The sequence below is a fragment of the Notechis scutatus genome, chromosome 8 (genome assembly GCF_049901735.1).
Source record: "Notechis scutatus isolate UNSWTSFEM ecotype Mainland chromosome 8, rNotScu1.2, whole genome shotgun sequence".
NCBI lineage: Eukaryota > Metazoa > Chordata > Lepidosauria > Squamata > Elapidae > Notechis > Notechis scutatus.
In genome coordinates, this window is record NC_142016.1 from 24,828,573 (window position 1) to 24,967,968 (window position 139,396).

The following is a 139,396-nucleotide window of genomic DNA, read 5'->3' on the forward strand; positions in this document are numbered from 1 at the left end:
ACGGAAACCAAGTTTATGTTCCATCTTTTCTTCTTCTTCTTCTTCTTCTTCTTTCCCCTAATGTGGTTGCCAAGCTAATTTTCTTTCCTGTTTTAAGTAATTTTATCAGATTTGTATATTCGGTATTGGAATTTCTGTGTATTTAAAACAAAAATATTTTTTAAAAGAATGGCACAGAGGGCACTGGAAAGGAATGCTCTATTATTTAAAACTGTACGATTGTAAATTAAAAAGGGGGGGAAAAAAACACCATTACACTTAATGGAAGCAGCCTGGCGTTTGCATTCTTATCCTCGCCGCGTACTGAAATGGTTTCGTTTCCGGCAACAACATAAAGCGTTTCCTCACCTTTTTTTTTTTTTTAAAAATTCTATCTACACCAATTTTAAAACTTTCATGGTGTAATCCTTTTCTCCTGCTCCCCTCTAAAATCTTGGGCAGAGAGTAAACATCCGTTTCCTTGGATTGGAAAATCCATCATCATCTAAGGCTTAATAAACTACAGTCACGGTCATAAACAAGACTGATCCAAGTTACTAGTCCACAAGAGTCTGTTTCACTCTCAGTTGCAATCTTAAAACTCCATACTGACAAGCACTGTAGGATTCTGTTTTGGTAGGTTGGTTTCACCTAATTATTGAAAACCTGAATTCAGTTTCCATCCTCTACATCACACATCACACTTCTTGAATTCCTTCGGTGAATAGACTTAGAATAACTTTATTGTCACTTTGAATGTATACTAATCGGCATATATTAAAATGAAATTCCCTTGCATTCAGCTCTCAAGAGGGTCTCCACCTCCAATTGGAGAAAGGAAAAAAAATAATCATTTTATGTATTAAGTTTATATTGCCACCGCTATCTCGAGTGACTCTGGGCGGCTCACCATAGCGTTAAAACATAATATAAAGGCATTAGCTCAATACCCGTGCTTCGCTACAAAACTATGTGGTCGGGCTTAGTTTTTGGGGAGGAAAATAAGTGGGGGGGGGGAATTGTGCCTCTGCCTACCAGCATCCATTGATATTCATCTGGCTAGCGTCCTGTCAGTGTGTGAGAGAGTTGAGGGCTGTTTGGAAACTGAAACAGTATGTGCTGTGTGAGCAGGAAGGAGACAGCAAGGAGCCTGGGCGTGGCTTAGCTCAACTGTTCAGTACTAAAGCTGCTTGTTGCTCTGAAACTGAAGCTGAAACTCCTCTGCTTGTGTTTTGCATTTGGAACAGATTTCAGGTGGGGAGGGGGAGTAGAACTCCTTAGCATCAGAGCGTGTTAATAATAATAATAATACAAAATACTAATGCTCTGATGATCATTTCGAAAAATCCCTTCTTAGTGAGCTAGAAGCCAAGAGGAAGATACGTGCCAAATTACAGTTCTGGAGATTTGGTGATGATGCATGAGTGGTATTTCGCTTTTATATATAGGTATAGATTCAAATTAAGATTAACAATCACAGAGAAAAAACGTTCTTATTAATAAGGAAAAAATATTATTAAATTTATATTCTCGCCACTCTTGAGGGCCTCTGGGCAGCATTAAGATTGGCAACGATTAGAGGAATATACAGTATATATATATAACCAAAGATAACCAAAGATATATCTATATATCTATCTATCTATCTATCTATCTATCTATCTATCTATCTATCTATCTTTTGTTATTCGGGTTTTCTCCAGCGTAAGATTGGAAGTATCTAGGCAACATTTCGACGAAGTCTCATTCTCTGAAGCACAGAGCTGAAGACACAAGCCTGAAGATGATGAATGAGACTTCATCGAAACGTTGCCTAGATACTTCCAATCTTCGGAGAAAACCCGAATAACCAAAGATCCACAAATACCCGCGAGAACCTCAGAAAACACACACACACACACACATATATATATACACACACACATACATCTATCTGTCTATATCTATTTCTATCTCTCTATATGTCTGTATGTATCTATCTCTATCTATCTATCTCTTTATATTATATCTATCTATCTCTATTAATCTATCTATTAATCTATCTATATATTATATCTATCTCTATTTATCTATTATCTCTCTATCCATATCTATCTCTATATATCTGTCTACCAATATATCTACCTATCTACCTATCTATCTCTTTGGCCTCTTAATACACTCGGACCAATTGCCACTTAGGCACAGAACACCCTCTATGTGTATATACACGCGTGTTTGTGCATGCACACGTAAAACCTACGCCTCCCCTGAGACGAAAGCTCGGCGTCCAAGGAAGAACTCTGCACCCGCTCAGAAGCAAGGCGGCCCCGCGTTAGAAGCGCCTCTTCCCGGGATGCTCTTCAAGGAAGCCGGCGGCCAGCTGTTCCTGCAAAGGCCGCCCCCGCAGCAGTCCGCGCGCTCCGATTGGTCGACGATTGATACTTCTTTCCCCCCACGATACTCTCCTGTGTCTGGCACGTTGCCATAGTGAAGAGGGGGGGCGTCATCGAGGGCGCCTTCCCATTGGCTGAAGGGTGTTGCGGGCGTTCTGAGCTGCGATGCTTTTTTTTTTTTTTTCCCCCTTTTAATCCCTTACTCCCGATTGGCCGGGAAGAAAAAACAACAACAACCAACCAACGGTTGGGAGGAGGCCCTTCGGTTGCTAGGATAAGCCGTCGGCCAATCCCAGGCGTCTCGCAAGGGCTTAAGGGCCGCCTCGGATTGGCGGCTCGCGGGGAGGGGAAGGATCAAGCCCGTGCTTGTCATTGGCGGGCGGCGTTTGACGTCAGTAGGAAGCGCGCGGACGGTGCAGCCAATGGGAGGAAAAAAAGCTCGGGAGGGCGGGACTGTAGGGCTTGCGCGAGCGGCGCTCGGTTCGAGGGCAAGGGCGGGGTGGCATTCCTGCGGAGACATGGAGGCGGAAGACGTCCAGGGGTGAGCGGGGGCGGGGCCGGGGGGAGGGGCCTAAGGACAGCCAACGGGGTGTGGGGTGGGGGTGTAAATGGGGGTCCCCGCGCTCGCCCCCCCATTGGTCAGCCTGTCCTACCTCGCAGGGTTGTTGTAGACGCAGAGGTCCCCAAACTTGGCCAACTTTAAGACTTGTGGACTTCAACTCCCAGAATTCCTGAGCTGACATGACTGGAGGGGGAACTCTGGGAGTTGAAGTCCACAAGTCTTATAAAAAGCTGTCAAGCCTGAGACCCCCTGGTCTACAGTATCTATCTTCTATCTCCATTTCTGTCTCTCTCTCTCTTCTCTGTCTCTCTTTCTGTCTGTCTATCTAAACCAAGGGCCTTCAACCTTGGCAAGTTTAAGACTGGTGGACTTCAACTCCCAGAATTCCTGAGCTAACATGACTGGAGGAGGAATTCTGGGAGTTGAAGTCCACCAGTCTTAAAGTGGCCAAGTTTGAAGACTCCTGTTCGTAGGGGGAGTTTGCAGAAGGAGCCCTATAGGGGCGGGATGGAGTGGGGTGGGCTAGAGCCAGCCAAGGGGGAGCTGCAGCTGGTGAAGGATTCCCGGGGGACCCCACGCTCACACCTCCCCCCCTTGCCAGCCTGTCCTACCTCGCAGGGTCGTTGTAGGGGAGTTTGCAGAAGGAGCCCCATAGGGGCAGGAGGGTGGCGATGGAGCCCTTAGACCTGTGTTGGCAAACCTATGGAACGCGTGCCAGAGGTGGCACGCAGAGCCCTCTCAATGGGCATGGCACCATCACCAGCTGCACTTCTGTTTCTGGCTGGTCTTCGTGGGTGCAGGAGCGCTGGAAAACGGTCCGAAAAATGACCCAAAACAGGCCATTTGGGGGCAGTTTTCAGGCCTTTCAGGCTGTTTTCAGGCCAAAACAGCCCAAAACATCCTAAAAATAGCCTGAAATCAGCCCGAAAATTGGTCCAAAAAACAGCCTGAAAACGGCCAAGGAAAAATGCATTTTCCAGGCTGTTTCTTGGGCTGTTTTGGGGTTGTTTTTCTTGCCAAAATTGGCCCCCCAAATGGCCTGAAAACGGCCAAAAAAAAGAGGCCATTTTCCAGGCTGTTTCTTGGGCTGTTTTGGGGTTGTTTTTCTTGCCAAAATTGGCCCCCAAAATGGCCTGAAAACAGCCCCCAAAATGGCCCCAAAACAGGCATGCATGCACCGGCCAGCTGGCCTTCGGTTTTCCAGTGCTCTGGCACACACACACATGTACATGCCTGCACGCACGTTCCGGTTTTGGCACTCGGTGCCGAAAAGGTTCGCCATCACTGGCTTAGACTCTCCTCCCCTGCAAGGCCACAGAAGCCCTCTGGACAGGTTGCCCCACTCATCCAGGTGGGGGTCATCCTATTCTCCTCTGAAGGCAGGACAAGAAACAATGCTTGGAGAATTCTGGGAGTTGAAGTCCACCAGCCTTAAAGTGGCCAAGTTTGGGGACCCCCCCAATGGATACTATCTTGGCTTTATTGATTATCGTCCTTTGTAGGTTTCCGTCTATGAAAACCTTCGCCGAGGTGGCCGAAGCTGGTGTCTCCAGCCCTCGATTCATGACGCTTTGCTCGTGGCTGGTTTCAGAGCTCCGAACTCTATGTCGGCTGGAAGAGGACGTAAGCCCGGTGCAGGGTAGGTGGGCTCTTCCGCCTTTGCAGCAGGGAAAGGCGGTTTCCACTTTCAGGGCTCTGCAGAGATGGGACTTTGGATTGCGAATCGAGGCTAGAGAGCAGGAGAGAACAAATCGAGAATACAAAGAATGTGAGAAGGGAGGAAGGGGGAGGAGGGAAGAGAAGAGAAAAGTCAGGCAGGAAGGAAGAGGAAGGGAAAGAAAGAGGAAGGGAAACGGAAGGAAGGAAAGGGATGGAAGGGGAAGGGAGGAGAAAGGAAGAAGGGAAGGGAAGGAAAGAAAAGAGGGGAAGGAAATAAGGAAGGTGGCAAGGAAGGGAGAGGAAGGGAAGAGGAAGGGAGGGAAGGGAAGGAAGGAAGGGAGGAAAGGAAGAGGAAGGAAGAGAAGAAGGGAAGGGAAATGGAAGGAAGGAAAGGGATGGAAGGGGAAGGGAAGGAAGGAAGAAGGGAAGGGAAAAGGAAGGAGAAGGAAGGAAAGGGAAGGAAGGGGAATGGAATGGAAGACAAGGAGCTAGAAACGAGCAACTTGGAAAGGTTAAAAGTGAGCAGAGGCTAAAGGGGAGATGATAGAAACCTCTTTTTTTTTCCCAATTAAATCATTCTGATCCTAAACAACTCTAAGCCATTTCATCCTATCAGGACCTGAGGATGCCGAGACATTTCAGATTGAAATAAGTGGCCTCCTGGGTGAGCTGCATTGCCCGTATCCTTCACTGACCACAGGGGACGTCCTGGCTAGACTCAGCACCCAAGACCACTGCCTGCAGCTTCTCTGTAAGTAGAGAGAGAGAATTGGGGCATCACACTAACACCATAGCTTAATCGTGGCTTGTGAACAGCAACCCTCCTCCTCCTCCTCAGACCCCACATTCTTCTAGCAATGATAATGTTACCCAGTTGGATAATGAAATCTCCTCCTCCTCCTCCTCTTCCTCCTCCTCCTCCTCCTCTCCTCCTCCTCTCCTCCTCCTCCTCCTTCTGTCTTCTTCCTCCTCCTCCTCCTCTCCTCCTCCTCCTCCTTCTGTCTTCCTCTTCCTCCTCCTCCTCCTCTCCTCCTCCTCCTCCTTCTGTCTTCCTCCTTCCTCCTCCTCCTCCTTCTTCCTCCTCTTCCTCCTTCCTCTTACTTCTGATTAGGTGGCCAAAGTCTTTGAGTTTCATCTTCAGGATCTGGCCTTCTAAAGAGCAGCCAGGGTGGATCTCCTCTAGGACTGACCGGTTGGATGGCCTTGCAGTCCAAGGGACTCGCCGGAGTCTCTTCCTCCAGCCCCCAAGTTCAAAGGCCTCCATTCTTTGGCACTCGGCCTTCCTCATGATCCAGCTTTCACAGCCATACATTGCAAGTGGGGAAAAAACATAGCCTCAAACATATTTAAACATGCAATGGGGGTGTGGGGAAACATACTAAGAAGCAGCAAAATGTTCCTTTTTCCCCCCCTCCATCTCTCCCTTCCTTCCTTCCTTCCATCCATCCATCCCAGATTTTTTGAGCTCGGAGCTGATGGCTGCCCGGCTCCAGGCCAGGAAAACACTCCAATCAGCAAAGCAAGACGACAAAAATAACGAAGCAGTGCGAGAACTTCATCAGATCTGCCACGTCCTGGGGATGCCTGAGCCAGACCCGGCTTCCCCTGTGGCTCAGGTTATGGAGGACATTGGATCCCAGGTGAGACCCGACACCCCGATCTAGAGTCTACATCTTTTACCTCGTGGCGACCGAAGCTGGATGCAGTATTCCAAGTGTGGTCTTAACCAAGGCTTTATCAAGCGGTATTATTGGGTTAATAATGGTGGTATTATCTGCCTCTTTCTCTTCGCCAAGCTACGAAACGCTAACTCCTTGCTTCCTTCAGGTTTCGGAGGCCCTCTCCGCTGCACAGGGGCTTGAGCCCCAGTGGACAGCACCGCTCCTGAAGGCCCCGCTGACCTCTGAGCAATGGGTAGGAGGGCCACTAGAGATGGCAGGAGAGGAGAAGGCGGGTGGGCTTTCTGGTTTGGCGCTGATGGACCTTAAACATCTCTGCTTCCCCTTTTCACTCTCCTTAAAATACCAGAAAGCACTGGACCAGATCAAGCAAGTGCTGGGGGCCGAATACCAGTGCCGAAGACACATGATGCTGACCCGTTTCGACGTCACCGTTGCATCCTTCCATTGGTCTGAGAGAGCCAAGGTACATTCCGGGAGCTGTTGAACTAGCAGCATTGATTTCATTCTGAAACTAACTAATAAATAACTAAATAACAAAGTAAATAACTAAATAAGAAATGAACTAAGTAAATAACGAAACAAAGTAAATAACTAAATAACTAAATAAACTAAGTAAATAACTAACAAAGTAAATAACTAAATTAAATAACTAAATAACAAATGAACTAAGTAAATAAATAATTAACTAACGAAATAAAGTAAATAACTCACTAACTCGATTCATTAATTCATATCCCATGTTTATTACTTTTTTTTTAAAACAGTTTATTAGTTTTTACAATTAAAAACAACCAACGATACATACACAAACGAGAGAAAAAGGAAGAAAAGAAAGAAAAGAAAAGATTGAAAAGAAAGAAAAAGAAAGAAAAAGAGGGAAGAAAAGTTAAAAGCATTCTTATTTTTACAGTTTGCAAGATCTTTTTTTCATAGCCTTTGATTTATGTCATATACACACACCTATTCTATACATATATCGCTATCTCATTATTATAGGTTAATACTTCCTCTTATGCCTTATGGTATATAATTTATCTTTGATCAATCCAATTATACCAACAATTCCAACTATCATAATATAGTGAAGTATCTTTGTTTTTTAGTGCCAAAGTCAGTTTGTCCATTTCTGCACATTTTGAAATTTTATCGATAATCACTTAATCTGGTGGAATTTGATGTTGTTTCCAGTATTGAGCGAAGGCTAATCTGGCCGCGGTTAAGATGTGTATTGTTATGTATTTAGCTTTTTTGGAAATTTGTTTGTCAAAGATCCCTAGTAGGAAGGACTCTGGTTTATATTCGATCTGCTCTTTTGTAATTTCTTCCAACCACGTTTTGATTTTCTTCCAGTAATTTTGGGTTTCTGTACATGTCCACCACATATGGAAAAAGGTTCCTTTATTACTTTTTAATAACTTGGGCCGGCGAATGTATCCAGCAAACTTTCCTCCTCCTATTTTCCCCACAACAACCACCCTGTGAAGTGGGCTTGGGCTGAGAATGAGTGGCCCAATGTCACCCAGCTGGCTTGCTTGCTTAAGGCAGGACGGAAACTCACCGTCACCTGGTGATTGGCCCAAAGTTGCCCACCTGGTTTTCATATCTAAGACCAAACCAGAACTCACCGTCTCTTAGTGATTGGCTCAAAGTCGCCCATCCAGTTTTCATCTGTAAGACCAAACTAGAACTCACCGTCTCCTGATGATTGGCCCAAAGTCACCCAGCCGGCTTTACTTAAGGTGGGACTAGAACTCACCGTCTCCTAGTGATTGGCTCAAAGTTGCCCATCCAGCTTTCATCTCTAAGACTGAACTAGAACTCACTGTCTCCTGGTGATTGGCCCAAAGTCACCCAGCCGGCTTTCATACCTAAAGTGGGACTAGAACTCCCAATCTCCTAGTGATTGGCTCAAAGTCGCCCATCCAGTTTTCATCTGTAAGACCAAACTAGAACTCACCATCTCCTGATGATTGGCCCAAAGTCACCCAGCCGGCTTTACTTAAGGTGGGACTAGAACTCCCAATCTCCTAGTGATTGGCCCAAAGTCACCCATCCAGCTTTCATCTCTAAGACCAAACTAGAACTCACTCTCTCCTGGTGATTGGCCCAAAGTCACCCAGTCAGCTTCCGTGCCTAAGACCAAACTAGAACTCACCATCTCTCTCGTCCCCCGCCAGAACCGAAGCACCGCCATGTCCGAAGCCTTCCAACCTTTACGGCAGTCTTTGCCGGAGAATTCCCAGCTCTGCCTTTCCCACCTGCTGGCTGCCCGGGAGGACTTTTCTCGGATTGTGAAGACCAGCAGCGAGGCCTTGCGGAGGAAGACCAGTTGTGCTATCAACAAGGTATGAGCTGGAGGGGACATCCAGGCCACCAAACAGCTGGAGGTGGAAGGAGGGAGGGAGAGGGAGCCCCCAGGGGGGCTTCACGGCTTGGCCCAATGGCAGGTTCACTCAACAGACTGTCGTTTGGCCTAGCAAAACCCGGATTTTACACCTACAGCTTTGCCTCCTGAAAGGAGTTGATTCTTGGGATGGAGAGGCTGAGGAGGGAGGATGCTGGTGTCCTCTCCTTTCAGCTTTCCTTTCTTTCCTTCTTTCTTTCTTTCCTTCTTTCTTTCTTTCTTTCTTTCTTTCTTTCTTTCTTTCTTTCTTTCTTTCTTTCTTTCATCATTCCTTCCTTCCTTCCTTCCTTTTCCCTCTCTCTCCTGTCTTCCCTTCCCCTTCCTCCCTCCCTCTTCTTTTCCCTTCCCTTCCCTTTACCTTTCTTTTCTTTTCCCTTCTCTCTCCTTCCTTCCTTTTTCTCCCTCTCTCCTCCCTCCCATCCATCTTTACTTCTTTTCCTTCCTCTACTGTCCCCTCTACACCCTTTCCCTTTTCCCTTCTGTCTGCTTCCTTCCTTTTTCCTCTCCTGTCTTCCCTTCCTCTTTACTTCCTTCCTTCTGTTACCTCTCTCCTGTCTTCCTTCCCCTCCCTCCCTCCCTCCCCTCCCTTCCTCCTCTCCTCTCTTCCCTTCCCTTTCTTTTCTCTTTCCCTTCCTCTCCCTTCTCCCTTCTGTCTCCTCCCTCCCTCCCTCCCTCCTTCCCTCCCACAGGTCTTGATGAAGGGCAGCGTGCCAGACCGGGGAGGACGCCCGAACGAAATCGAGGCTCCCATGCCCACCTGGGAGAAGAGGAGAGAAGGAGGCGGTGGAGGTGGCCAGCGCTGGGCGAAATGGGGCAAGAAAAAGAAGAAATAAGGGAAGAGGGGATGAAACCAGCTGCTGTTGGGTTGGCGTGGCCAGAAAGTGTGACACGAAGGAAGTGCCACGGATTCTTACCCAGCGTGTCCAATTCTCCATCTTGCCTTTCTCCAGGCAAGCCAGCTTTAAATAAGGATGCGGTTCTTTGGCACTCCAGGTGTGCCTCCAGGTGTGCCCATAAATAAGGCCAACTCCCCTAATCCAAAGATCATGTTGACCTTAGGGGGAAGCATAACCCTCCTAAGGCTACAGGGAAGGTGGGCCACGTGCCACAGCAGCTGGGTTGCTTTGAAAGCCGCGAAGCATTTCTCGGCTGTCGGAAATCCAAAATAAGTATTTTATATTTGGACTTTTTATTTTCACCCTGAGCATGTCATGGAAGGGGGTGCCTAAGCAGTGGAAAGAGGATAAGATCAGTGGGTTTGGAACTAGATTTCTACTCTAAAGGAAGATTCCAAATTAGGTATCTTGTTAATTCAAAAAGCAGAAATGCATAAGGTTGTTTTTTTGTTTTGTTTTTTGGCGGGGGCTGGTTATTATTGGAGGTGCCTCTTTTCTCCCTGTTGATAATCTTGTGGTGGTGGTGGAGTTGCTTGAACCCGATGCTGTTTTTTTAAGAGGAGGAGGAGGAGGACTAGAACATTCTTAATCTCCAGTCAACATACCTGCTTAGCTTCCCTGGCTTGGGAATAAGGGAATTGTGGCTTATGTATCTGGGAGGCCCAGGATGTTCATCCGTATTGATGGCCCAGGAGCCTTTTGTATTTTTTTTTTAAAGGGGGGGGGGTGTTGTTTGGGGATGGGACCAATAGACGTGGTTGAAATGTAATATTCTGGGATTGCTAGCGCAGCTCAGATTTCTCATATTGTTCTCACTCAACCCAAACTCTGGCTGTGTAAAGATTCAAAATAAAACGTTTATTTTTTCTGCTTCTGGTTGGTTGTGTAGAGTTTCAGGTTGGGTAATTCTGGGAGCTGAAGTCCATCTTAAAAGCATGCCAGCTGGGGAATTCTGGGAATTGAAGTCCACCTATCTTAAAAGATGATAGCTGGGGAATTCTGGGAGTTGGTCCATCTTAGAAGCTTGCTGGCTAGGGAATTCTGGGAGTTGAAGTCATCTTAAAAGCATGCCTGCTGGGGAATTCTGGGAATTGAAGTCCACCTATCTTAAAAGATGGTAGCTGGGGAATTCTGGGAGTTGGTCCATCTTAGAAGCTTGCTGGCTGGGAATTCTGGGAGTTGAAGTCATCTTAAAAGCATGCCTGCTGGGGAATTCTGGGAATTGAAGTCCACCTATCTTAAAAGATGATAGCTGGGAATTCTGGGAGTTGGTCCATCTTAGAAGCTTGCTGGCTAGGGAATTCTGGGAGTTGAAGTCATCTTAAAAGCATGCCTGCTGGGGAATTCTGGGAATTGAAGTCCACCTATCTTAAAAGATGATAGCTGGGGAATTCTGGGAGTTGGTCCATCTTAGAAGCTTGCTGGCTAGAGAATTCTGGGAGTTGAAGTCATCTTAAAAGCATGCCTGCTGGGGAATTCTGGGAATTGAAGTCCACCTATCTTAAAAGATGGTAGCTGGGGAATTCTGGGAGTTGGTCCATCTTAGAAGCTTGCCTGCTGGGGAATTCTGGGAGTTGAAGTCCACCCATCTTAAAGCTGCAGGTGAACTTCTCGTGGCGAGGTCTATTTCACCATAGATTTCTCTCTATTTTGTAGCCAGCCTGCGTGATTAACTGGTCGTTGGACTTGGAAGTTCTCTCCCTTTCTGGTCTCTTTTCTCATGGATACTCAGACAGGCTACTTTTCGGTTAGGGATAATTAAAGCCGCTGCTATGAATTCTCCGAGTTGTGCTCTTTATTTACAAATCCCTCCAAAGCTGCCAGAGCCATAAAATGGGGCAGCTCATACATTAAAAAAACAACAACACACATAATAAATAAATTACAAATCCGAAGGTGCGTTGGTAAAGGACTCGGATTTGGCCCGTTCCTTCTCGGACTGCCAAGGTGGCTTCAACCAGAGAGCTGCTCGGCTGGACATGAACAAAACCCTCCCCTAGGACAGCGTCTTCTTCTCTGCTCCCAAATTTTCTTCTTCTTTGCCCGTTGGGTTTTTCGGCGGATGATGGCTTCCTCCGCCAGCCCTTTCCTCCCGCTCTCTCGGCCCGCCTGAGGCCCGATGCTTGCCCCATTCAGGAAAGCTCCCTTCTTAAGTTCCCAGAGTTTGTTGGCAACCGACCAGCTGGGCTCAGATAAACCGAGGCGCGATTTCGTAGAGGGATGCTGGGCTGCCCGTTTTCAAGAGCCTCCTGTTCTCGGCTTCCAGCTGCGTGTAGCGGTTCTGAAGGGACTGGTTGGCGGTCAGCAGCCTGTCCCGTTCCTGCAGGTCAGAGCAAGGGGGTTTAGAGACGGAATGATGGGAGGGGGGCATGCAGAAGCCCCCCCGCAGTGCTCTCTGAGCTTGGTTGTCCCAAAGCTCCTTCCCCCCTCCAAGAGGCAATTTTGTTTGTTTGTTTTCTTCTTTGAAAGAGAGAGGAGGAAGCCTAGAAAAATCAAGAGTTGCCTCTTGAAGAAAAAACAATAAAAAAGCACCTTTGGGACAATCATGAGCTGGATGACTTAGAATCTCCATAGACCCTCTGAGCTTGGTGGCTTTCTTGCAGACGTTTCATGACCAAACTAGGTGACATCATCAGTGCTAGGAGGGAGTGGGGTTTGTCAGGGGAGGAGGAGGAGGAGGAGGAGGACTATGGGGTCCTTGGTGCTCTCTGGGCTTGCTTGCCCAGACCATAGACCCTCTGAGCTTGGTGGCTTTCTTGCAGACGTTTCATTACCAAACTAGGTAACATCATCAGTGCTAGAAGGGAGTTGCATTTGCGGAGAGGGGAGGAGGAGGAAGAGGAGAACTGTGGGGTCCTTGGTGCTCTCTGGGCTTGGTTGTTTTCTTGCAGAGCTAGAAGGGAAGTGGGCTTTGCACTTATTTTTAATATACTACTTTTCATACACTATTTTATATATTTATATATTCTCGTGGCTTGCCCTGTCAGTGTTAGTGGGAGTGTTCTTGGTGATTAGGCTGTTGATGACTGTCAGCTTGTTTGGCGGTTCCTTGATTGGGGGTATTGTTTACTTCTTATAAACAAGTGGTAAACAATATTTCTTAATATCCCCATCAAGGACATGCCAAATAAGCAAACATCAGACAGCCCAAACCAAAGACCCTCCAAGATCACTCCCACCAACACCGAACAGGGCATGCCACAAGTACATAAAAAAACAAGAGCAAACCCCACTCTCTTCTAGCACTGATGATGTTACCTAGTTGGGTCATGAAATGTCTGCAAGGAAACAAACAGGCTCGGAGAGCACCTAGGACCTGTCTTCAGCCTATTATTTCCAGGTTGACTCTTCTCCTTGTTCAGTTTCCATCCATTATTCCTTGTCTGGCCTTACAGGCGCTTTAGAAAATAGCTTGACCCCCTTCCTCTCTGGGGAAGCCCCTCAAATATTGAAACACTGCTCTCCTGTCTCCCCTGGTCCTTCTCTTCACTAGACTAACCATGCCCAGTTCCTGCAATCGTTCGTCGTATGTTTTAGCCTCCAATCCCCTCATCATCTGTACTTTTTCTAGAGTATCAACGTCTATTTTTATAGTGCGCTGACCGAAACTGAATGCAATATATGCCACAGTTGTTTAAACAAGCCAGTGGTTCTCTGCGGGGCCAGTTTGGCCAGTAAATGCCTATTTTCTACAAAGCTGTCGTAAAAAAAAAATGTGTTCATGGTACTGTTAAGATGCCACAAATCTGGCCGGTGAACTCCACACATCTTAACGTGCCCGGGGTTGAGAAAAACATTGATTCTTATTATTTCCCCTGTCGATTATCCTCACCTTTTCCAGCTCCTTCACCAGTGCCATGAGTTGCTTCTGAGTTTTGTTGCAATCCTCTGCCAGCTGTTCTCGGTCCTCAGTTGCCGGGCTAGCCTGATCGGTCTGGGTGCTGGCATGTTTGACCATCCGGCTGCCCGGGCTGCTCGACAAGGAGACCACAGGGCTTTTGCCCTGTTCCCACCCTGGTGGGAAAAGGAACATTTCTTCCTCTGAGCCTGCAGGATGAAAAAGGCTTGGTTAGACGGAGAATCGCTGTGTCAACTCCTAAAATATTTCTATGGTCTTTTTAGAGTTGCCAACGGAAAGGGAGGGGGGGGAAAGGGGTTTGAAAGAGCAGCGCAGCAGCTTGCAAACCGAAAGTGCATTCCATAAATGTTTTCAAAGATAGTAACGAGGTGACTGAAGTTTCTGCAGCACAAAATTCTAACGGGAGAGCATGATTGCTGACTCTGGGCTATGGATGAGTCTCGTTGGAGAATATGATTCATGGGCGTGGCCAACTGGGTGGGTGTGGCCAGCTTGACACCACTCACTGGATATGGCCACCTGGGTGGGCGTGGCCAACTGGGAGGGCGTGGCCAGCTTGATGCCACTCACTGGATATGGTCAACTGGGTGGGCATGGCCAACTGGGTGGGTGTGGCCAGCTTGACACCACTCACTGGATATGGCCACCTGGGTGGGCGTGGCCAACTGGGAGGGCGTGGCCAGCTTGATGCCACTCACTGGATATGGCCAACTGGGGGCATAGCCAACTGGGTGGGCATGGCCAACTTAACGCCACTCACTGGATATGGCCAACTGGTTAAGCATGACTGACTGCATGGGTGTGGCCAGCTTGATGCCACTCACTGGATATGGCCAACTAGGTGGGCGTGGCCAACTGGGTGGGCATGGCCAGTTTGACACCACTCACTGGATATGGCCAACTGGTTAGGCGTGACTGACTGTGTGGGTGTGGCCAGCTTGACGCTACTCACTGGATATGGCCAACTGGGTGGGTGTGGGTGACTGGGTGGCCGTGGCCAACTGGGTGGGCATGGCCGGCTTGACGCTACTCACTGGATATGGCCAACTGGGTGGGTGTGGGTGACTGGGTGGGCGTGGCCAACTGGGTGGGCATGGCCGGCTTGACGCCACTCACTGGATATGGACAACTGGGTGGGTGTGGGCGACTGGGTGGGCGTGGCTAGCTTGATGCCACTCCCCAAATTGCTGGCCAGGTGTTTCCTCTTCGCATTGGCTCGCCCGGGCCGAAGCGACGCAGGCCGGCCCTTTGCATTTTCCAGGATGGCCTTGCAGGCCGGATCTGACCACATGACAGGCCGGGTTTGGCCCACAGGCCTTGTGTTTTTGACTCCCCTGGCTTATGGTCACAAATTGGGACCAGAATCTCCATCACTAAGCAATGTGGTTGTTAAGCGAGCCGTGCATGTTTATTTTATTTATTTTTCACTTTTTACTGTTTTACCCCCAACGGCCACATACCAGAGCTGGGATGGTGACTCATAGCTAGCATGGCTGTGGATGCGCGCGGTGTGCTGTCGGAGGAGGAGGAGGAGGAAGGGAAGCTGCGAGTGTGGCACTCCACCTCCACCTGGTTCTTGCAGTGTTTGTGACAGATCATGGCACAATCTAGAGAGAATCACAACAACAACAACAACAACAACAAAAGGGGGCTTCAAATCAAAGCAGTGAGAAGATGAATTGTTACCCCGCCCCCAATGGCTCCTGCTCCCAGCCTTCTCCAACCTGGTACTACAACACCCATGGGGCTGGGTCAAGGCACTTTTACTGCTTCAGTACTAAGGATACACATACACAAATACACTTTAAGGGACTGCCCAAATACACAATTTTCCTCCCAATGCAGGAACGTGACTTAAGGAGGGGTCAAACTCCAAATAAGGATGAGATGAGGTCAGGAGAACATTCAACTATGATTTCCGTTAAGATTTCTAAAATTTAATAGCTGGAGCAGCAGAGTTGTACAGTGAGCCAGAACACACAGTTGTGGTTCATTGGTACACGAATATTGTTTTTATACTCTGCCTTTTTTTCCCCTGTGTATGTGTAATTTACCTCACGATGTTCCTGCAGTGTTGATTTACCTCAGGATGCGCCTGTTTGCCTGATTATCTAGTTTGGTGTACATGCAGATTGCAAATATATTTATTTATATTTAAAACTACAAGCTGGTGTCGGCATCTATGGCTTTCATTTGGACACCGGCTGACAAAAAAGATGAATTTTCAGTTATTCTTAGCGTTGTTCTCAGTTATATATTCAGTTATTGTTAGGGTTATTCTCCAGCTCACTATAGACTCCTGGGTGCTCTAGTTGGTAGGTTTTTGTTGCGGATGTTTCATTACCAAACTAGGTAACATCATCAGTGCCAGAAGAGGGTGGGGATTGTGGAGAGGAGGAGGAGAGGAGGAGGGGGAGGAAGAGGAGGAGGAAGAAGAGGACAACGACTGTGGGGGTCCTTGGTGCTCTCTGAGCTTGCTTGTTTTCTTGCAGACGTTTCATTACCAAACTAGGTAACATCATCAGTGCTAGAAGGGAGTGGTGTTTGTGGGGAGTGGGAGGAGGAAGAGGAGGAGGAAGAAGAGGACAACGACTGTGTGCTCCTTGGTGCTCTCTGAGCTTGGTTGCTTTCTTGCGGACGTTTCATTACCGAACTAGGTAACATCATCAGTGCCAGAGGGATGTGGGGTTTGCTACAAACCCTAACCCCATTTAAGACCCAATGGCAGCTGTCCCAATTCGTTCCCCCCCCCAAAAAAAAACCTCCTCGAAAAGCAATTGTGCTGGCCCACAGAGCCCAGCAGAGGGCGCACTCACCCCTGCATCGGTATCCCTGCTTGGAGACTCCCCACAGCTACATCAGGAAAGGAAGAAGACAAATTAGGCCATTTTAGGTTGCAGCAAACACATCTGGACGATGCAAACAGATCCGTGAGCATCCCCAGCCATTTCTTGCACTAACAGATATTTAATTTTCATTTCATCTCCTTTGTCGCTTCCTTTCTCAGGTTTTATAGAGTCGGCCGCCTCAAATGTTTTATTAGAGAGGTTTCTTTGTTTGGTTGTCTGCAGTCCTCAGAGTTGGCTTTCCAACAGCAGGAGGGTGAATGGCTGGGGAATTCTGGGAGTTGTAGTCCCCATCTCTTAATTTGCTACGCGTGAGGAGCAGCGTTGTAGAACAATGTTTGTGCACGTGCAAAGCAGCTAGATAACGGGACTAAAGCATCCTTGATCATACTCTGGCCTCCAATCACTCTTCTTCTTTAAAAAAAAAAAAGCATGTTCCTAGTCCTGATGGAGGACCTAGAAGGCTGAGAGACTAGCAGGGCGGATAGTTCTGGAGAGAACTACTTAAATAGGCAGACTAAAACATGTGAAGAACCGTTGCAGGAATTGGGTATGTCTAGTTTAATGAAAAGAAGGACTAGGGGTGACATGTTAGCAGTCTTCCAATATCTCAGGGGCTGCCCCAAAGAAGAGGCAGTCAAGCTATTCCCCAAAGCACATGCAGGCAGGACAAGAAGCAACGGGTGGAAACTAATCAAGGAGAGAAGCAACTTAGAACTAAGGAGGAATTTCCTGACAGGGAGAACAACGAATCAGTGGAACTGTCAACTTAGAAAGCATTTCTATGGCCGTTTTATAGTTGCCAACAGAAAGGGAGGTGGGGGAAAGGGGTTTGAAAGAGCAGTGCGGCAGCTTGGAAATCAAAAGTGCATTCCGTGCATAGTTTTTCAAAGATAGTAACTAGGGGACTGGAGTTTCTGCCGTGCAAAATTCTAACTGGAGAGCATGATTGATGACTCTGGGCTATGGATGTGTCCCATTGGAGAATATGAATTACGATACACCCAGGGGGTGGGGTGGGGGGGAAAACCAGGGTCACGGATGTCTCAGAGTCAGCTACACCCAGGCAGTGCTGACATGTTAACTCCCAATAAATCCTGTTTAGTTTTGGGAGTTTGGCTCATGATTTAATTGGGGTAACTGCCGGAAGTTGTGGGTGCTCCAACACTGGAGGTTTTTAAGAAGAGATTGGACATCCATGGAGGCCTCTGTGGCGCAGTGGTTAGAGTGCAGTACTGCAAGCTACTTCTGCAGCCAGCTGCCTATAATTTTGCAGTTCAAATCCCACCAGGCTCAAGGTTGACTCAGCCTGCCGTCCTTCCGAGGTGGGTAAAATGAGGAGCCAGAGAGGGCTATAAAGCACTATAAAAAGGTATATAAGTTGAAGTTGCTATTTGTCTGAAATTGTACAGGGTGTCCTGCCTGAGCAGTGGGTTGGACTAGAAGACCTCCAAGGTCCCTTCCAACTGGGAGGAGGAGGAAGACGAGCAGGAGGATAAGAGTCTAGCTGCACAATTTCCCTTTCACCACTACTGGCTTCAGGGTACGGGTGCCAATTCTGGGCAACCCCTTCAGTTTTTATTTCTTAAGTTGTGCAAAAACATCTCTTGATATTATATTTCCAGTGGTCATTTCTGCCAATGGTGTGTGTGTGTGTGTGTGTGTGTGTGTATGTCACAGAAAAGGTGTGTAAACTTACAAAGCCACCGCAGTGGTCGCAGAAAGTGGGTTTCTTAAAGGTGACCTCTTGGAAATCGTGCAAAACCATGAGGCCCAGCTTGGAGAAGATGGCGCAGGCCCTCATGAAGTACTCCGACAGGTCGTCTCGGTTGCAGGTTCCTTCCCTGGGATAAAGAGAGGCAGTTTGGTCCAGTGGTTAAGGCTAGAAACTGGGAGCTGGTGAGTTCTAGTTCCACCGTGGCCATGAAAGCCAGTTGTCCAATCACCAGGTCAAGGTGAGCTCCAGCCCTGCCTTAGATATGAAAGCATTTCAACGAGACGCTCTAGGTCAGTGATGACTAACCTTTTTGGGCTCCTGTGCCAAAAATTGTGCGCACGCCAGCACACATGCAGTTACATGCCAGCACCCAGAATGTAATGTGCGCCCCATACCCCCTGCGCATGCATGCGCAATCCCCCATGCCCTCCCCTTACCTGCACTGCGCCTCATGGCTGATTTTCAGCGGCTTGAGGCCTTTTTCAGCCTCCCAGAGGCTTGGAAAAAAGCCTCTGCAAGGCTTTTCAGGTGGAATAATAGGCCTGTTTCATCACTTCCGGTATTACAGGAAGTGATGAAATGGGCCTATGATTAGACCTGAAAACACTTGCAGAGGCTTTTTCCAAGCTTCTGGGAGGCCAAAAGGCCTCAAACCAGCCGAAAAAATCAGTTGTGAGATGATTAGACCTGAAAACACTTGCAGAGGCTTTTTCCAAGCTTCTGGGAGGCCGAAAAAGGCCTCAAACCAGCCGAAAAAATCAGTTGTGAGATGCGCGCATGCGCAGTGCAGGTAAGTTTGCCTGCGGCTCGCGTGCCGGCACAAATGGCTCTGCATGCCACTTGTGGCACGCGTGCCATAGGTCTGCCATCACAGCCCTAGGTTTTCCACTTTACGGCAACCTAGCCAGATCTCCTTTCCATGCAGCCAAAGGTAGGCCTCAAAACTTTTAGCAACGGGTTTCTCTGCCTGGTTGCTAGGTGGGTGTGGCCATGGTGGGCGTAGCCTAGTCGGCCTCCTGCACCACGGCGGGAGGGGGGTGTTTTTGACCTCCCCAGGCTCTGGAGGATTTTCTCGAGCCTCCGGGAGGGTAAAAAGGGCCTCCCCAGGCTCCGGAGCCGCTCTGGAAGCCAGAAATGGGCCCATTTCCGGCCTTCCTGAATTTCCAGGAGGCCAGTTTTTCACCCCTCTCTGAGCCTCTGCGTGCCTCCTCCGCTTACCTGCGCCTGAAAGAGGCCGCATGGAGACTCCTGGGAGGGGAGGGGAGGGGAGGGGAGGGGCGGGATGGGCAGGGCCAGCCAGGAGTGGGATTTGGGGGTTCTCCAAATTGCACAGAATCTTAGCGAGGGGCGAACCCCCAGCAGAACCACCCTTGCAGGCAACCCCGGTGCTTACCGTTCTCTTTCCAGGCCGTAGAAGGAGAACGGGAAACTCATAGATATGGTCTCAAAATCTTCCTGAGAGATGCAACCCCGTTGGTCAGGGTCGTAATTCTTGAACACGGACTGTTGGAAAAAGAGAAGGGTAGAAACGCAGCCAGGGAGACACAAATGTCTACAGAGGAATTTATTGACTAAGTAGCTTGATACCTGTGTGCTTCACTTCGAAACTAGGGGCTTAGTTTTGGGGGAGGAAAATAAAGGGGAGGGGAAATTCTGCCTCTGCCTGCCAGCATCCATTGGTATTCATCTGGCTAGCGTTCTGTCAGTGTGTGAGAGAGCTGAGGGCTGTTTGGAAACTGAAATAGTATTTTCGGTGTGAGCAAGAAGGAGACAGCGAGGAGCCTGGGCGTGGCTTAGCTCAACTGTTCAGTACTCAAGCTGCTTGGTGCTGTGAAACTGAAACTGAAACTCCTCTGCTTTGCATTTGGAACAGATTTCTTTTCAGGTGGGGAGGGAGAATAGAACTCCTTAGCATCAGAGTGTGTTAATAATAATAATAATACAGGAAATACTAATGTTCTGATGGTCATTTTGAAGAATCCTTTCTTAGTGAGCCCCTAGAAGCCAAGAGGAAGATAAGTGCCAAATTTCAAGTTTGTAGGCTTTACGGTTCTGGAGATTTTGTGATGATGTGTGAGTGGTATTTTGATTTTAGATAGATGGATGGATGGATGGATGGATGGATGGATGGATGGATGGATGGATGGTGAGAGAGAAAAAGAAAAGAAAGAAAGAAAGAAAGAAAGAAAGAAAAGAAAGAAAGAAGATAGATGATGATAGATAGATAGATAGAATAGATGATAGAAAGATAGATAGATAGATAGATAGATAGATAGATAGATAGATAGATAGATAGATGATAGATAGATGATAGGTAGATAGATAGATAGATAGATAGATGATAGATAGATAGATAGATGATAGATAGATAGATAGATGATAGATAGATAGATAGATAGATAGATAGATAGATAGATGATAGATGATAGATAGATAGATAGATAGATAGATAGATAGATAGATAGATAGATAGATAGATAGATAGATAGATAGATAGATGATAGATAGATAGATAGAGAGATAGATGATAGGTAGATAGATAGATAGATAGATAGATAGATAGATAGATAGATAGATAGATAGATAGATATGATGATAGATAGATAGATAGATAGATAGATAGATAGATAGATGATAGATAGATAGATAGATAGATAGATAGATAGATAGATAGATAGATACATGATAGATAGATAGATAGATAGATAGATAGATAGATAGATAGATAGATAGATAGATAGATAGATAGATAGATAGATAGATAGATAGATAGATAGATACATGGATAGAAGTGGCCCCTGGTGCTCTCTCGGCTTGGTTTTCTTGGAGACATTTCATGACCCAACTAAGTAACATCATCAGTATTACAAAGGAGTGGGGTTTATTCTCTGTTTGTCGGAAATTAGCTGGGAAGGTTACAAATGGTGATCGCATGAACCCAGGGCTGTGCCACTGTCATAACTACAGGTAGTCCTCTGGTTATAATCACAGTTGAGCCCAAGGATTCTGTTGCTAAGCGAAACATTTGTTAAAAGTGAGTTTTGCTCCATTTTTATACCTTGTCTTGCTGGAGTCGTTAAGCGAATCATTGCATTCGTTCAGGTTGTTAAGTGAATCTGGACTCCCCGTTGACAGGTTGCAAAAGGGGCCCACGTGACCCCCTGGGGACAGAGCGACCATCATAAACATGAACCCCTTGCCAAGCCTCTGAATGTTGATCGGTCACTGCAACAGTCGTAAACGTGAAAAATGGTCGTAAGTCGCTTTTTCCCCCCCAGTGCACCTTTCCTTCCAACGGTCACTAAACGAGTAATTGTAAGCTGAGCTACTGCCTGTCATTTTCACTCAGGGGAGATGGCTCCATTTCCTAGAAATTGAATGTTTTTTATGCGTGCAAAATCGCTCTTCAGCTACCACCAATTTCCGCTTAAGCACTTTAAAAGTCTATAAGGGTGATTGAAATAAATCTTTGACTCTCAGCCCTGCCCTGTTTCTTCACCACATCCTCTTTTTGCCAAACCTGTGGCCCACATGCTGCTCTCAATACCCTCCCTATGCCAAGATCGGGGTGCAGTCCTGCATAGATTCTCCACAACACCCCCAAATGATCCCCTACGCAAAGTTGGCATGGGCCTGGCCAGGGAAGTCCTTAATTTCTCCTGCCTTGATTTTCAAAAGAGTTGGAGGTCTTGAGACGCAAAAAACAAAACTAAACTGTAATAGATCAGAGAGAGAAAGGATTAAATTCTTCCCTCTTTGGCAATGCGGCGGTTACTTAATGACAGTAACCGCAAACTTCTTTGCAATTTGTAACGGTGTTCGCGGAGACCTCTTGGGTTTTATATAGGAGCATCCAAAACCATCATTTGCTAATTTGATACTATTAGGCAGTGCTCCTCTACTTGGCAACTTTAGGACGTTTGGACTTCAACTCCCAGAATTCTCCAGCCGGCAAGGATGTTTGGACTTCAACTCCCAGAATTCTCCAGCCGGCAAGGATGTTTGGACTTCAACTCCCAGAATTCTCCAGCCGGCAAGGATGTTTGGACTTCAACTTGCAGAATTCTCCAGCCGGCAAGGATGTTTGGATTTCAACTCGCAGAATTCTCCAGCCGGCAAAGACGTTTGGGCTTCAACTCGCAGAATTCTCCAGCCGGCAAGGATGTTTGGACTTCAACTCGCAGAATTCTCCAGCCGGCAAGGATGTTTGGACTTCAACTCCCAGAATTCTCCAGCCGGCAAAGACGTTTGGACTTCAACTCGCAGAATTCTCTAGCCGGCAAGGATGTCTGGACTTCAACTCGCAGAATTCTCCAGCCGGCAAAGATGTTTGGGCTTCAACTCCCAGAATTCTCCAGCTGGCAAAGACATTTGGACTATCAACTCCTAGAATTGTCCAGCCGGCAAGGATGTTTGGACTTCAACTCCCAGAATTCTCCCACCAAAGCTGGCTGGAGAATTCTGGGAGTTGAAGTCCACATGACTTAAAATTGCCAAGTTGAGAAACACAGCTTTAAGCTGCCATTTAGCAATATGGAATATGAGTTGTTCGAGAGGGGCGGGTTGGATTTGGATCCCCCCTCCCCGCAAGTTCCCTGGTGGTGGTGTTTGCTTTTCTCCTCTCTCTGTCGCTCTCTCTCTCTGTTAGCCATGCGCAACCTTGTTTTCAGCAGCGTGTTTTATTTGTAGAAGAGGATGTGGTCGGAGTGGCCGGATTTGCGCTTCTTCCTTTAACAGAAAGGGAGGGGTGCTGGGTGGAAAAGGGGAGGAGAAAAGCGGGAACTGGACTTGGCCGCTGGGGGGGGGGCGGGGGGTTGGCACAGATTGGGCCCGTAGTGCTGCAAAATGCCAGGCTCCCTGATGTGCCACAGATGGGGTTTGAGAGAGAGCTGATGATGTTACCTAGGTGGATGATGAAACGTCTGCAAAAAAACCACCAAGCTCAGAGAGAACGAAGGACTCTACGGTCGTCATCGACCTCCTCCTCCCATTCTTCCTCTCTGCAAACCCCCTCTCCCTTCTAGCACTGATGATGTTACCTAGCTGGGTCATGAGAGGTGTGCAAGTATACCACCAAGCTCAGAGGCCACCAAGGAGCCCACAGTCATCATTGGCCTCCTCCTCCTCCACTCCACAACCCCCCTCCTAGTACTGATGATGTTACCTAGCTGGGTAACATGTCTGCAAGAAAATCATCAAGCTCAAAGGTACTAAGGATCCCTCAGTCCTCCTCCTCCTCCTCCTCCTCCTCCTCCTCCTCCTCCTCCTCCTCCTCCTCCCGTTCTTCCTCTCTGCAAACCCCCTCTCCCTTCTAGCATTGATTATGTTACCTAGCGGGGTCATGAAACGTCTGCAAGAAAACCAGCAAGACCAGAGGGCACCCAGGCGCCCACAGTTCAACCCTGAGCTACGTATGTTCTCTTTCCTCGATTGCTTTGATCATCCTACCTCCACCATCTGCTGGACATGCCTCTTGACGGCAAGACGGTCCGGCTTGGTGGCTACTCTGGGCGCCCACTCTACGACCACCGGAGGCTTGAATTGGGTGGATGGCTGTGAAGGGGGAAAAGGGAGAAGAGAGCTTTAAGAAACGGGGCCTTCACAGGGAAGACTCGGCCCTTCCTCGGGCCTTTTGTCCTCCTCTTACCAGCATTTTGAGGCAGCGAGGTTCACGAGAGTACGAGAGGGCGTAGATTTCCTCCTCAGAGTAGTAGAGGTCCAAGGAGAGCTGGAAGGCAAGAAGGCAGTTTAGGGCAAAGGAAACACACCCAGTACCCCAAAATCCCATGAGTGTTGGCTAAGAACCATTGCTATCCTGATGACTTCATGATGGACAGCTGGGGCACATCGAGCTCCTTCCAGGTCATAGCTGGGCATTACCGGGCCACATCCAGCCCTTTGTTTATCCCTGTCCGGTTTGAACGGATTGCTTTTATTTTGAAGGAATTTTGTTTTTAAACTTATATATGTGTATGTATGCATTGGGAGGCGCGGCGGCTCAGTGGCTAAGACGCTGAGCTTGTCGATCAGAAAGGTCGGCAGTTTGGCCGTTCGAATCCCTAGCGCCGCGTAACGGAGTGAGCTCCTGTTCCTTGTCCCGGCAGCTTCTGCCAACCTAGCAGCTTGAAAGCACATTAAAAAAAAATGCAAGTAGAAAAATAGGGACCACTTTGGTGGGAAGGGAACGGTGTTCTGTGCACCTTCGAAGGCGTTTTGACATGCCGGCCACATGACCACGGAGACGTCTTCGGACAGCGCTGGCTCCTCGGTTTTGGAACGGAGACGAGCACCAGCGCCCCCTAGAGCCAGAAATGACTAGCATGGATGTGCGAGGGGAATCTTTACCCTTTACCTATGTATGCATTGCCTATGCACCTTCACCCCTCTCTTGGTTTAGTCCTCCACAACAGTGTCAATTTCTCATGTGGCCTCTTGGGAAAATTAATTGCCCGCCCCCTGTTCTAGGTGGTTGAACAGCAAAAGCAAAGGCCAAAGAGCACCTCTCCTTTTGCCCCATCCTTACTAAAGCAAACGGCCCTGGAACCTCCAAAAAGAAGGGGGCAGCCCCCTTGAGTGGATCGGGACCCCCCCCCCAAGGCCGGCTTTACCACCGACAACTGTTCCCCCATCTCCCATCCTGGATAAGCTGTTCGGGGGGACTTCCTCCTACAGCAGAAGTCTTCAACCTTGGCAACTTTAAGACTTGTGGACTTCAGCTCCCAGAATTCCTGAGCTAACATAACTGGAGGAGGAATTCTGGGAATGGAAGTCCACAAGTCTTAAAGCTGTCAAGTTTGAAGACCCCTGATCTACAGTATTTATCTTCTATCACCATATCTATCTATCTATCTATCTATCTATCTATCTATCTATCTATCTATCTATCTATCTATCTATCTATCTATCTATCTATTTATCTATCCCAAGGGTCTTCAAAGTTGGCAACTTTAAGACTTGTGGACTTCAACTCCCAGAATTCCTGAGCTAACATAACTGGAGGAGGAATTCTGGGGGTTGAAGTCCACAAGTCTTAAAGCTGTCAAGTTTGAAGACCCCTGGTCTACAGCCTTGGTCAGGGAGTTGGACTAGAAGACCTCCAAGGTCTCTTCTAGCCGTATGATTCTATGAATGTGGCAGGGGAAAAGTCCATATTCTCCAAACATGGAGCCGGATTAACCGTGCCTTGGTTTGACTCCAGTTGATTTCCTTCAAAGGCAGCCAAGGGAACTTCCTTCAACCCACCTACCACTGGACTGCCTGCACCTCAGCCTGCCCGTCAACCCTCCTGTAGTCTCCATGGGTTCTCCAAGGATCTTCCTTACCGTCAACAGATGCACCAGGTCCTTGTTGGCTTCGAAGGGCAGCTGAGCCCGTTGCCGCATCCGGAATTCCCACACCGGCTCGTAGAGGCTCTGCAGCTTACTCAGGTTGAGACGTCCACCCTCTACACGATCCGGGAGGGCTTCGTGTAAGGTCACCAGGTCCTTGAGGTGGACTCCCACAATGGGGATCTTGAAGTCTTTGCAATCGGCGTAGGCCCGACGGTACGCCCCGTAGTTTCCACTAGATGAGAGCAATTCGGTCATTTCGGCCAGCACCTGCGCAAAGAAAAGTCCAGAAAAATAAGTATAAATCTCATTTTAACCCTCGAGCAAGCCGCCCTTTCTGAAGAACCCCTTTCAAAATGGATTCACGGATTCGTCATTTTCTTGGCGTCGGACAAGCAAAATCCATGGGAGTAGCATGATTCGCTTAACGACCCCATGATTCACTTAACAACTTAAGAATCCCTTAGCTGTGGCCAAAAAAAAAAAAGATTGTAAAACAGGACACAACTGACTTAACAACTGTCTTGGTTAGCAAATTTTGGGCTCAATTGTGGCCGTAAGGTGAGGCCTACCTGTACAACCACCTCATGCTGAGGGGAAAAAAATTATACTAATGGACTCACCCAACCTCCAGATCCCATACCTGAAAGAACACTCAGCTCTTCGGGGACTTGGCATCCTGTAGACCTGGGGTCTCCAACCTTGGCAAATTTAAAACCTGTGGACTTCAACTCCCAGAATTCCCTAGCCAGCATAGGACTTGAAGCTCACAAGTCTTAAAGTCCCCACAGTTGGAGAGCCCTGTTGTAGGCAGTCAAGAGCCAGGCTGATTTTTTGGGTTGTTTGAGGCCATTTTCGCCCTCCTGGAGGCTCGAGGGAAGCCTCTGTGGCCTCCGGAGGCCGAAAAATGGGCCTTCTCGAAATACCGGAAGTGACGATACGGGCCCATGTGGCTACCTCACTACTACCTGGCTACCTTTGGGATACCTCACCGAGGCTAACCTCCTCCTCTCCTTTGTCCTCAGGAAGGCTCTTTCCTTACCTTGGCGACCTCGGAAGGTAGAAGCGCATGGGTCTCCTTGAGGCGAGCAATAGTGCTGTGGCAAAGTCCTCCCACGATTGCCATGAGCGTGTTGAAGTTCTGCAGCTGCCTTAATTTCTGCAACAGGAGAAGAAACGAGAGGACGATCCAAGCGAGGATCTTTAAACCGATCGCAAGCGGAAAGAGCCGACTTCTTGAAAGACTCCTCGACGTTTCCCAGGAGCACGTTTTCAAACCCGGAGGCTCACCTGGATGTCATCTTTTAGAAACACGGGAGAAACAACCTGAGGGGCTTCTTCATCGGCATTTGTCTCGGCAGAGTGACCGTGAAAGGAACAGGAACGTCCTTTTGTCTCTTCCCCCCCCCATTTCAAGGCTCAAGCCACCCCCCATTTCTGTTTCTTTCCAGCGAGCGCCTTACCTGGGTCACGTGGATGAACTTGGTGAAGACTTCCGCTCGCTGCTGAGGTGTGGGACGCTTGAGTATCATCACTTGCACCCACTGGGAGATGCTGTTAAACAGGGTAATGGCCCGTTCCAAGGCCGAGATGCCGTGCACAGATCCACGCAGCACGTAATTCTGGAAATCCAAGTACTGCCCAACATACAATTATAAAAGGTAAGAACCGGTCCTGCTGGATTAAACAGAGTCCTAGCTAAATCCAAGGTTCTGTTTTCTGGATGACTCATTGGGGAAACCACTTGGAAGTCGATTGACATTCAGGTTTTTTTTGGTTCACCACTTTCTTTTTTTTTTTTTTTAAATAAATTTTATTAAATTTACAATTAAAAACATATCTTGCAGACTGTCAAAAGGATATTGTCTGTTTTTAAATGCATCTCTTTTTTTCTTTTTCTCTTTCTCTTCCTTTGTTTCTTTCTTTCTTTTACATCTCCTCTTCTCTTTTCTTGCCAGTTTGTAAGACCGAATGTTCTTTTTTTTTGTTTTTTTCCCTTTTGTGTATGTAATGTCGATATGTTCACCACTTTCAAGATGGATTGACAGCGGGAAGGGAAGGCTTTCTCCATTAGTAGGAATGTTCTTATTCACTTCTAAAACCCCTATTACTTTTTATTATTTACAGGGATGAGAATTATTTACAGCGGGGAGAATTCTCACCACTTTCCGCTATGATCCCCTTCCCTTCTCCACCATCCAGTCAGAGCTGAAGAAGCTTCTTGGATGAGAAGCGAAACCTCTTCAAAGAAAAAGAAAAAAACCCCAGAAAGTCCAGTTGCCTCTTAAAATAAGTACCTTTGGGACAACCAGAACCTGGATGACTGAGAATCTCCATAGACATTCAGTCATAATCCAGTTTTTCTCACTGTAGAAGGGAGCTTTTAGCAGGTAATACATGTAGTCCTCGACTTACGACCACAGTTGAGCCCAAGAATTTCTGTTGGTAAGTGAGATGTTCGTTCAGTGAACTTTCTCCCGTTTTACAATCTTTCTTGCCACAATTGTTAAATGGATCACTGCTGTGTTAATTAGTAATGTGGTTGTTAAGTCAGCCTGGCTTCCCCGGGTTGATTTGGCTTGTCAAAAGGGGATCCCATGAACCTCGGGACACACAGCAACCGTCATAAAGATGAATCAGTTGCCAAGCATCCAAATTTTGATCACATGACCGGTGTGGAGATGCTGTAAGAGTCGGAAGTTTGTTTTTTTAAAAAAAAAAAAACAAACAGTCGTAAGTCACTTTTTTCAGTGCTGTCGTAACTCCAGTCACTAAGTGAACGGTGGACAACCTGTAGAGTCCAACTCTTTGCAGCTGGAATTTCTACTCTACTGCCTTCCCAAAACCTGGGGTGGGGGTAGAATTTGGCACAGGGACAGAACGAAGCAGAAAGATGCAAAGGCCCTTATCTCCTACGTCGATCTGGAATTTCCACTAGACAGGAAATTTCCACATTTCCTGTGGGCTTCTAGATGGTTAGTACACCAGGTCCTGGCTTACTAGTACCCTGTTTCTCCAACAATACGGCCTCCCCCAATAGGAAGTCCCAGCATGTTTTATAGGCATGAAATGAAATTAAGCCCCTCCCCCCAAATTAAGGCCTATATTAAAACATGCAAAATGTGGGGAATGGTGGGGGGGCTTGTCATTAGGAAGTACTTTTGTTGCACACCCGGATATGGTGCTGACTGCGTTGACCCCGATATGAAGTGCCCCACCAACACCGAGGTCAACATCCAAGCCGTCGCTGCCCGCCCGAAGATGCAAAGGGGGGGGGAATTAAGTCACCCCCGAAAAGACGGCCTAGCCATTTTTTCGGGGCTCAAAAAAAAAATAAGACCCGGCCTTATTATATGAGAAACACGGTAAGTTTTGGCTGGGGGCTTGGGGGAAGAGAAGAGCATTGATGTTGTATTAGATATCGGTCGGCTGCAACCCAGGACGCGACGCTTTTGAGCATGGTTCGCCAGAAATCTGAAGCAACCACTGACCGAGTGGGGGGGGGGGAAATCAGTAGGCAGGATGGCAGCCAGTCACGGGTAACGCAACGTTTCAATTGCCATAGACACGGGGTGCTTGCTCTTTAAGATGCTTAAACCGCTCTTTCTCAAACTTGCACCATTTTAAGATGGCTGGACTTCAACTCCCAGAATTCCCCCGCCAGCCACGCTTGCAATGGAAGACTCCATTAGACCCAGGGGTGGGCTTCAAAAATTTTAGAAAAGGGTTCTTGGCCTGGTTGCTGGGTGGGTGTGGCCTAGTCGGCCTCCTGCACCACAATGGGGGGGGGGGCGTGTTTTCTCTCTCCCCAGACTCCCGAGGCTTTTCCCGAGCCTCCGGGAGGGCAAAAAGGGCCTCTCCAGGCTCCGGAGTCTGTCTGAAAGCCGGAAACGGGCCCATTTCCGGCCTTCCCGAACTTCCGGGAGCCCCTTTTTCACCCTCCCCAAACCTCCCTGTGCACCCAGCACTTACCTGGCATCCAAAACGGGCCCCATGGGGACTTCTGGGAGGGGAGGAGAAAGGTGGGCAGGGCCAGCCAGGAGTTGGATTTGGGGGTTCTCCAAACTGTACAGAATCTTATCTAGGGGGTTCTCCCAAACTCCCTGCGAACCCCCAGCAGCCCACTCCAGATTAGACCCCCCACAAGAGGGTGCAATATTTTCCCTTCACCCCTAAAAAAACCGGCCAACAATTTATGCAAGGACGAAGGTTTCATGGTGGGTTGAGTTCCTACCTTCAAGATGGGAATCTGAAAGGACCTTGAGGTTAAAACCAGTGGTGGTATATTCGAACCGGTTCTGCCCGGTTCTGCAGAGGCCGTAGTGGCGATGAGCGGCGGAGAGAGAACCAGTTCTCTTCACTGCTCTGTGTTTCGCCCAATCATACTCACTTTTATGGCCAGAATTCAAAGGGCAGCTGCTTTTGCGCAGTGCAGAATAGCGCCGCGTGGCCGCTGCTGCAGCGAACGGCATTGTGCAGGCTTGCAGGAGGCGAGTTAGAACACCTGCGCAAAATGCGGGTTTGGTGCACGCGTACACACAAAGCGTGTGCACGCACACAAAGCGGGCCCACCGAACCGGTGGCAACTTTCTTTGAATGCCACCCCTGGTTAAAACATATGGAGAACGGTTGCAGGCATTGGGTATGTCTAGTCTAGAGAAAAGAAGGACTAGGGGTGACATGATAGCAGCCTTCCAATATTTGAGGGGCTGCCATAAAGAAGAGGGGGGCCACTTTATAGTTCCACAATACCTGAAGTCAAGGCAAGGAACAACAATCTGGGTCCTCATTTTACCCACCTCAGAAGGACAGAAGGCTGAGTCAGCTTTGAGCCTGGTGAGACTCGATCTGCCAAATTGCAGGTAGCTGGTTGCAGCAGAAGTAGCTTGCGATACAACACTCTAACCACTGCGCCACCAAGGCTCTTAATAAAGGAGAATATTGATTGAAATGCGGGGTCCTCGGTGCTCTCTGTGAGCTTGGTTGTTCTCTTGCAGACATTTCATTACCTGAACTAGGTGACATCAGCACTGATGGTGCTACCTAATGGGGTAATGAGATGTCTGCAAGAAACATCCAGGCTCTCACAGCCCCAAGGGTTGAGAAACACGGATTAATATATAGTGCATTCAGCCATCCTCAACCTGGGGATTTCCTATGTCTACCAGCCAAATTTTCAACTCCCAAGTGATCGGTAAAAGATACAAGACTGAGGGAGGCTTTCACAACGATCCATCCACCCATCTTGCAAAAACGTTGTGCGCTCCTTTGCGGTTTCTTACCGAAAGACGGCAGAATGCCTTGAATTCCAGGTAACTGAGATGGCCGGCTAGTTCACCTGGATCCAGGTGATCAAAGAGCAGAGAGACTTTGCGTTTCTTGCCACCGGCAGGACTGTGTTGGCAGCTGAGGGAACGGTTCCAGGTATGATTCACCCTGGAGGAAGAACAAACGCAGAAGGGACTTGTTAGGGACCGAGATGTGATGACCTGGGGCAATGGCGCAGGGGCCACCAAGGCAGCTGACAGTTCAAACCGCCCCTTTATTGCTCCAAGTTTCCCCAAATGCTCCCATATTTCTGGCAAGTCCCAGAACAAAGTGATGTCTCTCTCCCTCTCCCTCTCCCTCCTTCTCCCCCCCCTCCCTCCCTCCCTCTCTCTCTCTCTCTCTCTCTGTCAAGGCTCCGACAAACCACCCTCATTCAAATCATAAGTCTCTAGCCGCATCTCTCAAAGTTAAAAAAAAAATGATTTATTAGGAGTGACCATGTCAGCGTTACCTGGGTACAGCCGACTCTAAGACACATCATTCATTTCCCCCTTGATCCTGGTCTTCCCCCCACCCCCAGGAGGTGTATTCTCCAATGGGACACATCCATAGCCAAGAGTCATCAATCATGCTCTCCAGTAATAATCTTGCGCGCCAACAGCTTTGGCTGCCTAGCAATTATGTGAAACATTTAAGGAATGCACTAGATTTAACAGATTTAACAGATAATCAGAGTTGGAAGGGACCTTGTAGGTCATCTAGTCCAACCCCCCGCCCCAGCGGGAGACCATACACCATTTCTGACAAAGGGCAGTCCAATCTCTTCTTGAAGGTCTCAAGTGATGACGCTCCCACAACTTCTGAGGGCAACTTCTGTTCCATTGGTTGATTGTTCTCCCTGTCAGAAAGTTTCTCCTTATTTCCAGGTTAAATATCTCCTTGCTCAGTTTCCATCCATTTTCCCCACTCCCTTTCTGCTGGCAATTAAAAAGATCAAAGACTCTCTCTCTCTCTCTCTCTCTCTCTCTCTCTCTCTCTCTCTCTCTCTCTCTCTCTCTCTCTCTCTCTCCTCTCCCTCTCCTCTCTCTCTCTCTCTCTCTCTCTCTCTCTCTCTCTCTCTCCACACACACACACACACACACACACCTCAAGCAAATAGGGCTGCAAATAGTCCAGCTCAACACTGTGAGCACCACTGCTGCAAAGCAAGAAATCCAGCAGGGCCAGTCAAGGAATCCAGGAAGCAAAGAAGCAAGGCAAGTAATCCAGAAATCCAGAAGGAATGCAAGGAATCCAGAGAAGTTGCAACGCTGGCGCTCAACACTCCATGAAATTCAGCGTTTGTTCCCGACAAATGCCCCTCCCCAAACGTCTCCTTAAGTCTTAGTCGCCAGGTGTGCCTGGTGTAGAGGGGAGGGGCACTCTCCTCCCAAGTAGTTGGCTCAGTCTGCGCTGCTCTCGCCTTCTCTCCACTCTCCATGCTCTTGGATCAGGAGGGGGTGGTCCTCGCACAATCGCCTGAGCTCTGTCTCTCATGTTCCCTGTTTAGCCCCTCATGGTCATCCTACCCCTGTTCCTCCTTGCCTACAAGCCATCCCAATCCTGAAAGGCCCTGGCCTGACTGGGCCTGATCCTCCTCATTTTCTTCCAAAGCCAACGAAGCTGCCTCCTCAATCTCTGTCGGCTCCAGTTCCAGCTCATCTTCCCCCCCCAACTCCCAGATTCAGGCTCTGACGGTGGGCATGACATGAGTATCCAAAGATTCACAAGACCAGAAGACTTCTCTGTGGAAATGCAGAGCAATGCAAGACCAACACACATTGCTAGGGTGTGGACAGTATGCACCTCAGCTACCTGGAGAAACATTAGCTTCCATGGATAGTGGTGGAAAGATGGGATGGTCTAAGGAGAAGTTTGAAGAAGGCGGATGCTTTCCTGAGGAACAGAGATCCATGGCTCTTTTGAACAGCGTTGGAAAGGTGAAGAGGCCAAGCTGTTGGAGATCAGGCAAGAAGCTCAGAAATGGGTGTTATGGCAACACCCCATGGGCTTTCGTCACTGTTGGTTCATCTCCACCAAGTGACACATTATTGGACTTTCCTCCTGATTTACATCCTCATTATGATTTGGCAACCTTTCTGGAGAACCTGCTGAATCACTCCTCCTTATGACTGAATCAGAAGATTTTTTTTTTTTAAGGATGGGTAATGACCTCCCCTCCTCTTCCCCCAAGGAGTTTGCATTCAAAATAAAGTTTGCTATAGAACCGGCATTCTATAGAGCAGTGGCCCCCAACCTTTTTTGTGCCACGGCCCAGTACCGGCATCACAAAATGATCCGCGGCCCGGTACTGGCATCAGGATGCATGGCAAGGCTAAGCGAGCCGAGTGACCAGCCAGCCAGCCGTGCCCCGCTTCTCCCCGCCACCTTCAACTCCTCCTTTGTACCTTTTTTGTGCTTTTTTGTGCTTTCTTAATCTCCTCCGCCATCGGGACGGCTCTTCCTTCGAAGCCGCCCTCCCCCCCCCTCGATGAAACTAAGGCGCGAGGATTCCTTCAGGACTCAAACGCCACTTTCCAACCGGAAAAGCTCACCCGGAAGCACTTTGTCGTCAAAACAAGATGGCGGCACCCAGCAAACCGGCGGCCCGGTAGAAAATGAGCCACGGGCCGGTACCGGTCCGGGGCCCGGTGGTTGGGGACTCCTGCTATAGAGCTTTAAAACTTGTGGACCTCAATTCCCAGAATTCCCCAGCCAGCATGGCTGGTTGAAGAATTCTGGAAGTTGTAGTCCACAGGTCTTCAAGTCGCCAAGGTTGGACACCCCCTGCTATAGACTAATATTTTTCCATTAATGCCCCCCCAAAAGAATCAGCTAAAATGAAAATCCAAGAGTTAATTTGGCATTTTAGGTTTGCCCAGCCATTCCTGTTTCCAGGTAATAACCTGGAAAACACACTGAAGAAAAATCATTGATGCCTTCTAGTAAGGAGACATCGCAAAATAAATTTTAAAAGGATCCTTTGTAAATTCCCCTGAGCCCTTCTCATTCTGATAGACGAGACTCAATTTCCCCCATTTGTCTGTAGTGAGGTGCATCTTTTTTAACTCAAGATAATTGGAACGTATTTCTTTTTCTAATGCCTCAGAGGTATGTTGACCCGTGAAATCTTCTACAGTAACTAAGCAGCGGTGGGATTCAACCAGTAACAATAGGTTCGGTGAGCCCGTGCAGGGCATTTGAAAACAGCTCTAAAAACTTACCTTCTACTGCAGCCCCAGTGAATAAAACAGCTATCAGCTGGGCTTCAAACAAAGGAAATATAGGACGGACTAGCGCAGGGGCGGGTGAGCGGGGTCAACTGATTTCCAGAACTACCGGATCGCCTGAACCGGTGCGTACCGGCTGAATCTCACCCCTGTCTACAAGTAGACTTACGACCACAATTGAAAATGAAATTTCAGTTGTTGAGCAAAGCTGCTGTTAAAGTGAGATGGCTACGGCACTATGTTGCTCAATGATTGTAATTCTGGCTCTCCCCTTTGCAGTTGTTAAGTGGACGGGGTGAAGGAGCTGCCTGACCCCCCAAAAAAAAAAAACAGCCGGAGAAAGGAAGCTCACATCACCATGACCTGAGTGTACTTTCCCCAACCCACCACAGGACTCCTCCCCACTTCCCATGTATGCAGGAGAGGAGAGGAAATTCTTCAGCAGGGCGAAGCAGTTTTCAACTTTCCCTACAGGCTTCTCCACTGGCTTTCTGGGGAAGCCAGCGGAGAAGCTTGCAAATGGCGATCACATATTCACAGGGGGCTTGGCAATTGGGCAAACAGGTTACCAAGAGCCCAAATGCAGCCACGTGACCCAAGGTTGAGGAGGGGGTAGAGTATCAGGGGTAACTTCGAGGCTAGGTCTGAAATAGCTTTTTACAAGTCCATCGTAACTTTAAACCTTTGTTAAATAATCAGTCGTAAGTCGAGGACTACCCGTAGACAGCAGGGGTTTTTTAAAAAAAACAAAAATTATCATGGAGTTAATAATATGGGATGCATTCAGTTTCCTTCTTTTTCCCTACCCGAAAGCCCCCTTTTGCAACACAAATACATTCAATCTATATGTCAGCTTTGGAAGCTATATTGACACCAGGCGCTTCCACATTCTTGAGCCTGGGAAAATGGGAGGGGGGAATTTCTTGGAGCATATGTGGTTAGACATAATAGCATTCTTCTTCTAAGTCAAGGTCATGTTACCTCTGCACCTGGGTGAGAGAACGTCTCAAGCTGGGACGGATGGCGATTGGGGCATGTGATGCCATGAGAGGTGCAGGGGGTGGATTTTGTAGTTTTTACTTATTGCAAGGAAGCCCGGAACTTTCAGATTCGGGATTCCCCAGATGTGCCAGTTTACTACCCAAATAAAACAGAACTTTTGAGAAGATAGACATCTTCTCAAAAGTTCTGTTTTATTTGGGTAGTAAATTTGTCTCGGAGTTATTGTTTGGAGTGGAGGTTTTCTGGAACGCTGGCACTATATATATATATATATATATATATATATATATATATATATATATATATATATATATATATATATATATATATATATATATATATATATATATATATATATATATATATATATATATATATGGCTTTTCAACCAAGCAATTTCAACCAAACATGGTAGACAGATGACTTATCCTCTGGAAACAAATACTGTGGGGGTAAGATGCCCCTAAACACTCCTCGGGGTGTGAGTGTGTGCCTTAAAACGGCTTCTACTGTACAGCACAGTGGAGTTGCCATGGTAATGGCTTCACAGGGTAACGGCTTCGCAGTACTCCACAAGGGGGCTCCTTCTGGTAAGGGGGATTGGTTCTAATGGGCCCTCAGCCCTCCAAGGAAACATCAGGCGATTGGCCAAGTGCAATCAAACGCTACAAACATGAAACACCAGCGTAGACAAGAAACTCCCGAGGAGAGGAATAGAAGACTTAGGTGACACTGCGCGAGAGAGCAACTACATCTACAACTTCGGAGACAGTACAACAGCGTGAGGCCTGACTAAAGGGTAAGAGAGATAGAGCTACTACATCTAGAACTTCAGAGACAGTACAACATTCCTTTTCCTGTCTAATACAGAATTGGGATAAATAAATAGCTAGGCAATGCCAGGTTATCACCTATATATAAATAAATTAAAACAAGAGTGCAACGGAATCTCGACGTGCCCATCCCTTCCATGGGGCGATTCCCATTTCCGAACTGGTTGTCGCCACTCACATGCAGGATGTATCGAGCATGTTGTTGTGTCCTGCTGGGCCTTGGCTCCTCACCACCTCCAAGATTTCTGTGATCACCTCCTCCAAGTGCGGGTCCAGGTGAAAAGCCTCCGGATAGTTCACAAGCCAGTAGCTGAAAAAAGAGAAAGAGGTTCCAGGTTGGAGCTGCATGCTTGACTGGAGAATTCTGGGAGTCAAAGTACCCCACATCTTAACGTTTACTAGTTTGCTGACTGGGGAATTCTGGGAGTTGGTCCATATATCTTAAAGTTGACTAGCTTGCGGCTGAGGAATTCTGGGAGTTAAAGTCTACACATCTTAAAGTCTACTAGCATGCTGATGGAGAATTCTGGGAATTGAAATCCACACATCTTAAAGATTTACTAGCTTGCTGACCGGGGAATTCTGGGACTTGAAGTCCACAAATCTTAAAAGTTTACTAGCTTGGCGGCTGGGGAATTCTGGGAGTTGAAGTCCATATCTTAAAGTTTACTAGCTAGCTTGGTGGCTGGGGAATTCTGGAAGTTAAAGTCTACACATCTTAAAATCTACTAGCTTGCTAACCGGGGAATTCTGGGACTTGAAGTCCACACATCTTAAAGATTTACTAGCTCAATGGCTGGGGAATTCTGGGAATTGAAGGCCACACATTTGAAATTGGCAAAGTTGAGAAACCTGGGGGCGGGGGGCGGGGGGGAGAAAAAAGACAGTGGAAAGAGAATTCAGACCGGACAAAGTGGCAGATCCTCAGCTGACGTGAAGGATTCTTGTCCTGAGCTGATTCCTGATATGTGATCCATAGAGTTAAGGCTTAATTTGTTCTCAACTACTTAGGGAAAGGATTCAGAAATCTATTTTGCAGAAATGCACTCCTCCCCCTTCCTTTCAACAGAGTCCCTTCACTATGTGAGACCTTCTAGCACAGGGTTGTCAAACTCAATTTTGTTGAGGGCCGCAACAGGGCTGTACTTCACCTTGTGGGGGGGCTGGGGGAGCGTGGCCAGGGGGACGTGGCCAGCTCGGCGTCACTCATCGAGGCTCCATTTCTGGCCACGATGGCTTCCTGCAGCCCTCTGCCAGTGAAAACAGAGCCCTGGGAGAACCCTCCCGAGCTCCTTTTTACTGGAAGAGCGCTGCAGGAGGCCGTCGTGACCAGAAACGGAGCCTGGGAGGCCTGCATATGATCCTCCCGAACTCCATTTTCATTGGCAGAGGGCTGCAGGAGGCTGTCGTGACCAGAAACGGAGCCCGGGAGGCCTGCATGTGATCCTCCCGAACTCCATTTTCATTGGCAGAGGGCTGCAGGAGGCCGTTGTGACCAGAAACGGAGCCCGGGAGGCCTGCATGTGATCCTCCCGAACTCCATTTTCATTGGCAGAGGGCTGCAGGAGGCCGTCGTGACCAGAAACGGAGCCCGGGAGGCCTGCATGTGATCCTCCCGAACTCCATTTTCATTGGCAGAGGGCTGCAGGAGGCCGTCGTGACTGGAAACGGAGCCCAGGAGGCCTGCGTGTGGCCCTCCCAAGCTCCGTTTTCACAGCCAGGTCCAGCCCACGGGCCTTGAGTTTGATACCCCTGTTCTAGCAGGACCCTATTAGCTAAGAGGACATAACGCTGGAACATTTTTTTCACATAGCTCCTGATCTGTTGGAGCATTTGAAGGTCAGGCTGCCTTCATCGTTCAGCAGTTCAATACTGCCTCCCGCTACAAAGCTTACACTAATTAACTGGCATAATTGCTCCCTGGGGAGTTAATTCTCGAGGAGCCCCAGTAATTCACCCAGAAATTGTTCACTGGGAATTGTCATTCGTTGCAAGTGCTAAAACTCAAGATCCTTTTTGTGCTGGTTTAAAAAAAAAAAAAATCAGAACGCCGCTGAAGTATATAATGCTTGTTCTAAAGCTGTTCCTATAGCTCCGGTTGGAGGCTGGACCAAAGAAATTTGCTAGCTTCCTATAATGCACAAAACCCCATATCCAGGTTCACATAATGTACTGTAAGAATAAACAGTATCATAGCCTGACTCATGCAGCCTCCTAAAATAACAGCATGGAAAAGAACCAACCCATTTTATGCAAAGTCAGTCCCTTTAGAACTGATTTTGTAATTGTAATTTCTTGTCAAGGAATCCTCGACCTTGTCACCACTAGCAAGCAATCCTTTTGCCTTTCTTGGAACGTTTAAATCTAAGAACTTTTCTTTACATTTAAGTTCTATTGTTTCCACTGTTTTACATACGGCATTTTATTCAGTGTTCAGTGTGCCTGGGGTCCCCTTTGGTGAGACGGGCAGCATGCAATTTTAATAAATAAATGGATGAATAAATGAATATGAAAACTGTTTCATATCCAACAATTGCCACCATCTCCTTGGAAAGACATTCTAGGACAGATGTCAGCAACCCGCAGCTCTGGAGCCGCATGCAGCTCTTTGGGCTCCCTGTTGGGTGATTTCCACACTGGGTGGCCCGCCCTTCGCCCTCGCCTCCCAGTCACTCCTCACCATGCCTGAGACGGTAAAACACAAAAAACAGAAATGATATGGAGGGAGGGAGGGAGGGAGGGAGGGAGGGAGACCCATTTCCCACAGAAAACACTGGGAGCCCCAAAATCTGGGTAGGTGTGGCGTGGCTTGGGTCATGTGACTGTTCTGACCCAGGCTTCATAAATCAAAATTAATCACAAACTTGTTTTAAAAGCAAAACCTATTGGAATTGTTTCAATTCTCAGCCAGAACTAATCTTAAACAGTCCCCCAAGATAAGCACACACCTTTCAGTTATGTGGAATGCTGCCAAAAACAGAAATATCCAATTAACTATAAAATAAACCAACCAAAGCACAAGAAAAAAACCAACCAAAGCACACAGAGAACTCAGAACCGATCGAACTACTTTGCTTCCTGCAAAGGTTTCATCATTTAGGCCTGACTATTATCCCTTATGGGAGGGGCCATCACCTCCCAGCCTTACTCCTGAGTCGCCCTTTTTGTTTCAGCTGCTCTCGCCTTCTAGCAGCTCTGTGCACACGCACACTGGGAACGGGCTCCCCTGGGTCCTCGGCCTAGCTGCTGCCAGACTCTGGAAGCTCCGGAGTCAGCACCCCACTCCCAGATGGTCCTCACTCCATCTCTGCATCGGAAGCAGGACCCTCGTCCGAGTCCTCCCCAGACTCCCGGACTGGTCCCCGTTCTTCCCCGCTGCCCGATTCTGCTGCCATTTGCACCGGCTGCCAGCAAACCACAACAGTGAGTGACGTTGAATTGGCCAAACCCACTTAGGTTTTGTGGTTCCCGTTTTTTTTTCTTTTCTGTGGGAAATGAGTCCAAACGCCTCTTTCAGTGTTTAAGGTTGCAGACCCCTGAATCTAGGGAGTATCTATGGAGATTCTCAATCATCCAGGTCATGGTTGTCCCCAAAGTGCTTTTTTCAAGAGGCATCTGGACTTATCTTGGGTTTTCCTCAAAGATGTTCCGCTTCCAAGAACCGACATGCAGAACTGAAGAAGCTTCTTGGATGAGAAGCGAAACGACTTCGAGGAAAAACGAAGGTCAGCCCAGTCGCCTCTTGAAAAAAGCACCTCGGGGATATCTTCAGGAGAGATTCTTTGTGTTCTCCAAAAGGATATAAAGTCAAAAGACGTCGAGCAAGCTCTGCAGATGGGACGACCCAACTATGAACGGTTAGTGTCATGTTCACCATGAAGTCGCTGGTGCACAGCTTCCCGTCTATATCTGGAGAAGAAAGACAGGTGTTAGAGTGGATCTGTCGCTAGGCAGGAATGGAACTGAGCAGAAATGAGGAAAGCGAGCAGTCTGGGATTGATCTGCCTCATAATACAGTGCATTCCTGGTCTTTAAGAGTTTGGTCTAATGCTTAAGGTACCCAGGCTAGAAAGCAAGTAGACCGTGAGTTCTAGTCCCGCCTTAGGCATGAAAGCTAGCTGGATGTCTTTGGGCCAATCACCAGGAGACGGTGAATTCTAGTCCCGCCTTAGTAATGAAAGCCACCTTGGGTGAGTCCATCTTTTTCGCTCTCTCAGCCCTATCCACCTCACAGGGTTGTTGTTGTGGGGAAAATAGGAGAAGGAAGCTGTGTTGGATATGTTCTCCTCCTTGAGTTATTATACAAACCAACAATGAAAAAAAAAATTCCTGGATGGTAATCTGGACTATCTGTGGCATGATTTGCACTAGAATCAGCCTTGGTCTCTAGCCTTATGGAACGTCTTCTCCTCCCCCACCCTCCCTACCAGAATCAAAAAGGGGGTCTCCATCTCACCCCACCCCCTCCAGCCACAGTACCAAAGGAGCGAAGGCATTTCTCAATCAACTCCTCCAGAGTGCAGGAACGGTTCAGTTCTCCCAGGCTGATGCAGGCCAATGCCTGGTTGATCTCCCGGGGGTTGGGGCAGGTCATATGGCGTCGGCTCTTCCGCCGGTAGATCTTACTGGCTCCAGGGAGGGTGCTGGAATCCATCCTACCAGCGGCCTCGGTCCGCGATCTCCTGCAAAAGCAACAGCTCTGCTTATTGGCCATCGTCAACAACTTGGGAGAATCCCAGAGGTGGTATTCAGCTGGTTCACACCGGTTCTAGTGTACCGGTAGCAAAAATTTTGACTGGTTTGGAGAACCGGCAAATACTGCCTCTGACTGGTCCCGCCCACCTGCCTCTGCTCTTACCTCTCCTGTATTCTGTTGTTTCTTAGCTCCGCAGAGCGGATGGCTGCGCCTCAGCGGAGCTAAGAAACAGCTGTAAGTCGGTCTTAGACTCATTTGTGCGAGCACCCAGCATAGAACCGCGCATGCAGCTGATGATGCAGTTCTACAGAGGAATGATTGAGCCTGTCCTCTGCACCTCTATAACTGTCTGGTTTGGTTCTGCAACCCAATGAGACAGACACAGACTGCAGTGAGTAAATAGGACTGCAGAAAAAAAACATTGCTACCAATCTGCCTTCCATCGAGGACCTGTATCCTGCACGAGTCAAAAAGAGGGCTGTGAAAATATCCACAGACCCCTCACATCCCAGACATAAACTGTTTCAACTCCTGACGCTAGAACAACTAGACACAAGGAGAGATTTTTCCCCAAATGCCATCACTCTGCTAAACAAATAATTCCCTCAATGCTGTCCAACTATTTACAAAGTCTGCACTACTACTACTGTTAATCTTCTCATCACTCCTTATCACCCCTCCCTTCCCACTTGTGACTGTATGACTGTAACTTTGTCGCTTGTATCCTTACGATTTATATGGGCTGTTTCCTAGTAGGATTTGATTGCTTATTGTACCCTATGACTATTATTAAGTGTTGGACCTGATGATTCTTGACTCTTGACAAATGTATCTTTTCTTTTATGAACCCTGAGAGCATATGGACCAAGACAAATTCCTTGTGTGTCCAATCACACTTGGCCAATAAAAGAATTCTCTTCTCTTCTCTTCTCTTCTCTTCTCTTCTCTTCTCTTCTCTTCTCTTCTCTTCTAAATTCTATTCTATATTCTATATTCTATGTTCTATGTTCTATGTTCTATGTTCTATGATGTTCTATGTTCCAAATTCTATATTCTATTCTATTCTATTCTATTCTATTTTCAATTCAGCCCACCTCCTTCTCTGCTGTCCCTTTCTTCTTCTTTTGCCCTCAACCACTCCCAGCATTCGGCTCTTCTCCAGCGAGTCCTTCCTTCTCACGAGGTGGCCAAAGTCTTTGAGCTTCATCTTCAGGATCTGGCCTTCTCAAGAGCAGTCAGGGTGGGTCTCCTCTAGGACTGACCAGTTGAATGGCCTTGCAGTCCAAGGCAGGGTCCCCAACCACCGGTCCGTGGACGGTACCGATCCAGCGGAACAAGTCCTACCGGGCCGCTGGTTGCTGGCGCCGCGATCTTTTTGATGAAAAAGTGCTTCCGGTGAGCTTTTCCGGGTAGAAAGCTCACCGGAAGCACTTTCATCAAAAGATGGCGGCGCCAGTGCTCGGTGAGCTTTCCGGGTAGAAAGCCATTTCTCCCGGAAAGCTCACGGATGCTGCGCCGCCATCTTTTGATGAAAAAGTGCTTCCGGTGAGGTCACGGAAGCACTTTTTCATCAAAAGATGGCGGCGCCCAGCTGATGCGTACCGGGCGCGGCGCCAGCTGATGCCGGTGCCGGGCTGCGGCATAAAAAGGTTGGGGATCACTGGTCCAAGGGATTCACAGGAGCCTTTTCCAGCACCATAGAGTTAAAGGTAAAGGTTCCCCTCGCACATTCATTTCTGGTTGTTTCTGGCTCTAGGGGACGGTGCTCATCTCCGTTACAAAGCTGAAGAGCCAGTGCTGTCCAAAGACGTCTCCGTGGTCAGGTGACCGGCCTGACTGAATGCCTTTGAAGGCGCACGGAACGCTGTTCCCTTCCCGCCAAAGGGGTCCCTATTTTTCTACTTGCATTTTTTTGTTTACATGCTTTCGAACTGCTAGGTTGGCAGAAGCTGCTGGGACAAGGAGCGGGAGCTCGCTCCGTGACGCAGCCCAAGGGATTCGAACCGCCAAACTGCCAACCTTTCTGATCGACAAGCTCAGCGCTGCTGATCTTTAAAGAAGACCCCTCTTCAACTTTGCAGATGACAGTAAACCACCCAACTTGACGCAATATGTGGATGTGCTGAAGGTTTTTTGTTTTTTTCCCTCCTTACCCAACTTCCTTGTGTGTAGAGACAGCACAGCCCCTCCCTGCCTGCCTGCCTGCCTTCTCAGTCAAGCCAGACCTCTCCGCTTTGATCTCCGGGCGGAAAGCCAGCCTGTCTTTTGTTCTGGTGTCTCATCTCCACGACGCTGGGAGCCCTTATCCTACACTCTGATCAGCGGGAGGGTGTACTGAATCCAAACCAAGCATCTGTTTTTTTTTTTAGCCAAGTGGAATCAGGAACTGGCAGTGCACCGCGAAGCTTCTTTGCAAAATCTCCACACCGCCTTACTCCGAGTCAAATAATTCTGTTCAGCCTCAACAGCAGAGATAGATCCATGCAAAGGTGTTTGACGTGTTTTTTGCAAGTTAGCTAGTGAAATAGAACAGTGGTCCCCAACCTTTTTACGCGCGGCCCGGTATCCCCAACCTTTTTTATGGCGCGGCCTGGTACCAACATCAGCTGGGCGCCGCCATCTTGTTTTGATGAAAAAGTGCTTCCGGTGAGCTTTCTACCCGGAAAAGTTCACGGAAGCTCTGGCGCCGCCATCTTGTTTTGATGAAAAAGTGCTTCCGGTGAGCTTTCTACCCGGAAAAGCTCACCGGAAGCACTTTTCATCAAAACAAGATGGCGGCGCCGCAAACTCAGCGGCTCGGTAGGACTTGTTCCACGGACGGTGCGGTCCGTGGACGTGGTTGGGGACCCCTCAAATAGAAGACCGTGTAAATCTGGCGTGGGATACTAAAGACCATAAATGCAACAATAGAAGAGATATATATTTGCAGCTCAGGATTCAACAGTGGGATCCTTGGTCCTTTTCTCTGAGCTTGGTGGTTTTCTCGCGGACGTTTCATGACCAATTCATTAACACCTCCAGCTCGCGCTGATGATGTTACCTAGTTTGACAATGAAACGTCTACAAGAAAAGCACTGAAGCTCAGAGAGCCCCAAGGGCCTCCCCCCACCCCAGTCTAAATATAATCTTCATCTCTAAAATAGAAGGTTGAAGATTACAAGCTTCAATTGTACAATGACAATTCAATTCTTTTGAAATGAGCTTAGGAAGGTAACATGAAACCAAGCACACATCCCTTAAAAAAGAAAAAAAGAAAGAAAGATTTTCGTTCAAGGTGGGAAAAAACTTGAAATTTCCAAATGTAGCTGGGGCAGATTATCCAGGCCCCATCAGCCCTTGAGTGGAAGTATGGTTGCATCTTATCTCCCTCCCTCCCTCCATTCCATGATATGCAGTGGTTAGAGCGCAACATTGCAGGCTAACTCTGCCCACCGCCAGCAGTTCAATCCTGACTGACTCAAAGTTGACTCAGTCCTCCATCCTTCCAAGGTCGGTAGTATTATTGCTCTCCCTTCCTCCCTCCCTCCCTCCCTTCCTTCCTTCCTTCTTTCCTTCCTCCCTCCCTCCCTCCCTCCCTTCCTGCCTCCTTCCCTCCATTCCATGGTGCGCAGTGGTTAGAATGCAGCATTGCAGGCTGATTCTGCCCACAGCCAGGAAGTTCAATCCTGACCGGCTCAAGGTTGACTCAGCCTTCCGTCCTTCCAAGGTCAGTAAAACGAGGACCCAGATTGTTGGGGGGCAAGAGGCTGGCTCTGTAAACCGCTTAGAGAGGGACGTAAAGCCCTGAGAAGCTGTATATATAAGTCTAAGGGCTATTGCAATTGCTTTTTCCTGGACAGTCTCCGCTGATGGCCCGCAACAGACCGCTGAAGCAAACTGCTTGCAACCCTGTGCCACGATCTTGCACAAGTTCCTCAAATATCCATTTCAAGAGCTTGGCACGCACATACCCTGGCACGCACACACACACACACACACACACACACTCTGCAGCCTCATGTTGCCTGGCTGTTTCAAATGCCAGCTGTGCCTCAAGGAAAACAGGAGGCATGGTGGGCATTTCTGCCAAGTGCCCCCTCTCAGCCCCAAGGAAAGACCCTCTTCCGTCAGCCTGCGGCCCTTCCCTTCCCCACTACCCTCCCCACCCTACCCCAGTTCTCCAGTTTCCCCACCGCCGTCTTGTTGCCTGCTGCATCTTGCAGATCTCGTACTAGGAAGTTCCCTCTCGAAGCAAAACCATTTCCAACATCTCGAAAAACATCGCCGAGCTGAAAACGCCGGCTAGCCCGGGCTTGAGATGCGATTTGAGTCGTTTATTTAAGATTTTCGTTCTGATAAATGGCGGGGCGGTGGCTGCCACAGATGCAAAGGTTTCCAATCCTTCCGACGCACCGGATCGTACGGGGCCCGAGGGTGCCCTCCGTCAACATTATCCAAATGTGACAGCTGTCATCTCCCGATTTCAAGTTGGCTCTTTCCCTCTGAAGTTGTATGCCAGGTTGAAAAGAAACTTACCTGCGGGCGTTCAGCCATAAGGGGCCCCAGGTTGCAGGTAAGAAGTAAGAACTAAGTGCCAGGTAAATAGATCGTCTCTCCTGCTTTTCTACGCAGTGGGAGAACTCCCGAGTAATTCCAGAGAGAGAAAAAAATAGCCTTTTTTTCCCAGGACACAAAGGAAAGAAGAAGAAAAAAATCTTGGCCCCCTTTTTAAGTTTCGGGCTCAGCAACCTAAAACTTTCCAGATGCCCACTAACCCAGTGCCTCTCCCAAACTGGCACCTTGTGAAAGATTAATTTCATACGACCGAAGGATGTATTATGGGAGAGCGACTCCTTCTTTTCCACACCAATGCAAAAGAGGAGAAGTGACAAAATGAAGTTGTGTTCACCTTACTCAGAATGACACGGAACTTAGAAAACACCAAGAAATTCCCGGTGACTAAGAGGAGGAGAAAGAAAAGGAAGGTTTCAAAGGCGTTCGGCTTACCGCTTGCTCTCCCGTCGTATCATAGTTCTTCCTTGTTTTGGCTAGCTCACCAGGGTCCTTTTTCCTTTTAGCCTGCTGTTGTGACCATTAGGGCGGGTTGCCTCCTTCGCTTGGAATTTCTCTGCCAAACGCCAGAGACGTTTCCGTCAGCGGGAGCGCGGCACAGACAAGTCGGACGGCTGAGATGCTAGCTGGCTGCAAGGCAGCTGAGTCAAAAACCAACTGGTTGGTTTTGTGCTGATGTGGAGTTAAAAGGAACTGGATTACACATGTGATGTGGGGTGTGTGTGTGTGTGTGTGTGTGTGTCTGGAAAAAAGTAGAACTAAATCTTAGTTTTCACTCTATGGCTAGTCAGAGAGGTTCCCGCGCATGGAGCTTTGCTCATTAGGCCAAATCCAACAGGTGCATTTTTTTTCTTCCTGTGATGGTGGTTTTAACTCTACAAGGTAGAGTTAAGTCCTCAACTTACAGCTGATAGTTCAGTCATCCTCTCATTCTATGACCCCAGAATCCCTTGCGGGCTGGAGTCTGGGCAACTGAAAGGAGCTGAGTATTTACTGGCCAGATGCCCTTCTTGTCACCGATGCGGACTTATATTCGGCAGATAAATTCTCATCGTGCGCAGAGGGAGAAATATCTGCCTCTACCCGGGATTGAACTCACAGCCTCCTGATGGTGAGGCGAGAGCTCCACCTCTAAGTCACCGCACCACTACAACGGATAGTTTAGTCACCCTGTCAAGTTACAACAGCATGGAAAAAAGGGTTGTCATTGTATTCCCCACAGCAACGTGATCAAAATTCTGGCGCCCGGCACAGATTTATGACCGTTGCCATGTCCTGGGTTCAAGGGTTTGCCACTTGCAACCTTCCCTGCCAGCTTCCAACCAGCCAAGTTAATGGGGGAAGCCTGATTTGCTTAAATGACCATGTGATTCACTTAACAACGGTAGTGATTTGCTGAACAATGGTGGCCAACCCGGACATAAAATCAGGCATGGCCCATTCAGCAACTGCCTTGCTTAGCCCTGCAAATTCTGCACCCAATTCTGGTTGTAAACTGAGGAGTACTTGTACAGATAGTTCTTGACTTACAACCCCAATGGCACCCCAAATTTCTGTCGCTAAGTAAGACATCTGTTCAGTGAGTTTTGCCCCATTTTTGCGACCTTTCTGGCCACCCTTGTTAAGTGAATCCCTGCAGTTGTTAAGTTAGTCACACGGTTCTTAAGTGAATCTGGCTTTCCCGTTGAATTTGCTCATTAGAAGCTCTGAAAAAAAAGGTATCACCTGACCCTGGTCATTGTAACCGTCATAAATCCTTTCCTCTTTCTTCTTTCCTCTCCTCTTCCCTCTTTTTCCTCTCCTTTCCACTTTCCTCTCCTCTTTCCCTTTTTCCTCTCCTCTTTCCTCTCCTTTCCTCTTTCCTTTCCACTTTCCTCTCCTCTTTCTTCTTTCCTTTCCTCTTTCCTCTCCTCTTTCCTTTTTCCTCTCCTCTTTCCTCTTTCCTTTCCTCTTTCTTCTCCTCTTTCCTCTCCTCTTTCCTTTTTCCTCTCCTCTTTCCTTTCCTTTCCTCTTTCCTCTTTCCTCTCCTCTTTCCTTTTCCTTCCTCTTTCCTCTTTCCTCTTTCCTCTTTCTTTCCTCTTTCCTCTCCTCTTTCCTTTTTCCTCTCCTCTTTCCTCTTTCCTTTCCTCTTTCCTCTCCTCTTTCCTTTTTCCTCTCCTCTTTCCTCTCCTTTCCTCTTTCCTTTCCTCTTTCCTCTCCTTTCCTCTTTCCTTTCCTCTTTCCTCTCCTCTTTCCTCTCTTTCCTCTTTCCTTTCCTCTTTCCTCTCCTCTTTCCTCTCCTCTTTCCTCTCCTTTCCTCTTTCCTTTCCTCTTTCCTCTCCTCTTTCCTCTCCTCTTTCCTTTTTCCTCTCCTCTTTCCTCTCCTTTCCTCTCCTCTCCTCTTCCCTTTCCTCTTTCCTTTTTCCTCTCCTCGTAGCCAGGCCCTGAGTCCACCCGTTGAGCTGAACCAATGACCATTTTTTCTAACCATGCCTCGTTGACCAAACCTCTCTTAGCATTTATTACACAAACCATGCTGAAGGAGGAAAACACAATGGTGGTTTAGCTTCACAAAAACCCTCGGCCAAGCCCAGGAGAAGAAGGCGGTCAAGCACAGGGGAGAAAGAAAAAAAAAAGGAACAAGCGTCTTTCCATTGGTCCCGCTTGCTTTCCTCAGCTATTTGATCAGCCTACTTGAGCAGGTGAGATGGTTCCCCTCTGTAGCAGGAGGAGCTGATGCTCCCTAAAGAAGAAGGTGTAAAAAAAAAATCACAGGAGTAGAGCCTAATAAAGGGGAAAGAGAAGTTGGTTTTCCTTCTTGCAACCCAGCTAACGCTATCAGGTTTAAGAATAATTAACACCCCACCCCACAAATATAAGATAACAGAATAACAGGCCAACCGAGTTGGAAGGGATCTTGGAGGTCTTCTAGCCCAACCCCTTTCTTCCAATACGAGTTTACTCCGGGAAATAACATTTTGCAACGCATCCCACATGGTTGATTCTTACTTGCCTCCATTCCCAGGCCTCCAGCCCATCCAGTAACAAAATGCAAACAGTCTGATTTTCCATTTATTTTATTTTATCATTTATTTTATCCCTTCGGCTCATTTTATTTTCCTTTCACAAGTGCTCTTCTTTCCGTCCTTTTCCAGGAGAGTTATGCCTCTTTAAATATTTGTTTCTTTCCCCCTCTGCAGAGAATTTATAAATAGGATATGCCTTTTTTTTTTTTCCTGTCTTTCTTCCGAAGCCTGTTGGGTTGTGTTTTGTTTTTTTTAACCTTCCTCATTGTGGTTACGCTTGTAGGTGGGGAAAACCTAAACTTGGTGTTTCTTAAAAGAGAGACTAGTTCAAAGGAAAGGAAGACCAAATCTGTTGTGCATTGTGGAAAGGTATATAGATAAGCCCTGAAGTTGAAACAGTTTAGTGTGTGTGTTTTTTTAAAATTGCTAATTGGGTTTTGTTTTTTGTTTTGGGTTAAGAAAAGATTCTAGTTAGAAAACATTCTGAGGTCTTTTTACGTGGGGGGAAAAAAAGATCAACCTCTTTTAGAAAGTGGAAAAACCAGAAATTTAATATGGGGCTCCCCAAATTAAGAATGTGGTTCCGTCGGTCTTACTTGAATGTGGTTGACTTGGGAAAAGGAGCTACATCTCAACCTCAGTTGTAGGCCCTGGGAATTTTGAGTTGACTAATTTGGCTGGCTTGGGCTTCCTTCCAATCTGTTGTATTTTGCTCTCGCCTTGCCCTGCTCGGCTTCCAAACTTGCTCTTAAAGGGTCTTGTGTGTTTCCCAGCCATGAAAAAGATCATTTTTTTTAAGCCATGCAGACTACCTTGTGTGAAATGTAACGTCGTGCCTAGCAAGGACCATGTCGAGTTCAGAGAACAAACCAAGCAAATTCTCTCAAGCCATCATCTCTTTTCTTGCCAGCAGTGGCATTGGTGTCTCTCCTTCCAAGACCAGTCCCAGACAGGTGAGTAAGGCCTTGTCTGAAGAGTTAAAAGGGGCTTCATTACAAAAAGTATAATTTCCTTGGAGTCCATCTTGAGTCTGCTAGAACAGCAGGAGAATAGAAGAACAGAGTCCTAAGGGACTTTGGAGGTCTTCTAGTCCAACCCTAAAGCAGCGGGAGACTTTATAACTCCAAACTTGGCAACTTTAAGACTTGAGGACTCCAAACTTGGCAACTTGTAGACTCCAAACCTGTCAACTTAAAGACTTGTAGACACCAAACTTGGCAACTTTAAGACTTGTAGACTCCAAACTTGGCAACTTTAAGACTTGTGGACTTCAAATTTGGCAACTTTAAGACCTGTGGACTTCAACTCCCAGAATTGCTCAGCCAGCTTCTCTGGGAGTTGAAGTCCACAAGTCTTAAAGTTGCCAAGTTTGGGGACCCCTGTCCAGTCTCTTCTTAAACCTCCAGTGTTGGAGCACTCACAACTTCTGAAGGAAAATTGTTCCATTGATTAATTGATCTGAGATTACAGAATAAGACTTGGAAGGGACTTTGAAGGCCTTCTAGTCCAACCCCCTTCTCAAGCAGGAGACCGTATGCCATTCCAGACAAATGGCTGCCCAAATCTCTTTTTGTTTGTGACAACCAGTGTGAACCGGTCTCAGCCCACCTCTGGTCCTAAGTGCCCAAACCGGTTGTAAGTCACTTTTTTCAGTGCTGTGGTAAATTCGAAGGGTCACGAAATGAGCTTTTGTAAGTCGAGGACTAACTGTATCCTCCCAATGTTCCAGGTTGCTGGGCTATAAACGTCAGTGGATTTTTTTTTTACAAAATTGCACCGTCTAAAGGAAATAAATATGTAGCTATCAAGGCAACAGTTTGACGGTTTAATTGCTCTTTCCTTTGTTACAGAAGGCTCCAACGGGGCGTTTTCCAACCTCGGGGCTGTTTGGCATCCCGCTACCCTCGTTGCGTCCTTCGCAACATGTCGAAGGTGTGCCAGAGTGAGTAATGCTGGATGCACTTCTCTACACATCCTGGATAATCCCAAGAAAATGTTTTCCTCTCAATTAATTGGGGAAAAGAACTGTTGGGAACCGCAAACTCTAATTCGGGAGAAGGGTGTGACGTCACTTCTGTCTGCGCTAAGGAAATAAGAAGCATTACTGCCAATAGAAGAGACTCTTTGTAGGTCAGGGTTGAATGGTGGGGTCCTTGGTGCTCCTGGAGTTTGGTGATTTCCTTGCAGATGTTTCATGACCCAATGAGGTAGTATGATCAGTGCTTTGTCTACAGAGTTTACAGCGAGCAGACCACACCTGTGTACCACTGACGATGTTTCTTAGTGGGGTCATGAAATGCCTGCAAGAGAACAGCCAAACTCAGAAAGCACCAAGGATCCCACAGTTCCTCCTCCTCTCCAGACCCCACACCCTTCTAACACTGATAATCTTATCTAGTTGGATAATGAAATGTCTGCCAGAAAATCACCAAGCTCAGAGAGCACCAATGACCCTACAGTCCTCCTCCTCCTCCTCCTCCTCCTCCTCCTCCTCCTCCTCCTCCTCCTCCTCCTCCTCCTCCTCCTCCTCCTCCTCCTCCTCCTCCTCCTCCTCCTCCTCTCTAGACCCAACACCCTTCTAGTACTGATAATGTTACCTAGTTGGATAGTGAAATGTCTGCAAGACAACAGCCAAGCTCAGAGAGTACCAAGGACCCTACAGTCCTCCTCCTCCTCCTCCTCCTCCTCCTCCTCCTCCTCCTCCTCCTCCTCCTCCTCCTCCTCCTCCTCCTCTCTGCAAATCCCACCTCCTTCTAGCACTGATGATGTTACCTAGTCAGGGAAACAACCAAGCTCAGGAAGCATTACTGTCTCCTATGAGTCCTTGCAAGAGAATTCACACCTGCTTTTTTAATTCAGCGCTGAACAATAAGATTCGAACCAGTAACCAAAGAGAGGTGACGATTGGTACAGAATAACCCTTAAAAACTGAGTGCTGGTTTCCGGTTGGTTCATGCAAGGAACTGACCTGGATTTGATGGTTGAATGGACTTCAAAGCAAAATATGTCACTGGCTGGATCTGCAAAGAAGAATTCACCCATAGGGGTGTGTGTGTGTGTGTGTGCACCCCAGGATGTAGTGACATGTAACACATGTGACTGCCTCGGCCTGAGCTCCTCCACCCATCTCTTCCCTTCTCTTAGTAATTCCACGGTGGAAGCACACCAGCCCTTTCCTTGTCTTACTCCTCCAACCAGGTGGAGGCTCATCCAATTAACTCCGTGTTTGTGTTCCCCCGTCCCAGGTTTCTAGTGGACGCCTGCGAGCATCTCCGACCCCATCTTCACCTCGAGGGCCTTTTCCGGAAATGCGGTTCAATGACACGGATCAAAGCTTTAAAGGTAAAAGCGATGGAATGGCAGCCAAGCGAGTCGTTAGTGTGAAAAACTTTCTTTTTTTTTTTAGTACCGTTGTAACTTTTGAACAGTCACTTGACGGATAGTTGTATGTTGACGATTTGGGACCTTTTTTTTTTAAATGGATATCAATAAATTTGAGATTCTCTTTAGGTAAAGAAACTTGATAGGCTGTCTGAAGAAACAAAAGACTCCATTCCATGAAAAAATAAGCTGGAGGGAGTGACTTAATTGTAATTTAATTAATTAGGATGGATTTTTTTAAAAAAAGATATATGTATTACTAAAAAGCTTTAAGTTAACAGATAACAGATAATCAGAGTTGGAAGGGACCTTGTAGGTCATCTAGTCCAACCCACCCACCCCCAGCAGGAGGCCCTACACCATTTCTGACAGATGGCAGTCCAATCTCTTCTTGAAAGCCTCCAGTGATGAAGCTCCCATAACTTCTGAAGGCAACTTCTGTTCCATGGGTTGATTGTTCACCTTTTTTGTAAAGTACAGCTGAACAATATCTTAAAGTTGATAAAATATTATGGGCTAGATTCAAAAGTACGAGAATGAATGATATACAGTATTATTCCTCACAGCAAGGGAAGCTGAGATGTTTCTTTTTTCCAAATAAGAAATTACCAGTATATTTAATTTGGTCTCTAGTTTGAAATTGCTTCCAGATTTTCTGTTGGCGATGAGAAAAAAATAAATAAATGAAACTTTGATTCTGTTTTTTGTAAACCAGATAGGCTTATTGTTATAGAAATGGCTTGTACACACTGTTGCAAAAAAGCAAAAAGTTGTGGTTGTAATGTCGTTGCCAAAGAGAGTTGGAAGTTGGTGCCTTTTTCCTTTTTTCTTCTTCTTCTCCCGTACACTATAGCCGTATCTTTTTCCTTTCCTCTCTTCTTATTTTTCCATTTTTTTCTTCCTTTCTATTTTATACATCAATAAACTAATACAAAGTTTTAACTCGGAGGATTAGCTGTAGTCGTAAGCTTGGGAATGGGTCAGTGGTGGGATTCAAAATTTTTTACTACCGGTTCGGTGGGCGTGGCTTGGTGGACGTGGCATGGCGTGGCTTGGTAGGTGTGGCTTGGTGGGCGTGGCAGGGGAAGGATACTGCAAAATCCCCATTCCCTCCCCACCCCACTAACCTGCTTTCCAGCTCCGTTCTCCTGTGCAGGGCAACCAAAGGAGACCCAGCCAATCAGCTGGGATTCAATGGGAGGCGGAGCATAGATGGGGGCGGTGCCAGTCAGAGGGGGTCTTTGCCGGTTCTCTGAACGACTCAAAATTTCCGCTACCACCTCTGGACTATTTGCCTTAACACGTGGAATTCCACATCTCGCCCCACCTTACAAAATGAAGCGATAAAGGGTTTAATTGAGAGCCACCTGGGAGCTTGGCGGTCTCTAGTTTAAAACCAGCAAAATTATTTAGGAAAAAAGGATTCCTGCAGAATGTCTACAGAGAATCTCCGTCGTCCAGGCCATGGTTGTCCCAAGGGTGTTTTGTCCAAAAGGCATCTGGACTTTCCTGGTTTTTCCTCAAAGCCGTTTTGCTTCTCATCCAAAAACCAAAGAGCCATTCTTGGATGAGAAGTGAAATGGCTTCGAGGAAAAACCAAGGAAGTCCAGGTGTGTTTTGAAATGAGCCCTTGGGATTCCTAGAGGATTTGAGGGGATTTTCTTAGTTTTGGAGTGTCCCCACCAATTATCTCAGAATAATTCTTCTTGGGATTATGGAGAGCTTGCATCTTTCTCCTCTGTTTTCTCCTTTCCCCTTTTCCTTTCTCCTCTTCCTTTCCTCTCCTCTCCCTCTCCTTCCTTCCTCCCTTCCTTTCCCTTTCCCTTTTCCCTCTTCCCATCCCTTCCCTTTCCAACTATTATTGGAAACAGGATGTTGCTGCTGGATTATTCCAGTCTCTGACGACAAGCCAGGAAGTATGGATTTTGTAGTCCCACTCATCTGGAAGGCACCAGTTTCAGGAAAATCAAATCTAGTTGACTGGGGGGAAACCCTCATTCTCTCCAACCCTTCTGATCTGCTTTCTTAACAATGATCTAAGTTGGCCAGTGTCCCCTTTTCAGCCCGGGAAAGATTGCCTGGGTCTTCAGGTACCACAGGCCAGGACTGGGAGCTACAGGGATAGGATGCAGGACCTTAAGGAGCCCTACGGATTTTGTAAGGTCTTCCAATTTGAAGTGCAAAAGACTGGAGGCTCAAACATACGATGAACAGTTGCAGGAACTGGGTCTGGTTAGTCTAGGGAAGAGAAGGACCAGGGGAGACAGGATAGTATCTTCCAATATTTGAGGGGCTGCCCCAGAGAGGAGGAAGGGGGTCAAGCTATTTTCCAAGGCACCTGAAGTCCAGACAAGGAATAAGGGATGGAAACTGAACAAGGAGAGATTCAACCGAGAAATAAGGAGAAACTTTCTGACAGGGAGAACAATCAACCAACAGAACAGTTGGCCTTTAGAAGTTGTCAGAGCTTCATCCCTGGAAGCTTTCAAGAAGAGACTGGACTGCCATCGGTCAGAAATGGTGTAGGGTCTCCTGTTTGGGGGGGTGTCGGACTAGATGACCTACAAGGTCCCTTCCAACCTCTGTCTGTCAACCTGTTATTATTCTGTTATTCAGAAGTTGTGGGAGCTTCATCCATGGAGGCTTTCAGGGAGAGACTGGACACCTGTCAGAAACAGTGTACGGTCTCCTGTTTGGGAGGGGGGGTCGGACTAGATGACCTACAAGGTCCCTTCCCACCAGCGGTGGGATTCAAAAATGTTTACTACCGGTTCTGTGGGCATGGCATGGCTTGGTGGGCGTGGCTTAGTGGGCGTGGCAGGGGAAAGATATAGTCCCCTTCCCTCCCCCCATCCCACTAACCTGCTTTCCAGCTCCGTTCTCCTGGGCAGGGCAACCAAAGGAGACCCAGCCCATCCGTTGGGACTGGATGGGAGGCAGAGAAGAGATGGGGTTGGCCGGTTCTCCAAACTACTCCAAATTCCCGCTTTCGGTTCTCCAGAACTGGTCAGAACCGGCGGAATCCCACCTCTGCCTCCCACGCTGTTAATCTGTAAGATTTCGGCAACCTGGTTGGGATCGCTGGTGTTTCTGCCTTCCAGGCCCGGCTGGAAGCAGGCGAGCGCTGCCTGCACATGGCCCTCCCGTGCGATGTGGCCACTCTGGTAAAGCAATTTTTGAGGAGCCTCCCTGAACCCCTGATCCCCGCCGAGCTGCAAGGACCCCTTTGCCAGGTGCAGCAACGAAGCCGAGAAGATCGGGAGTCGCTGACCCTCCTGATCACCTGTCTGCTTCCCCCATGGAACTCCAGCATCCTCCGCTATTTTCTGAGCTTCCTGCAGGAGGTGGCGGCCAGGTGAGCCCCCCCCCCAAAAAAAACAGGGGATGTATTTGTTGATGGATTATTGACGGGTCTTGTTTCCATCCTGCCTTTATCATTTTGAATAAACGACTCGAGGCGGCGAATGCATCTAATCGTTCCTTCTCCACCTATTTCACCACAACAGCTTTATGAGGTGGATTGGGGTGAGAGAAAGTCACCTAGTTGGCTCTCCTGCCTAAGGGGAGACTAGAACTCCCTGTCTCCTGGTGATTGGCCCAGAGTCACCCATCTGTCTCTCCTGCCTAAGGTGAAACTAGAACTCCCTGTCTCCTGGTGATTGTCCCAGAGTCACCCATCTGTCTCTCCTGCCTAAGGTTGAAACTAGAACTCACTGTCTCCTGGTGATTGGCCCAGAGTCACCCATCTGTCTCTCCTGCCTAAGGTTGAAACTAGAACTCACTGTCTCCTGGTGATTGGCCCAGAGTCACCCATCTGTCTCTCCTGCCTAAGGTGAAACTAGAACTCACTGTCTCCTGGTGATTGGCCCAGAGTCACCCATCTGTCTCTCCTGCCTAAGGTTGAAACTAGAACTCACTGTCTCCTGGTGATTGGCCCAGAGTCACCCATCTGTCTCTCCTGCCTAAGGTGAAACTAGAACTCCCTGTCTCCTGGTGATTGTCCCAGAGTCACCCATCTGTCTCTCCTGCCTAAGGTTGAAACTAGAACTCACTGTCTCCTGGTGATTGGCCCAGAGTCACCCATCTGTCTCTCCTGCCTAAGGTTGAAACTAGAACTCACTGTCTCCTGGTGATTGGCCCAGAGTCACCCATCTGTCTCTCCTGCCTAAGGTTGAAACTAGAACTCACTGTCTCCTGGTAATTGGCCCAGAGTCACCCATCTGTCTCTCCTGCCTAAGGTGAAACTAGAACTCCTGTCTCCTGGTGATTGGCCCAGAGTCACCCATCTGTCTCTCCTGCCTAAGGTGAAACTAGAACTCCCTGTCTCCTGGTGATTGGCCCAGAGTCACCCTCTGTCTCTCCTGCCTAAGGTGAGACTAGAACTCACTGTCTCCTGGTGATTGGCCCAGAGTCACCCATCTGTCTCTCCTGCCTAAGGTGAAACTAGAACTCACTGTCTCCTGGTGATTGTCCCAGAGTCACCCCTCTGTCTCTCCTGCCTAAGGTGAGACTAGAACTCACTGTCTCCTGGTGATTGGCCCAGAGTCACCCATCTGTCTCTCCTGCCTAAGGTGAAACTAGAACTCACTGTCTCCTGGTGATTGGCCCAGAGTCACCCCTCTGTCTCTCCTGCCTAAGGTGAGACTAGAACTCACTGTCTCCTGGTGATTGTCCCAGAGTCACCCATCTGTCTCTCCTGCCTAAGGTGAAACTAGAACTCACTGTCTCCTGGTTGATTGGCCCAGAGTCACCCATCTGTCTCTCCTGCCTAAGGTGAGACTAGAACTCCCTGTCTCCTGGTGATTGGCCCAGAGTCACCCATCTGTCTCTCCTGCCTAAGGTGAGACTAGAACTCACTGTCTCCTGGTGATTGTCCCAGAGTCACCCATCTGTCTCTCCTGCCTAAGGTGAAACTAGAACTCACTGTCTCCTGGTGATTGTCCCAGAGTCACCCCTCTGTCTCTCCTGCCTAAGGTGAGACTAGAACTCACTGTCTCCTGGTGATTGGCCCAGAGTCACCCATCCGTCTCTCCTGCCTAAGGTTGAAACTAGAACTCCCTGTCTCCTGGTGATTGTCCCAGAGTCATCCATCTGTCTCTCCTGCCTAAGGTGAAACTAGAACTCACTGTCTCCTGGTGATTGGCCCAGAGTCACCCATCTGTCTCTCCTGCCTAAGGTTGAAACTAGAACTCCCTGTCTCCTGGTGATTGTCCCAGAGTCACCCCTCTGTCTCTCCTGCCTAAGGTGAGACTAGAACTCACTGTCTCCTGGTGATTGTCCCAGAGTCACCCATCCGTCTCTCCTGCCTAAGGTTGAAACTAGAACTCCCTGTCTCCTGGTGATTGGCCCAGAGTCACCCCTCTGTCTCTCCTGCCTAAGGTGAGACTAGAACTCCCTGTCTCCTGGTGATTGGCCCAGAGTCACCCCTCTGTCTCTCCTGCCTAAGGTGAGACTAGAACTCACTGTCTCCTGGTGATTGTCCCAGAGTCATCCATCTGTCTCTCCTGCCTAAGGTGAAACTAGAACTCACTGTCTCCTGGTGATTGGCCCAGAGTCACCCATCTGTCTCTCCTGCCTAAGGTTGAAACTAGAACTCCCTGTCTCCTGGTGATTGTCCCAGAGTCATCCATCTGTCTCTCCTGCCTAAGGTGAAACTAGAACTCACTGTCTCCTGGTGATTGGCCCAGAGTCACCCATCTGTCTCTCCTGCCTAAGGTTGAAACTAGAACTCCCTGTCTCCTGGTGATTGTCCCAGAGTCACCCCTCTGTCTCTCCTGCCTAAGGTGAGACTAGAACTCACTGTCTCCTGGTGATTGTCCCAGAGTCACCCATCCGTCTCTCCTGCCTAAGGTTGAAACTAGAACTCCCTGTCTCCTGGTGATTGGCCCAGAGTCACCCATCTGTCTCTCCTGCCTAAGGTTGAAACTAGAACTCCCTGTCTCCTGGTGATTGGCCCAGAGTCACCCCTCTGTCTCTCCTGCCTAAGGTGAGACTAGAACTCCCTGTCTCCTGGTGATTGGCCCAGAGTCACCCCTCTGTCTCTCCTGCCTAAGGTGAGACTAGAACTCACTGTCTCCTGGTGATTGGCCCAGAGTCACCCATCTGTCTCTCCTGCCTAAGGTGAGACTAGAACTCACTGTCTCCTGGTGATTGGCCCAGAGTCACCCCTCTGTCTCTCCTGCCTAAGGTGAGACTAGAACTCACTGTCTCCTGGTGATTGTCCCAGAGTCACCCATCTGTCTCTCCTGCCTAAGGTGAGACTAGAACTCCCTGTCTCCTGGTTGATTGGCCCAGAGTCACCCAGTTGGCTTTCCTGCCTAAGGTTGAAACTAGAACTCCCTGTCTCCTGGTGATTGGCCCAGAGTCACCCATCTGTCTCTCCTGCCTAAGGTTGAAACTAGAACTCCCTGTCTCCTGGTGATTGGCCCAGAGTCACCCATCTGTCTCTCCTGCCTAAGGTGAGACTAGAACTCCCTGTCTCCTGGTGATTGGCCCAGAGTCACCCCTCTGTCTCTCCTGCCTAAGGTGAAACTAGAACTCCCTGTCTCCTGGTTGATTGGCCCAGAGTCACCCATCTGTCTCTCCTGCCTAAGGTGAGACTAGAACTCCCTGTCTCCTGGTGATTGGCCCAGAGTCACCCATCTGTCTCTCCTGCCTAAGGTGAAACTAGAACTCCCTGTCTCCTGGTGATTGGCCCAGAGTCACCCATCTGTCTCTCCTGCCTAAGGTGAAACTAGAACTCCCTGTCTCCTGGTGATTGCCCCAGAGTCACCCATCTGTCTCTCCTGCCTAAGGTGAAACTAGAACTCCCTGTCTCCTGGTGATTGGCCCAGAGTCACCCATCTGTCTCTCCTGCCTAAGGTTGAAACTAGAACTCACTGTCTCCTGGTGATTGTCCCAGAGTCACCCATCTGTCTCTCCTGCCTAAGGTGAAACTAGAACTCACTGTCTCCTGGTGATTGGCCCAGAGTCACCCATCTGTCTCTCCTGCCTAAGGTGAAACTAGAACTCACTGTCTCCTGGTGATTGTCCCAGAGTCACCCATCTGTCTCTCCTGCCTAAGGTGAGACTAGAACTCACTGTCTCCTGGTTGATTGGCCCAGAGTCACCCATCTGTCTCTCCTGCCTAAGGTGAAACTAGAACTCACTGTCTCCTGGTTGATTGGCCCAGAGTCACCCATCTGTCTCTCCTGCCTAAGGTGAAACTAGAACTCACTGTCTCCTGGTGTTTGGCCCAGAGTCACCCATCTGTCTCTCCTGCCTAAGGTTGAAACTAGAACTCACTGTCTCCTGGTGATTGTCCCAGAGTCACCCATCTGTCTCTCCTGCCTAAGGTGAAACTAGAACTCCCTGTCTCCTGGTGATTGTCCCAGAGTCACCCATCTGTCTCTCCTGCCTAAGGTGAAACTAGAACTCCCTGTCTCCTGGTGATTGGCCCAGAGTCACCCATCTGTCTCTCCTGCCTAAGGTGAGACTAGAACTCCCTGTCTCCTGGTGATTGTCCCAGAGTCACCCATCTGTCTCTCCTGCCTAAGGTGAAACTAGAACTCCCTGTCTCCTGGTGATTGTCCCAGAGTCACCCATCTGTCTCTCCTGCCTAAGGTTGAAACTAGAACTCACTGTCTCCTGGTGATTGGCCCAGAGTCACCCATCTGTCTCTCCTGCCTAAGGTGAAACTAGAACTCACTGTCTCCTGGTGATTGGCCCAAAATCACCCAGTTGGCTTTCCTGCCTAACAGGAGACTAGAACTTCCTGTCTCCTGGTTTCTAGCCTGGTTCTGTCTGTCCCACTTTGGCCTAACTCTGTGGAGCTCCATAGCCACTGCAGCCCCCCCCCTCCCACCCCTCTGCGCCCACACTGGGAATCCTAATTCTCTTAACTCCCCATCTCCAGACCCCCAGCCCTGCCCCCATAGCTTCTGGGGTGAATTCCTCGTCTCCATGTCTGTTCTTGCCTGCTTTGATAGCCAGAAACCTACATTCCTGACTCTTATTTTGTCTTTCTTGTTCCTTTGTCAGTCAGGAATGTCTCATACTTGGTCTGTGTGTGTGTGTGTGTGTGTGTGTGCGCGCGCGCGTGTGTGTGTTTCATGGAGCTGCTCTAGAAGGATTGTGCGATCGGCATTTTTCTGTGAAAAGCCGGAAAGGGGCAAATGTGACTCCCCAAAGCTCAGCTCCTCACCCGCAGGGAGCTGTTTGCACGTCGCGAACCCCAAAAGTGAGGAACCCAAAAGTGAGGATGGCAGCAGCCCGTGACGCTGCACTCCAAAGCTCTGGCGGGGTTGCGATGGGCAGCCGTGGGCCCTGCCCCACACCCCTGCTCCTATGACGGATGTCCATTGGCTGGAATGAATGAGCCTTCCCGGGCTTCCCAAGGACACGGGGTCCTTTATCCCCCACCCCCTCTCCTCTTCTGCCGTGTGACAGCAAAGCCCTTTTCTCCCGCGACCGCGCAAAGGAGAAGTTTGTGAATGAGTCACCACAACCTGAACGCTGTAATGACGGTGGTGCTCGTGAAGCCTCACATTCATTCTGTAAAAAAGAAAAAAAGAGAAAAAAAGGCTCGTCAGAGGAGGACAGGGAAGAGGGGAAGTGGAACATCGCAGGGCACGTAAAGCATGCGCCCATCAACACAGCCCTGAGCACTAGCAACTTGGTTTCCCCTAAACCAGGGGTGTCAAACTCAAAGCCCGCGGGGCAGATCCAGCCTGTAGGGTCCTTATGAACTGGCCCTTGGAACCGCTCTGGAAACAGGGAAGGAGCGGCCCGTGATGCCTCTGCCAGTGAAAACGGAGCTCGGGAGGGCCACACGCAGGCCTGCAGGGCTCCGTTTCCACTCACGACGGCCTCCTGCAGCCCTCTGCCAGTGAAAACGGAGCTCGGGAGGGCCACCCACAGGCCTTCTGAGCTCCGTTTCCACCCACAACGGCCTCCTGCAGCCCTCTGCCAGTGAAAACAGAGCTCGGGAGGGCCACACGCAGGCCTTCTGAGCTCCGTTTCCACCCACAACAGCCTCCTGCAGCCCTCTGCCAGTGAAAACAGAGCTCGGGAGGGCCACACGCAGGCCTGCTGGGCTCCGTTTCCACCCACAACAGCCTCCTGCAGCCCTCTGCCAGTGAAAACAGAGCTCGGGAGGGCCACATGCAGGCCTGCTGGGCTCCGTTTCCACCCACGACGGCCTCCTGCAGCCCTCTGCCAGTGAAAACGGAGCTCGGGAGGGCCACACGCAGGCCTTCTGAGCTCCGTTTCCACCCACAACGGCCTCCTGCAGCCCTCTGCCAGTGAAAACAGAGCTCGGGAGGGCCACACGCAGGCCTGCTGGGCTCCGTTTCCACCCACGACGGCCTCCTGCAGCCCTCTGCCAGTGAAAACGGAGCTCGGGAGGGCCACACGCAGGCCTGCTGGGCTCCGTTTCCACCCACGACGGCCTCCTGCAGCCCTCTGCCAGTGAAAACGGAGCTCGGGAGGGCCACCCACAGGCCTTCTGAGCTCCGTTTCCACCCACAACGGCCTCCTGCAGCCCTCTGCCAGTGAAAACAGAGTTCGGGAGGGCCACACGCAGGCCTTCTGAGCTCCGTTTCCACCCACGACGGCCTCCTGCAGCCCTCTGCCAGTGAAAACAGAGCTCGGGAGGGCCACACGCAGGCCTGCTGGGCTCCGTTTCCACCCACAACAGCCTCCTGCAGCTCTCTGCCAGTGAAAACAGAGCTCGGGAGGGCCACACGCAGGCCTGCTGGGCTCCGTTTCCACCCACAACAGCCTCCTGCAGCCCTCTGCCAGTGAAAACAGAGCTCGGGAGGGCCACACGCAGGCCTTCTGAGCTCCGTTTCCACCCACAACGGCCTCCTGCAGCCCTCTGCCAGTGAAAACAGAGCTCGGGAGGGCCACACGCAGGCCTGCTGGGCTCCGTTTCCACCCACGACGGCCTCCTGCAGCCCTCTGCCAGTGAAAACGGAGCTCGGGAGGGCCACACGCAGGCCTGCTGGGCTCCGTTTCCACCCACGACGGCCTCCTGCAGCCCTCTGCCAGTGAAAACGGAGCTCGGGAGGGCCACCCACAGGCCTTCTGAGCTCCGTTTCCACCCACAACGGCCTCCTGCAGCCCTCTGCCAGTGAAAACAGAGCTCGGGAGGGCCACACGCAGGCCTTCTGAGCTCCGTTTCCACCCACAACGGCCTCCTGCAGCCCTCTGCCAGTGAAAACAGAGCTCGGGAGGGCCACACGCAGGCCTGCTGGGCCGTTTCCACCCACAACAGCCTCCTGCAGCCCTCTGCCAGTGAAAACGGAGCTCGGGAGGGCCACACGCAGGCCTTCTGAGCTCCGTTTCCACCCACGACGGCCTCCTGCAGCCCTCTGCCAGTGAAAATGGAGCTCGGGAGAGCCACACGCAGGCCTCCTGGGCTCTGTTTCCGCCACGACCACCTTCTGCAGCCCTCCCAAACTTTTTCGCAGGCAGAGAGCTGCAGAAGGCCGTCATGGCTGGAAATGGAGCCTCGATGAGTGACGTTGAACTGTCCACGCCCCCTATCCACGCCTCCCCCCCCCCCAAGATCAAACACAACCCTGATGTATCCCCCAGTGAAATCGAGTTTGACACCCCTGCCTTAAAGGAACCAAAGCCATGGCTTTTCAGACAACGGGCAGGCAAGGAATCGACGCAATTGCCCGGCCCTCCTTCCCGCCTCTTTCTCCTTGCGTGATTGATGGGTTGGTTTGTTTCTTCTTTCTTGCTCCCTTCCAAACTCTGCTTGTTTTGATCCTTTCTGCGATTTCTTCTCAGGTGTGCCCAGAACAAGATGGACCTGGACAACCTGGCCATCATCTTTGTGCCCAACCTCTTCTCCGGGGAGATGTCCAAGCAGGTGGGCATCAGGAAGGCGGAGGAGCAGCTGCGGAGCCAAATGGCGGTCACTCAAGTGCTGATCAGCCATGCCTCGGAGATTGGTGGGTCATGGGTACATGGCCGGGGGGGGGGGGGGGGAGATTTCTACTTGGCACCGCCTGAAAAATGGGGGGAGGGGGGATGTGGCTTGTGAGTGATGGCTGATCTAGAAAGAAGGAGTCGGGGAGTTCTAGTCCTGCCTTAAGCATGAAAGCCGTCTGGGTGACTTTCAGCTAATCACCAGGAGACTGGGAGTTCTAGTCCCGCCTTAGGCATGAAAACCAGTTGGGTGACATTGGGCCATTCACCAGGAGACGGTGAGTTCTAGTCCTGCCTTAGGCATGAAAGCCAGTTGGGTGACTTTGGGCCAATCACCAGGAGACGGTGAGTTCTAGTCCTGCCTTAGGCATGAAAGCCAGTTGGGTGACATTGGGCCAATCACCAGGAGACGGTGAGTTCTAGTTCTTCCTTAAGCAGGAAAGCCGAATGGGTGACTTTGGGCCAATCACCAGGAGACGGTGAGTTCTAGTTCTTCCTTAAGCAGGAAAGCCGAATGGGTGACTTTGGGCCAATCACCAGGAGACAGGGAGTTCTAGTCCTGCCTTAGGTGTGAAAGCTGGTGGGGGCAATTTGGGGTGAATCACCGGGAGAGGGTGAGTTCTAGTCCCGCCTTAGGCCTGAAAGCCAGCTGGGTGGCTTTGGGCCAGTCCTTCCCTCTCAATCCAACCCTCCTTACAGGGTTGTGTTGTGGTTAAAAAAAATAAAAGGAGGAGGAAGGAGCATTAAGTATACTCGCTGCCTTGAGTTATTTATAACTTAATAATGAACTAATACACAGTAATAAAAACAAACAAATGCAGATTCCCAGTGCTTTGAAGGTGGTAACGTGCTGCCCCCTGTTGTGTTCAGCTAGAATAGCAGCAGCTACTCTCTCAGCATCCGATTCAGGTCTCCTTGATACTTGCCTGGCCAATAGCTGTTCAGGACGGACAGATGGACGGACGGACGGACACACACACACACACACACACACACACACACACATATATTCTGCCTGGAAGACTACTTCCTTGCCCTGCCCTGCCTTTCATAGAGATCAAGGGGGCCAACAATCTGCCATGACTTTGCCTTTGGTGTTTGCTGCAGCCCCCAATCCCCACAGACCTCCCTCCTTTTTTGGGGGGATCTGGTAGCCTCCCATCCCACCCTTAAGGGAAAGCCCTTAAGACCTGGCTTTTCTCCCCCAAAGCCTTGCATGGGTGGGTGGGTGGGGAAGATTAATCAGTGCCACCGGTTGGGACACCCCAAAATATATATACTGTGACTTAGGCTTAGAATAACTTTATTGTCCCTTTGAATGCACACTTATCGGCATGCACACTCAACGGTTACAGGAACTGCACTTGGCTGGTTTAGGGAAGAGAAGGACCAGGGGAGATAGGAGAGCATCTTCCAATATTTGAGGGGCTGCCACAGAGAGGAGGAAGGGGGTCAAGCTATTTTCTAAAGCACCCGAAGGCCAGACAAGGAATAATGGATGGAAACTGATCGAGGAGAGATTCAACCTGGAAATAAGGAGAAACTTTCTGACAGTGAGAACAATCAACCCATGGAACAGAAGTTGCCTTCGGAAGTTGTGGGAGCTTCATCACTGGAGGCTTTCGAGAAGAGACTGGATTGCCATCTGTCAGAAATGGTATAGGGTCTCCCTCTAGGGCGGGGGGTTGGACTAGATGACCTTCAAGGCCCCTTCCAACTCTGATTATCTGTGATCTGTGATCTGCACGCTAAAACGATGCAGCATACAGTACGTTCAGTTTTAATTACACCGTGTTGCATCCCTTGGGTTGGGAGCCCCCCCACCCTGAGTTTGGTTTCAGATGGGTGGCCATAGTGGAGAGATCCAAAATTTTTTTTACTACCGGTTCTGTGGGTGTGGCTTGGTGGGCGTGGCAGGGGAAGGATACTGCAAAATCCCCCTTCCCTCCCCACCCCACTAACCTGCTTTCCAGCTCCGTTCTCCTGTGCAGGGCAACAAAAGGAGACCCAGACGATCAGCTGGGACTCAATGGGAGGCGGAGAAGAGATGGGGTTGGCAGGACCAGTCAGAGGTGGGATTGGCCGGTTCTCCAAACAACTCAAAATTTCCGCTACCGGTTCTTCAGAACCAGTCCGAACCGGCTGAATAACACCTCTGGGCGGCCATATAAATGTTTTAATTCATTCCTACTTTGCCTGGGAGCAGTGATAAATAAACCTTAAAGGAAATTAGGATAAATTTCCTGACAGTCAGAACAATTAATCAGTGGAACGACTTCTCTCCAGAAATTGTAAATGCTCCAACACTGGAAGTTTTTAAGAACAGATTGGATAACCACCTGTCTGAAGTGGTGTAGGGTTTCCTGCCTAAGCAGGGGGTTGGACTAGAAGACCTCCAAGGTCCCTTCCCACTCTGTTATTCTAAACTAGCTCTATACCCGTGCTTCGCTACAAAACTTATGTGGTCGGGCGTAATTTTTGGGGAGGAAAATAAAAGGGAAAAATTGTGCCTCTGCCTAGCAGCATCCATCGGTATTCATCTGACTAACGCCCTGTCAGTGTGTGAGAGAGTTGAGGGCTGTTTGGAAACTGAAGCAGTATTTGCTGTGTGAGCAAGAAGGAGACAGGAAGGAGCCTGGGCATGGCTTAGCTCAACTGTTCTGTACTAAAGCTGCTTGGTGCTCTGAAACTGAAACTGAAACTCCTCTGCTTGTGTTTTGCATTTGGAAGAGATTTCTTTTCAGGTGGGGAGGGGGAGTAGAACTCCTTTGCATCAGAGCGTGTTAATAAAAATAATGTAGGAAATTCTAAGGCTCTGATGGTCATTTTGAAAAATCTTTTCTTAGTGAGCACCTAGAAGCCAAGAGGAACATATGTGCCAAATTTCAAGTTTGTAGGCTTTACGGTTCTGGAGATTTTGTGATGACGCATGAGCGGTATTTCCCTTTTATATATAGATAGATAGATAGATATTAAAATCTGGTCTGGCATTGCTTTCTGGTTTCACAACGGGGTGTCCGTTTCCAACCACGATTCTTGGTTATTATCCCCAATGGCTCAGTCCACCTAAAGTGACGGTGAGGCCAAAGGTGGGCAGTTTGGCAAGGAAGGGAACGGAGCCATTCTGGGGCCATGAGTCACAGGAGACAGAAATAAAGCAACTCCTGTTTTATTGGAAGGGAGGAATCTTGACTTGTTGCCCCAGGAACAGAGCCTTCCGCCCAGCCCAAATTTACGGGAAGGGAAAGCGGCCGGATGAGAAATTCTTTCCTTCTCTGAACTCTGTGTGTATGTATGTGTGTGTTGTGTGTGTGTGTGTGTCTGCCTTGCATTTTGCCACAGCTTGCAGGGACTTGCATGCACACGTGTCCGTCTTTCTTTCTGCGACCTTCCGGGCGAAGCGAACCAACGTGGTGACGGTTGTAAGTGCAAGGACCAGCCATAAGCTTGGATCTAATAAGCCAGCCCAGCTATGTCCTGCAAGTTAGTTAGTGCTGCGGGCTATTTTTTGATGGATTGTCTTAAATAGGTCATCCTCGACTTACAACAGTTCGTTCAGTGACTGTTCCAAGTTACAATGGCACTGGGAAAAGGGACTGATGACCGTTTTTCACACGTATGACTGCTGCAGCCTCCCCCACGATCGCCTGATCCAAATTCAGGCGCTTGGCGACTGATTCCTACTTGTCACCATTGCTGTGTGTCAAGGTCGCACAGATCCACTTAACAACCAGGCAGCTAACTTATCAACCGCAGTGCTTCACTTAACAACAGTGGCCAGAAAGTTCGTAAAATGGAGCAAAACTGACTTAAATGTTTCACTTAACGATAGAAATCTGGGGCTCCATTGGGGTCATAAGTTGAGGACTCTCAGGAGTCCCTGATATACAACTAAAATTGGGAGCAGAATTTGCAGGGCTAAAGAAGGCGGGTGCTGAGTGAGCCACGTGTGGTTTTACGTCCATTTTGGCCACAGTCGTTCAACAAACAACTGCCATTGTTAAGTGAATCACATGGTCATTAAGCGAATCAGGCTCCCCCCGCCCCCATTGACTTGGCTGGTTGGAAGCCAGCAGGGAAGCTTGCAAATGGCGATCACTTGAACCCAGGACACAGCAACGATCATAAATCCATGCCAGGTGCCAGGCGCCCGCATTTTGATCATGTTACCGACGGTTGTAAGTGCGAGGACCATTCCCGAGTCACCTTTTTCAGCGCTGTTGCAGTTTCACAGGGTCCCTAAACTATCAGTTGCAAGTTGAGGACTTATAGTAATGGAAGTCTATATTATTCTTGTTGCTTCTTTCCTGCACTTTTCATTGGTTCTGTTACAAGTAATCCTTGCGTGACAACCAAAAAAAATGAGCCCCAAATTCATGTTGCTAAGTGAAACATGGGTTCAGCGAGGACCTTTCTTGCCACGATTGTTAAGCAAATCACTGCAATTCTTAAGTTAGTAGCACAGTGTTCTGGTCTATGCTTTCCCAACAGCACGAAGCCTGAGTCCTCATCCTGATAAACCTCCGGTCAACTCATAAAACATTCCTATGCCTGTTTTAGTAGTTGCCATAAAAAATTGAGGGGGGGAGGAGAAGAAGGAAATCTGGAAGAGCAGTGCAGCAGTTTGCAAGCAGAAATACATTCCAACTCTTATCTTAAGATGACCAACTTTTTACAATGAAAAGGAGGACACAAATAATTTGAAGAAAAACAAACAAAAACAAAGCCACTTGCGCACGGCACACACTCTCTCAAAACAATTGTCCTGTGTGGAGCACATGCGTCCCCATCATTGCGTCTCGCATCACCGTACCGAGTCTTGATGAATCGTCATGTCAAATACAAAGACGTCACATCACACACAACGGATCGGATCGGCATCGATCAAATACGGAGATTTACAGATTAGTCTTCAAATATCAGAAAGGAGGACGTGTAGGGGGGGCACTTTTTGAGGGAGGACAGAACTTACCAAAAGGAGGACGGTCCTCCCTAAAGGAGGACGGTCGGTCACCTTACTTATCTTTAAAAGATTGTAACTAAACTACCAGAGCTTTTGCCCTGTGAATTGTGATGACCCAAAGGGGCGCGGCACAAAAGCAACAAAGTCACAAAAGTAGGTCAAGCCCCTTTCATACCTCCAACTTGGCCCCCAATGTCCAGTTATCTTCGGCTGGAGAAAAAAACTCTCCCAAGAACAGTCTTTAAAGGGAAGAAATGCAATCCGAACCCAAAGTACATATAAATTATAAATAAAAACCAACACAAACCCCTCTGCAGCAATTAACGAGACAGGGCAGGATAAGGGACTGCAGACTTCAAAAGATAACGAAACACACAGAGTTGGGAAGACGCCAGAACCCAGATAAGACTTGACAAACAAAGATAATTCACGCTTAGCTTCCAGCAAGGTGCTGTGAGCAAACGCCCTTTTTAAATCCTGTTTTCCCAGCGGCAGCTAATGAAGGGAATCAGGGCCCTTTTCTCCCCCGTAAGCCACGTTGCTCCTTTCTCCGTTCCTCCCTGCGTGCCCTAGGATGAAGAGGGGGTGGCCCTGGGTCTTCCTCTGAATGCCCAGCCGGACTGTGCCCTTCCCGAGTTTCCTCCACAGCTACCGGAGCCACACTCCCTGTCAGCTGCTCAACCTCCCCCTCAGAATCAGATTCCAACAGGGGCATGACACAAATATATTTAATTGGAGAATGTGAATGATGACACTCAGCCCGTGAATGTGCTCAATTGGAGAATCTGATTTATGACACACCCGGGGGGGAGGGGAGAAAAAGGGTCACAGGGGACTGGGAATGATGTATGCCAGAGTTGGCTTCATACAGGGCAGTGCCAGTATGTCGCCTCTAATGAAAGAAGCTTTATGAAGTTTGGCTCAAGAATCATGATTTAATTAGAGTGATTGCTGGAATCCTGACACCCCCTTTATTTGATTGACAATGAATTTCTTATCCAAAAAAGTCCTGGCCAACAGTCTTTCAAGATAGTTTCCAATTACAGACCTTTATCAGGCTTGGAGTGGGGCCAGGTCGATATCTTTCAGATGGCACAATATTGTACTTGGCAAGCTAATTGTCTCCTACCAAACCCCACTTCCCTTTTGCTCCTCTTTTATTCCCTATGGGAGGGGCCATTCACTGTCCATTGTGGCTTTACTTCCAAATTGACCCTTGTTCCTCAGCTGTTCCCTTCGTCTGGCAGCTCTGTGCATGTGCACACTGCGAACAGGCTCCAGCTGTTCTTCTTCCCCACTGATCTCCGACTCCAAAGGCAGCTGATAAGTGTCAGACGGCCCTGGCCCCATCTCGGCCTCCGACACAGAGTCCTCGTCAGACCCTTCCCCAGACTCCAGGACTGGCCCAACCTCCTCACTGTCCGAGTCTGCCGCCAGCTCTGCTGTCAGGCAGGCCACAACACACGGTTGTGAAGCGAATCTGGCTTTCCCATTGACTTGGCTGGGCAGGAAGGTCGCCAAAGCAGATCACGGGATCCCAGGGACCGTCATAAAGTATGAACCAGTTGCCAAGCCTCGTGCCAATTTTCGATCACGTGTCCATCGGGATTGCTGCGATGGTCGTAAGTGTAAGAAACAGTCCTAAGACACACTCTCTTCAGTGGAACAGTCACTAAATGAACCGTCATAAGTCAAGGACTGCCTGTATTCCCTTTCCACCCCCTCTTCCTTTTAGGAGAGCTCATAGTTTCACATTTGATGTTGAATTTTAATAAAGGTATTAATATATATATACTGTATATAATGTCTATATCAAACCCAGTTCATATTGAGGACGTTTTTCTCCCTTCCTGCCTTCTTGGCTTTAGGCACGATTCCCGAGCCTCTCCGGGAGAAAATTCATGCCGCCATTTCAGATTTGGAAACCAAACGGCAGTTTCAGCCAGGCCACGAAGAGGCTGAAGATGGCCACACCGCAGGGAAAAGGAGACGGCGACGCAGCGTAAGCTGTGAGTGTGCCAAGGAAAACCCAGATTATTGTACTGCATCCAGTTTTGGTCACTATGCTATAAAAAAAGATCTTGAGACTCTCTAGGACAAGTGCAGAGAAGAGCAACCAGGATGATGAGGAGACTGGAGGCTAAAATATTTCAAGAACGATTACAGGAACTGGCCTTGGCTAGTCTACTCAAGAGAAGGACCAGGGGAGACAGGATAGCAGCCTTCCAATATTTGAGGAGCTGCCACAGAGAGGAGGAAGGGGGTCAAGCTGTTTTCTAAAGCACCTGTAGGTCAGACAAGGAACAATGGATGGAAACTGAAGAAGGAGAGAGATTCAATCTGGAAATAAGGAGAAACTATTCTGACAGTGAAAACAACCAACCCATGGAGCAGAAGTTGCCTTCAGAAGTTGTGGGAGCTTCATCCCTGGAGGCTTTCAAGAAGAGATTGGACTCCCATCTGTCAGAAATGGTGTAGGGTCCCCCGCTTGGGCAGGGGGTTGGACTAGATGACCTACAAAGTCCCTTCCAACTCTGTTAATCTGTATCTGTAATATGAGAAGTTAGGAAGAACCACGTTTGGGTCAGGTCTGAGGCTGATCTAGGCCATTTGGGGACATTTGGGAAGTTCGATGCACATGGGGTGGGAGAGAACAAGATTGCAGAACACAGAATAATAGGATTGGAAGGGACCTTGGAGGTCTTCTAGTCCAACCCCCTGACCCAGCAGAAGACCTTATACCATTTCTGACAAATGGCAGTCCAATCTCTTCTAGAAAGCCTCCAGTGGTAAAGCTCCCACAACTTCTGAAGGAACTTCTGTTCCATGGGTTGATTGTTCTCACTATCAGAAAATTTCTCCTTATTTCCAGGTTGAATCTCTCCTTGTTCAGTTTCCATCCGCTGTTCCTTGTCTGGCCTTCAGGTGCTTTGGAAAATAGGTTGACCCCCTCCCTCCTCTCTGGGGCAGCCCCTCAAATATTGGAAGGCTGCTATCCTGTCTCCCCTGGTCCTTCTCTTCACTAGCCTAGCCAAGCCCAGTTCCTGTAATCATTCTTGAAATATTTTAGTCTCCAGTCCCCTAATCGTCCTGGTTGCTCTTCTCTGCACTTTTTCTTGAGTCTCAACATCTTTTTTATAGCGTGGTGACCAAAACTGGATATATAGGTGTGGTCTTCCTAAGGCTAAGGTATTAGTACCTCACTTGATCTTGAATGTCTCCCTCTATTAATGCAATTTAAGATTGCATTCGCTTTTTTGGTTCCCACTGCACACTGTTGGCTCATATTTACTTGGCTGTCCACTAAGACTTTTAATTACGACTTTTCCTTTGGAAAATCCTTTAGGAGAAAGGGTCTTTGAAAGAGGGAAGGTGGACGGAGATGAGTATTTTGGGACTGTAAATGCTTTTTTTTTGGCCTTGCAGATATGGTCACCGAGGCCCTGAGCAAATTCAAGACCTGTCGAACCCTTTGCATCAGTCCTGACTTGGAAATGAAACAGGGTGAGGAGGAATTGCCGTTGAATTTTGATTTTTTTTTATAAAAAAAATTTGCAGGTAGCTCCAGGGTTTAAAGTAGGGCTGGAGATTCAAAAATCCCAACAACCGGTTCTCAATCTGGTTGCTAAGTGACCTGGCCATGGTGGGCGTGGCCTACTGGAACTTCCGGGAGGGCCATTTTTCGCCTTCCCCAGACTCCAGAGGCTTCCCTCGGGCCTCTGGGAGGATGAAAATGGCCGCCCTGGGCTCCGGAGGCCCACCAGAAGGTGGAAACAGGCCGGTTTCCGGACTTCTGGGTGGCCCATTTTTTCCCCTCCCGGGGCCTCCTCACAGACCCTGCACATCCCAAATGGGCTGTGTGGAGACTCCTGGGAGGAGTGGGGTGGGCGGTTCAATTACGGGTTCGGCAAACCAGGTGTAAATTTAACATCCAGTTCACCTGAACCGGTCCAAATCGGCTGAATCCCAACCCTGGTTTAAAGTTATTGAGATAGCAATGGAGGGTGGGTGAGGACATATAACCTGCTGTGTGGAAGATCTGTCGGTCCTCATGTCAGCCCGTCAGAGTTACTGAAGTGGCGGAGAAGTTCAGTTTCACGCTGCTTTTGAACCTCTTCCCACAGCGTCCCAAGGAAGCCCAGTCCTGAAAACATCCTTTGGCTCCAAGCGGAAAGCATCCGAGGAGGTGGTGACAGTTACTGAGCTTTCTATCAAGAAAAGGTGAGATCTTAACTCCCATCACCGATAGAAGAAGGTGGAATATTTTTGGTTAGGTGTTTCGCCAGAAAAATACAATAAAGGAAAAGTATATTTAATTTTAGAGGGACGCGGTGGCTCAATGGCCAAGTGTCGATCAGAAAAGTCGATCAGAAAGGTCGGCAGTTCAGCGGTTCGAATCCCTAGTGCCATGTCACGGAGTGAGCTCCCGTTCCTTGTCCCAGCAGCTTCTGCCAACCTAGCAGTTTGAAAGCACGTAAAAAATGCAAGTAGAAAAATAGGGATCACTTTGGTGGGAAGGGAACAGCGTTCTGTGCGCCTTCGAAGGCGTTTAGTCATGCCGGCCACATGACCACGGAGACGTCTTTGGACATCGCTGGCTCTTCGGCTTTGTGACGGAGATGAGCACCAGCGCCCCCTAGAGCCAGAAACGACTAGCACGTAACCTTTACCTTTATATTTAATTTTACATGTTTGATGGCAGAGAGAATTGCATTTGCACAACATTGGAAAAATGAGGAAACTCCTTCAGATGAAAATATAATTTTAATAAAATATTAGAGTGTGCAGAAAATGCGTAGGTTAGCATCAAAGACAAAGGATAAAGAAGACACAGAATGTTTTTTAACCTTAGGATTTGTTTTACCGATGGTTAGATAATAAAAGTAGAAATCAGAAGTGGGAAGAACATTATTATAAGCAAGTAAAGAATATTATTATTACTATTGTTATGTATATGTAAAATGACATGTTTATTGAATACTTATGTATGTTAAAAACATATAAATAAATTTTAAAAAAACAAACAAACAAACGGTGAGATATTAACTCCCATCGCTGATCGAAGAGTCAGGGTGGAATTGCTAAGAAACCCAGCTGGGATGTGGAGGAGGTTTGGCTTGAGTTGTTTTGCAGAATCAAAATGGAGCCGGAAGGGATCTTGGAGGTCGTCTAGTCTAACCCACTGCTCAAGCAGGAGTCCTGTACCAGGGATCTGTACCTGGACAGGTGGCTGTCCAGCCTCTTCTTGAAAGCCTCCAGTGATGGAGCCCCCACCACATTTGAAGGCAAACCGGCTCCACTGGTCAATTGTCCTTTCTGTTTGGAAGTTTCTCCTTAATTCCAGGTTGCTTCTCTCCTTGATTGCAGAGAGAGATGGGTGGCATATAAATTTAAAAGGCATCAAAGGGCAGCATTGCCCCCCCCCTTTTTTTTTTAAAATAATCCCCATTAGGAAACTGGACCAAACAGTAAGATTTGTCCATCATTTTGCCCACAGGAGATCGGACGTGGGATTATCCAGTTCAGACCACTGTGATGGAAATGGTGGGGATTCTTTTGATGGACTGGCTGACATCACTTCGATGCAAGGTGACCCCCCACCCCACCCCACCAGCCCCATGTCGTTCTATCCAGGACATAGTATATATGTGATGCTCAATCAGGGTCCGTCTGCAGGATTGTCTGGGACGCTACACATCCCCTTCACATGACCCGTTTTCTCTGTTACCTTCCGAGAGGGAGGGGGCTTTGTGGTACCCGAAGCAGAACAACCAGATTCAGTCACAGTTTGGTTCCACACAGCATCAACCTTGGTTTCCCGTTTCCACTACATATCCAAGATGGACAGGGATTAATACTTATGTATGTATATGTATGGGTGTAGGTAAGTAGATAGGTAGGTACAGTAGGTAGAGAGAGAGACAGGGAGGGAGGGAATGACAGAGAGATGATAGATGATAGATAGATAGGGAGAGGGAGAGGGAGAGAGATAGGATAGACAGAATAGATAGGATTGAGAGAGAGAGAGAGAAATGGAGAGAGGAGAGAGAGAAATGATACAAGATAGATAGATGGATGGATAGATGGATAGTTGGATATGATAGATGGATAGATGGATAGATGGATAGATGGATATGATAGATGATAGATGGATAGATGGATATGATAGATGATAGATAGATATGATAGATAGATATAATAGATGATAGATATAATGGATAGATGGATGGATGGATATAGATCGATCGATACATAGATAGATAGATAGATAGATAGATAGATAGATAGATAGATAGATAGATAGATAGATATAGATTATCTACAGAAGCCTGATGATGGCAGATGAGATTCTGCCGAAACGTTGCTACAACTTTAAAAGCACAACTACAATGACGTGGGAAAATACCCGAACTAAGCTGAATGCCATACATGTAAGTACCCGCGAAAACTTAAGAAAATAGATATAGATATATGTACATAGCCAATGATTTTTGTGTTGCTCCAATCGAACTGGTGCTGTTCGCTATCAGTCCCAATTTTTATCTCAAGGAGAAAGCCAAGAACCCCAGGTGTAAATGCTTGCGTGAAACTGAACCTAAGGTAGGTGTGTGTGTGTGTGTGTGTGTGCGTGCGTGCACTTTTTTCTCGCTTCGACGGAGGTGGCCTCCTTCCTCTTGCATCCCCCGAGCCTTTCCTTCATTGCCTCTTTCTTACAGGCGGTGCAGAACCTCCAACCGGGAAAGTTCAACGGAGACAGAGCAGCAGCCGGAAACGCCCTCGGAGGTGGGTGGGTCAGGCTTTTACTAGGAATATTTACCTGGCTTGGCAACAGCAGGAAGACCCTTATCTCTCGACGCATGCAAATGTTGCGGATTTTCAAATTGAGACTTGCCGCTGCAAAAACAGCTGCCTTGGCTGCGATGATGAGCCGCATTTTAGCAGCATGATGCATTCCTGGCAATTCGGAGGCCAGGCATCAATCACCTGGTGACAGCCGTCATTCTGACACACCCTTGCAGGGCCCCACCCCCCCAGGTGTATTTCAAGTTTGTGCCTTTCTCCCAAAGGTGCTTTTTCAAAAGGCCACTGGACTTTCTTGGCTGTGTTTTTTTTTTCTTTGAAAACATTTCCCTTCTCATCCAAGAAGCTTCTTCCATTCTGAACTATCAAATAAATTTTCAAGGGGGGGGGAACCTCCCAAGAAAGTCCAGTGGCCTTTTGAAAAGCATCTTGGGGTGGGGGGAGAATCATGACCTGCATGATTGAGAATCTCCATGGACAGGTGTGTCTTTCTCTTTGGCTTATTTTTATTTACTTGATTTGATTTGATTTGTCAATCGCTTACAAGATAATAGGTATAAGTACAAACATGAGTAAGAATACAGGAAATAGGTACGAATAAATGGGGACCAATAGGACAGGGACGGTAGGCACGATGGTGCACTTATGCACGCCCCTTGCAGACCTCTTAGGAATGGGGTGACGTCAATAGTGGATAGTTTGAGGTTAAAGGAGTGGGGGTTAGAGGATGTAACAACAGAGTCCAGGTAGTGCGTTCCAGGCATTGACCACTCGGTTGCTGAAGTCGTACTTTCTGCAATCAAGTTCGGAGCAGTTTCCATTGAGTTTGTATCTGTTGTGTGCTTTTGTGTTGATGTGGTTGAAGCTGAAGTCGTCCTTGACTGGTAGGGTCAATTTCCGCTTTGTTCTCCATTCTGAAATTGTCCTAGAATATTTACTGTATATATATATGAGTAAGAAATGCTAACCAGTCCATGCCTTCCGGCTCACCGTGTTAAAACAAAAAAATACACAGCAGGAAAGGAAGAAAGGAGGGGAGGGAGAAGGAAATATCCAAAGCACAGGTTTGTTTTGGGTTTTTTTTTGCCTTTCTTTATTCCTATTTTAGCTGGGCATGATGGAATTGAGCTGTTGAGGAAGATCCAGGTAGCACGATCTCCAACAAATTAGATGCACATGTTGCTCTATTTCTTAGTAACGTGGTTGTTAAATGCCAAACACCCCCTCCCCCAAAAACAACCTCCCCACCTGTCTCTTCTTTCAGGAGGTCCACTGCTCCTGCCTCCAACAGCTTTTCACCCTCCCTCACTGAGAGGAAGCAAATAGGCCACAAATCCTTGAGCATCTTCTCTCGCAACAGCAAAGACCAGGTGAGAACTCTTGAGGATATTGCTGGAAATCACAGGGGGTTAGTATGTATTTTTCTTGTAGAGCTGCCATGGTTGTTCTGGACTACAATCCCCAGGATCAGTAGCCAGCAGGTAACAAGAGTGGTGGACTCCGAAATGGCCAGGGAGGCGGGGGGGGGCTAGCTTAAAATGTCACCTCAGTAGGGCAGGGGGTGACAACCATCTTTAAGTGGAAGGGTACTGTTTTGGCCTGTTGGCCGCCGGCCCCATCCAACAGCCGAATCAGATGAGGAGGAAGCGTCGGAGTCCGGGTCAGCATCAAGGCCACCTGAGAGCTCCAAGGGGAAAGAGGGAGTGGAGCTGTCAGAGAGAGAGAGAGAGAGAGAGGGGCGGAGCCTGGGCCGTCCGTCAGCCCTCAGGTGGAGAGTCAACAGCCCCCAGGTCTGGCGGTGGCTGATGAGGAAGAGGAGGAACAGCTGGGCCCAGTGCCTGATACATGGATTGCAGAAGGCAGAGGAGAGGAGAGCAGTGGAAATCTATGAGCCGGTCCTTGGCACAAAAGAGCCACCGCTGCTAGTTGAAGCCCCACCCTAGCTCTGGGGATGCAAGGCAGGGGGCGGATATGAATAGTTGTGGCAGACAACTGTTCATCTCCCGGCCAGACAGACTTGTCAGCCTGCGGTGAAGGAGAATTATTTTGCCGGGGCTGCTGGCACTCCTAATAAAGGAATCGTTGGTTTAACCTCAAAGGGTTTGTAGTGTTTGGGGAGCTGGGTCAGAACTGGTACCTGAGGGGAAAAATGCTGTGCTGAGGATCAGCAGGCTCATGTTCAAGACCTGTTGCTGCCACTGGATGGGGTGAGCTCCTGTCCCTTACTCCAGCTCCTGCCAACCCCGCAGTTCGAAAGCAGGAGATTACGAGTCGATAAATGGATACCACTTCCCATGGCAACTTCGCAGGGGCATGAAAGGACAGTCCGCCCTCCACTATGCATCCCCTGGGCAATGGGTGAACTTGCTGGCAGATCCTTTCACTGTGGAAGAACTTTGCAGCTTCTGACACAGAAGTAGTAGAAGTCATTTTCACAATGAGTGGACCAGTGGTGGGATTCAATTTTTTTTTACTACCGGTTCTGTGGGCGTGGCTTGGTGGGCGTGGCAGGGGAAGGATACTGCAAAATCCCCCTTCCCTCCCCACCCCACTAACCTGCTTTCCAGCTCCGTTCTCCTTCGCAGGGCAACCCAAGAAGACCCAGCCAATCAGCTGGGACTCGGGAGGCGGAGCATAGATGGGGGAGGGGCCAGTCAGAGGTGGGATTTGCCGGTTCTCCGAACGACTCAAAATTTCCGCTACCGGTTCTCAAGAACCGGTCCAAACCGGCTGAATCCCACCTCTGGAATGGATCAAACTAGAGAAAGTACTACTGGATTCATTCTAAAGTTGTTCCTTTTTATCCGGCCCTCGTCCCAGCAGCCGCACTCCTTCTCTGTCAAAGGAGAAGACCCCAGTGGATGGTTCCCACTGAAGAAGAGGTGGCAAGATGCAGGAGACCTCTCCGTGACCCTGCCGCAGTGGGCCTGCCTGCAATCCTACAAGGTCCAGGAAGATCAAAGAGGTATGTTTGGTTGAGCCGGATGCTCTTGAAGGAGCGACCAAGAAGGGCTCCCGTAACTGGGGTTTGGAGAAGGGGTGTAAAACATCTGTATTCAGAGTTCTGCAGCGTTAATGCAGCGCCAGAAAAATAAACACGGATGGCTGATGCTTCCTTTAACCTCTTTATAAACATAATAAGTAGATTTTACACACCAGTTTGTAGATTTCTCCAACATGGAGCAAACTCAAACAGAAACATGTTGCAAGTAACTTCAGCTCAGAAACAGACTTCAGTTTCACTTTAGTTCAGCAGGCGAGCAGAGGAGAGAAGCAGTTTCATTTTCAGTAGGCAGACTCAGAGCTTAACATAGCTTCAGAGCTGCGGAGCTTAATAGAGAGCCATGCCTAGGCTACTTCTAGTTTCAGTTTCCAAATTGTCCTTATTGACCGATTTAGTTTCTATGCCTATTCATTGGCTGACCTTGTGACTGTGCTCTATTCCCATAATGGTGGACCTATGGCACACGTGCCACGCAGAGCCATTTGTGCCGGCATGCGAGTTGCAGGCAAACTGCCTCAAAGCTTATTTTCGGCCGGTTTGAGGCCTTTTTCGGCCTCCCAGAGGCTTGAGGAAGGCTTCTGCAGGCTTTGCAGGCCAAAAACTAGCCCCATTTCATCACTTCCTGTTTTTCCGAAAATACCGAAGTGACGAAGCGGGGCTAATTTTCGGCCCGCAGAAGCCTGCAGAAGCCTTCCTGAAGTCTGGGAGGCCAAAAAAGGCCTCAAACCGGCCGAAAATCAGCTGTGAGGCCCAATGCAGGTAAGGGGGGGGACAGGGGTGGGTGGGTGGGGGATTACACGCGAATGCATAGGGGGCATGTGGGGGGATGCACATTGCCTACTGGGTGCTAGCACGTGCACAATTTTTGGCACAGGAGCCCAAAAAGGTTAGCCACCATTGCTCTGTTCCAGTTCATGAATGTACTCTGACAATCTGTTATTTTGGATTTGTTTGAAGCGTCTCCAAGCTGCTCGCCCAGTAAAAACGCAAGTGCTCGCGTCCCCTTAAACCCGGGCACTTTGGAGGATGTGAAATCCAGAAGACGTGCGGAACCAAGGCCCTATTTCGAAGTGCTCAACGCTCGTCAGAATGCAGGGATCCCCCTTGGAAAGAGAGGGCTGTTGGCGAAGATGGAGGCCCTGGCCCAGACAAGTAGGCAAGGCATCGCCCTCGCCATGTGTCACAAAGTTCTTCGGCGATCTCTGAGCTTGCCGGACGACCTCTCGTTGAGGGACGCCGCAGACGAAGCCGATTTCTCTCCAGGTGAAGCTCCAACTAGCCCAGGAGGGCAGGAGGACCGTGGCAGAGTTGAGGCAGCTCAGCCGGGCGTGAAAGAAGTCGTATCTGGCATGAAACAACTCAGTCTTCACATGGCGTGGGCGGCACCACCAGAGAGCCCCAGGGCTGGCTGTTCGGGAGACGAATCTTGTAACCTTTCTCCAAAGCCGTTTCCATCTCGGTCAGAAGCATCGGAGGCCGGTGAGGGTCTCAACAGTCAAATCTCCCACGCTCCTGCGGAACAATTCTCCCCTGACTCCCGACGAGCTCCACTCCGGTCGAACAGAGAGTCTGAAATCACCATCCTCAGCTCTCCCAAACCCAAAACCCGGCGCCGTTTCGGACGGTCGGTGAGCCACGAGAGCGGCCTTCTCTTGCAGGGTGAGGCCCCCGAGGGAGGGGAACCCAGGCAATGCTCCAAGACGCCCCTGCAGCAGCTCAAGGCTTGTGGCCGGCAGATCTTCATCACCCACAAGCACATCCGGAGCTCTTTGGCCGGGCTGCGGGGCCGGAAAGAGGGATACGGGGGACCCACGGGGGACCCCCCAGACCAGCAGGCCAGCCTCCTGTTGGAAGATGGCCAAATGCTGCAGGGCCGCCACTCTCCCCGAAACTCCGCAAGGGAGTTGTAGATGATGGTTTAATCCAAGATGCTCCCACTCGCCACACCACCGTCCCCAACGTCCAGGCCAGTAGGAGCCATTGGTTTTCTGTTTGGGGCTTTCCTATTGGGCTTGATTTGCCATGAGTTGGATCTGAATTTAAGCAGAAGTGGCTATGTGTGTGTATGGGGGTGGGGGGGTGGGGGGGCAAGTCAAGGAGCGTTTTGCTTCTGGTCCAATCCTGTGGGTGGGCAGCTGACGGCGTGCATGCATTGCATCCATCCCACCGGTCATTGTTCCCTTTAACAAGGTTAAAACAAGGTTGGCGCAGATAATAGCCGTCCTTTCCAACCATTTGGATGTGGTGTTGTTGTTGTTTTTTTCCCCTGCTGCAACTCTTGGTACTTTTCTCTGCCTTCGTTATTCATTTTATTATGCCCCCCCCCCTCCTCAAAATATGAAGTTTTTGACTGCAAGGCGGGAAAGGGTTTCCGAGGCAGCGCGTGAAAAAAAAAACCTGCAAATTTCTGTTTTGGCTACGTCTGCTTTCCCCTTGCAGTTCATAGCTTCCCCTTTGTCCAAAATTACGAATCGCTGGAAGACCAATAAAAATTCACCGATGACGTCAAAGGTTCCTCATTGATTTTTGCCGAATTACGTCTCGAACGCTGTGCAATGCTTACCGGCGGCCTCGAGGGGGCGCCAAGAGCCTTCCTGATTGCCCACAATTGTAGCCTTCTATTTCTTTGTGTCATTTCTTCGCTGTGCGTTTGTGTGTGAGCGTATTTACTTGCTCGCACGCTGGGTGTTCGGCAATCCTACATAATTAAAAGCAAGAAGTGCCACACAGCTGGCCTGACCTTTTCCTCCTTAAGCTGCTTTTAATGAGAAGCTTTCTTTCTTTTTAATTGCCCCGCGATCGCATTTATCTTTGTTAAGAGATGTCACCGCCAAGCTTCTCACCCAGAAGAACTCCAAAACACACAACCAGCTGCAAGAGTTGAATAAAACGAACCTCCTCGCTGTTGTAGCTTAAACTGTGTCCTGACCGAGGCTCCCTAAGAAAGCACAGAACACGATCTTAATCCCGGCGAAACCTCTTTTATTTCCACGGCTGTGAATTACCTTCATTCACAGCCTGCCAGGCCTCCCAAACAGTCTTTCAGGGGAATGTTTATAAACACCCACCTTATCGCACTTGGAATGTGGCCAGAGAATGAATTGCCAAATGCAGGGCAAGGCCAAACTTGACACAGAGTCAAACAGAGAACTTTCCAAAGCTCGAATCGACCAGACGAATTAATTGCTCCCTGCAAAAGCTCACGTCCCATTCGCTCCTCTTTTATGTCCCATGGGAGGGGACAATCATCTCTGAGGTGTGGCCTTACTCCTGAGTCGACCCTGCTTTCTCAATTGTTCTTGTCTTCTGCTAACTTTGTGTATGCGCAGGCTGGGAACCGGTGCCAGAAGCTCCCCCGCCTCACTGCTGTCCGAACCCAAAGGCAGCTGCTGACTGCCAGCCTGCCTTGGCCTCATCTCTGCCTCTGATGCAGAGCCCTCATCCGGATCTTCCTCAGCCTCCAGAACCGGCCCAGGTTCCTCCCCAACCTCCTCACTACTGTCCGACTCTGCTGCCAGCTCTGTCAGCTTATATATATATATATATTTTGCCACCAAAAAAGGCACCAGGTCTTATTTTCAGGGGAAGTCATCCATTGACTAACCATACATGCGTACGTCACCCGCAGCCTCCTTTTCACTGTCAGAGGCCTTCAGGAACTTCTTCTGCAGCTGGCAAGGCTTCCCTGAAGGCCTCTGCAGCCAATAACAGAGTTTCTTATCAGCTACAGAGGCCTTCAGGAAAGCCTTGCCAGCCTGGCTAACTGCAGAAGACATGGCCCGGCAAGGCAGGTGTGCAAGGCCTGGCTACAACTGTCCAAAGGTAAATAGTAGGGCAGCTCCACCACCACTCCCATCCAACCCTAGCTTAATTTTTACCCATCTACTCTGGAGTGGGCAGGATCTTAATTAGGGCTTCTTTTGAGGGGCTTATATTGGGCTCACGTGTTAAAATCATGCTAGGACTTACTTTCAGGGGAGGTCATATTTTTCAGGATAACGGTACGAATAATAGAATAAGGAATATTTCCAAGATGAGAAACATTGCATAAAATATGTTCTGCTAAATCTTAGGTCTCTGCAGACATGCAGCATTGACTTGTTAGACCTTGCTAAATTTGCAGCCTCCGTCCTTCTTTCGTGTGATAAAAAAAGCCGGTGTCTTCTTTGCGCTAATTAATCGAGTCCTTTTAAATGCTTTTTTCCCCCCTCTTCCTATTGAATCCTGGGGAATTTTCAAAGGACCTGCTTCCTCGTCAAATGAGTCCAACAAAGTCAAGCCTGTTGGCATACGGTGAATTTAGAAGCCGGAGTGTAAAAAAAATGGACAGGATTGTGCTATATAAAGTGCTCCAAGGGAATTAATTTAATATCCCGAGTCTATAAAAAGCTGGGAGGCATTGACCCCGTGATTCTTACTTTCAGTCTTTTTTTTTCTCCATGAGATAATGTTTGGTTTTTTGTTTTTTTTCTTCAAACAGAAGTTTCTATTTAATTAGCACTCCTGATTCAAGTGAGAAACATTTAATCAGGAGTGGCCAACCTTGGCCCCTTTAAGACTTGTGGACTTCAACTCCCAGAATTCCCCAGCCATGAATTCTGGGAGTAGAAGTCCACAGGTCTAAAAGGGAGCCAAGGTAGGGCGCCCTTGATTAAATTTTGCCCAGGATTCTGGGAGTTGAAGTCCACAGGTTTTAAAATGGCGAACATTCGACACTGCTGGTTTCAATGTTTCCTTACCAGCCAAAATATTTAGGGGAAAAATGAGGATGGATTGTTGTCTGGTTTTCCTTTGAAATTTTCCACATTCTGTTATTGCTTTGGAGAACTTTGCGAGAATTATCCGATGATAAGAAATTATTTTGGGAATCGCTCCACCTCTCTTTCTCTGGTGTGATAGGATCTCTACCAGTAGTGGGAGTCAAATTTTTTTACTATCAGTTCTGTGGGCGTGGCTTGGTGGGCGTGGCTTGGTGGGAGTGGCAGGGGAAGGATACTGCAAAATCCCCCTTCCCTCCCCAGCCCACCAACCTGCTTTCCAGCTCCGTTCTCCTGTTCAGGGCAACCAAAGGAGACCCAGCCGATCAGCTGGGACTCGATGGGAGGCGGAGCATAGATGGGGGCGGGGCCAGTCAGAGGGGGTCTTTGCCGGTTCTCTGAACGACTCAAAATTTCCACTACTGGTTCTCCAGAACTGGTCCGAACCGGCTGAAGACCACCTCTGATCTCTACCTATCAGTTGCAAAACTGTAGAAACTCTGCGCCCACACAAGCCCTTTACTCCTTTTTAGCCGGCAAAGTGTTTTTACAATAGCCCAGATTTAATGTTATTTTTCTTAGCCAATTGACATTGGCAGGAAAGCGGCCCGCAAAACCGCTTGTGACGGCTTGAACCAAAATAGGGGACTTTGGTTAAAGCGAGGTTTCCTTTTTATAGTTTACAAAAGGAAGCATTTATCCCTGCAATCACCAGCTACTTTGAAGGCCATGGAAAGGTTCCTGCTGCTTTAATAGCTTGGCTTTGTGAATTTTCCCAAAAGGAAAATTTCATTTATTTTATTTTATTTTATTTTTAGCACCTGGTTTCTTACACACACACATACACAAAAAGAGCCAACTTGCGTTGAGCAGAAATTCACCTTTTAACTGACTTTCAGCCACAAATCCTACAGATCGGTCAAGAGGCATTAAACCGGGCAGATTCCCAATATACTATCCGGCGAGGCCACAGGAATATTTTTATATCCGTACGCTCCAGGCTCTAAGCCAGTGGGCTTCAACCTTGGCCAGTTGAAGTGGTGTGGACTTCAACTCCCAGAATTCCCCAGCCAGAATGTTGATCATGGGACAGTGGGAATGGCTATGATGGTCGTTAGCACGAGGACTGGTTGTTAAGTCACCTGTTTTGTAACTTTGGATGGTCATTAAAATGAATAGTTGTAAGTTAGTGACTGTTGTTTCTCGACCTTGATCATTTTAAGATAGCTGGACTTCAACTTCCAGAATTCCCCAACCAGCTGGCTGGGGAATTCTGGGAGTTGAAGTCCACACCACTTAAAATGCCCAAGGTTGAGAAACGTTACTGTAGAGAACGCATCTCTTTCATTTTCAGTCCTTAAAGCAGTTTCTCTCTTCAGGGTGTGTCTTTACTCTGTTAATTGTTACAGGTAGTCCTCGGCTTATGACCACAACTGGGACGCTGTGTAACCGTCATAAATATGAAGCAGTTGTCAAGCATCACAAGACACTTTTTTTTCAGGGCCGTTGTAACCTTGAACAGTCACTAAATGGGCCATCCTAAGGTCATAGATTACCAGGACAGTCTTTTCCCTCAAACACAGCCTTGTAAATCAAACTCCTGCCATGCATTTGATTTTTTTTATTTCCTGCACAACGATGCAACGTCTACACACAATCCTTTCTCGGTTCCTTTGTGCCAACTCAGCTTTGACTGAATGTCTGTCGGCTTCCCCCTTCTTGCAAATCCAGAGTGACCTCTCTCTCTCTCTCTCCCCCCCCCGCCTCCGGGCTTTCACCTTCAGCTTCTCCAGCCTTTTCCCAAAAATAAAAATAAAAATAAAAAAAAATCAGGGATTTTCTGGCAGCACCTTTGCAACTCACACCTTGTACTCCAAGCCAGCAGTTTTTGCAAGCCGATGAAAGCTCCTGCTTGTTCATCTGCATGTTAGACTGGGTGAAACCAGATTTCTCAATAGCAGGAACTGGGAGAGGGATCTTGGAGTCTTAGTGGACAACCAGCTAAATAGGAGCCAGCCGTGTGCAGCAGCAGCCAAAAAAGCCAATGCAATCCTAAGTTGCATTAACAGAGGGATACAATCGAGATCAAGGGAGGTGCTAATACCACTCTATAAAGCCTTAGTAAGGCCACACCTAGAGTAGTGCACCCAGTTTTGGTCACCACTATAAAAAAGACGTTGAGACTCTAGAAAAAGGGCAGAGAAGAGCAACCAGGATGATGAGGGGACTGGAAGCTAAAACATACGATGAACGGTTGCAGGAACTGCACTTGGCTGGTCTAGGGAAGAGAAGGACCAGGGGAGACAGGAGAGCAGCCTTCCAATATTTGAGGGGCTGCCCCAGAGAGGAGGAAGGGGGTCAAGCTATTTTCCAAAGCACCCGAAGGCCAGACAAGGAATAATGGATGGAAACTGATCAAGGAGAGATTTAACCTGGAAATAAGGAGAAACTTTCTGACAGTGAGAACAATTAATCAGTGGAACAACTTAACTCCAAAAGTTGTGAATTCTCCAACACTGGAAGTTTTTAAAGAAGAAATTGGACAGCCATTTGTCTGAAATGGGTTTCCTGCCTAAGCAGGGGGTTGGACTAGAAGACCTCCAAAGGTCCTTTCCAACTCTGTTTTTCTATTATTCTATTTCCCATCCCTTGAAAGAGGTCAGGAGAAGATCCATGAAGTTTAACTGCAAGATAAACGAGAGGTGGAGAATCATATTGGGGCCGATGCATCCGACAAGCTAAGGTTTGTTTTAACCATGGTGGGTTAATTAAGCCATGAATAAATGGGACAAGCCAGGTTCATCATAGCTAAGCCTGAATCAAAGAAAATACATTATGGCTTAACATGTTGTGTGAACCGGCCTCAGGGCTGTACAAAGTCACCATAACGGTGCAAAAACTCGACTTATGACCAATCCTCGGGCTTATTGTCGCAACATATCCAGGGTAACATCATGATCACCATTCAAATGGATGCTTGCAAAGAGTGGAGTGGCAGCATTAATACAGGTTGTCCTCAATACAGGACTCCCGCTTGGGCGGGGGGTTGGACTAGATGACCTACAAGGTCCCTTCCAACTCTGATTATCTGTTAACATGATTAATTTAAATCTGTTAACTTACGACCACGATTGCGCCCCAACTATATGCCGTTAAGTGAGAAATGCGTTTCAATGGATGCTGCCCCCCCCCCACACTTCTTCACGCATTTCCTTGCCGCATTCCATTAAGTGAACCGCTGCCATCGTTCAATTAAGTCACCCGGTCGGCAAGCAAATTGGGCTTCCCCGTTGACTCATGATGGCCATCGCATGACCTTGGGGACAGCCCTAAGCGTGAGTCGGTTGTCCGGCATCTGACGTGGCAATGGCCGTTAAGTGTGAAACATGGTCCTCAGTTCCTTCCCCCGCCTTCCGTGCCATGGTCACTAAACGAGCTGTCGTAAAGTCGAGGACTACCTTGTAGCCCAGCCCTGGGGATGGTATATAACCCTGGTTTGGAGCAGATTTCCCCCGCCCCCCACTCTGTGACTAACAACCAATGTCAGTTAAATCAGGGGCTGCAAAGAGAGGAGAGGGGAGACCCCAAAAGACCCCAACTTTTTTTTTGGGGGGGGGGGCAGAATCAAGGAAGGAGGACGGCACAGCCGACAGGTGGAACAAATGAGACTGAGCAGCTCCGGTGCACCTGCCGAGCCACGATCGACTGCTCCTGCCCCGGGAGGCTCCACCGGGCGGCGGAGGCAGCCCCCGTCCTCTCGCCTTCCTCCCCTCCTCAGAAGGGGCGGGCCGGGGGCGGGGACGGCTGGCCGGCTGGGGCTGCTGCCGGAGCCCGGCCGTCCGGTTAGTGTCTCCGCAGGAGCTTCCCGGCTGCTGCCTCCGCACCGCCCCGGCCGGCTCCCACCGCCGCCGCCGCCGCCACCGCCAGCCCAGGGCCGCCGATCCCGCCGCCCAGCCCGCCCAGCCATGGCCGAAGGAGGCGGCGAGGGGGAGGACGATGTGCAGTTTCTGCGGACGGTGAGCTGGGCTAGCGGGCACCGAGGAGGAAGAGGAAGGCAGGCGGTGGAAGGAGGAAGGGGTCGGCTAGAAAGGGGGGTTTACAGGAATTTGGGGGAGTGGGCTGGGGGCGCCAAGGAGGAGAAGGAAGAGGAAAGGAGGAGGAGGAGGAGGAGGAGGAGGAGGAAAGGGTCAGCTGGAAGGGGGTCGCGCTGGGCTGGGGGTGCCGAGGAGGAGGAGGGGTCGACTGGAAGGGGCGCCCAGGAATTTTGGGGGAGTGGTCGGGGGCACCGAAGAGGAGGATGGAGGAGGAGGAGGAGGAAGGGGTCAGCTGGAAGTGGGGTCCAGGAATTGGGGACACTGGGCTGGGGGCATCGAAGAGGAGGAGGAGGAAGAAGGGGTCAGTTGAAAGGGGCGCCCAGGAATTGGGGGGAGTGGGCGGGGGCATCGAAGAAGAGGAGGAGGAGGAGGAGCAGGAAGGGGTCAGCTGGAAGTGGGGTCCAGGAATTGGGGGAGTGGTCTGGGGGCATCGAAGAGAGGAGGAGGAGGAGCAGGAAGGGGTCAGCTGGAAGTGGGGTCCAGGAATTGGGGGACACTGGGCTGGGGGGCATTGAAGAGGAGGAGGAGGAAGAAGGGATCAGTTGAAAGGGCGCCCAGGAATTGGGGGAGTGGTCGGGGGCATCGAAGAAGAGGAGGAGGAGGAGGAGCAGGAAGGGGTCAGCTGGAAGTGGGGTCCAAGGAATTGGGGGACACTGGGCTGGGGGGCATTGAAGAGGAGGAGGAGGAGGAGGAGCAGAAAGGGGTCAGCTGGAAGTGGGGTCCAGGAATTGGGGGAGTGGGCTGGGGGTACCGAAGAAGAGGAGGAGGAAGAGAGAAGGAGGAAGGGGTGGGAGGAGGAAGGGGTCAGCTGGAAAGGGGGCTCCAGGGATCTTTGGGGAGTGGGCTGGGGGCATCGAGGAGGAGGAGGAGGAGGAGGAAGGGGTCAGCTGGAAGGGGGTCCAGGAATTGGGGGAGCTGGGCTGGGGACACTGAAGAAGAGGAGGAGGAAGTGGGAGGAGGAAGGGGTCAGCTGGAAGGGTCACAACAAGGTGGGAGATGGGCTCTTAGTGCAAGACCTCAGTCCAACGAGCCCAGGGCGAAGTAGAGAGGAAAGCAAAGGGGCAGAGACGGGAGGGAGGGCAGGCCGGTTTCAAGAAGGTCGCCCAAAAGTCGGGAGTCAGAATCTCCTGTGAACCCAAGTCAGAGAGAGACGCCGCTGTCCACTACGTGTCCAGGCAGTTGGTGCCCTTTGGCTGAAGGAGACCTTTGGCTTCCCTGCTGGGAGGAGATGGACTTGGGTTGGGGGGGTCACCCCGTCTTCTTCAGGGGGCGTCCAAGCCGGACGTGGCTGGAAGGAGCTGGTCTTCTGGGCCCAAAATGTGGGCAGCCCCAGGGGAGGGAGGGAGGGAGGGGGGTCACACCGCCCCCTTGATATCCTGGGTGGGCCTTCCTCCTTGGGTGGTTGATGGCCATCATCTACGGTCCATCCCCTCCCTCTGCCCGCATTCACACAACCTTGCGGGCGTCCTCTCTCTCTCTCTCTCCTTTCCCTTTCAAGGCCAGCAGCCACCTTGGCGGCTCTGTTTATGGCGGGCAGAGGAGCTTCCCTGCCAATGGGGGCCCTGACTCCACGTTTGTGGGGATCGGTTGGGTGGATTTGGGAATAACCGGGTCGGGCAGGGGATGGATGAACCGCAGCCCAGAAGACCGGAATCCAGAGCAGCCATGGCTAGGAAAAGTCTACCATTCGCCTTCCCTTGGCTCTGCCCTTGGAGTGTTGGCCTCTTTTCTTGTCCCGCCAAGGCTGAGCAGCACTAAAATTAGAGTCCGTTCCTGTTCCAAGGCAGATGGATCCTGAGAACAGGTGGCGCCTCAGGATTTAGTGGGGGGTGCTGGATTTGGCTCAGCTTCCTCCTCCTCCTCCTCCTCCTCTCCGTAAATCCTACTCCCTTCTAGCATTGATGATGTTTCGTAGTCTGGTAATGAAACGTCTGCAAGAAAACAACCTCAGAGAGCACCAAGGATCCAAGCACAGTCCTCCTCCTCTTCCTCCTCCTCCTCTTCCTCCTCCTCTTCCTCTTCCTCTTCCTCCTGCTCCTCCTCTTCCTCCTCCTCCTCCCTCCCTCCTCCTCCTCCCTCCTCCTCCTCCTCCTCCTCCTCCTCCTCCTCCTCCTCCTCCCTCCTCCTCTCCTCCTCCTCCTCTCCTCCTCCTCCTCCTCTCCTCCTCTTCCTCCTCCTCCTCTTCCTCCTCCTCCTCCTCCTCTCCTCCTCCTCCTCTTCTCCTCCTCCTCCTCCTCCTCCTCCTCCTCCTCCTCCTCCTCCTCCTTTCTCCTCCTCCTCCTCTCCTCCTCCTCCTCCTCCTCCTCCTCCTCCTCCTCCTCCTCCTCCTCCTCCGCTTGCAAGCAGAACGGCATGTGTGAATGGACTCAGAGGCGCCTTCAGGGCCCGTGTTGGGTCCTGGCCTAGAAGCCAGGATGAAGTTGGTGGTTTTGTAAGCCTGGGCCCGCCAGGGGACGCGACAACCCCGTCGCAAGGTTTCCTCCCAAGGAAACCTCTCCCTGTCTGGACTTCCAGGATTTCCACGTAGCGACGCCCCCGTGGCTGCCGTTGTGTGTGGAGATGCTCAAATCCTCCAGGACGTGGTTGTCCCAAAGGGGCTTTTCCAAAAGGCAACTGGATTTTCTTGGTTTTTTTTTTTTTTTTCTCTTGAAAATATTTCGCTTTTCAGTCAAAAAACCTTCCCCAGAACTGAAGAAGCTTCTTGGACGGAAAGTGAAATGTTTTCAAGGGAAAACTAAAACCAAAGTCCAGTGGCCTTTTGGAAAGGCAGCTTTGGGACACTGCTGTTATTAAGTCCCTCCACCCTGCTGTGGTCATCTTCCTCCTTCTCTTCCTTTTCCTTCCTTCTTTCCCCTTGCTTCCTCCCTCCCTCCACCCTTCCTTCTCTCCCTCTCTCCTCCCTTCTCTTCCCTTCCCTTCCTCCCTTCCCTTTACTTTCCCTTCTTCCTTCCTTCCTTCCTTCCTTCCTTCCTTCCTTCCTTCCTTCCTTCCTTCCTTCCTTCCTTCCTTCCTTCCCCTTCCTTCATTTTCCTTCCTTCCCCTTCCTTCCTCCCTTCTCTCCCTCTCTCTCCTCCCTTCCCTTTCCTTTATTTTCCCTTCTGCTTCCTTCCTTCCCCTTCCTTTTCCTTCCTTCTTTCTTCCTTCTTCCTCCCTCCCTCCTTTCTCTCCCTCCCTCTCTCCTTTCTCTCCTCTTCCTCCTTCCTTCCTTCCTTCCTTTCTCCTTCCTTCCTTCCTTCCTTCCTTCCTTCCTTCCTTCCTTCCTTCCTTCCTTCCTTCCTTCCTTCCTTCCTTCCTCAGCATTAAAAACTTCTCCAGAGAGCTGGGTTTTTTTTGTGTTTTTTTGCACAATATGTCCGAAGTACAATTTTCAGCCTTGTAAAAATTTGTCCCTCGGGGGTAAGAATTCGGGATTGATTTGTTCAGGAATCCGCTGGCTTCTTTTCTTGGCTGTCCACGGAATCCCCAGGCGTCTCTCCCAACACCAAAAGTCCAAAATCATCTGTACTTTTCAAGTTTTCCTGCCTTGCTGCTTCAAAATCTACCCTTTGCTTCCATAGAGAGTCACAGGGAAACTGGGGCCTGCCGGGGAGGCTTCTCCGATTACTAACCTTTATTTATCTCAGGTTGACAGCTGGGGGCCGTTGCTTACAAACTGCCGTCTCAGGTTTAAGGACCGCAGTTGCTGTTACAATCCAGGTTGGTCTCGACGGCTGGAATCCGCCTGGAGAAAAAAAAGCCTCTGCCGTTTTATTAGTCACATTTTCAAGAATGGTTAGCCATTGCTGGCTTCTTAGGGCTGAGAGAAAGTGTCTGGCTTGAAGTTGCCCAGCTGGCTTTGTGCCGAAGGGAAGATACGAGAATGAGCCTGTTGCTTTAACCACTGCCCCATGCTGTCTCTCCAGGGCAGTGGTCTCCAAACTTGGCCACTTTAAGACTGGTGGGCTTCAGTTCCCAGAATTCCCCAGCCAGCAGAGCTTACTCTCTTGCAATCCTCTTCCTCTGCAATCTCTCCTCTTGGGGAGATAGGAGAAAAAAGAAACAGTCACGGCGGGTTGGAGAATTCTGGGAGTCGAAGTCCACAAGTCTTAAAAGTTGCCGAGTTTGGGGACCCCTGCTCTAGGGTAGTGGTGCCCAACCAGTGGGCCAGGGACCACTGGTGGCCCGCGAGAAAATTTTGTTGGTCCGCAGAGAAATGTCACCCCCAAAGCAATTAATCCAGGCTGCGCGGGAACACAAAGAATAAAAAAAAAGACTTCTGCTGCTTTCCTTGCATGAAGAGGGAGAGGAGGAGGAGGAGGAGGAAGAAGAGGAGGAGGAGGAGGCCTGTGGGGTCCTTAGTGTTCTCTGAATTTAGATGTTTTATTGCAGACATTTCATTACCAAACTAGGTAACATCATCAGTGCTAGAGGGTTGTGGGATTTGCTGTCCGTAAACTCTGCAAACATAGCACGAATGATGTTACCTAGTTGGGTCATAAAACGTCTGCAAGAAAGCAACCAACCTCAGAGAACACCAAGGATACATAAAGAAATTATTACGTGGTTTTATTGCCAGGAAGTTCCTTATCTTGATCGTACAATATGAACCGTTAGCCCAGAGAACAGTCTGCAGGATGAAGTGAGTCCTCTTTTGCTTAAAGGTCTTCAAACACAGCTCTGTGTGTGTATGTGTGTGTTTGTGTGTGTGAGAGAGATGCTCGAATGCAGAGGTCTCCAACCTTGGCTACTTTAAGCCTGGTGGACTTCAACTCCCAGAATTCCCCAGCCAGCAAAGTCCACCAGGCTTAAAGTGGCCAAGGTTGGAGACCTCTGCTCTAATAGAGTGTTTTTTACCACTTGGCAGCTTTACGATATGTGAACTTTTAACTCCCATGCTTCAACTCCCATGTTGGCTGGGGGATTCTGGGAGGTTGAAGCCCATACATCTGAGCTGGCTAAGTTTGAAAAATCCAGTTCTGCTAATTCTGCACTGAGCAGGGTGTTGGACTGGATGACCCCTAGGGTACCCTTTACATTTTGATTCTAGACTTTATGTTTATTCCCAGACTACTAATTCCTAGTAATTTAAAAAAGAAAAGAAAACTTTGTGCAATGTAATGGTTCCTGATTGCTCAAATCCAATCATCCTCATCGCTTAATCACGCAGAAAGTTCTGTCTTTTTTTAAACACCACCACCACCCAAAAAAAAATGAGTAAAAGAAACTTGGAAACTTTGGAAATATTTAAACTCCGTGATGAATTGCACAATGGCTGTATTTTTAAAAAGGGGAGAAGGGGAAATGCAATGTGGCGCGCCTGAGTAGCCTGGTGACGTGGTCCTTCTTTTGCACAACATTATAATTTTTATTTCATGCTTATTTGGGGGTACAGGACTCCCCCTGTTCACCTTCATTACGAGCCTGCCCTCAGGTCTGTTTTGCCCAAAAGTCACTCGAGCAGCCTGGAAGGCATGTGTGTATGTGAGTGTGTTTGTATGTCAGCAAGTTCCCCAGTCTCTAAGCTATGTGCTTACCCAGAGTTGTAGGAATGCTATGAACAGGTGCAGAGACCAAAAATACCCATTTCCCGTCCCCGGGCCCATGTGAATGGTGAGCGAAGGAGGGTGAAAAATGGGGGGGGGGGGGGGGAAGAGGGGCTTCCAGTGGAGGAAGTTTGATCTTTCTCTTTTGCAATTTCTTTTTTCCTCAATTTATTTTTCTGGCTCAAAAAAAAAAAAATCCCAAATCCCAGCCATCCTCAAAAATGTCCCCCCGCCCTCCAAAGGATTCCATTTCTAATTTTGACTCTCATGGATGGATTTGGTTTGAAGTCAGGTTACAGATAACAGATTTAACAGAGTTGGAAGGGACCTTGTAGGTCATCTAATCCAACCCCCCACCCACCCAAGCTGGAGACCCTACACCATTTCTGACAAAGGGCAGTCCAGTCTCTTCTTGAAAGTCTCCAGGGATGAAGCTCCCACAACTTCTGAAGGCAATTTCTGTCCATCGGTTGATTGTTTTCACAGTCAGAAAATTCCTCCTTATTTCCAGGTTGAATCTCTCCTAGATCAGTTTCCATCCATTATTCCTTGTCTGGCCTTGAGGTTCTTTGGAGAATAGCTTGACCCCTTCCTCCTCTCTGTGGAAGCCCCTCAAATATTGGAAGATGCTCTCCTGTCTCCCCTGGTCCTTCTCTTCACCAGACTAGCCAGGCCCAGTTCCTGCAACCGTTCATTGTATGTTTTAGTCTCCAGTCCCCTTATCATCTTGGTTGCTCTTCTCTGCACTTTTTCTAGAGTCTCAACATCTTTTTTATAATGTGGTGACCAAAACTGGATGCAGTACTCTAGGTGTGGCCTTACTAAGGCTTTATAGAGTGGTATTAGTACCTCCCTTGATCTCGATTGTATCCCTCTGTTAATGCAACTTAGGATTGCATTGGCTTTTTTGGCTGCTGCTGCACATGGCTGGCTCCTATTTAGCTGGTTGTCCACTAAGACTTCAAGATCCCTCTCACAGTTACTGCTATTGAGAAATCTGGTTTCATCCAGTCTATATGTCTGTACTTTTGGTTTTTCTTGCCTAAGTGTAGGATTTTACTTTTCTCTATATTGAATTTCATTTTGTTAGGTAGGGCCCAGGGTTCACATTTGTCAAGATCCACCTGGATCTTGAGCCTATCTTCTTGGGTGTTAGCCATTCCTGCCAGGTGTGGTCTTACTTAGCCATTCCTGCCAGGTGTGGTCGTACTAAGGCTTTATAGAGTGGTATTAGTACCTCTGTTGACCCTGATCGTCTCCCTCTGTTAATGCAAATTAGAATTGCATTGGCTTTTTTGGCTGCCGCCACACATTCCCCAGATTTGGGGCATTTGAAGGCTGTCCAGAATGGGTTTAGTTGGGTGGAAGAAACTCTTTGTTTCTCCAACCTGGGAGACGTTTAAGGGGTCCGGATTTCAATGTTCTAGAATTTCCCAGTCAGCAAATGGGTTGAGACCCCCGGAGCCCCTTCCCCATCTCTTAGGGGGTGGGGTTTGGGGTTAACAGACCCCCCCCCAAGCTCAGCTGGGCTTGTGAGACAGCAGGACATCTTTCTGCGCAAGCCTGCAGCTGATGGCGCACATTCCCAGGGCCAAAATAGTCGGCCAAGCAACCTGATCTCTGGGAGGATGAAGCCAGGGTGGGCGATGAGCTGGCTGGAGATCAGCCAGACCGAACGAGACGGGTGGAGGGGAGTCTGGGGGACAGAAAGTATATCAGGGCACATTTTAGATTTTTTAAAGCATGGTATTAAATTTCCAAAAACGAAAAGCATTTAAAAAATACGAAATTACAGGAAGTTCACCGCTTAATGACTACCGTGGAGGGCCCCCACCCACCCACCCAATGTTTGTTCCTAAGCGAGATAGTCCATGCCGCGGTGGTTGTGTGAACCGCTGCCATTGTTTTAGTCGCCGGGTTGTCAAACGAATCTAGCTTCCCCGTTGACTTTGCTGGGTCAGAAGGTCACAAAAGGGACACAGCGACCGTCATAAAGAGGAGCCAGTTGCCAGCTTCCAGGCCGCAACGGTCATAAGTATGAAGAACGGTCGTAAGTCACTTCCCCCCAGTGTTGTCGTCAGGGTGCCAACAGATCTTTTTAGTTGGCAGTCGCAACTTTGAACCGGCGCTGAATGAATGGTTGTAAGTCAAGGACTATCCGGATTTCCCATCCTTGTTCTCACCCAGCATCAAGAGCAGTGCGGTGGCCTAGAGGTGGAGCTCTCGCCCCACCATCCGGAGGCTGTGAGTTCGATCCTGGGCACAATGAGAATATATCTGCTGAAACAAAACTCCGCCCTGGCAACAGGAAGGGTATCCAGCCAGGAAATATTCCGCTCCATTCAGTTGCCCAGACTGCACCCCACAAGGGTTCATGAGTTCATTAAAAGTAGACGATGAGGATTCTTGTGCTGCGTCGCCTACACCAGCAGGGTGGAGAAGCACCTGTCAGCTGGGTGGAGGACGCTGATGTCCTCATTCCTGAGTCACCTTCGCCATCGTGGCTGTGTTCCAAGGTCTCCATCCTCGGTTGCGCATCTTGGCTCTTCGGCTGGCGCGCACGTGCCTTTAATCGCTTGCGCTGGTGCTGCAGTTTTCCCTTCGGTGCCCTTGATTGATGGAGGCTGCCAGTTCTGGCAGCTGGGCTGATGGGAAGTCTCCTTCCTCTGAAACTCCAGTTTGATGGTCGGGAACGAAGCCGGCTTTGCATCCCTTCGATTCTGATTTTGGGGTGGGGGGAATTGTTGAAGGACAGGAAGCCCAGCTCGAAAAAAATAAGATTTTTCTAGCCCGGAAGATGCATGCGATCTGATTTTTGTTTTAAGTTGTCTGGCCGCGATTATTAGAGGAAAAGCAGATTTCCACCTTCGTCTTCATTTTTCATGTTTTCGGATTTTATTACTGCAATTTCTTGGATTCCTTGTGGTGAGTCACCCAGAGTCGTTCGGAGTCGGCTGGCGTACAGGTTTCATAAACGATGGGTTGTCACACAATCAACCAGGTGTATAGATTGGATTTGGCTTTTTTTTTTTTTTTTTTGGTCCACTTCTACGGTCCTTTCCAAGGACCTGGGAGAGCCAGGCATTGTTTGATGGTTTTGAAGGTCTCCTCACAGGATGTAAGCTGTTTGGAGTAAAGCTGCCTTTCGCAATTGACTGATGGCGACTTTGTCAATTCCCATAGTGCTCTAGATGTTTTGGCAGCTATTAGTAGTGGTACTTTGCTTTTTTTTTGCCACAGTCAATCTATTTCTACTGAATAACAGAAAAGAATAATAGAATAAAACAACAGCTGAATGAAAAACTGCTGGTGACCTTCTACCGCTGCACCATAGAGAGTATCTTAACTTACTGCACACCTGTGTAGGGTTTGCCACTTGCACAGGGGCAGATAGGAAAGCACTCCAGAGGGTTAATGTCATTGCCCAGAGGATCCTGGGTTGCCCTCTCCCCTCTTTGGAAGAGCTTTATAGCTTCCGCTGCCTTAAGAAAGTTCAAAACATCCTCAAAGATCCATCTCATCCTGGGCTCCTCCTTTTTTTGAACTATTACCATCTGGCAGACCGGTACAGAATAATAAAAACAAGGACAAACAGGCTGAAAAACAGCTTCTATCCCAGGGCAGTAACTCTATTGAATTCTGCTCTATAGTGCAGTGTTGGTGCGGTGTTGGGGGTTTCCGGTTCAACGTGTGGAGGGTGAAGGATGTGTGTTTGTGTTTATTTTCATGGTCGTGATGTGCACTGAAGATGGTGTTTGATTTTGTTGTACGAGGTGCAGTGACGATAAAGTAAAGAAAAGAAAAGAAAAAAATAAAATAAAAATAAAATAAAAACAGAATAATGGAATAACAGAGTTGGAAGGAAGCTTAGAGGTGTTCTAATCCAACTTCCTGCTCTGGCAGGAAACCCTAACCCTATTTCAGACAAATGGTTGTCCCATCTCTTCTTAAAATTACTTGCAGCGCTGCCCCAAAGAAGATGGCGTCAAATTATTCTCCCAAACACTGGAGGGCAGGACCAGAAACAATGGTTGGAAACTAATCCATGAGAGAAGCAACCCTGAAATTAAAGAGAAACTTCCTCACAGTGAGGACAACGAACCAGTGGAACTTCAGAAGTTGTGGGTACTTCATCGTCGGAGGTTTTTAAGAAGAGACTGGAAAGCCACTTACCTGAACTAGTATAGGTTCTCCTGCTTGAGCAGGGGGCTGGACTAGAAGACCTCTAAGAACCCTTACAACTCATTCTATTCTAAAAACTTCCAGCGTTGGAGCATTCGCAACTTCTGGAGGCAAGTTGTTCCACCGATTTATTGTTCTAGCTGTCAGGAAATTTCTCCTTAGTTCTTCTAGGTTGGGTTCTCTCCTTGTTTAGTTTCTATTTTCTATTTGCTGGTCTTTGTATGTTGTTATCTTCTTTCTATTCTGCTCTCTCCAGGCATTGCCGTGTTCGCTATCTGGATTATTTTATTTTTCCTTGTTAACAATGGTTTCAGTCTGTGGCAAATGCTTGCCAGTTTATTATTATAATTATTATTTGTGTTTCCCCTTCGTTGAAATGTCTTCTCCCAACCTATATGCAGCGCTGAGATTTGAACCAGCAATTTGTCTTTCAGGCATGATAATTACAGCCACCATCTTGGAACTTATGTGTACATGGAGTATGGTTAGAGCTAAACTATAATTTATAATTTACACAGGAAAATCCTAGGTATAGAGACCACTGCAACGAACTGAGCCAGACCTGAACAGCTCATAGAATAAGTCAATTGACACATATGCTTTCATTCACTTTTCTGACGTGGGATCTGTTTCTAAGTTACGCAGATGTTGCAGGAATAAATGCCTTATTGCTGGATATATATTTTTTATACGTCATGCTGCTTGTAGAGGCACACGGTTGCAAACAGGGAGAGGGATGGCTTCAGTTATGTAGATGTTTTAGAACAGAACCAGGATGCAATGGATAAAGATGGTGACAGGGTGAAGTTTTTAATCGTTTTCTATATTGTTTGCTTGTTTTTTATGCGGTATGCCATCCAGAGCCTTGCAAATCTTAAAAGCAAATAAATAACACAAACCGTATGGCAACCAGGAAATGCTGTGAGAACGTGTCCCAGAGAAATAACCTTTTGATTTATTACCATGCCTTGTGAAATATAAATTTTAAAAATGTATTCCATAGTAATTTGAGCATTCAGGTTGCTAGCCCTCAGGATTTGGGGTAACATGTTTGAGACAGGAGGGAGAAGGAGGTTTAACCACAATAGAACAGAATGAATGAGCTGGAAGGGTCCTTGGAGGTCTTCTAGTCCAGCCCCCTGCTCAAGCAGGAGAAACTATACCATTTCAGATAAGTGACTGTCTACTTTTCTTAAAAACCTCCAGTGATGGAGCACCCACAACTTCTGGTGGCAGGCAGTTCCACTGGTTAATTGTCCTCACCGTTAGGAAGTTTTTCCTTAATTCCAGGTTTGGACCCCCTCTTCTTTGGGGCAGCCCCTCCAATACAAGAATACTGCTATCATGTCCCCCCTAGTCCTTCTTTTCTCTAGATTGGCCCAACCCAAATCCTGCAACCGTTCTTCATATGTTTTAATCTCCAGGCCTTTGATCATCTTAGTCGCTATTCTTCTCTGAACTTTTTCCAAAGTCTCAACATCTTTTTTGTGGGATGGCGACCAAAATTGATTGCAAAATTGGTTGTCTTCCAGGTGTGGTCTTATTAGGGTTTTATTTTATTTTTTAATAAACTTTATTAGTCTTTTATGTCTTTTTTTAAAAAAATCATTACATTAACAGTTCTATGACATCCATCTCATACCTTTCTATCTTTTGTGCTTATTTACAGATATATATAATTTGTGCAAATATATACATTTAATCTATAGATTGCTTATCTTAAATTCCTTCATTTTCCTTTTTTTTCCCTTTTAAACTATACTTTATTAAACTTTTATTACATTAAAAACCCCTAAACCTTATTAGCGTTTTAAGTTGACCACATGCGGCGGGAGGAGAGGAGGCAGTGTTTCTCAAATCTTAGAAATTTAAGATGGGTGGACTTCAACGCTGAGAATTCCCCAGCCAGCATGGTTGCCAAGTTTGAAAAATATTTTTGAAGCGTAGCAGTTTTCTATTCCTACTAGCTCGATATCCATGCTTCACTACGAAACTATGTGATTGGGCTTAGTTTTTGGGAAGGAAAATAAGGGGGGGGGGATTGAACCTCTGCCTACTAGCATCCATTGGTATTCATCTGCCTAGCGTCTTGTCAGTGTGTGAGAGAGTTGAGGACTGTTTGGAAACTGAAACAGTATTTGCTGTGTGAGCAAAGGAGACAGCAAGGAGTCTGGGCGTGGCTTAGCTCAACTGTTCTGTAGTAAAGCTGCTTGGCGCTCTGAAACTGAAACTGAAACTCCTCTCCTCTGCTTGTGTTTTGCATTTGGAGCAGATTTCTTTTCAGGTGGGGAGGGGGAGTAGAACTCCTTAGCATCAGAGCGTGTTGATAATAGTAATATACAAAATACTAATGCTCTGGATGGTCATTTTGAAAATTCCTTTCTTAGTGAGCACCTAGAAGCCAAGAGGAAGATAGATGCCAAATTTCAAGTTTGTAAGCTTTACGGTTCTGGAGATTTTGTGATGACGTGTGAGGGGTATTACGCTTTTATATGGAGAGATTGGAATTCTAATAGGAGTGACCCTAGAATATGTATAATTCTGAACATATTTTTTTTTCTCCCTTAGGATGATGAGGTTGTCCTTCAATGTTCCGCCGTAGTCTTCAACGAACAGCTGAAGTTATGCCTGGCTACCGAAGGCTTTGGAAATCGGCTCTGTTTCCTGGAACCTACCTCTAATGCTCAGGTGCGTATTGAGGCAGGTGACTTAGGTGTGAGCCTGGAAAGGTGCAGAAACAACAGCTTAACCTGCCCTCCCTGACCTGCGCCCACCTGCTTTTATACTGGGAATTAGGTATTTGAAGTCTATCGGTCTAGAGCAGGATCCCCAACCTTTTCGACGCCGGCCCGGTTCCGGCGTCAGCTGGGCGCCGCCGGTTCCGGCGTCAGCTGGCGCCGCCATCTTTTTGACGAAAAATCACTTCCGGTGACGTCACGGAAGTGATTTTAAATCCAAAAAGGGCCAGCGCTTGCTGGTGAGCTTTCGGGTAGAAATGGCTTTCTACCGGAAAAGCTCACCAGCGCTAGCGCCGCCATCTTTTTGATTTTAAAATTGCTTTTTTTTACCAAAAAGATGGCGGCGCCCAGCAACCAGCGCCGGTAAGGCTTGTTCCGCGGCCCAGTACCGGTCCGCTGCCCGGCGGTTGGGGACCCCTGGTCTAGAGAACTTGGCTTTCTTTCCATGAATGGATTGGCCAGATTTGACCAGGTTTATCATTTATATCTTCATTAGATTTTTTTTTTATCCTGCCTTTATGATTTTATGAGTAACTCAAGGCAGTGAACATTCATCGTACTTCTTCCTGGTTCTGTTTGCCCCGCAAGAACCCTGGGAGGTAAGTTGGGCTGAAAACGAGGGACTGGCTCAAAGACACCCAACCCGCTTTCATTTCTAAGGCAGGACTAGAACTCTCCGTCTCCTGGTGGTTGGCTCATAGTCACCCAGCCAGCTTTCATTCCTAAGGCAGAACTAGAACTCACCATCTACAGTACTGCTGATTGGCCTAAAATGACCCAGTTGGCTGTCCTGCCTAAGGCAAGACTAGAACTCACTGTCTCCTGGCGATTGGTTTACAGTCACCCAACTGCTTTCGTTGGCTAAGTTGGAGCTAGAACTCACCGTCTCCTGGTGATTGGCCCAAAGTCACCCAGCTGGCTTTCATAACTAAGGCGGGATTAGAACTCATAGTCTCTCGCTTTCTAACTGGGGTCCTTAACCACTAGACCAAACTGGAATCATGGCTAAGTCTTTCGATGAGCTTGCGGAGGTTTATTTTCTACTTTGGGTTGTGGCCAGGTGGTTGTGGCGGCAAATCGGGTTGTAAAACTCGGTCAATAGAAACCACCCCTAGTTTTCTATCCCTACACAGAAAGTCCCTCCGGATCTGGCAATATGCTGCTTCAGTTTGGAACAATCCTTGTCTGTACGAGCTCTTCAGGAAATGCTGGCCAATACTGTGGAAGCCGGGGTTGAGGTAAGAAGGGGGACAAAATTTCCTTCCTTCGGGGGCAGTGAGTTAGAAGGGTGGCTCTTGGTGTGGCCTCCTTGAGATCAAACCATGGAGGAGAATGTGTGTGTGTGTGTATTCAAGAGAGCTACAGCTATCTTACTAGGGCCGTGATGGCGAACCTATGGTATGTGTGCCAGAGGTGGCACACAGAGCCATTTGTGCCAAACTTACCTGCACTGCGTATGCGCGCTCCCAGCTAATTTTCGGCGCATTTGAGGCCTTTTTCGCCCTCCTGGAGGTTCGAGGGAAGCCTCTGTAGCCTTTGGAGGCCGAAAAATGGGCCTTCCAGAAATACCAGAAGTGCTGAAACCAGAAAGTGCTGAAACGGGCCCATTTTTCAGCCTCCTCAATGCCAGAGGAACATTTTAATTAACACGACAGGGTGGTCTGGTACATGTGAATAAATGTTGTTCTGTAGAAATATGAGAGAGTCTTATCCTTAATTGGGAACCTTCTCCATTAGGAACTCTGGGCACAACCTCAAAATTTAAGCCTTCGCCTAAACGGCTTTAGTGGGGAAGCAAAGTTACTAATTTCTTAAAGGTGCTACGTCAGGGAAAGCAGAAATCTCAGAGCTGTATCGAAAGAAGAGGCACCTCCTGGCCAGTTTGATGTCTGCTTCTCAGGACAGCTGGTGGAATGCAAAAATATTCCCCCTCTAAAACTGCAAGGGTGGAAACCCCAAGATCTGCTCCTGGGTGTTACTTCCTGGAATGGATCCCATTGGTCCCCACTGGAGAGGCTGAGCCTGTGTCCTGGCTACGTTCTCCGTTTTCTCCCAGTGGGGTGAACCCAGGGGTGGGCTGCTACCCGTTTGGCCCATTGGGACGAACCCACATAGCTAACCGGTAGCGAATTTTATGGCCGGTTTCAGTGAACCGGCAAATCTCAACCCGGATTGGCCCCACCCCACCCCTCCCCTCACAGGAATCTCCACATGGCCCATTTTGGGGATCCCAGGTAAGTCCAGGGCGTGGACGGAGGCTTGGGGAGGTGGAAAAATGGGCCTCCCCGAAGATCCGGAAGACTGGAAACCGGCCCATTACTGGCTTCCAGAGGGCCTCTGGAGCCTGGGGAGGCCATTTTCCCCCTCCCAGAGGCTCAAGGAAAGCCTCCGGAGTCCGGGAAGGGCAAACACACACACACACACCGCCATGATGCAGGAGGCCTAGTAGGCCACACCCCCCATAGCCACGTCCACCCAGCAACCGGGCAGAGAATAGGTTGCTAAAAAAAATTTAAAGCCCACCCCTGGGTGAACCCAATGGGCATCTTGAATGATGAATGAATGGAAGGTGTGTGTGGGGGTCCTTTTAAGGGGTGAAGGGAGACCCCCAGCAAGCCTCGGGTATCCCGCGATGCCCGTCGGCCCTGAGTAATCCTCGATGGTTCATCTTCTCTCCTTCTTCTTTTCTTTGGCTTCTCAAATCTGCCGACTGACCCGCTAGGGTGTTGACTTGGACAAGTGGGTAGGTGCTACCTTCAGTCGCTGCCGTGATCCCACCTCCTCATGCCCTTCCTTCTAAACCTTTCCCACCCACCCCTTCCCTTCTCCCAACCAAGTTTTGGTGTGTGCCTCCCAGTTCCCATTTTCCTCCTCGGGGTTCCCACCTCAAATGTGACCCGTTAACAGGCAAGTGACAGGTTTTGAGAAGACAGCTTGATTTGCCGTAGGGCGGTGGGCTGGGGTGGCCATTCTCCAGGTTGTAACAACCCGTTCGGTGATCGTGCAGTGTGCACATGCGTGCGAGCGCAGCCCTTGAGTCACACAGCTGAGAAATGGCAAACCGCTGTGCTGCACGGATCAGCCGAGATATAGGTAGTTAAAGCACCGGGGCAGGGCGGTGGGCCCATATGATTGTCGCAGCAAAACGGTTCACCGCTAACTGATTTTCGGAGCCAGGGGTTTCGGCCGAACCGCTCCAAACCAGTAGAATCCCACCCCTGCTGGTGGGGCGTTAACCTAAGAAGGACCCAAGTTGTTTTGTTTTGAAGGGCATTCCAGGCTGTTCACGTTATGTTCAGGGTCGAAGGCCCATTTGGGAAAGAGCGTTGAGATGCCGTGAAGGATCAACTGGCCATATTAAGTACCTTCAAATGGGAAGAGAGGCATCCGGCCTCAGAAAACCCTCTTAACTCCAACTCCATACAAACAGGAGTTCTGCTCCTTGAGTGTAAGGACAGGGGGTGTCAAACTCAAGGCCCGTGGCCCCGATCCAGCCCACGGGACCACCCTGAAACAGCGAAGGACCCACCTGCAGTGTCTCCGCCAGCAAAAGCAGAGTTCGTAAGGGCTGAATGCGGGCTCTGTTTTCGCTGGCAGGAGGCCATTTTCCCTGGCAAAACCCTCGGGCCACCACAGATGCCCACAACACGAGTGGTGTTAAGGTGGCCACCCTGGCACACCCCTGAGATCAAAAACGTGTCCCTCAATGAAATTGAGTTTGACGCCCCTGGTGCAAGAGAAAGAGTGGAAAAATCTGGGGGTGGAGTTAAAAGAGCGACCAGCCTAGCATCCTTACGTAGTCAACTAAGTCCAACCTCCCTTGAATTCCATTCAGGCACAAGAAACCAGGAGCCAAGAGAAGAGTCCAGAAGCCCTGAATATTTTACTCCCTGCAACCTCTACCCAAGAACCTGATCTAGAACGGTTCATTCAAATTGGCGCCAGATAAGAATCAATGGACTTAAAGGGGGGGCTAGACTTAGATCTCTTTTGGGGGTGTAGGGATTCCAGACCAGTGACGTGGCTTATCTCACCCTTGGGTTCAGCCTGGTCATCTCCCATAGACCCTTATCTAATTCCAAGCAGGTGCTAATCCTTCCTTGAGAAGATTCCTTTGCATTGGCACGATTAGCAATACATCAGTTTAATTGGATCTTAAAATGTGGACCTGATCTTCCACGCCTGACAAAGGGGTTCCCAAATAGTGAAGATGCCTTCCTTCTAAGCCATGCTAGCCATCAGCTACCATACAGATATATTGAGATACATCTCCTAGAACCGAGCCAGCATTCTCACCAAGGAGGCAGGGTTTTTTATTTTACGTTCTGTCCCATTGTCCTCCTGTTCCCATTCCCACAACTGCCCCACAAGCAGCTTCTCCTTCAGGTACAAAAGCTTTGGAGCAGTTGGGGATTCCTACGAAAGTGTAGGAGAAGGGTCTTCCAACTTGGCAAGTTTAAGGCTTGTGGACCTCAGCTCCCAGAATTCCTGAGCTAACATGACTGGAGGAGGAATTCTGGGAGTTGAAGTCCACCAGTCTTAAAGCTATCAAGTTTGAGGACCTCTGGTGTAGAGCAATGTGACGGTGAAATCTGGGTGGGCTTTGCCAACCCCACAGTTCTTAGCAATGGGCCTTCCTTGTAGAAAACCAGGTGGGATCCCCCTTGTCCTCTCCCTCCAGTAATCTTCCTCTCCCTCCTTCTTACCTCCTCTTCCTCCTCCTTCCTTCTTCCATGTTTTCAACCCATCTTCCTTCCCATTGGACTTCTCCACTGATGGTTGTGGTTTCCCAGATTTGACCCTGTGTCCTCTTCTTATTTCATTGCATGGTTCCTCTCAGTGAACTCCTGTTTCCTTCTGGAAAACCCTTCACTGTGTTGGGTGTAGAGCGGAGTGTGACGAAAGAAACATGCTGGTTTGCACTTGACAACGGAGGGTTGGGAGGGAGAAACGCTTCGCCCTGGGATGGGCCGTGGTCTGCCCCATCTTACTCACCAAAATCTTCAACCCAGAAGCAACTTTATGGGTTCCAGAACAGCCTTTCTAAGGGGACCCATCTTGGCTCTCGTCTTATTCCCCCAACCCCATTCAAGTTTTGGGGAAGAACATCCATGAAATTCTAGTTGACAAGCAACCCATGTTGAGCCTGCCAAACGGGAACATCGGTTTTCTTGCTGCTTTATTGGGATAAAATGGTGGTGGGGGGAAAAACAGATGCAGCTGTTGGAAGAAGGAACTGTTTACAAGGTAGCTAAGCTAGGAGGACATGAATCCTGCCCTATTCTAGATCATTTGACCCCAAGGAAAAGAAGATTAAAATTCTGTGTCGTACAATAATTTGAATTCTGCAGTAACAACTGCAGGCTTGTATGGACTACAGGTGCTCTGTCCTCAAAGCTCTTGGGGTTGTGGCCTCTATCCCAATAAACTGGACCTATAGGCCTACTATGATGGCTACATGGCAGTTGGGTCCCTGCTCATGTGATGTGAGTTTTCTGGTTGTAAGAATACATGAAATGATCAAGACGTTCCTGAGTGTGTTTTGGAGCTTTTGACTTTTTTTTTTTTGCATTTTCTGCTGCGAGTCAGTGATCTGGTCACATCTGTGCAGACACAGCTCAAACAGATCCATCCTTTCAGGATGTCACTTATTGTATGCCCCTTGAGATATAAGATGCAGGAGTTGAACTCTTCCCCTGTTCCTCTGCCTCACTGCTGCCAGACTCCGAAGGCTCCAGAGTCGGCACATAACTCCCAGATGGCCCTGGCCCCATCTCTGGATCGGACGCAGGACCATCGTCCGAGTCCTCCCCAGACTCACCGACTGGCCCATGTTCCTCCACACTGTCCGACTCTGGTGCTGTCTCCGCAGGCTGCCGGCGGACCACAACAATGTGTGTCCGTTGTCAAGCATCCGGAGGCACGGTCGTAAGTGTGAACAACAGTGATAAGTCCTCTTTTTTTTAAGTGCCTTTGTCACTTTGAGCAGTCACTAAACGAACCGTTATAAGTCAAGGACTCCCGGTATATTGTTCCTGATCACTGCGAAATCAAGATCAAGACAAATATCAGATTTTCGTCTTGGAACTGGATTGCAACTGCTGCATCAACATACCTAGGAGGGCATACAAAGACTCGGCTGAAATGTTAGTGAGGGGGAAGGATTTGCAATTGGTCTGGCCCAACGTAGCTACACAGTGGTGGAAAGAGCCAAGTAGCCTTTCCTCCCCTCCCCCCAACTAAGCATCTCCGCCCCTTTGACTTGGGTGAAAAATGCGGTTTTGGCTGTGGTGTTCGAGTTGCAACTCCCAAGTCCGTTTGGCATCAAATGCTTAGTTGCTCCAGAGAGATAGAAGACCTATGGTGTTATGTGGGGGATGTCTCATGTGGAGATGAGCACATAACTTACCGGGACTGTCTCTTATGGAAATTGTCAAATCTCTGCTTCCATGTGTGCCACACGGGAAACCAATGGTTGGGTTGCTTAGCCTGGATGGTAAGGAGAACTTGGGCCTACTCCATGGTGACCTTGAATGGTAGCGTGTCTGGTAAAAAATAAATAAATGGTGGTGTCTCTTGATTCTTGAAGTCATCCCACAATTTTAACGTCTGCTTTCCAGACTCTTGCGAAGTTAAGTAGGTCTGCCCGAGTCAAATATAAGTAATTGTGTTCTTTACTACAACGTAACGTAGACCTGGGCACTCTACGGCCCGCGGGCCACAACCGGCCCTTTGGCTGTCCCTGTCCGGCAGTGGCGGCAACAGCAGGGGTCCCTATTGGTTCAGCCCTCCACAATGGTCCCATTTTCACAGGTGTCCCCTTGTGAAAATTAACTGCTAACTTGTTGAGTTGAAGAAATGACACCATCAGTTCGATCTTGGCTGATCTTACAAAGCTAAGCAGGGTCAGATCTGGTTTGTCATTTGGATGGGAGATCAGCAAGAGCTCCAAAAAAACAACAACACCCCACAATGGAAACCTATATTGTTACCAAGAGAACTCCATGGACACCCATGAACTAACCAAGGGTCAAGCTTGACTTAGAGATGGTTGCCATCTTAACCTTTTGGTTAGTAGGTTTCAATCCTACCTCTGAACGTCTCGCCTTCTTGTTTGGTCAACCACGAGGTCTAGGATCTTGTCTAGCCCAAAAGCTGGTGATCGTTATTGTGGGATGGGTGCATGGATTTTGAGCGAGCTCCAGGTTGAACGTTCCCACAGGTAAGGCTGTCAAATGCCTTTTTTTTTTGTGATTTGGCTTTGTCTTTTGCCCTTGTCATCCTCCAGTCCTCACAAGGCGGTGGACATCGGACTCTGCTGTATGGACACGCTATTCTTCTCCGGCATTCCCACAGCGGCATGGTAAGTGGGGGGGGGGGATTCAAGGAAGCCGTGGATTCTGACACGGGGGCAGGGGAAGGCTGGGGAGCTTCGGCACAGGGTAAAGTGACTCTACACAAGCCCAGTGTTCTGACCCAAACCTGGTTCCGAGAGAGCAAACACGGGACAAAGGTAACCGCACAACCTTTTAATATTTCATTTACAAATCCCGTTCCTTCACGGATAAAAGGCTGCTTCCAACTAATGAGCTCCGATAAGAAAGAGCCTTGCCAAAGTGCCAAGAACACCAGATAAAGTTGTTGTAATGACGAGGCAGTCGAGTTGTTTGATCATGATCAACTGAATCATGATGAACTTTATTGGAGTCTAGTCTTGCATTTATACACATTTTAATTATCCTCCAACATTGGTTAACTTTGGTTACTGCTTAAATTTCGTTACTGTTTAGCATAATAGTAATTAACACAATTAATTATCTCTAGTTAAAGTCTAACATGTGTTTACTTCCTCTCTCTAATCCTCCTTTAGATTAGTGACTTTGTTTTCCCGAGTTGTATTTGCTTGGAAACATTCTTTATCTGAGGTTTGCCATCCGAGATAGGAACATTCCTGCAATTACAACTCTACATAAAGTTACTAAACAATAAATCAGAGAGACTCCAAATACCAACTCAGATATTCTTAACGCCCACCAGGCTCGAGTATCAACCTTCTTTGCCTTCTGCAAAGAACTGCGGTTTCTCAGCTGGCTTTTATCTTCTCAGGGAGGGGCCATCACCTTGCAGCCTTACTCCCGAGTTGCCCATGCTGCTTCGGCTGCTCTTTCCTTCGAGCAGCCCTGCGCGCACTGGGCACAGGCTCCTCGGGGGCCTCTTCCTCACTGCTGCCAGCCTCCACAATCTCCAAAGGCAGCATTCCACTCCCTGATGATCCTGGCCCCCTCCCTGCCTCACACGCAGGGCCCTCATCCGAGTCCTCGCTCTCCAAGACCTCAGCCGTCCACACCTGCTGCCGGCGAACCACAACCCCCAGTGGACAGTGGCAACCGGGGCCATTTTGGGTCAAAGCCAAGCAGGGTTTATTTTCAAACCCTGAGTCATAAGTTCTCTATCAAGGAGGGATGTAAAAATTGCAAGGCATCTCAAAGGAAGGCTTTGAGGAGACGGGACATAGTTCTCCGCCAAGTCAACGTCAAGGTTTGAAAAGGCTGGGAGAAGTTCTGGAGGCCGAGTCGAAGTTCTAAGTAAAGAAGCTGAGGTCATCTGAGGTGGGGCGTTGCTGGCTGTTCCTTGCCTTCTGTGTCACCGTTCCTAGGAGGACCACAGCTACGGAGGCTCACCACCAGAAGAAGGCCTGAATTGGTCACCTGTCCACTCATAAAACATTTCTATGCCCGTTTTAGGGTTGCCACGAACAGAAGTGGGAGGCAGGGGGCGGGAAGGACATTCAAAAGAGCAGCACAGCAGTTTGGAACCGAAAGTGCATTCCATTCTTATCTTGCAAAGGTTGTAACTAAGCGACCACGCAAATCTCTTAATTGGAGAATGTGATTGATGACTCTCGGCTATGAACGTGTTTGTTGGAGAATATGAATTATGATGCACCCCAAAGGGGTGGGGGGTGAGGGGAAACCAGGGTCCAGGGTGGCCGTGAATTACATGTCTCAGAATCAGCTTCAAACAGGTCCTGCCGGCATGTTCGCTCCTAATAAATTCTTCGTCGTTTTTGAAGCTTGGCTCGAGGCTCGTGATTTAATGAGGGCGATCACCGGAATCCTGGCAGCAATCCGATTCTGAGACACGTAATTCACTTTTAGCCAAGCAGGGGTTTGCGTTGGCTGGAACCACTTGCTGGAGACCGTCCCCCTTGCTACTACTTGGATTCAATAGCCCAGAAGGAATTGACTGCTGGTGGACGTTGCAATCAACTCACTGGATAAGTTCGGACCTATCTTCTCAGAAAGTTCTGCCTCCAACCTGTGGCTGGTACTCAGGATGTGATTTGACTACCTTTCGGGGTTCCAAAGACGACAACGGTTTAAGGAGACCGCAGAGATGATGTTGGAAGGACCAACTTTTAATACAAATCCTTTTTTAAGGAGTGCAAAGTGTAGAATTCCCATCAACCTATGTTGCTTGATGTTCATCATGGCAGTGGAGACTAAGTGAAGATTTCGGGCATGTCATCCTGCGAAGGGGAGCAGAAATGGGACATTGGAGGTGGAATATATAGTACCAAAATTCACAGACCAGGAATAAACAACTACTGTTGATTAAAGTCAAAAACGGGTGGGAATCCTCTTTTTAATATATATAGATAAATTTATTGTCATTGTACTCAGAACCTGAGAACAATGAAATAAGGTGCTCTTTCACAACATACAACTGAACAACACCAAAAAACATATACAAATAACAATGTAAAACAAATTAAAGCAAATAACAGTTATATCTTCTATAAAAGCGAAATACCACTCAGGCATCATCACAAAATCTCCAGAACCGTAAAGCAAACTTGAAATTTGGCACATATTGGCTTCTAGGTACTCAGAAAGGATTTTTCCAAATGACCATCAGAGCATTAATATTTCCTACATTATTATTATTCACATGCTCTGATGCTAAGGAGTTCTGTTCGCCCTCCCCACCTGGAAAGAAATCTCTTCCAAATGCAAAACACAAGCAGAGGAGAGGAGTTTCAGTTTCAGTTTCAGAGCACCAAGCAGCTTGAGTACAGAACAGTTGAGCTAAGCCACGCCCAGGCTCCTTGCTATCTCCTTGCTCATACAGAAAATACTGTTTCAGTTTCCAAACAGCCCTCCAACTCTCACACACACTGACAGGATGCTAGCCAGATGAATACCGATGGATGATGGTAGGCAGAGGCAGAATCCCCTCCCCCTTATTTTCCTTCCAAAAAACTAAGCCCTACCACATAGTTTTGTAGCGAAGCACAGGTATCGAGCTACTATATATATATATATTTTCATCCTGCAGTTAACTCAAGGCAGCAAACGGACATAACAATCCCTCTTCCTGTTTTTGAACCCTGGTTATAGTTTCGCTATCGCAAAACCCTACTATAGTGTTTTCTCAACTTTGCCAATTTTAAGACAAGCGGATTTTGACACACTGGCTGGGGAATTCTGGGAGTTGAAGTCCACTCGTCTTAAAGAGGCCAAAGTGGATTGATTTAAAGGCAGTCTAAACTCCCCCCATACATTACTGGAACAACCTCAACCTAGATTTCTTTGTCTGAAACATAAGTAGCGTCAACCAACTCCCCACCCTTGTGGCCAGTCATCCCATTGTCCAGACCAGGGGTGTCCAACTTTGGCAACTTTAAGACCTGTGGACTTCAGTTCCCAGAATTCTCCAGTCAACCATGCTGGCTGGGGAATTCTGGGAGTTGGAAGTCTTAAGAGTCGCTAAGGTTTGACATTCCTGGCCTAGGCTATTTTTTTGGGGGTAATGATTTTTGTATTTGAGATAAGTAAACCAGAAATCCTGGCTTATCCCTCAAACAGGAATCCTGGCTTATTATATCCTTTCTTCTTCCCAACGTTTAGTATTTAAGCTGCCTGACCACCTCGCGTTCCTTGACGGATAAACTCGCCTTCGACGTGGGCCTTCAAGAAGATGCTTCAGGTACGTGACGTGGCTGAGCTCTCAAGGGAACACTTGGGTTTTTCTTGCAGGATGCAGAGGGTTGGACTAGATCAGGGGTGTCCAACCTTGGCAACTTTAAGACTTGTGGACTTGAACTTCAATCCTCAGCCAGCAAAGCTGGCTGAGGAATTCTGGGAGTTGGAAGTCCACAAGTCTTAAAGTTGCCAAGGTTGACACCCTGACTAGATCCACAGGGGTGGGATGCAAATATTTTTACTACCAGTTCTGTGGGCATAGCTAGGTGGGCGTGGCCATGTGACTGGGTGGGCGTGGCTTTTTTGGCAGCACCCCTGCCCTCCGCGCTCTGTTTTTGGGGCCTCCTGGGCCTCAGGGAAGCCTCGCGGGCGAAGCAGTAAGACAGTGAGGGAGATCTCGGCACAGCTGATCGTTGGGAGGGGGGAAAGAAATAAAAGAAATACTCGTTCACCTGAACCGGTAGCTGGTTTTTTTTTTTTACTACTGGTTCAGCCGAACGGTAGCATTTTTGCTACCGGTTCACTTGAACCGGGCTGAACCGGTAGAATACCACCACTGGGCTAGATGACCTTTGAGGTCCCTTACAGCCCCACAGTTCTATGGGAGGGTTTGAAGGGATGGGGAGGAAGGATTTTCCTTATGAAACTCTACATGGGTCTGTTCTAATTTTTCTGGGTTTCCCCCCCTCCACACCAAGAATTTTAAGCAGCTTAAAATAAATGCATTTTGGGTTAGGTATTTATGTATTCGTAGTTATTGATACTCCTTATATGCTTTATTTATGCTCTGGGCAGTGTGTACAATTTATGCATTGTTGTTCTTGTTCTCATTTTCTTATTCTCCTCCTTAGACTCCAACCCAGGTAACTTGATAGCCCTTCCCTTGCAACCCCATTCGTTTAGTGAATTGTTAAGGTTATGACAAGCACCGAAAAACAGTGACTTACAGCCTGTCTTCACACTTATGGCCATTGCTGCATTTCCCATGGGAAATGCAGGCAGATGGCTACCAGCATGTACAGCTGGTCCTCGACTTACAACGGTTCGTTTAGTGACCGAAGTGACAACGGCACCAGAAAAAAGTGACTTATGACCATTTTTTCACACATGGGACTATTGCAGTAGCACCTCCCGCGGTCACCGCGATTTACATTCGGATGCTTGACAACTGACTCACGTTTATGACAGTTGCAGTGTCCCCCGGGGATCATGGGACCAATTTTCATGACCTTCTGACCAGAGAAGTCAATGGGGGGGGAGGAGCCAGGTTCATTTAACGACTGCGTGACTACATTTAACAACTGCAGTGATTCGCTTAACGAATGTGGCAAGAACAAAAAAAAAAACCTCACTTCGCACGTTTCTCGCTTAGCCACATAAATTCTGGTCTCCGTTGCTGTCATAAGTCGAGGACTTATCTGTATTTAAGGACGTTTGTAGCCTCATGGGACTGTCATTTGCCACTTTCCCAGCTGGATTAGCAGAGCTGGATTCTCGTTAACGACTCTGCAGTGATTCGCTTAATAACCGTGACGGGGAAAAAATGGTGCCAAACTGGGGGATGGCTCACTGAACAACCACCTTGCTTAGCGGCGGAAATTCTGCTCCCTGTCATGGTCATAAGTTGAAGACAACCTGCAACCGAAACCGGGTGCCCCATAGAAGCAGAGTTTTGTGATCTGCATGAGTTCTCCAGCCGAGCAGAATTGTTACTCGAGAAATTTCATTCCATACCGAGGCCTCCCTCCATGCATATATTTGCATATTTGTGCACAATTGTGCATAGTTTACTTTCCCTCTGCATTGGACAAGGAGTTAGCAGCCTGTGTGGGATGCCAAAGCATGATGGGACTAACGAACAAGAAAGAGAGAACTTCTGTCAGGATTCCAGGCAGTTCCCCCCATTTAAACCAAAACTTTAAAAGGATTTATTGGGAGTTAACATGCTGGCACTGCCTGGATGTAACCGACTCTGAGGCACATCATTCACTGTCACCCTTGACCCTGGTTTTCCCCCATGCCCTGGGTGTATCGTAATCCATATTCTCCAATGGGACAGATCCATAGCCAAGAATCATCAATCATGCTCTCCAGTTAGATATTTGTGCAGCAGAAACTTCAGTCACCTAGTTACTATCTTTGAAAACATTTATGGAATGCACTTTCGGTTTCGCAAGCTGCCGCGCTGCTCCCCCCTCCCTTTCTGTTGGCAACTCTAAAAAGACCATGGAAATATTTTATGAGTTGACACCCTCTTTGCCTCGCCTTCCGAAACTGCCTCGGCGTTGGCTGCCGTCTTTCTCTTCGGAAAGGCTGGCCTACCCCCGCCAGGCTGACTGGGGGAAGGAATGCTGCATGGCTGTGGGGGAAATGTGCTTGGATTCCCGGCGGCCATTTGCATAGCCGCCCACCATTCTCCCTTCTCCCCTCCGCAGGGGAAGCCTGTTGGTGGACCATCCACCCTGCCTCGAAACAGCGGTCAGAAGGGGAGAAGGTGCGCGTGGGGGACGACCTCATCCTCGTCAGCGTCTCCTCTGAGCGGTATCTGGTGCGTGTACCAAAATGGCGACCGTGCCTTTGAGGCGGATGTTCGGGTTGGGGGTGGGGTAGGCCGGTTTTCCTTGGCAATTTTTAAGACAGGTGGACTTCAACTCCCAGAATTCCCTAGCCAGCCAATACTGGCTAGGGAATTCTGGGGTGTTGACATCCACCTGTCTTAAAGTTCCACAGGTGGAGAAACACGGTCTTCAAGAAAAGGGATTATTTATTTATTGGTTACATTTTTAAAAATCTATATTACTTTAGAAGGAACTCAAGGCATCGAATATAGCCAATATGGCTTCCTACTCTTGTTTTCCTCACAACAACCCTCTGAGATGGGTTGGGCCAAGAGAGAGAGAGAGAGAGAGAGAGAGAATGATTGGATCAAAGTCACCCAATCAGCTTTCATGACTAAGGCGGTACTAGAACTCACTGTCTCCTGCTGATTGTTCCAAAGTTACCCAGCAGCTTACAGGCCTAAGGCAGGACTAGAACTCTCAGTCTCCTGGTGATTGGCCCAACGTCAGCCAGCTAGCTTTCATGGCTAAGGCGGGTCTAGAACTCCCAGTTTCCTGGTGTCAGCCAGCTAGCTTTCATGGCTAAAGCGGGACTAGAACTCACAGTCTCCTGGTGATTAGCCCAATGTCAGCCAGCTAGCTTTCATGGCTAAAGCGGGACTAGAACTCCCAGTCTCCTGGTGATTGGCCCAACGTCAGCCAGCTAGCTTTCATGGCTAAGGTGGGACTAGAACTCACAGTCTCCTGGTAATTGGCCCAAAGTCAGCCAGTTGCTTTCATGTCTAAGGCGGGACTAGAACTAATTGTCTCCTTGTGATTGGCCCAAAGACATCCAGCTAGCTTTCATGGTTAAGGTGGGACTAGAACTCACAGTCTCCTGGTGATTGGCCCAAAGACATCCAGCTAGCTTTCATGCCTAAGGCAGGATTAGAACTCCCAGTCTCCTGGTGATTGGTGCAAAGTCAGCCAGCTAGCTTTCATGGCTAAAGCGGGACTAGAACTCCCAGTCTCCTGGTGATTAGCCCAATGTCAGCCAGCTAGCTTTCATGGCTAAGGCGGGACTAGAACTCCCAGTCTCCTGGTGATTGGCCCAAAGACATCCAGCTAGCTTTCATGCCTAAGGCGGGACTAGAACTCACAGTCTCCTGGTGATTAGCCCAACATCAGCCAGCTAGCTTTCATGCCTAAAGCGGTACTAGAACTCCCAGTCTCCTGGTTTCCAAGCCAGCATCTTAACCACAGTGAAACACCATCTTCAGCACCTGTTGTGGTTGCTTTACTTTAATTGAACCTTGCTCTGAGAAACCAACAATCTCCCCCCCCCCCCTCCACATCCCCCCCCCTGCTCCTTCCTTCTGGCCTGACCATTGTGACCGAGGGGGGGCGGGTGTCTTTGTCTCCTCCAGCACTTGTCCACCGCCAGTGGAGAACTTCAAGCTGATGCATCCTTCATGCAAACGCTTTGGAACATGAATCCCATCAGTTCTGGCTGTGAAGAAGGTGCGCGGTGTTTTCTTGTGGGTGGGATAGAGTTTCTTTGGCCTTCAAAGATTTCCGATACGATGAGGTTTTCAGTGAAGGTGGCCCTATGGGTTGCCATCTCGGGATCTGGAGATGGTTTTGGACTCACACTGCCGTCTCGTCTCTCTCTGCCCCCCCCCCCCCAGGGTATGTGACTGGCGGCCATGTCATGCGCCTCTTCCACGGCCACATGGATGAATGCCTCACCATCTCCACCACGGACCAGAATGAAGAGCAGCGCAGGTAGGTCTCTTGAATAGAGCCAGGAATGAATCGGCAGGCCTTAAGACAGGGGCTATCAAACTTGACAGCTTTTAAGACTTGTGGACTTCAACTCCCAGAATTCCTCCTCCTCCAGTCATGTTAGCTCGGGAATTCTGGGAGTTGAAGTTCACAAGTCTTAAACTTGCCAAGTTGGAAGACCCTTGCCTTAACAGAACAGAGTACCAGAGTTGGAAGGGACCTTGGAGGTCTTCTAGTCCAACCCGCTGCTTAGGTAGGAGACCCTAAAACGTCCACTTTTGGAGCACCTACAATTCTTGGAAGCAAGTTGTGGCGTGTGGAGTGCGCAGTCGACCACATTCACAAGTCATATTGGCCGGATTCAGAGGTTGCGTGAAGCCATAAACCAAGACACTCTAAAGTTGGCAGAATTTCGGACTTGTGGACATGGCCCATGGCTGAGGAATTCTGGGAGTTGAAGTCCACAAGTCTTAAAAGTTTGGAGTCGCCCGCCATAAACAGATCCCTGGAAAACGTCGCCTAAAGTGGGAACTGGGCCGTGGAATCCTACTCAGGGATCCGTTAGCTAAATCCTATCCCCTTTTTCAAATGTTCCTCTGCAGGCTGGTCAACTATGAAGGAGGTCCCGTTTGTTCCCAGGCCCGATCACTCTGGCGCCTGGAGCCCCTGCGCATCAGGTAGGCTGGGCTTTTTTCCATGCTTTGGTCTTCACCTTCTCCCTTATCTTGGACCAGTGGTGGGACCACTGGTTCTGTGGGCGTGGCTTGATGGGCGTGGTGTGGCTTGGGTGTGGTTTGATGGGCGTGGTGTGTCTTGGGCCTGGCTTGATGGGTATGGCTTGGCGGGTGTAGCAGGGGAAGGTTACTGCAAAATCCCCATTTCCTCCCCACCCCACTGACCTGCTTTTCAGCTCTCTTCTCCTGTGCAGGGCAACCAAAGAAGACCCAGCCAATCAGATGGGACTCAGGAGGCAGAGAAGAGATGGGGCGGGGCCAGACAGAGGCGGTATTGGCCGGTTCTCCAAACTACTCAAAATTTCCGCTACCGGTTCTCCAGAACCGGTTCGAACCGGCTAAATACCACCTCAGCTGGGACTGGAGGCGGAGAATAGATGGGGGCAGGGCCGGTCAGAGGTGGGATTTGCCAGTTCTCTGAACTACTCCGAATTTCGCTACCGGTTCTTTAGAACCGGTCCAAACCGGCTGAATACCATGTCTGTGTCAGTGTCCCAGCAAACCTCCATTCCCATCAGTAACTCCAAGACAAGCATAATCTCAAAAGTACCTTTATTAGAATAGCACCTGGCACATCTGTGGAATCCCAAATCTAAAATTTTCGGGCTTTCCACAAATTCCCAAACTATCCCCTCTCAATTGTCATCATACCACATGGCCTAATCATGATCCGTCCAAAAGTAAGATCCTTATTTCATCCTGCGCCATACTAAATGAACTAACAGAGGAATGTTATTTTGTCTACTTAGAGCTACTTAATTGAATTCACACACACACACACACGCCACTTTCTCAGGCTATGTGGCAGTATGGAATATGGCTTTCAAAGCTGATACTCTGCCTTGGACCTTCGGTGAAGCTTCTCATGCCACGCTGGTGTTCATTTGCTTGGGCATGAGAAAAGAAAATTAAAATCTGACTTGGGGGTAGTCTGGCCTGTATCCATGTTGTACTAAATTGTGACTTATCTTTGGCTTATGGGATCAACCACCTTTAGAAGGGAATATTTCCATCTTTGGAAACCATCTTTGGTTGGTCGACCGTGACGTGCTAAGCCATCAACAAGAAGATACTGACCATCTTCATCCCAAACTAAACCAAACAGTGTCTTCCTTATTGTTAAAGTTGGGGTTCCTTCTGTCCTAACAGCTGGAGTGGCAGCCACATGAAATGGGGTCAACCCTTTCGTGTCCGTCATGTCACCACGGGACGCTACTTGGCCCTGACTGAGGAGAAGGGGCTGGTGGTGGTGGACGCTGAGAAGGCCAACACCAAAGCAACATCGTTCTGCTTCCGGGTCTCAAAGGTGAGAGGTCACCTCATGTTAGGGGCTGATCCTGCCCAGAAGGGGCTTTAAAAGAGTTTGGACTTCTGGACTACAGTTTCTCTTGGGGAGATTGAAATTGCCCTAAAGCAGTGATCCCCAACCTTTTTGGCCTGCGGCACTGCATCAACTGGGCGCCGCCATCTTTTGACGAAAAAGTGCTTCCGGTGACCTCACCGGAAGCACTTTTCGTCAAAAAGATGGCGGCGCAATGCTCCGTGAGCTTTTCGGTAGAAATGGCTTTCTACCCGGAAAAGCTCACCCGAGGCTTAGCGCCGCCATCTTTTTGATGAAAAAGTGGTTCCGGTGAGCTTTCTACCCGGAAAAGCTCACTGGAAGCACTTTTACCAAAAACGATGGCGGCGCCAGCAACCAGCGGCCCGGTAAGACTTGTTCGCGGACCAGTACCGGTCCGCGGACCGCGGTTGGGGACCCCTGCCCTAAAGGCCATGCCGTCAAGGGACATTTCTCTAGTTTGGGGACTTCCAGAGCTGTGGACTTCAACTCCCAGAATTCCTCAAGCAGCATGCTCCCTGTGGAGAATTCCAGAACTTCCGAGTCCACACATCTGGAATTGCCCAGAGTGAGAAATTTGAACGTACGTTTTTCAGAAGTGCATGGTGTTTTTCTGAACTCGGTGGTTTGGCTTGCAGACATTTCATTACCCAGCTAGGCAATTTCATCCGTGCCATTCTTTCATATGGGCCTGTAGTGAGTAGGTGGAGTCCCTCTGCATTTGTGTTTTAAATGTCTCTCACATTGTGGAACAGCTTAGGGGATTTCACTGGAATTTCTACTCCTGTAGGAGAGAAGGAATGGCAGAAACAGTGGGGGGTGGAGGTGGCGTTAAAAGAGAGATTAGCCTAGAATCCCTAAGGTAAATGTAAAAGTTCCCCTCACACATAGGTGCTAGTCATTTCCATCTTTAGTGGGCGGTGCTCATCTCCATTACAAAGCCGAAGAGCCAGCGCTGTCTGAAAACATCTCCGTGGTCATGTGGCCGGCATAACTAAAGCCAGAAGGCGCATAGAATGCTGTTACCTTCCCATTAAAGGTGGTTAGACGGCGCTAGGGATTCGAACCGCCGAACTGCCAACCTTTCTGATTGACAAGCTCAGCGTCTTAGCCACTGAGCCACTGAGCATCCCCCTCTAGAATCCCCACATAGCCGCAAAGGAACCTCCCTTGAATTCCACTGACCCTTATCGAACTCCAAGCAGGGGCTGACCTTGGTGAAGAAGATTCCTGTGCGTGGGCCTTTTAGCAATAATTCCGTTCCCTTGGATCTTCCCAGCGTGGGTCTGCTCTGTCGTGCCTGACATCTCCTTCTCCTCCCTCTCTCTTTCAGGAAAAGCTAGACGTGGCCCCCAAACGAGATGTGGAAGGCATGGGCGCCCCGGAGATCAAATACGGAGAGTCCATGTGCTTTGTGCAACACGTGGACAGCGGTCTCTGGGTGACCTATGCAGCCGCCGACGCCAAGGCAATGCGCCTGGGTTTGCTCAAGAGAAGGGTGAGTTGTGGCTGGTGGGATTAATTTATTGATTTATTAAATTTCCACACCACCCAACCTGGACAACCTAAAAGCAAGGTGCTCCTGGCCCAGAGTCCAGTACTGGACTGTTGGATCGCTGCTGTGAGACTCCCAGCTGCCTTAGTTTCTGAATATAAGGGCTCCTGACCAGGAGAGAGAGAGAGAGAGAGAGAGAGAGAGAGAGAGAGAGAGAGGGAGAGAGGGAGAGAGAGAGAAAGAGAGGGAGAGAAAGAAAGAGAGTGAGGGAGGGAGGGAGGGAGAGAAAGAGAGGGAGGGAGGAGAGAGAGAGAGAGAGAGAGAAGAGAGAGAGAGAAAGAGAGGAGAGAAAGAAAGAGAGTGAGTGAGTGAGGGAGGAGAGAGAGAGAGAGAGAGAGAGAGAGAGAGAGAGAGAGGGAGAGAGGGAGAGAGAGAGAGAGAGGGAGAGAGAGAAAGAGAGGGAGGGAGGGAGGGAGAGAAAGAGAGGGAGGAGGAGAGAGAGAGGGAGAGAGAGAGAGAGAGAAAGAGAGGGAGAGAAAGAAAGAGAGTGAGTGAGGGAGGGAGGAGAGAGAGAGAGAGAGAGAGAGAGAGAGAGAGAGAGAGAGAGAGAGAGAGTCAACAGCCCCCAGGTCTGGAGGTGGCTGATGAAGAGGAGGAGGAACAGCTGGGTCCAGTGCCTGACGCGTGGAATGTACAGAAGGCAGAGGAGAGGAGAGCAGTGGAAATCTATGGGCTGGTCCTTGGGACGGAAGAGCCACTGCTGCTAACGAGGCCCCAACCTAGCTCTGCGGATAAAAGGCAGGTGGGGGTGGGAGATGAATGGACAACTATTCATCTCCCCGCTGGACAAACTTGTTAGCCTGCGGTGAGCGAGAGAGAGAGAGAGAGAGAGAGAGAGGCAGAGGCAGAGGCAGAGCCTGGGCTGTCTGTTATCCCTCAGATGGAGAGTCAACAGCCCCCAGGTCTGGAGGTGGCTGATGCGGAAGAGGAGGAACAGCTGCGTCCAGTGCCTGATGCGCGGATGCGCAGAAGGCAGAGGAGAGGAGAGCAGTGGAAATCTATGGGCCGGTCCTTGGGAAGGAAGAGCCACCGCTGCTAGAGAAGCCCCGCCCTAGCTCTGGGGATAAAAGGCAGGGGGCGGAGATGAATTGATGTGGCAGACTACTACTCATCTCCCTGCTGGACGGACTTGTTAGCCTGCTGTGTGTGAGAGAGAAACGTTTTGCCGAGGGTGGTGGCGCTCCTAATAAAGGAATCATCGGTTTAACTTCAGGTGGTTCATTATGTTTGGGGAGCTGGGTCAGAACGGGTACATGAGGGGGGAAATGCTGGGCTGATGATCAGCAGGCTCATGTTCGAGACCTGCTGCTGCCACTGGATGGGGTGAGCTCCCGTCCCTTGCTCCAGCTCCTGCCAACCCAGCAGTTCGAAAGAAACTTTTTGCCGGGGCTGTTGGCACTCCTAATATGGGAACCATCGATTTAACTACAGAGGGTTTGTCGTGTTTGAGAGCCAGCTCCATTAGTACGAGCAGCAGGCCCGCGCGCTCGCCGCTTGCGCACACACGGAGCACACATGAGCATGCTTGGCTGTGGCTCACGCTGCTGGGGATATGTGCGCCGATACTCGCCTGCCACTTCTGCGCCCCAGTTCTGAATGGCTCTAAGGCCCAGTAGTAGGCTGCGGCCCAGGGGTTGGAGGGAGGGCTGGTCTAGAAGACCTCCAAGATCCCTTCTGGGCTTAGGATTCCCACGAGCTTCCCTTAACGCATCTCTGCACCTCCACAGGCCATCTTGCATCAGGAAGGGCATATGGACGATGCCCTCTCGCTCACCCGCTGCCAGCAAGAGCAGTCCCAAGCGGCGCGGATGATCTACAACACTTCGGGGCTTTATAACCAGTTCATCAAGTGAGCCTTGTGCAGGTCCTATTCCCCCCTCCCCCCGGACATCACCAGGGACTAGCTTCTTGGGGGCAGTTGTGAAACCTCTTTGACTCCTGCTTTCTCCGTCCTCCAGAGGCCTGGACACCCTGCTCGGGAAGACCAAGTCCAGCACGCCGGTGACTCTTCCCATTGAAGGGGTGATTCTCAGCTTGCAGGATCTCATCAACTACTTCCAGCACCCCGAGGAAGAACTCCAGCACGAGGAGAAGCAGACCAAGCTCCGGTCCCTGAAGAACAGGCAGAACCTCTTCCAGGAGGAGGTAAGCAAGTTGTTACTGACCTCAGGGCGACTAGAACACAGATTGGGCATCCTAAAGACCAGGGGTCTCCAACCTTAGCAACTTTAAGGCTTGTGGATTTCAACTCCCAGAATTCCTCAGCCAGCAAAGCTTGAAGATTTGTGGACTGCAACTCCCAGAATTCCTCAGCCAGCAAAGCTTGAAGATTTGTGGACTTCAACTCCCAGAGTTCCTCAGCTAGCAAAGCTTGAAGACTTGTGGACTTCAACTCCCAGAGTTCCTCAGCCAGCAAAGCTTGAAGACTTGTGGACTTCAACTCCCAGAATTCCTCAGCTAGCAAAGCTTGAAGACTTGTGGACTCCAACTCCCAGAGTTCCTCAGCCAGCAAAGCTTGAAGATTTGTGGGCTTCAACTCCCAGAGTTCCTCAGCTAGCAAAGCTTGAAGATTTGTGGACTTCAACTCCCAGAATTCCTCAGCCAGCAAAGCTTGAAGATTTGTGGACTTCAACTCCCAGAGTTCCTCAGCTAGCAAAGCTTGAAGATTTGTGGACTTCAACTCCCAGAGTTCCTCAGCTAGCAAAGCTTGAAGATTTGTGGACTTCAACTCCCAGAGTTCCTCAGCCAGCAAAGCTTGAAGATTTGTGGACTTCAACTCCCAGAGTTCCTCAGCCAGCAAAGCTTGAAGACTTGTGGACTTCAACTCCCAGAGTTCCTCAGCCAGCAAAGCTTGAAGACTTGTGGACTTCAACTCCCAGAATTCCTCAGCCAGCAAAGCTTGAAGTTGCCAAGGTTGGAGACCCCTGCTGTAGACCACTATGTAGGGTACAGAGTTGTCTAGAGAAAAGGAAGACTATTGGGGACATGATAGCAGCATTCCAGCATTTGGGGGGAATTTGTCTTGGTGCAAATGCTCTCAGTGTACATAAAGGAAAAAAATACATTCATCAAGAATCATAAGATTACAACACTTAGTGATAGTTATAGGATATTAAATAAGCAATCAAATCATACTAGGAAGCTAAATAAAACAATGTAAATCATAAAGATACAAGTAACAATATTATAGTCATAAGTAAAAGGAGAAACAGGAAGGATGAGAAGAAGAATAGTAATACAATCTTAGAAAATAGTTTGATGGTGTTGAGGGAATTATTTGTTTAACAGAGTGATGCCGTTCGGGGGAAAAACTGTCCTTGTGTCTAGTTGTTCTGGTGTGCAGGGCTCTATAGCGTCATTTTGAGGGAAGGGGTTGAAACAGTTTATGTCCGGGATGTGAGGGGTCTGTAGATATTTCCACAGCTCTCTTTTTGACTCGTGCAGGATACAGGTCCCCCATGGAAGGCCGTTTGGTAGCAAACCAATAAAGGAATGCAATACAATGTTGTATTCCTTTATTGCTTAAAGGAATACAATATTGTACTGTTGAAGTCACACATCCTACCACGTCAGGTCCCCCACTGCCTGTCAAATGCAAAGTTAAGGCAAGTCAGTCAGAGGGGGAAACCATTGGACCTTAAGTGTGTGTGTGTGTGGGGGGTCTCTGCTGTTTTTCAGGGTATGATCTCCCTCGTCTTGAACTGCATCGACCGCCTCAACGTGTACAGTACGGCTGCCCACTTTGCCGAGTTTGCCGGAGAGGACGCGGCCGAGTCTTGGAAGGAGATTGTGAACCTGCTTTACGAACTCTTGGGTGGGTCGAGTCGAGAACGGGATCCCAGTATACTGGGGTGACCAGCGACCGTGTTTTGAACAGAAACGCAATCCCGGAGGTTGTTGGAATCTCTGGGCAAGCAGGGACCTGCCAATCGCTCAGGGTTTACTTGCTAGCTTGACAAAGCCCCCCCCTCTCTGACATTAGCTTTGTGAGATCCCCAGGAGGAGGGGTCTGTTGGGTGCCTAACCTAGAAAAAAAATAGGTGGTTGTGGGTGCAGAAAGCAGAACAGTTTCATGGAGTCCTTGGTGCCCTCTGAGCTTGGTGGTTTTCTTGCAGACGTTTCACGACCCAGCTAGGTAACATCACAAGAGGAAGAGATGAGGGGAGAAGAGGATGGGGGTCCTTGGTGCCGTGGTTTTCTTGCAGCGTTACCCAGTAGGTATGTCATCCGTGCTAGAAGAGAGTGGGGTTTCTTGGGGAGGGGAGGAGGAGGAGGAAGATGAGGACTGTGGGATCCTTGGTGATCTCTGACCTTCGTGATTTGCTTACAGATGTTTCCTGACCCAACTAGGTAACGTCATCAGTGCTAGAAGGGAGTGGGGTTTGTTGGAGGAGGGAGGGTGGGGGAGGACTGTGGAATCCTTGGTGATCTCTGAGATTTGCTTGCAGACGTTGCATGACCCAACTAGGTAACATCTTTAGTGCTGGTAGGACAGTCAACCCCCACCCTACCTCACACTGACTGGGGAATTCTGGGAGTTGGAAGTCCATGCACTGCCAAGTTGCCAAGATGGAGAAATGCTATGCCGGTACCTCGGGGAATAAGCTAAATGACAGACAAATGACTTAACGTCGTTGTGAAGATGAACTGAGGAGGGCCTAACCCCCATCTTGCCTTCCTGCCATGCAGCCTCGCTGATCCGTGGGAACCGTTCCAACTGCGCCCTGTTTTCCAACAATCTGGACTGGCTGGTCAGCAAACTGGACCGATTGGAGGCATCCTCTGGTGAGCAGAGGGGGGCGTTGCAAGTTTGGTTCCAATTCAAGAGCCATGGGTGGCGCAGTGGTGAGAATGCAGGATTGCAGGCTAGCTCTGCCAACTGCCAGCAGTTCGATCCTGACTGGCTCAAAGTTGGACTCAGCCTTCCGTCCTTCCGAGGTCGGTCAAATGAGGACCCCGATTGTTGGGATTTCACTTAACAGCCGTGTTCCTAACTTAACAACGGCAGTGATTCACTTAACAACGGTAGCAAACAAAATCGTAAAATGGGGCACCACTCACCGCATGGCTGTTTTGCTTAGCAATGGAAGTTTTGAACTCTGTTGCGGTCGTAAACCGAGGATGACCTGTGTTCGTGATTTTTTTCTGGATTCGCAGAATGCCGTTGGCAGCCATTTTAAGCCATGCATTCTCGCCATGAAAAGAAGAACTTAATTAATCTTAATTAACTAGGAAAACAGCAGGGGATTGTTGCCAAGCAAAGTGTGAAAACAGACTCCTTAACCTCATTCTTCAGGCATTTTGGAGGTATTGTATTGTGTCCTCATTGAAAGTCCAGAAGTGCTGAATATCATCCAGGAAAACCACATCAAATCCATCATCTCCCTCCTGGACAAACATGGACGCAACCACAAGGTGAGTTGTGGTGAGCTTGACCTGGCTTGTGGTTTTCTTCTGGTGTACCTACATTTTGTGGCAAGCAATGCCCTCTTTAGAAGGGGCTGAATACAGGTGGGGGAAGCTTGAAGACCTGTGGACTTCCAGAATCCCTGAGCCAGCATCCCATCCCTTCCCAACGCAACCCAACCCAACTGATCTCACTCCAACCCATCCCAACTCACTCCACCCCAATCTATCCCAACCCAACTCATTCCAATCTATTGCAACCCAACCCATCCCAACTGAACCCAACCTATCCCAACCCATCCAACCCAACCCAACTCAACCCATCCAACCCAACTTATCCCAACACAACCCATCCCAACCCATCCAACACAACACAACCCATCCCAGTGTAACCCAACCCAACCTATCCCAACCCATCCAACCCAACCCAACCCAACTCAACCCATCCAACCCAATTTATCCCAACACAACCCATCCCAACCCATCCAACCCAACACAACCCATCCCAGTGTAACCCAACCCAACCTATCCAAACCCATCCAATTCATCCCAACCCATCCAACCCAACCCATCCCAACGTAACCCAATCCAACCGATCCAAACCCATGCAACCCAACCCATCTGACCCAACCTACCCCTGCACAATCCATTCCAACACAACCCATACAACACAACACAACGGTGGCTCTTCCCTTCTTCCTTTGGCAGGTGCTGGATGTTCTCTGCTCTCTGTGTGTCTGCAATGGCGTGGCCGTCCGCTCCAATCAAAACCTGATCACCGAAAACTTGCTGCCGGGGAGAGATCTTCTGTTGCAAACGAAGCTTATCAATCATGTCACCAGGTAGCCGCTTGGCCCTCTTTGATGTCCCTCTGCAGTGGGTCTTCCGGGGTTTAGCTGGCGTCAAAGAGGATCGATTGGGGGGGGATACACATTGGAATTGGAGGAGGACCCTTGCATTTAATCTAGTAACCACCTCCAGGATGGCACCCCCACCCGCCCTCCAGACCCCAGGCCAACCAGCAAAGCCAGATCTTAAGATCCTTAATGGAAGACCAGAAGGGTGGGTGAAGTCTGTAGAGATTTCTCAGTCATCCATGGTCATGGTTGTCCCAAAGGTGCTTTGGGATTGTTTCCCCCCCAGTGAAATAAATCCCCATCCTACAAGCCTACAATACCAGGAGGTTTTCCACTGTCCTCCCATTCATCTGCTGATTGGATCTAATTTGATCCTAGGAGAAGATGATTTCATTCCTGTCCCATCCGTCTCTCGGCTCTTGCAGGCGTGGTTTGAACACAGTTTTTTTTTTTTAAATAATGTCGCTTTAATGTCGGTTTGCTTTTTCACCTTTTCATTTGCTTGCCACCAGAAGTGGTGGGTGCTCCATCACTGGAGGTTTTTAAAAAGAGACTAGACAGCCACTTGTCTGATACGGTTTAGGGCAGAGGTTGGCAACCTTAAACACTCAAAGAGCCATTTGGTTCCGTTTCCCACAGAAAAAAAAAACATTAGGAGCCACAAAACCTATTGGGGGGCGTTGAAAAGCTCAATAAATCACGTGCCGGCAGGTGTCGCACATTGGCAGTTGTGACACATATTTTGAGCGACAGGGAGCCGCATCAGAGGGATGAAAGAGCCACATGCGGCTCCAGAGCTGCAGGTTGCCGATTCCTGGTATAGGGTCTCGTGCTTGAGCAGGGGACTGGACTAGAAGACCTCCAAGGTCCCTTCCAACTCTATTCTGATTGATTGATGGAATTATTTTTCACCTGCTTTTATGCTATGTAAGCACCCAGGGTCACCTTGTAGGGGAGAGGGGCATCCTAGGAAAGGTAATGAATAAAATAAATGACAAGAATCCTGCTTCGCTTTTTGGCTAAGGCCAGGATTCTTCTTCCCTGTGTTCTTGATTTTTCCGTACTGATCCTTCTCCCTGTCTTCTCTTCCCTTTGCAGCATGCGCCCCAACATCTTTCTGGGCACCCACGAAGGAACCACCCAGTACAAGAAGTGGTATTATGAGATGATTGTGGACGTGGTGGAGCCTTTTGTGACCGCCCAGGCCACGCATTTGCGGGTCGGCTGGGCCATGGCCGAAGGCTATAGCCCCTACCCAGGGGGTGGAGAAGGCTGGGGCGGCAACGGCGTTGGGGATGACCTTTATTCTTTTGGCTTCGATGGTCTCCACCTGTGGTCAGGTGAGTTTGGTTGCATCCGTGGCTGGTTCGCTTGGGGCAGATGGATTGAAACTTCTAGGGGAGAGGCAGAAAAAAAGGACAAAACTTTAATCTGGGGTTTCAGTCGTTTGCAAGAAAGAGGGAGGGGGTGAGGGAGGGAGAAAAGAGAGTGAGAAAGAAGGGAGGGAGGGAGGGAAAGAAAGAGAAAGGAAGGAAGGAAGGAAGGAAGGAAGGAAGGAAGGAAGGAAGGAAGGAAGGAAGGAAGGAAGGAGAAAGAAAGAAAAAGAAAAAAGGGGAGAAAAGAACAGGAAGGAAGGAAAGAAAGAAAGAAAGGATAAGAAGGAAGGAAAGAAAGAGAAAGAAAGAAAGAAAGAAAGAAAGAAAGAAAGAAAGAAAGAAAGAAAGAAAGAGAAAGAAAGAAGAAAGAAAAAAGAAAGAAAGAAAGAAAGAAAGAAAGAAAGAAGAAGAAAGAAAGAAAGAAAGAAAGAAAGAAAGAAAGAAAGAAAGAAAGAAAGAAAGAAAGAAAGAAAGAAAGAAAGAAAGAAAGAAAGAAAGAAAGAAAGAAAGAAAGAAAGAAAGAAAGAAAGAAAGAAAGAAAGAAAGAAAGAAAGAAAGAAAGAAAGAAAGAAAGAAAGAAAGAAAGAAAGAAAGAAAGAAAAGAAAGAAAGAAAGAAAAGAAAGAGAAAAAAAGAAAGGGGAGAGAAAAAGAACAGGAAGGAAGGAAAGAAAGAAAGGAAAAGAAGGAAGGAAAGAAAGAGAGAGAGAGAGAGAGAGAAAGAAAGAAAGAAAGAAAGAAAGAAAGAAAGAAAGAAAGAAAGAAAGAAAGAAAGAAAGAAAGAAAGAAAGAAAGAAAGAAAGAAAGAAAGAAAGAAAGAAAGAAAGTGAAATAGTGGCCCAGGGACATCTGGGAGAGTCAAGAAAGTCCAGATGGCGGACACATTGGTGGATATCTCCTCCTCAGATGATGCTACTGTGGTCTTCTCTCCTTGTCCCAAAGGTGCTATTTTTTCAAGAGGCAACTGGACTTTCTTGTTTTTCTTTGAAGATGTTTCGCTTCTTATCCGAGAAGCTTCTTCAGCTCTGACAGGATGGTAGGGAACGGAAGGACTTACAGCTGGTCATTTGCATCCTTTTTAGAGAATTGTTGAGGCCACTTGGAGGTTTATCTGTGTCCTCAGGCTCACCGAGTCATGCAAATGGGTGTGGAGCCTTCCTCACCATCCGAAGAAGCTTCTTGGATGAGAAGTGAAACGTCTTCAAAGAAAAAACCAGAAAGTCCAGTTGCCTCTTGAAAAAAAAGCACCTTTGGGACAATCATGACCTGGAGGATGGAGAATCCTCATGGGCATCTTTCTTTCTTTGAGTTGGCAACTTCTGACCGACGCGCCTCACCCCTAACAAATCAACGATATAAATTATAAGAAATCAGATGCAGACGTCCGATTCATATGACTGTTACAGTTGACCAAATCCTGCTCTGATCTCACTAAGCAGAAATCTTGTTCAAGATCCTTTAAGCCAGGGGTGTCAAACTCAAGGTCAGGTGTGGATCCAGCCCATGGGGTGCTTAAATCTGGCCTGCGGGGCTGGTGTAGAACTATCAAAGGAGCGGACTGTGGTGCCTCTGGCAGCTAAATCCCCACACCTCATTTTTCACCCTCCATGGCCTCCTGCAGCGCAATGCCGGCCAAAAGTGGGCTGAAAACCAGGCTGAAAGATGGACCCAAAACAGGCTGGAAAATGGCCAAAAAATAGGCCCGAAACAGGCCCTAAAATGAGTCAAAAATGGCCCCAAAACAGGCCTAAAGTATGGCCCCAAAACAGGTCAAAAATGGCCAAAAACAGGCCCCGTAACAGGTCAAAAACGGCCAAAAAACAGGTCAAAAACGGCCAAAAACAGGCCCAGAAACAGGTCAAAAACAGGCCCAGAAACAGGTCAAAAATGGCCAAAAAACAGGTCAAAAACGGCCAAAAACAGGCCCCGAAACAGATCAAAAACGGCCAAAAACAGGTCAAAACGGCCAAAAACAGGCCCAGAAACAGGTCAAAAACGGCCAAAAACAGGCCCAGAAACAGGTCAAAACGGCCAAAAACAGGTCAAAAATGGCCAAAAACAGGCCCAGAAACAGGTCAAAACAGCCAAAAACAGGCCCAGAAACAGGTCAAAAACACCCAAAAAACAGGTCAAAAACGGCCAAAAACAGGCCCGAAACAGGTCAAAAACGACCAAAAAACAGGTCAAAACGGCCAAAAACAGGCCCCGAAACAGGTCAAAAACGGCCAAAAAACAGGTCAAAAACAGGCCCAGAAACAGGTCAAAAACGGCCAAAAACAGGCCCAGAAACAGTTCAAAAACGGCCAAAAAACAGGTCAAAAATGGCCAAAAACAGGCCCAGAAACAGGTCAAAAACAGGCCCAGAAACAGATCAAAAACGGCCAAAAAACAGGTCAAAAATGGCCAAAACCAGGCCCAGAAACAGGTCAAAAACGGCCAAAAAACAGCCCCGAAACACGTTGAAAATGACAAACAGACCCAAATACGGCCCAAAAATGGCAGAGTGCTGCAGGATGCCATGGGGGCCGAAAACGAGTATCAGGGAGTCCGCATGCAGCCAGTTTGTCCACCCCCCCATGCCCTGTTTTGGCCAGCAGGTTTATTTGTTTATTTGATTTATTTGATTTCTATTGCCACCTATTCGCCCATGGCAACTCAGGTTGCTGCAGGAGGCACCCATCCCGCCCCCCTGCCCCCAGCCCTGGCCCGCAGAGGAGAACTAAAATGCTGATCCAACCTGCGAAGATATCCATTTTGAGACCTATGCTTTAAGCCCATCTCACTTTCTCGCCTTTGGCTCTTCAACCATGTTCTTCTTGGAGTAATTTCCCTCTTTTTGTTTCCTTTCCGCTCGGCGTAGGCCGCGTGGCTCGGGCCGTGGCGTCCCCCGGGCAGCACATGCTAGGGGCGGACGACGTGGTGAGCTGCTGCCTGGATTTGAGTGTGCCCAGCATCTCTTTCCGCATCAACGGCTTCCCGGTGCAGGGCATGTTTGAGAACTTCAACCTGGATGGGCTATTCTTCCCCGTGATTAGCTTCTCGGCAGGCATCAAGTAAGCTCGACCCCGCGGTAGGGTGTCAACTAAATGGATACTCCTTTGGTCTTTTTAGCTGCCAGAAAAAGTGAGTGGGGGAAAAATAAGGCATTCCTTAAATTCCTAGATCCCGTGTTGGCGAACCTATGCCGCGCGTGCCGGAAGTGGCGCGCAGAGCCATTTCCCCCGGCATGGGAGAGGTCGCCCAGAAGAGCCCCACTGCGCATGTGCATGAACGCCACCACCCGGCAGCTGATTGCCGGGTATCTGGCATGCAGGGGCGGAGGAGGGGTGCGTAGAAGATGTGCGTGCGTGCGCGGGGACATGCTGCATGTGAGGGGGGGAATGGCATGCACAGACGCGTGGCACGCGAGGAGGGAGCCGTGTGCGCACGTGCAAAGATGCGTGGTGTGTGAAGGGAGAGCTCCACCTCTAAGCCACCGCACCACTGAAGCGCCAACATATATCCCGGCCATTAATGAACAAGCTCCTGCGTGTTTTCCTGCTCTTTCTTCCTGCCAGAGTGCGGTTCCTCCTGGGGGGTCGCCACGGAGAGTTCAAATTCCTGCCACCTCCGGGCTACGCTCCCTGCTACGAGGGTGTCCTTCCCCGTGAGAAGATGCGCGTGGAGCCCATCAAGGAGTACAAGCACGACATCAGTGGCTTCCGGAACCTCCTGGGCCCGACCCAGTCCTTGTCCCACACGTCCTTCATCCCTTACCCTGTGGATACTGTCCAGGTAGGGACATCTGGGCTTCCTTGGGCAGAGAACCTGAAAGCCACATGTGGGAAAGCAGCCATTTTACGGCCCGTAGAGTAAAATCGGTTATTAGTGGGATGGCTGGCAGGACCCGTGGGTACTTTCACATTCTCCTCCCCTCCCTCCTTCCTTCCCTCCGTCCCTCTTCCCTCCCTTCCTTCTTTCTTCCTTCCTCCCTCCCTCTCCCCTCTCCTCCTTCCTTCCTACCTCTTCCATCCTTCCTTCCTTTCTCCCTCCCTCCCTCTCTCCCTCCCTCCTTCCTTCCTTTCTTCCCTCCCTCCTCCCTCCTTCCTCTCTCCCCCTCCCTCCCTCCTTCCTTCCCTTCCTTCCTCCCCTCTCCTCCTCCTTCCTCCATCCCACTTCCCTCCTTCCTTCCTTCCTCCCTTCCCTCCCTCCCTCCTTCCTTCCTTCCTCTTCCCTCCTTCCTCTCTCTCCCCCTCCTTCCCTCCCTCCTTTCTTCCTCTCTCCCCCTCCCCCTCCTCCCTCCCTCCCTCTTCCTTCCTGCCCTCCTTCCTCCCCTCCCTCCTTCCTCCCTCCCTGTTCCCTCCCTCCTTCCTTTCTCCCTGTTCCCTCCTTCTTCCCTCCCTCCCTCCTTCCTTCCACCCTCCCTCCCTCCTGCAGCTACAGAAATAAATTCATTCTTCTGATTGATGGATTGATAATCAACCAACCTAATCAACCAGACTTGCGTTAATATGCATACAACATGTATGATTGAAATGGGGGGGGTGGAATGGGGGTGATACTATAGTTTAAGCAAAGCTGAGATCTGATTACAGGTAGTCCTCAACTTACAACAGTGTGGAAAAAATGGTCATACGTCACTTTTTCCCCTGCCGTTATAACTTTGAATGGTCACTACATGAGCTGTAAATTGTAAGCTGTAAGTTATAAGCTGTAAGTCACTACATCAGCTGTAAGTTGTAAGTCGAGGACTACCTCTAGTAAGCAGCCTGCTACTAAAAAGTGCCTTTTAATAACCTTGGTCTCCTCCTTTTTCCTTTTTTTAAAAATATCCCTGCAGATTGTCTTGCCTCCACACCTTGAGAAGATCCGGGAGAAACTGGCAGAGAATATCCACGAATTGTGGGCACTGACTCGCATCGAGCAGGGATGGATTTACGGGCCGGTGAGTTCTGCTCTCCGGGAACCAAAGGTTGGAGGTTGCCATGCCTTTCCTTTTTTAAAAAAAAATTATTGTACATTTTTCATTATTATTCATCACATTTTCAATTTTGCAACATCTGTGTACTGGTTATATCAAGTCCTTAAAAAAATATACATCACCGTATACAATCCTGGTTATAACTATGATTCTCATAGTCATGCTATCAGGGCTCCAGCAGTTACCCCCATTTAAATCATGAGTCTCCAGCCGAACTTCCAAAACTTAAAGAAGATTTATTAGGAGTAAACATGCCGGTGCTGCCTGGGTGTAGCCGACTCTGAGACACATCATTCATTGTCACCCTTGACCCTGGTTTCCCCTGGGTGTATCATAATTCGTATCCTCCAATGGGACACATCCATAGCCAAGAGTCATTAATCATGCTCTCCAGTTAGAATTTTGCACGGCAGAAACTTTGGTCACCTAGAAACTATCTTTGAAAACATTTATGGAATGCAAGTTGCCCACTGCTCCCGCTTCCCTTTCTGTTGGCACCTCTAAAAAGACCATAGAAATATTTGATGAATTGACGCATGCAGTATAGTCTCTTTTGACTACATAGTGTTGTACATCATAATTAACAACTATTATTTTCATAGTGTAATACGCTACTGCATTTATCATTCTATACACTTTAAATAGAAGGGACGTGATGGCTCCATGGCTAGGACACTGAGCTTGTCGATCAGAAAGGTCGGCAGTTCAGTGGTTTGAATCCCTAGCGCCACGTCATGGAGTGAGCTCCCGTTACTTGTCCCAGCTTCTGCCAACCTAGCAGTTCGAAAGCATGTACAAAAAATGCAAGTAGAAAAATAGGGACCACTGAGGGCGGAAGGGAACAGCATTCCGTGCACCTTTGGCGTTTAGTCATGCCGGCCGCATGACCACGGAGACGTCTTCGGACAGTGCTGGCTCTTTGGCTTTGTAATGGAGATGAGCACTGCCCCCTAGAGTCGGAAACAACTAGCATGTATGTGCGAGAGGAACCTTTACTTTTTACCTTTACACTTTAAATTATATTCACGGAGGTTGCCATGCCTTGTGTGTAAACAAGAAAGATTGTGTAGCCTTCGGCGTCTTTAACAAGCCACCATGAAGCCGGGCACCTCGCAATGATGTCGCACAAGGGATGCGAACTTTATCATTCCTGTCATTTGCGGAATAGGGAATCGTAGCCTGGAGAATGTCAGATCCTTTTCCGCCACTCGATGAAATTGTAAACGAGGTTTCCCCTGATCCACCATTGTTTCATCTCAGGTCCGGGATGACAACAAACACCTGCACCCATGTTTGTTGGATTTCCACAGCCTTCCTGAGCCGGAGCGCAATTACAACCTGCAGATGTCAGGCGAGACCCTCAAGTGAGTGATGGTTGGGGGAAATCCCTGGGAGATACCTTGAAATGATCTACTGGATCTACTGAGCCGTGGCCTCCTCTGTAGTCCAGGTCTTTGGATTATAGCCAGGGGTGGGATTCAACAATCGCAGCAACTGGATCGCTGCCCGGTTGCTGGGTGGGCGTGGCCATGGTGGGCGTGGCCTACTGGATCTTCAGGGAGGGCCATTTTTCGCCTTCCCCACAGTCCGGAGGCTTCCCTCAGGCCTCTGGGAGGGCGAAAACGGCCTCCGCCAGGCTCCCGAGGGCCTCCGGAAACAGGAAACAGGCCCGTTTCCAGACTTGTGGAATGTCCGGATGGACCGTTTTTCACCCACCCGGAGCCTCCACATGGACCTTGCACTTACTTACATCCAAAACAGGCCACGTGGAAACTCCTGGGAGGGAGGAGCGGGGTGGGCGGGGCCAGCCGGTCGGTTCAACTACCGGTTTGGCAAACCAAACTTAAATTTAACATCCAGTTCGCCCGAACCGGTCCGAACTGGTAGAATCCCACCCCTGATTATAGCCCATGATTGAGATTGCATGGACATTTGGATTAAGGTTGCTTAACAGCGACAACAGAGGAATTTTGTTGGCTAAAAGGAAACTGAGGAAGACACAACAAATGGAATGTCTCCATCAATTCAAATGGAATTGGTCTGGGTGAAGCATAAAGGAAGCGTGGGGTCCTTGGAGCTCTCTGAGTTGGATTGTTTCCTGGTAGACATTCTACCACCCAACTAGAGAACATCATCAGTGCTAGAAGGGAGTGGGGTTTGTTTATATATCAGTGGCGTACCCAGTCAGTGTTGGTGGGCGAGTTCTTGGAGATTTCTTGATTAGCCTGCTGTTTACTATTAGCTTGTTTGTCTGAGTTGGTGCCTCCTTGATTGGAGTACGGTTTGCTCCTTAACTTTAGGTCCAGTAGGAAGTGCAATCAATCTCAATCAGAATAGAGCTGGGAGGGACTTTGGAGGTCTTCTAGTCCAGACCCCTGCTCAAGTAGGAGACCCTATACCATTTCAGATAGGTGGTTGTCCAGTCTTTTCTTTAAAATCCCCGGTGTTGAAGCACCTACAACTTCTAGAGGCAAGCTGTTCCACTGGTTCATTGTCCTCACTTGTTAGGAAGTTTCTCCTTAAGCTGCAAATGTAGCGTTTCAATTCGTTGGATAATAGCCATCGCACCTGGACTTCTTTACTGTTTCACCGTGCTTTTACAACTCTAAGTGATTTACAGTAAGCCGCTTGCCCCCGACAATCTAGCTCCTCATTTTACCCACCTCGGAAGGACGGAGGCCTGAGTCCAACTTTGAGCCTGGTGAGATTCGAACTGCCAAATTACAGGCAGCCTGCAGTACTGCACTCTAACCACTGCGCCACCAAGGCTCAATCTAGCTGAGCTGTAACAATTTAGTTTCTCAACACAGGGCAGATTTTGTGGAGCGTCCTTGGGGCTTGAAGCGTGTGGCGCCATATTTGCTACCCAAAGGAGAACGGGGATGTGGCTTAGCTCCTCCCCACCCACCCAGCATAATTACGATCTGATCTCTTCCTTTGCAGGACCTTGCTTGCTCTGGGCTGCCATGTGGGGATGGCGGATGAGAAAGCCGAAGAGAACCTCAAGAAAACCAAGCTGCCTAAAACGTAACCAATTTGGCTCCAGTGTGTTGGGTGTGTAGAGAGGCTGGTTTTGCCTATAGCATCCTAAGTGTCACACCTTTGCAGGTACATGATGTCCAATGGCTACAAACCGGCACCCTTGGATCTCAACCACATCAAGCTCACTCCAGCCCAAAATACGTTGGTGGACAAACTGGCTGAGAACGGACACAATGTCTGGGCACGGGATCGGGTCCAACAGGGCTGGACGTACAGCGTTGTGCAGGTGTGGTCCCCAACCTGACTACCTGGGCGGCCCGGTGGGGTGGGTTGAGGAGAGAGGTGATAGTTCCCTGCGAGTGGCAGGTGGGTGGACATCAGCGTGCACAGATCCATTTGTGTGAATGGTCGGTATGCGCTCTATAAGTAGAGGGGAGTTTTGTGTACAAGCACAAGCGGACGCCACTTGTACAAGGGGATATTTGAGTGCACGTCTGTGGGCGTTTGCTGCTTGTGCGGCCAATTTCCAAACAGGCCGCGGCCCGATAGTGGACTACAGCCCAGGAGTTGGGGACCCAGGTTATATGGGGTGTCAGCGTTTTGAGGAATGAGTCCAAAGAAATCAGAACTCCGAGGGAGGGAGGTCCCTCAAAGAACATGTTTATTGGATACATCGTATTGGCACGGCTAGTGAAAACCAACTCTGAAGTTTCCCGCGGTTATAGCATAATTAAAAGAGAAACTGTTTCCCTCCCCAAGTGTTCCACATCACATTGTCCAATTAAATCCTTGGTCACTCCTTTCTTCCTTCAACTGCCCCCTGTTGGGATGACCTTGGTTCCCACAGGAAGGCTCTTGGTTATTGTTCTGACCCAGCCTTCGCAGAAGCAAGAAACCGACTCCCTGCAAAGCAAAACCCCTCTTTAATTACACCCTTGGGAATTAACTGCATTCGCCAACAGAAAGGCCAGCCAAAGGTCCTGCAAGAAGTTAACTGAAACAATAGTTCTCATCAGCTCATTATGATAAATGCAAGGGTGTGAGCTCCCAGCCGGGAGGCTGAAAATTTAAGTCAGAGAAATAGACAAACCTCCGTTCTGGCAAGGCAGTCTTTGTCGCAGGAAACACACAAGGAGCAAATGTTCCAGAAATGCAAACGGTTGTTGCAACAACCCAACTACTCCCCTTTTCCTCCTATTTATTCCCCAGCTAGGGAGGGGGCCATTGAGCGTTTGTTTTGCTTCCCCGAGCCAGCTCATTGTCCTCCGTTATTCACCTATCCGTTCTGAGCATACGCACCTCTGGAACAAGCCCCAACTCCTCCTCCTCACTTATCTCAGACTCCAAAGGCAGCTGTCTCTCCGGTGGCTGGGAAATGTCGGACAGCCCTGGCTCTGTGTCTGACGCTGAGCAGCCATCAGAGGCTTCCCCAGGCTCCAGAATTGGCTCAAGTTCTTCCCCAGCCTTCTCATCGTCTCAAGTCTGGTGGGCCATGACAGTTATGTCTGCGAGACAGTCTATTTCCGTGATGGCGAACCTGTGGCACGTGGCATGCACAGCCCTTTGTGACAGCACACAGGCTACAGGCGAACTTAACCTCACTGTTCACGCTTCACAGCTGATTTCCGGCCGGTTTGAGGCCTTTTTCAGCCTCACAAAGGCTTGAGCAGGCTTCTGCAAGCTTTGCAGGCCGAAAACTAGCCCCGTTTTGTCACTTCCGGTATTTTCGTAAAAACAGGAAGTGATGAAACGGGACTAGTTTCGGCCTGCAAAGCTTGCAGAAGCCTGCAGAAGCCTTCCTCAAGCCTTTGGGAAGTCGAAAAAGGCCTCAAACCGGCCAAAAATCAGCTGTGAGGCGCAGTGCAGGTAAGGGGGTGGCGGGAGGTGGGTGGATTGCATGCACATGTGTAGAGGGCGTGGGGAGGGGCGCCTTGCCTTCTAGCACACACACAATTTTTGGCACAGGAGCCCAAAAAGGTTAGCCACCACTGGTCTATCTACTCCCCCCTTTCCCTCCCCCCAGAGTACGTGGCAACTATGAAGCAGCAAAAATGGCTTCAGCCAGGTTTGATTCAGTGTTGACATGGGGTCCCTGTGGACCGATGGCTGAAAGCGACAACCTGGCAGGGGAAGGGAGTAGTGGAAGGCGCGGTATGGGATGAGGGACCACCATGGCGGTATCTGGTGGTGTGCCACAAGATTCCAGGTCGTTTCCTCCACTCCTACCAGCTTTCAAGTACAATGCGTGGGGCTTGGCGATGTGTTTTCTTAAGCTGCTTCGTGTTCATAGACCTGCGTGTCTTCCTCGGGCTTGTAGGACATCAAAAACAAGCGCAACCCCCGTCTGGTGCCCTATCACCTCCTCGATGAGAGGACCAAGAAGACCAACCGGGACAGCTTGCGGGAAGCGGTGCGAACCCTCCTTGGCTACGGATACAACATTGAACCCCCAGATCAGGAAGCCTGTGAGTGTCCTTCCATTCTTCGGCCTCTGGTTTCTACTCCTTAACCTCAGATGAACAAGAGTTGGAAGGGACCTTGGAGGTCATCTAGTCCAACCCCATCCACCCACCCAAGCAGGAGACCCTACACCATTTCTGACAAGAGGGCAGCCCAGTCTCTCCTCGAAAGCCTCCAGTGATGAAGCTTCCATAACTTCTGAAGGCAACTTCTGTTCCATTGGTTGATTGTTCTCAGTGTCAGAAAATTTCTCCTTATTTCCAGGTTGAATCTCTCCTGGATCAGTTTCCATCCATTATTCCTTGTCTGGCCTTCGGGTGCTTTGGAAAATAGCTTGAATAGCTTCCAATATTGGAAGGCTGCTCTCCTGTCTCCCCTGGTCCTTCTCTTCACTAGACTAGCCAGGCCCAGTTCCTGTAACCATTCTTTATACGTTTTATCCTTTTAGTTTAATTCATTGATTCTATTATTATGTTGATATGCCACCCATTTTGCAGTCAAGAAGCTCTGGGCAGCTTTCATATAGACAGAGACATGAAAACCTAAAACATTAAATCAACCAAAATTAATTGGAGCAACCCAGAGTTCATCACATCAGCAAGATGGGCAGCATAAACATTTAATAAGTAAATAAACAAGTTACGAACCAGATTACTACGAAGTATAATATGATTGCAGGAACTGGGTAGGACTGCTTTAATGGAAAGAAAGAGTTAGAGGTGGCATGATAGCAAGTGTTCCAATATTTGAGGGGCTACCACAGAGAAGAGGGGGATCAAGCTATTCTCCAAAAGCACCTGAGGGCAGGACAAGAAGCAAGATGGAAAGAAGATGGAAATTCATCAAGGAAAGGAGCAACCTGGAATTAAAGAGAAATTTCCTGACAGGACAATTAATCAGCTGAACGACTTCCCCCAGAAGTTGTGAATGCTCCAACACTGGACGTTTTTAAGAAGAGATTGGATAACCATTTGTCCGGAATGGTTGTTCTGACCCAAACCTGGTTCCAAGAGAGCAAACACAAGACAAAGGCAGCAGCACAACCTTTTAATGTTTCCTCTATGGATCCTGTTTCTTCACAGATAGAAGGCTGCTTCCAACTAATTAGCTCCAACATGAAAGAGCCTTGCCAAGTTTTTGCAAGGCTGCCAAAAAACAACAGATAAGAAATATTTTACAACACAAGAGTCTTCAAATGCCAACTGTAATGTCCACGAGGCTGAGTTTCAAAACGTCTTTGCTTCCTGCAAAGAACGTTCGCTTCACAGCTGGCTTTTATCTTCTTGAAGGAGGGGCCATCACCTTGCAGCCTTACTCCCGAGTCGCCCTTGCTGCTGCAGCTGCTCTTTCCTGCGAGCAGCCCTGCGCGCACGCACACTTGGCACAGGCTCCTCGGAAACCTCCTCATCGCTGCTGCCAGCCCCCACAATCTCTGAAGGCAGCAGTCCACTCCCTAATGGTCCTGGCCCCTCATCTGAGTCCTCACTCTCTCTCCTCAACCGCCCGCACCTGCCACCGGCTAACCACAACAATGGTATAGAATTTCTGTTTTGGCAGGGGGTTGGTCTAGAAGACCTCCATGGACTCCTTCCAACTCAAGTGGACTTACTTAAGTGGAGGTGGGTGTGGAGTGTCCCTTTTGTCTTTGTTTTTCCATCCTCCCGTCTTCTTGGTCTCTGAACAGCTCTAGAACTGACCAAGGGCCGGCTGGAAAAAGTCCGCATTTTCCGCGCTGAGCAGTTCTACGCAGTAAAGACGGGCAAGTGGTATTTTGAGTTCGAGGCCGTCACTACTGGCGAGATGCGGGTTGGGTGGGCCCGGCCGAACGTGAGACCTGACGTGGAGCTGGGCGCTGACAACCTCTCCTATGTCTTCAATGGGCATCGGGTGAGTCTGGGCTGCTTCCTCCTCTTCATCCTGGGCTGGCCCTTGGTCGTCTTCTCGTTCCCTTTTCCCTGAAGGATCCTGTTCTGACCTAGGCTTCCCAAAAGCCGACTTCTCATCCCAATAAAACTCCCTTTTGGGGCTACAGTGAATTCCTCTCATTCACAAGTAGCAAAGTCCCGCCAAACAGTCTTTCCAGAGATTTCACAACTAAAGACCTTTATCAGGCTTGGACAGCTGCCAGGCCGATAGCTTCCAAACGCCAGTCTGTAGCAGACAATACTTGGCAAGGAGTCAGGAACAGATCTTCACCCTAATGAAATGAATGAATTGTCTCCTGCAAACCCCACTCCCCTTTTGCTCCTCTTTATTCCTATGGGAGGGGCCATTCACCATCCACCTGTGGCTTTACTCCTGAGTCGACCCTTGTTTCTTAGCTGTTCCCTTCTCCTGGAAGCTCTGTGCATGTGCACACTGGGAATAGGCTCCAGCTGTTCTTCTTCCCCACTGATCTCTGACTCCGAAGGCAGACTCTCTGACACAGAGGCCTCATCAAAGCCTTCCCCAGACTCCAGGACTCGCCCATGTTCCTCCCCATGTCAAGATTCTGGCAGTTTTATGAATTGACACCCCAACCTCCTCACTTGCCGAGCTTGCTGCTCTGCTGGCCGCTGGCGGGCCACAAGAGATCCTTTCCGTTTGTGTCTGTCTCGCAGGGTCAACGTTGGCACATAGGGAGTGAGCCTTTTGGTCGCCCATGGCAACCAGGAGATGTGGTTGGATGCATGATTGACCTGACGGATAACCACATCATGTTTACACTGAATGGGGAGATGCTGATCAGTGACTCGGGATCAGAGCTGGCCTTCAAAGAAATAGAGACCGAAGATGGTAAGTATAGCGTTCCCAAATCTCGGATCTGTATTCCTCAGAGGCTGAACAACAGGGGTGGGATTCTGCAGGTTCGCACCTATTCGCTAGAACCGGTTGCTAACATTCTAAGCAGTTCGGAGAACCTGTTGTTAGAAGAAATTCCTGGACTAATCCTGTAAGGAAGGCAGGAAGGAAACATTCTGGTGTTGCTTACAGAAACTGCCTCTCCGTTAACCCTTCTTACATTCTTGGCAGGACTAGACTTCCTGTCTCAAGAACATCTCTGGAGTTTTTTTCCCCTCTTTTGCTGGTACTTTGCTTGTGTGGAGTGACCATTCAAAGTTACAATGGCACCGAAAAAAGTGACTTATGACCGTTTTTCACACTTACGACTGTTGCAGCATCCCCACAGTCATGAGAGGCCAGGCGAGGAGAGGCGTGCCTCGATGTGAGTGATATTGAGTTGGCCACGCCCAGCCAATAACATGACCACCAAGCCACGCCCACCACCTAAGCCATGCCCACAGAACTGGTTGTTAAAAATTTGAAACCCACCCTTGCTGAACAACCTTCATTGTCATTTTTTTAATATACACAATGGCACCTTAAAATGAAATTCCAATGCACCACCCTCAAAACAACAATAACAATACAGTAAGAGCAGCGGCATCATCCCAAAATGCCAAATTATACAAAAAGGACACCAAAACCTACATGCATATCAATCACAGTCTGTCTTGAATACATAGCAGAAAAAAAGACCCAAAATCGATCAATCAGAATGGAGTCAGAAGGCACCTTGGAGGTCTTCTAGTCCAGCCCCCTGCTTAAGCAGGAGACTCTATACCAGTGGTGGCTAACCTTTTTGGGCTCCTGTGCCAAAAATTGCATGCATGCCAGCGTGCACGCACTCACGTGCCAGCACCCAGAATGCAATGCGCGCGCCCCTCCCCACGTCCCTGCGCATGCGTGTGCAATTCCCCTCCCCCTGCCGCCCCCTGACCTGCACTCCACCTCATAGCTGATTTTTTGGCTGGTTTGAGGCCTTTTTCGGCCTCCCAGAGGCTTTTCAGGATGAATTATAGGCCCGTTTTGTCACTTCCGGTATTACAGGAAGTGATGAAACAGGCCTATAATTCAGTCTGAAAAGCCTTGCAGAGGCTTTTTCCAAGCCTCTGGGAGGCCAAAAAAGGCTTCAAACCAACCGGGTTAAAAAAACAGCTATAAGGTGCACGTATGCGCAGTGAGGTAAATTTGCCTGCGGCTTGCGTGCCAGCACAAATGGTTCTGCATGCCACTTGTGGCACACGTGCCATAGGTTCGCCATCACAGCTCTATACAATTTATTTTATTTATTTATTTGTTTGTTTGT

The 139,396-nt window shown here is 48.8% G+C and overlaps 4 protein-coding genes and 2 long non-coding RNA genes across 10 annotated transcripts in view; 3 read left to right on the forward strand and 3 right to left on the reverse strand.

Annotated features, from left to right (window-relative positions):
- Nucleotides 1-988: 988 nt before the first annotated feature.
- Nucleotides 989-64,978, reverse strand: LOC148129979 (uncharacterized). The gene is made up of 2 exons (XR_015750557.1): nucleotides 64,923-64,978; nucleotides 989-1,177 (listed from the first exon to the last, which is right to left on the reverse strand). It is a non-coding gene; the product is annotated as an uncharacterized LOC148129979 (long non-coding RNA).
- Nucleotides 2,784-10,427, forward strand: TSLIG3C (tRNA splicing ligase complex subunit 3C). The gene is made up of 8 exons (XM_026688457.2): nucleotides 2,784-2,895; nucleotides 4,419-4,555; nucleotides 5,192-5,326; nucleotides 6,031-6,215; nucleotides 6,403-6,489; nucleotides 6,604-6,720; nucleotides 8,435-8,602; nucleotides 9,351-10,427. Exons 1-8 carry the CDS (start codon nucleotides 2,873-2,875, stop codon nucleotides 9,492-9,494), a joined length of 996 nt encoding a protein of 331 aa, XP_026544242.2. The 5' UTR covers nucleotides 2,784-2,872; the 3' UTR covers nucleotides 9,495-10,427.
- RASGRP4 (RAS guanyl releasing protein 4) lies at nucleotides 11,335-45,837 on the reverse strand. Of its 2 annotated transcripts, XM_087971219.1 has the most exons (17): nucleotides 45,362-45,837; nucleotides 40,159-40,361; nucleotides 39,478-39,588; nucleotides 36,585-36,642; nucleotides 35,858-35,989; nucleotides 30,590-30,743; nucleotides 26,771-26,944; nucleotides 26,350-26,466; nucleotides 25,302-25,577; nucleotides 23,627-23,707; nucleotides 23,428-23,532; nucleotides 19,373-19,482; nucleotides 17,962-18,106; nucleotides 16,233-16,269; nucleotides 14,877-15,023; nucleotides 13,390-13,604; nucleotides 11,335-11,877 (listed from the first exon to the last, which is right to left on the reverse strand). In XM_087971219.1, exons 1-17 carry the CDS (start codon nucleotides 45,382-45,384, stop codon nucleotides 11,746-11,748), a joined length of 2,220 nt encoding a protein of 739 aa, XP_087827345.1. In that variant the 5' UTR covers nucleotides 45,385-45,837; the 3' UTR covers nucleotides 11,335-11,745. The 2 variants fall into 2 exon arrangements, with proteins under 2 accessions (XP_087827345.1, XP_087827346.1); XM_087971220.1 differs by lacking the exons at nucleotides 11,335-11,877; nucleotides 13,390-13,604; nucleotides 14,877-15,023; ... (1 more) ...; nucleotides 17,962-18,106; nucleotides 45,362-45,837 and adding an exon at nucleotides 44,891-45,234 and having other exon boundaries at nucleotides 18,739-19,482.
- LOC113426112 (uncharacterized) lies at nucleotides 42,241-79,494 on the forward strand. 4 transcript variants are annotated; one of them, XM_087971221.1, is made up of 13 exons: nucleotides 42,241-42,503; nucleotides 49,782-49,873; nucleotides 51,177-51,273; nucleotides 54,414-54,667; nucleotides 62,092-62,255; nucleotides 69,064-69,204; nucleotides 70,622-70,699; nucleotides 71,320-71,416; nucleotides 72,648-72,784; nucleotides 73,912-73,978; nucleotides 75,261-75,366; nucleotides 76,817-76,961; nucleotides 77,958-79,494. In XM_087971221.1, the coding sequence occupies exons 3-13, from the start codon at nucleotides 51,250-51,252 to the stop codon at nucleotides 78,908-78,910; spliced, it is 2,166 nt and encodes a 721-aa protein (XP_087827347.1). In that variant the 5' UTR covers nucleotides 42,241-42,503; nucleotides 49,782-49,873; nucleotides 51,177-51,249; the 3' UTR covers nucleotides 78,911-79,494. The 4 variants fall into 4 exon arrangements, with proteins under 4 accessions (XP_087827347.1, XP_087827348.1, XP_087827349.1 ...); XM_087971222.1 differs by having other exon boundaries at nucleotides 76,820-76,961; XM_087971223.1 differs by having other exon boundaries at nucleotides 72,693-72,784.
- A 6,112-nt stretch (nucleotides 79,495-85,606) lies between these two features.
- The window catches only part of RYR1 (ryanodine receptor 1), a 149,245-nt gene continuing 95,455 nt past the window's right edge, over nucleotides 85,607-139,396 (forward strand). Inside the window, 27 exon segments of the mRNA XM_087971211.1 lie at nucleotides 85,607-85,773; nucleotides 98,124-98,243; nucleotides 99,427-99,531; nucleotides 105,582-105,656; nucleotides 109,204-109,282; nucleotides 111,714-111,826; nucleotides 113,243-113,336; nucleotides 113,504-113,600; nucleotides 114,203-114,277; nucleotides 115,484-115,640; nucleotides 117,007-117,171; nucleotides 118,956-119,077; nucleotides 119,187-119,373; nucleotides 120,907-121,042; nucleotides 121,918-122,013; nucleotides 122,525-122,643; nucleotides 123,343-123,476; nucleotides 124,590-124,831; nucleotides 127,726-127,918; nucleotides 128,423-128,639; nucleotides 129,685-129,789; nucleotides 131,086-131,189; nucleotides 132,769-132,852; nucleotides 132,934-133,093; nucleotides 135,125-135,272; nucleotides 136,952-137,154; nucleotides 137,868-138,042. Of these exon segments, the coding sequence (XP_087827337.1) occupies nucleotides 85,723-85,773; nucleotides 98,124-98,243; nucleotides 99,427-99,531; nucleotides 105,582-105,656; nucleotides 109,204-109,282; nucleotides 111,714-111,826; nucleotides 113,243-113,336; nucleotides 113,504-113,600; nucleotides 114,203-114,277; nucleotides 115,484-115,640; nucleotides 117,007-117,171; nucleotides 118,956-119,077; nucleotides 119,187-119,373; nucleotides 120,907-121,042; nucleotides 121,918-122,013; nucleotides 122,525-122,643; nucleotides 123,343-123,476; nucleotides 124,590-124,831; nucleotides 127,726-127,918; nucleotides 128,423-128,639; nucleotides 129,685-129,789; nucleotides 131,086-131,189; nucleotides 132,769-132,852; nucleotides 132,934-133,093; nucleotides 135,125-135,272; nucleotides 136,952-137,154; nucleotides 137,868-138,042 (3,556 nt within the window). The 5' untranslated portion in view covers nucleotides 85,607-85,722.
- LOC148129980 (uncharacterized) overlaps nucleotides 94,593-139,396 on the reverse strand; it is a 264,545-nt gene continuing 219,741 nt past the window's right edge. The window contains exon 2 of the long non-coding RNA XR_015750558.1: nucleotides 94,593-94,927. This is a non-coding gene — a long non-coding RNA (uncharacterized LOC148129980). The remainder of the gene's footprint in view (nucleotides 94,928-139,396) is intronic.

Bases quoted from the DNA above. Each gene is read 5' to 3' on its own strand.
- RASGRP4 (XM_087971219.1), bottom strand. From the start codon at position 45,384: ATGATACGACGGGAGAGCAAGCG. The intron at 30,744-35,857 runs GTGAGTGGCGAC...TTCTTCCTCCAG, and splicing joins ATGCTCGATACATCCTGCAT to GGTGAATCATACCTGGAACC. The intron at 23,533-23,626 runs GTAAGAGGAGGA...CCCCCTTCACAG, and splicing joins CTCGCTGCCTCAAAATGCTG to CCATCCACCCAATTCAAGCC.
- LOC113426112 (XM_087971221.1), top strand. From the start codon at position 51,250: ATGACACGGATCAAAGCTTTAAAG. The intron at 69,205-70,621 runs GTGAGTGTGCCA...TTGGCCTTGCAG, and splicing joins ACGGCGACGCAGCGTAAGCT to ATATGGTCACCGAGGCCCTG. The intron at 73,979-75,260 runs GTGGGTGGGTCA...CTCTTCTTTCAG, and splicing joins AGCCGGAAACGCCCTCGGAG to GAGGTCCACTGCTCCTGCCT.
- TSLIG3C (XM_026688457.2), top strand. From the start codon at position 2,873: ATGGAGGCGGAAGACGTCCAGGG. The intron at 5,327-6,030 runs GTAAGTAGAGAG...CATCCATCCCAG, and splicing joins CCACTGCCTGCAGCTTCTCT to ATTTTTTGAGCTCGGAGCTG. The intron at 6,216-6,402 runs GTGAGACCCGAC...TGCTTCCTTCAG, and splicing joins TGGAGGACATTGGATCCCAG to GTTTCGGAGGCCCTCTCCGC.